This window comes from Lactuca serriola, chromosome 7, assembly GCF_051521515.1.
Source record: "Lactuca serriola cultivar US96UC23 chromosome 7, Lser_US96UC23_V15, whole genome shotgun sequence".
Taxonomy (NCBI): Eukaryota; Viridiplantae; Streptophyta; class Magnoliopsida; order Asterales; family Asteraceae; genus Lactuca; species Lactuca serriola.
This window is the reverse complement of record NC_136414.1, coordinates 33,289,934-33,434,112: the sequence shown is the minus strand read 5'-3', so window position 1 is coordinate 33,434,112 and position 144,179 is coordinate 33,289,934. Positions and strand designations below refer to the sequence as shown.

The window sequence follows — 144,179 nt, the reverse complement described above, 5'->3', positions numbered from 1 at the left end:
CAAGTGGAGTTCAGAATAGACTTGTTACCAGGAACCACGCCAATTGCAAAAGCACCTTATCGATTAGCACCGACGGAGATGAAGGAGTTAATGATGCAACTTCAGGAGTTGTTGGACAAAGGTTTCATTAGACCTAGTTCATCGCCCTGGGGAGCTCCGGTGTTATTTGTAAAGAAGAAAGATGGAAGTATGAGAATGTGCATCGATTACAGAGAGCTGAACAAGGCAACAATAAAGAATAGATATCCGTTGCCGAGGATTGATGACCTGTTTGATCAATTGCAAGGTTCGAGCTATTTCTCGAAGATCGATCTTAGGTCAGGATATCATCAGCTTAAAGTAAGAGAGCAAGATATCGAGAAGACTGCATTCAGAACTAGATATGGACACTACGAGTTCTTGGTTATGTCGTTTGGACTAACCAATGCTCCAGCAGCGTTCATGGATTTGATGAATAGGGTTTGTAATCCTTTCCTTGATAAATCCGTGATAGTGTTCATAGACGACATTCTGGTCTACTCGAAAAGCCAGGAGGAGCATGGCAGACACTTGCGAGAAGTGTTAGAAGTTTTGAAGAAGGAGAAGCTTTATGCGAAGTTCTCTAAATGTGATTTTTGGATTCGTGAGGTCCAATTCTTGGGTCACGTGGTCAACCAAGAAGGGATAATGGTTGATCCAGCGAAGATCGAAGCTGTGATGAAGTGGGAACAACCGAAAAGTCCCACGGAGATTCGAAGCTTTTTAGGATTAGCCGGATATTACCGAAGGTTTATCCAAGGTTTTTCTTCGATTGCTACTCCATTAACAGCTTTGACCCACAAAGGAGCTACTTATGCTTGGAGTGAGAAGCATAAAGAAGCATTCGAGAAGTTAAAGAAGAAGCTATGCGAGGCACCGATACTTTCTCTACCCGATGGAGTTGAAGACTTCGCTGTTTATAGCGATGCGTCTGGTGTTGGATTGGGTTGTGTTTTGACCCAAAGAGAAAAGGTGATAGCATATGCGTCTCGACAGTTGAAAGAGCATGAAAAGAATTACCTGACTCATGATTTGGAGTTGGCAGCGGTAGTTTTCGCTCTGAAAATATGGAGGCATTACCTCTATGGCACGAAGTGCAAACTTTTCACTGATCATAAGAGTCTCCAATACCTCTTTAATCAGAAAGAATTGAATATGAGGCAACGACGCTGGCTAGAATTACTTAAAGACTATGACTGCGAGATACTTTACCACCCTGGTAAAGCTAATGTTGTTGCTGATGCTCTCAGTCGGAAGGTCAATCTTGAAAGGAAGAGGCCAAGAGCGTTGAGAATTGAAGTTGTCTCGACTATTGTGGAAAGTATAAGGAAAGCTCAAGAGGAAGCTTTTGAGAAAAATGACCGAAAGGAGGAACGTTTGGGTAAAACGTTGGTGTTTGGTACTAACGGTCATGGACTGAAGGTATTCCAAGATCGTATTTGGGTACCTAAGTCAGGAGGAATTAGGGATCTTCTGATGGAAGAAGCTCACAAGACCATGTACTCGATTCATCCGGGTAGCACTAAAATGTATAGGGACCTGAAACCCTACTACTGGTGGCCGACGATGAAGCTTGATGTTGCAAAGTATGTGGCCGAGTGTGTGACTTGTGCGAGAGTCAAGACACAACATCAGAAACCGTACGGTAGTTTAGAACCATTGCCTGTGCCTATGGGTAAGTGGGAAGACATTGCTATGGATTTTGTCACTAAACTGCCCAGAACAAAGAATGGTCACGACATGATTTGGGTGGTCGTTGATCGATTCACTAAGAGTGCGCATTTCATAGCGGCCAGGGAGAAATGGTCTATGGAGAAGCTTGCAAATTCTTATGTGAAGGAAATTGTGAGGCTTCACGGTGTTCCATTAACGATTGTATCGGATCGTGATAGCCGTTTCACCTCAAGGTTTTGGAAAAGTCTACAAGAGGAAATGGGTACCAAGTTATGTTTAAGCACAGCTTACCATCCGCAGACTGATGGTCAGAGTGAAAGAACAATACAAACACTTGAAGATATGCTGAGAGCATGTACCTTGGAATTCCTAGGTAATTGGGATGAACATTTACCGTTGGTAGAATTTTCCTATAATAATAGTTTTCACTCGAGCATTAAGATGGCACCTTATCAAGCTTTGTATGGACAGAAGTGTCGTACGCCGTCTTGTTGGCTTGAGGCTGGGGAAAAGCAGTTTATGGGACCGGAGATGGTTCATCAAACTGCTGAAAAGTTGAAAATAATTAGGGAAAGAATGTTAGCAGCTCAAGATCGTCAAAAGAGCTATGCTGACAAGAAGCGAAGACCGATGACTTTTGAGGTTGGAGATTCGGTTTTGCTTAAAGTCTCGCCGTGGAAGGGACTTATAAGATTTGGTAAAAGGGGAAAGTTGAGTCCAAGGTTTATTGGACCGTTTAAAGTCCTTCAGAGGATTGGGAACCAAGCTTACAAGCTCGAATTACCCGAAGAACTGAATGGAATTCACAACACCTTTCATGTGTGTTATTTGAGGAAGTTCACGGGAGGAGTTCCCGATATAATTCCAATTTCTGAATTGAGAATTGATGAGAACAAAAGGTTGATTGAAGAACCAGAGGCAATTGTTGACCGAAAGACTAAGAAGTTGCGACGCAAAATGGTTGGGTTAGTGCTTGTCCGATGGAAACACACGAATGGGCCGAATCTCACCTGGGAGACGGAGAGTGACATGTTGAGTCGCTATCCGCATTTGTTTGTTGATGTGTGATTCCGGGGACGGAATCATTCTAAGGTGGAGAGAATTGTAACGCCTGTGTTCCGGGCTTGCCACTTTTAGCAATATAATAGTCTAGGTTAACCTTTGTAACCCGTCGTGAGATAATAATAATGTATTATTTGAGTATTATGTGTTTTGTGCTTAATTGCTTAATTATGTGGTTTGATTAATTAAGAATAAAGATAAGCGTCAAAATTTAAGTGTAAAATAAACTTAATATATTTGGTTAATGTTGTAGTAGTTGAAACGAGGTTTCCGAATATTTATAGAACGCCCAAATCTGACTTCGTATGAGGAAGTTATGATTTATCGAAGTTCCGGCGTAGCGATATACAGCCTGTTTTACTCGATTTGAGATCGAGCGGTTGTTAGCCAAAGCAATCTAAATGAGAATCGAAGATCTCATTGTTGGTATTGAAACGATAAAAAGTTAGGCGAGAACGGACGTCAAACGAAGAAGTTATGAATTTATAACGAAAGTTTCTGTCCCGGCCTATTAAAAATAATTAATAAAAATAAAGTCAAAATTAGCCGACGGAGTCTAAACGAAAGTCGTAGAGCATGGTCTCACCTTCGCGTGGATATAAAGAACGTCGAAAACGGAGTTCGTATGATGAAGTTATGAATTTCCGAAGTTTATTAATCATTTTGTATTTATTTTTAATTCAAAATTCGGAAGCATTATCCGAAGGAGTCACCGATCTGATCCGAGGTACGCCCCGCGTACTCGAGTACGCCCCGCGTACTCGAGTACGCCCCGCGTACTCCGAGGGATGTCGACACTCGCACTCGAGCACTTCGGATACGTAAGCAATGACGTTTTGGGCAGTACGCCCCGCGTAACGCAGTACGCCCCGCGTACTCCGAGGCTCCAGCCTCCTATAAATAGGATGCGAGGGTTCCGGGTATTTTTGCCAATTCCCTCTCGTTTTCGTGTCGAAGCTCTGTGCAAAAACCCCCGAAGCTACCCCGAAGTCCCGGTATCATACTCTAGCCCCGAGGCAAGTCCCGAGATCCTGAAGATCCCAAAAAGTGCGGTTCCCGAGTCGAAGCTCTGCCCGCGAGAAGTTCGATTTTCGAGAAGATCTTCCAGATCTGCTGTGGATTACTACTTCTATAAGCCGTAGTGCTGTCCGATCATCTTCTGATCAAGTGAGTGTGTAGTTATTTCTTCTAATACAATAATACGAAGTATTTTATATAAAAATACGTGCTATGTGTATATATTTGGTTGTGTTATGTGTGAATGAGTATTCACTCTCTTCTATCTTATAGATCTGCTTATTTCTTTATGAGATATGTGTTATGTGTGTGTGTGCCTCATCTGTTATGTGATATATGTGTTGATTAAAGCATGCTATACAGGTTTTCTTTAAACTATGTATACAAATGTATATTTTTATCTACTAATATGTTGGGTAGAACATGGGTAGACAGTTGGTGTGTAATAAACAGATGAGAGGCCTCGTTGTTGTTTGATTGAGTCATCTAGCGGAGTTTAGATGACGACCACTGGCTATTCTAGACAGTCTTGTGGAAACATTAGCAGGTTCGCCACCTGTAGGTGTTAATGAACTTGGGTGTTCATTCGCTGTACTCCATCCCCCTCATGGTTGCCTTATTTGACTTATATTGCTGAGGTACCCCCGAAGCATGTGTTGTCGCCCCGATGAAATATTCTTAGACTAGGTCCCTTATGTTAGTTGTTTTAGGGACATTAAAGTGAGAATAACGGGAATGGGTAATTGGGTTATTGTTGGTTGGTGAAAATTAAATATGATATTTATTGTGGGTTGAAAACCCTATATGCTCACCAGGCTCCCAAGCCTGACCCACTCAGTTTTAAATTGTATTACAGGTAGTGGCGGAAGGGCATGAGATGGATGAACCATCAAGTTGTTTTGTTTACAAGTCTGCATATGTTTATATTTGTTATATGACTTGTAATGTATTCGTTTATGCTTATTGGTCTGAATCGGAACATGACACCCCGAGTTTTGATTTTAATGAAAATACATTTCTTTTATGAAATGCTTCGGTAAACAATGTTTTATCATGTTTTGTTTTTGGGAACAAATTCCGCAACTCTTTCAAATCAAAAGGATTTACTCTGAAAATATTTAAAAGCATAAATGAAAATCGGTCTTTTCTGGCCGAGATTTTGGGGATGTCACAGTAGACTTCGGTCCAATCACAGGATGCCAGCAAGCCTTCGCACGTGCAGCCCTCGTGCGAGCCTTCCCCTGCGAGCCCTCAGATCTGCGACGCATGGTTCCTTCTCAGTCGTCCGATCAGAAGCTCCACCCTATAAATAGAAGGCTGCGAGCCTTCCCGGGTAACTTTGGAAATTTACCACTTTTCACCCTAAATCTCATATTTCTTTCATATTAGCATCTCCCAAAGCCCCGATATCGATTGTAAACCCCGGAATACTCCACGAAGTGCCCGTGAAGCCCGGAAAATTTATCTTTTCGGTTTCGAAGCCCGACCCTCGCAGAGCCCGGTTTCTCAATAAAACTTCCGGTTTTATTAGAAACGATTGTTTTAGGAAACGAATTGCTGCCCGGTTTTCATTAAATCAAATGAGTGTGTAGTTACTTTCACCTTACACATAGATATGAAGTATTTTACATAAAATACGTGTTGTGTGAATATATATTGTTTGTTTATTTGAGATGGGTGCTGAAGGAATGAGTTATACATGTTTTTAAATAATTTAAACTGTATATGTATTTTTATCTACGAAAAATGTTGGGTAAAATATGGGTAGATGAAATAGTGGGTATGATGAAAGGTGAGTTGGATAAAGGAGATGATCAATAATATTGATCATGAGTTGAGGGTGAGTGGTGAAAATTTGAGAGAATCACTTACCCAAATTGTTGGCCCCCGTCATTCAGCAGAGTATGGATGAAAACCATGGACTATTCTAGATAGTCTATGGAACACTAGCAGGCCCGCAACCTGTAGGTGTAATGAACTATATGTTCATTTGTTGTACTCTAAAAACCCATTGACATGTATTGCGGAAGAGAATACCTGTAAATAATATTGTCGATAAATGAGAGCTATAGACTTAGCACATGTTGAATAAACCTTGGCAGCTATGGAATTACTGCTCGTTGTATAAACCCCGGTCACGAGGTGACTTTGTGTCTATTCCTTAGGATGAATCCTTAGGAAGGAGTGATAGTTGATTCTTAGGGTAAACCCTTAAGAAATAAATAAAATAATGGGGTTTGGGGTAATTCGGCTGATTGATTGATGTTTAAACATAATAAATTTATGTATTGTGGGTTGAAAACCCTATATGCTCACCAGGCTTCCAAGCCTGACCCACTCAGCTGTTTATATTACAGGTAGAGGACCCCAAGCATAGTTGGATGATGATGATGAGTGAATTTTGGATTATAGGCCAGTAGTTACAAATAACTGTCGTAAGGCTTATAATGTCTTGTTTATGCTTTTGATCTGTATCGGAACATGACATCCCGAGGTTTTGATATAAACAGGAAATGATATATTTCTTAAAGAAAGGTTTTGACAAACTTTTATCATATTTTGTTTTGGGACCAATTCCGCAACATCTTTTATAAAGATTTCTCTGATTTGATTTTAAAAAGCATAAATTAAATCGGTCTTTTCTGGCCGAGAAATTAGGGGATGTCACAGTTCCCATGTGCAAATAGGAACAGATCACCATTACATCACCAAGTTACCTCGGACGACTAAGGGATTTGATGCGATATGGGTTATAGTGGACCATCTGACCAAGAGTGCCCACTTTTTAGCTATTCTGGATAGCTTTTCGGCTGAGAAATTAGCCGATTTTTATGTGCACGATATTGTCGCTCAGAATCATGTTCTACTTTCCATTGTATATGATAGATATGTTCGTTCACTTCTCAATTTTGACAGAGGTTCCACGAGGAACTGGGTATGAGATTTCACTTTATCACTACTTATCATCCGCAAATGGACGGTTAGAGCAAGAGCACCATCCATATACACAAGGATATGTTACAAGCCTGTGTGATAGATTTCAGTGGGCGTTGGGACTCCTACCTTCCCCTGTACGAGTTTTCTTAAAAAAAACAACTATCATTCCAATATCCATGTGCTGCCATTTGAGTTTTTCTATGTGGGTAGGTTTTGTACCCTAGTATGTTGGAGAGAGGTCATTCACAGGGTTATGGGAAAGACCGAGGTAGTTCTCCAGACAACAAAGCTTATTCAGCAGATCTGGTAGAGGTTGTACATAGCTCAAAGTTGGCAATTGAGTTATGCTGACAGATGCTGATCTTAGTTGGAGGTTCAATTTGTCTATATTGTTTTGCTGAAGGTATCACCCTGGAAGGGTGAAATAAGCTTCAAGAAGAGGGGCAAGTTAGGGCCCCAATATATTGGGTCGTTTCTAGTGATTATCAAAGTTGGTAGGGTAGCCTATCGATTGGATCTTCCTGAGGAGATCAATCAGATTCACATCACCTTTAACGTTTCTCAGCTACAGAAGTTTTTAGCTGACGATTTAGCAGAGGTTCCTTTAGATGATATTTAAGTTGATGATCACCTAAACTATGTTGAGAGGACGGTGGCAGTTTTGGATAAGAAGACGAATGCCTTGCGTAACAAGGCGGTTCTATTGTTCAAAGTTCAGTGGCAACTCCAGAAGGGTTTCGAAAGGACTTAGGAACCCGAGGCAAAGATGCGAGAGCACTACCCTGAGTTATTCATAGCATCAGACTTCGAGGATGAAGTCTGATTCAAGGGGGAGACCGGTAACACCTTGATCCATGTATTTTTCATTTATAGCCTTTGAAAGAAATTACATTGCAAAGTTTGTCTCTTGGCTCACTAAGTGAAGTCGCATGGTTTTTCCAAGTACATTTGGTGTATTCAACGTATATGTTAACGTATCCCTTAGGAAAAACATTAAGAAAGGAAAATTTAAACTAGCGCCAAGCTTGGCCTATTTGGAATCCGGTCATATCTAGTCTGAGGCCAAGGTCGGGTCTCCGCCAACGCGGATTCACCGGTATGGCGGTTAAGAGGTAGAACCTCGCCTTACCCCTTTTCTCCCTAAAAGATATACCCTAGAAAGCGTGGAGCCAACCAGAGAGCTCCACTTTCCCATATGACGATAGGCACGATCATCATTATATAGAAAATTCTCCTCTACCCAATGGGATGATGAGATAAAAAGACGTGATGGAAGATCTTTCAATACGGATCCACCACGTCACGTCTCACGAGGGAAGGCTCAACAGAATCAGTTAGGAGGCACGTGCCTCTCGATCAGGTATAAAAGAACCCTTCTTCCTCACTGAGAAGGGAACTGGACTCTTTTTCTCTCAGACGTTCCTTACTTTCTCTCATAATCAGTTCTAACTTGATCGTCAGAGCTTCGTCCCGGGAGCCTCTCCCGGACATTGACTAACGATCATCTCTTTTCTTTGTACTTTGATATCAGGAGAAGGAACCTGCTCAACACCCACCCTAAATCTTAATCCAACCATCTCCAACATATCACAACATTTGGCCCATCCGGACGTATCTCCAGAATGATACATCCACAAAGCAAAACCAAAGAACAAAGATGGCAGGCGAAATTTCGACGACGTCGAGGGCAGCGGAGACAAGCCTGGTGCGTCCAATGCAGTCGTTAGACGGAGGACAAGTTCCCAGCCAGGAAGAACATGCTTTAAATCGCACGCTAGTCTCATAGACATCTTCCAGCTCCGTAGCTGAAACGGCGGCAACTTACATAGCCAGTCTATGGCGTCCAACAGTTAATCCGCCTCAAAAAGCAGCAATCGTAACCACAACTCCACAGATTGTCGCAACACAACAAACATAGATAGTTGTTTCTCACCAGAAATCATTTCCACACAGTTCGGGCACCGTAGCCTGGATTCCTCACAATATCCAACCGCAACCACAATATTCATCAATGATCCACCCACACGTCGCCATGGCAAGTGTGCCTCACGTGTCGCTGTTCATACAACAACCACTGGTGTTCAACCCGTTAATACAACAGACTCAAGGTCAAAACCCAGAAGCATCTCAGCCACAAGTCACAGGTGTGCAGACCTCGATCAACCTGGGATCCAGCTCCTATGAACCTGGAGTCCATTTCTCAGTAACACCAGAACTCACCCCTTTCATGGAGATCGCTCAAACATTCAACCCGTCTGCACAACAGTGCACGGGAGCAAACCCATACCTAGTTCACCCATTAGGGCAGTATGCATTTCAGCAATTTGGGTCATAGCCAAACTTGCAGTAGTATCAGTCGTACATCTCGCCAGCGGCCATATACAACCAGATGTACATGAACCCCAACCAGGCACAACAACATATGGCCTATGGCGGTATGTCGTACTCGTACATGGACAACCCCATGCGAAGTGAAAGCTCTAATTTTCATCCATGAACTACTACAATACGATATTCCACACATTGTGATGATTCCGAACATGCCAAAATACGACGACACTACTGACCCAGATGACCACATCGACAACTACGAGTGGACGATGACATCTCTCAAGATGGATCCTCTTTTCACCTGCACCTATTTTCCTTGCACCCTAACAGGAAACGCGGGCCAATGGTTCAAGTCTCTGAGGCCAGGAAGTATATCGAATTTTGAGCAACTGAAGTACATTTTCCTCAACAAAATTATGAAGTTGAGGAAAGGCAAAGGGGACGCCAACTTTGTGATGGTGTGTAAGCAAAAAGAAGGAGGGTCAACTCTGTGATGGTGTGTAAGCAAAAAGAAGGAGGGTCGATTTGTAACTACTACGATTGATTCACGTTAGCTACCCTGAACGTCCCAAGACATGAAGATTTCCTGGTGACGGGCGCCTTTCCCAATGCAAGGGACAGTACCCAGATCCAGGGACGTGCTCAAGTTCTAAGTGGAAAATACCTGAGGAAAGTTGAAGGAGAAGAGCAAAAAGTGGTCAATCTCAAAGTCCTAGCTAATGTGTACATCAAACAGGAGGATGCGGCGTCCCGACCGAATTCAACTCAGTAGGAGAGGCAAGAGGGTAACCAACAGAAAGAAAATTGCCACTCCAGACACATGTCGAGGAAGTACAGGCTGTTCAACAAAGATGACAACAGGAATGGTCATGTAGTTGTCCATGCAATCAACAAAAATATATCAAAGGAGAGAAAAGACAAAACCAAGTTCTGCGAATATCACAAGAGTAAAACTCACGATACCACCAAGTGCATGGTGTTGAAAAGGGAGATAGATGAGAATCAGCTGGTTGGAAACACAATTGACATCGCAAAAGAGCCCAGAACAATATTTGATGAGAACAAACACCAGTCTAGAAATCAAAAAGACGGGGGAAAGGACCATGATAAGAGGTCAGAGATACTAACCATCACCGGGCCTCGCCCATGCAGCAATTGCCAAAGCCAACAAGCCAGCGCGACGGTATACAATCAAAACATGCTTAACATATCCTTTTCAATGAGTGATCCCAAATCAGAACGTTGGGATCTGAATGACCTACTACACATCATAGGGTTTATTAGTCAAAACCGTGTTAAGAATATATACATTGATAATGGAAGCATGGTCAATGTAATCTATGAGCACTACCTTCAGCAGTTGCCAATCGAGTGGAAAAAATACCTCCAGCCACCACAACAGGGCATGCTAGTCAGGTTCACTGGTCATGGCATCTAGCCACCAGGCACAATCATGCTCTCCTTTACAATAGTCAGTCATGATGGGACAGAACAAATAACGAGAGTACTCCAGTTTTGGGTCGTCGACTGCCCAGTAGAACACAATATCCTATTGGGGCGACCTATATTTTTTTTCAGCTACAAGCGATCCCGTCCACCTTCTACGACATTCTCAAGTTCAGCACAAGAGGTGGGTCGTCGATGGACGTAGCAACAAGTCCGGATAATGAATGTAGTACCCAACAAGAAACAAAGTGGGAAATCAAGTCGGGAAATCAAGTCGACAGAGGAGATCAACAACGGCACAAATGTTGATCAACGAGTCAAGGAAAAGGCACAGAGACGCATTCAGACGACTCACAACATCCCTTTCACGGAAGGAAGCAGACACCGATCCAAGGATGGTTCCGCTAGCACCTGGAGCAAAAATCTCAAGACAAGGGAATGCCTACTTGCAGACAAACACACCAGTCCAGCCCGCAATCAGTGTCCAAGCCAAGCATAGGCGAAAAATGATTCGAGACTCGAACCAACTCTTCACCAGTTATGGAGATGAACAAAACCTCTTTGGGATGAAGAATCCAGGCACTGGTAGTAACAAAAATCATAACGAAGCATCAATCACTCTAGCATGCACGCTCCACCACAGAGGGGAACCGAGCAGGGCCTCTAATGATAACAACAAAACCCTGAATAACCATGCAAAACGCAAGATCGGTTGGCGCGCATAGAAGAGGGTGAGTGACATTCTCACCTAGTCAAGGGGAGACACTCCCAAGGTCACAACTCATATGGGGCAAAGGAAAAAGGGAAGTGCAAGAACCAGCAGAGAAGGGGAAATGAAACTCGGCTCTTTCACACCCAGTCAAAAAATCAAAGAGGCAGACATCGCCTATATAGAAGAAAAACAACAACAGAAACATCGCACCATTTTCGAAAACAAAAACAGGACAAGTCGGACCATAGACGCCTCAGATGGTTCGACAAGCGGTGATGGGAGAAATTCACACCAAGAACCGATGGTGGAACAAGAAAGAAACCCCAAGTTGACAAGGAACACTTGGAGAAATTAAGAAAAGGACATACGGCTATGACGGGCCAGCCCCGACAAAGCGCCCGAACAAAAATAAAGAAAAGGCTAAAAAAGTGGAAAAGAAAAGGAGTATGGTCAAACTTCGCATAGGATAACCATACTCTAAGTGCCATCATGGAGATCAGGTCCACGCCATGGCACTTTGACATTTAGAGTCTAATGTTTCATGTTTTTCCTTTTTGTAGTCAACATACTTTTTGCTTTGAAAAAGCTTTCCAGAATTCTGTTTAACCAAGTGCAAAAACACAAAGTAAAGAGGTTGTGTATGTTTTCCAAGTAGCAACAACGACTGATCACTTACGCTGCTTGAGCAAAATCTATACAAGGATGCAACCATAGGTCTCAAAGAATCATAATCTATACCTAAAACTTACCAATAACATCTCAGAACTGAGAATGTGCAAACTCTAATCAGTGGCATAAAAAAAAGGGGTCCTAAAAATATTCATAACCTTTCCCCTGAAAATCAGACAGTAAAAGGTCTTGAGGTGACGATCTCGGCCAACACACAGGTAGCTAAGCCTCAAAGTATAGCCAAGAAAACATATAAGCCAACAGTAGTAGGTTACACGACGTCTGAACCGCAAACTAACCAATTAACGTGAACCCTAGAACAACGGAGTGTATAGAAAAGAATTATAGTGGAAACATCGAGTAAATCTAGTCTAAAGATATCACAGGTCAATTCCAAATACAGAAAAAACATTCATATACCAAGCACAAAGCAAAATACATAGCTCTTGGTTGCTGACAACCAATATTTTTCATTGCACATACAATACAAGGGAGTGTGGATACATTATAGAATGAACAAAAAAGGACAAACAAAAATCATTCCCTATAGACCGAGGAAGAACTTCCTGGACCCGGCCAACGATAGAACTGGCGGAAGCTATCATAATCCAACTCCCCCATACGAAAGTGGCCTTCAAAATCCGTCTTAGAAAGGGACGAAAGGGCAATATCCACCTCTTCAGCTCTTCTCGAGACACAGCCAGGATCTGGGGTGTCATAGTCACTAGAAGTTGTGGGACGATGGGTTGTTTCCATTTTTCAAGTCCAAGGGCCTCGCACACCTTTTGCACGCCTTGGATCCCACTGGAAAATTCCATACTCTCGAACACCTTAACCATTACTGGGACCACGCCTTTTTCCAATATGCAAGTTGCCTCGGGCAACAACACCATCAACCCGAGCACGGGCCAGTTGATGTTGAAACCTGACCAACTCACTCGCTAGACCACCCTTCTCTAGAGCTAAAGAGTTCACTTGATTGTCATGTCGCTCCACTTGATCTTCCAGAGTGGCCACATGGTCTTCCAAAGCAGCCTTCTCATATGCCATAATGTTATTTTTCTCAGACAACATTCGACGTTATGCCTCTGAATCATGAAGTTCCCCCTTAAGCTAGCAACAACATCTGGCAAAGTTTTTAACTGAGCTTCATTCATGCCAAGGCGGCAAACCCGGTCAACAGCAGCAATCATAAGGGCAGAAGTTTGAGCAGCGACATATCGAAGGTCACCAATCATGCGTGCGCCCGATTGGGCCGCAAGCAACTTCATTGTGACTGGAGGATGGGCACAGCCACTCCACTCTTGAGTGACAATGTCTTCCGAAAGTAATGAGTACTTGGTAACTGGCCAACCTGGCACATAAGCCTCGGAAGCCAAGGGATGCGACGCAATCCTCATTTCATCAACCATGTGAGGTTTGTCCGATGGGGAGGAATCTCCTGACACACCAATGTACCTCCAAGCACAGAACAAACACCAATATCAATTGCGACCGAATCAATACACGGAGGATGCAATAACCTTGAAGAACCAGGCACCACCACTATCTCTTTCTGCACGGGCACAGAAATCCCATCGCCAAGAACATCCCCAATATCACCAAGAAGCTTGGGCATGGATATCGTGTTTCACATCTTACGAGGATGGAGGCTCACGTCATCAGATTCGGTCTCTTCGTCCGATGAAAGCACCACACGCACACTTTGCTTTTTTCGGATATGAGTAGTGCCTTTTCCTGCTTGACCCACCACAAGAATATCGGCAGAAGCAGATGATGGAAAACGGGCTGGGCAGTTGACCCCAACAACTAGTTGAGAAGATGAGGCAGGTCCGCTAGGACCAACATTCCCCCCTTCTGTTGAGAGCAATCCAGCGAGCTCCCACATATGTTTTTCAGATACATGAGGGGGAAGAGTCTCCACAAGGTAAACCTCCCGGTGACGAAGCTTACCCCGATAGTGACCACACAGGGCCATCTCCAAGGAAATCTCGGGTTCGGCACCTGCAAACACAAACACTAAGCATGAGAACTGTCTTCCCACGCGCCCTCCACGCATCACTCATGTTGGCTGCGACAAGGATAAAATCGTTCTAGTTCTCCCCGATGACAATAATATTTCCCAGCCGTTTGCCAAGAGTTAGGTTATCCCCAAATAAATTGGGTAGACAGTCGAGAAAGTCTCAGGTTTTACGAAACCCGTGCACCACAAGGTTTCGGTTGACCCGGAGCCATTGCCTCTGCCAATTTTTCTACGGAGTATCTTGCTACGAGATCAACTGGCGAATGCCCTGCCTTTTCACCAGCGTGCGGACGGCAGAGTTCATAGACACACAAAAGAAGTAACTACAAACCCAAAAAGTGGGTATACAACCAAGAGACCGACAGATTAGTTCGAAACCTACGATCTTATTCATGGCACTTGGGGTTAATTCATCAACGGAAAAGCCATAGTGATGCATGATTATATAAAAGAAGTCAGATGTTGGCAGGCGTAACCCCGCTTCGAATAGAGGAACAAGAACCCCCACTTTCCCTTGAGGGAAGTCATAGATTGATGGCCCCTTCGCCGAAATCATCATGCCATGCTCCGGTAAGAAACCAAATCATTCTTGCAGTAGTCGAAATTCCTCTACGGTAGGGACTCTTCCATAACGGTCCATTGTCAAGAACAAATGTACGATAAAAAAGAAAATTCACAAAATGCCTAAGTCGCTACAACGAAAGCAAGGAAAGGAGGCAAATGTGAAAAGTCTTGAGTAAAAGGGAGATTTTAAAGGCAAAACCGACGTCACGAACCGTCTCGTGATGGATCTGACGGACATCGACGTCACTGTCTAAAGTCCATCAAATGTTGGAGATAATTTCAAACATACACGTGTTGTAATATAGATTCGAATGGCGATACTACCAAGCCAACGCATACGCCTACAAGCCTAAGGGACTTGTTAACATATCCCTCAGGAAAAACGTTAAGAAAGGAAAAAGTTAAACTAGTACCAAGCTTGGCCTAGTTGGAATCTGGTCATATCCAGTCTGAGGCCAAGGTCAGGTCTCCACCAAGGCGGATTCACCGATATGGCGGTTAAGGGGCAGAATTGTGCCTTACCCCTTTTCTCCCTAGAAGAAATATCCTGACAAACATGGAGCTAATAAGAGAGCTCCACTAGCCCATCTGACGACAACCATGATCATCATTATATCGAAGATTCTCCTCTATCCAATGGGGTGATGAGATAGAAAGATGTGATGGAAGATCCTTCAATACGGATCCACCACGTCACGTCTCATGAGGAAAGGCTCAACAGAATCAGTTACGAGGCACATGCCTCTTGATCAGGTATAAAAGAACCCTTTTTCCTAAGGGAGAAGAGGACTGGACTCTTTTTCTCTCAGACATTCCTTACTTTCTCTCAGAATCAATTCTAACTTGATCGTCAGAGCTTCTTCCCGGGAGCCTTTCCCGGAAGTTGACTAACAATCATCCCTTTTCTTTGTACTGTGATATCAGGAGAAGGAATGTAACAATTGGTAAAAATAGGAACAATCGTACAACGTTATGTCTTGATTATTAAGTAGTATGAGTATTTTATCAAAAGTGGTTGAAGGAATTTATCCTACTTTACTTAGATAATTTCTAGTGATATATAAAAACAAGTCTCTAATGATAAATTTCATTACGACGTATGACTACGAACCATCACCGGTTTGTGAAAATTAGCATATAACATCATTTGAACGCAACAAACTTAATTTTTGTATCAACATGTATCTAGTTTATAATTAAGTTAGGTTCTATGTAAAACATGTGCTTAATAGTTGTGGAGGATCTAAATTTGACAAATATACAAACCAAAATGACAAAACGTGTTTAACGATATAGTTAACCGGTTAAATGTCACGAAATTATACATTGGTCAATAAATTTTATATTTAAATAATTAAAAATATAAAATGAATTATTATAAGGTATAATTAGAATCTATTTAAGTGTTTTTGAATAAAAAGAATAAAACATAAACATTAAAGTTCAAATACACAAAAACTACATTGTTATTTTATACTAAGTATACATGTATGTATTTGTACATATGTATTATTATCTAGTGAATGACTAGTTATGGGTCATGACTTAAAGTGATTTCATGTAAGGAATATGATGTCTAAATCAATTAAGATAAGAGAATTGGTGGATATAAGTGCCAACTTCACTAATAAGTGCTTAATCACTTAAGACATTTTACTAAGAATGCTTCTTAATCCCTCTTCTAATTTTCGAGATTAAGACCTTCCCTCTCCTTAAATAGAACTCCTAACTAACTAAATAACTAGTAGTTAGTTAGTTAACTAACCCTAACTCTAAGAAACCAACCAAGCAAGTGGCTAGACAAGATCACATCACTTAAACTCACATCCCATCACAAGCTAATCTAGGTTTTGTCCCCTTATCCTCTTCCACTTTTTCCTCCTTCATATCCACGAAATTTCCTCTTCGTTTTACCCTCATTTTACAAGCCAATACTCCAGGGAATTACTCTTAACCTTCATCTCATTTTCAGCCACAAAAACTTCCTTTCAAAGCGATCAAAACCGTGAACTAAAGGGATGTTGTCCCTTTTGTGTTTCAGCCACCATTTCACCCATCTACACTTTCCTTTTGATTGATATTTTTACCACCAAATACCCCTGGAATTTATTTGTTATGCTGCTCAAAATTATAGATTCAAAACAGTGATTAAACTATCCTTTTTGTTACTCTTTTCCTGTGAAGTTTTTGTGACAGCAACATAGCCAAAACAGTGGCTGTTTTGGAGCATCAAACCAACGCCCAAAAGTTCTTCCTCTTCAACCTTCCATTCTTCAAGTATTCACATAAGGTGAGTTCATACCCCTAAATTTTCATGTTTTCTTCAAGTTTTAAGGGGGGATATACAAGTTAGAACACTAAACATAACTTAAATTTAAAAGACAGCTTTCAACAGAAAAGTTGAGTCCTGTTCACGGACTGTTTTGACCATCTTAAACTTAATATATTTCAAAACTGTACAATATACAAATAGTTCAGGTTTATACCTTTCTAAGGACTACTCGCACACATTCATAAGATTTTTCTACAATTTATGGCGATTTTTATAAAACTGCTGTCATTTCAGAAGTGATTTCGGGCCAGTCTGTGAAGATGTTCATTTTCACACTAGTTTGAGACCACTAAAAATCATAATAAAAATTAGGAACAAAGTAGACTCATTTTATAAACTCTCAGAGGTGACGGATTCAGTTTTTGACTTACGATGATTTTTCTATAAGTTTTCTAAAAACAGGGACAGTGAAGGGTAAAACTGTCAAAAGTGGTTTATAGATTTATTAACACCTGCTAACAATTTTTAGCAATGTTTATACATTAAGAAAGTTAAAACACGATCATTTAAATATGTTTAATTACAATTTTTACAAAAGTGATAAGTACAAAAAGGTCTTTACTATCAAACTTAAGGATTATTTCATGCAAAGTTTCTAATAAAAACGTAAAAATATGAACAGCAATTACGAAACATACCAAATCATCTTTTAAAATTTATACATACATACATACACACACACACACACACACATATATATATATATATATATATATATATATATATATATATAACCATTTGCATATATATGTTTTGTTTAAAAACTTGTCTTCTGCATCAAAAATATTCAAATATAGTTTACGAAACTTCACCCCATTTGTATCCCGTTGAGCAAAGGGTAAATTATTATCAAATGCATATCTAAAGATTTCACATCATTTTTCATAGTTATCCCAGTCTTAGGGGATGATCATTATACAAACATTTTTAGCACGAAAACATGTAAACTCGTTGATCAAATTTAGTGAGTTTTGTCTTCACAGTACCTTATAAAGGACACACGAAAGTCCTGTTAAATATAACCAGAGTCTCTTGTAGGGAGAGCGTGATAGTTGTGTATAGATCTATACTGGGACCGACAATCCCGCACCTTAGCTGCTTCCAACAGCTAGACCGGTAGGTCTGGGGGTGACAAATGTCATAACAAAATTGACACCTGAAGAACGTTGCGAACAAGGTAGTCTAGGTCAATCAAGCATGGTTATAAGATAAAAATTAAAACTCACATAAAACAACAACACTTTTAGTTTACACAAAGATAGTCTTCAAACAGTTTTATATAGAAACAAAACTACATAACATCATTTTAAGTAGGAAAATTACTTATACGCTTCGGTCTTGGTTCATTTAAGGCCACATCTCATTTTAGGGAAAATATAGGATTTTCCGGAAAACAAACATTACTACATTTCATAGAAAAGGTTTACAAATATACATACAAATACTTATGAACTCACCAAATTAAATGTTGATACTCTCTTTTCAAATAACTTTTATTCTCAGGAAATCAGTAGATCAGGTAACAGCTGGCTTTAAGGGTGGGATGCTTAGGCGTCTAAACAAATGTTTTGATAACATATTGTAATTGATAATTTGAAACATGTAATACGTACAAATGATATAACTTTTTCAATTATATATATATATATATATATATATATATATATATATATATATATATATATATATATTGGTTGTGTTTGATTTGAACATTTATACTCAACTGTTATGATACACAACATGATAGTCACCCGCCCCTGGACGTTTCCTCCATCCTGGTTTGGGGGTGTGACAAGGAACCTTCTCAACACCCACCCTCAATATTAATCCAACCATCTCCGATATATCACAATAGTACACATGGAGTTAGTGGCTAAAGGTCAAACCCTAATTTTTAGAGTTTGATCCCTTTTCAAACAACATTATCTCTTCAAGACCTCTTCCCTCATCAACCTCCATCTCCCAAATTGTCCCTTGCTAACCCTAAACCATTATGTGAGCATTTTGAGCTTGAAAGTGTGCTTTTGGTGATCTTGAAGGAAGAAGAAAGAAATGGAATCAACTTGGAAGCTCAAGACATCTTAGATCCAGAAGTATCTTGCCCTCTGAAAGATCTAGTATGCCCAAGAATGAAATTAAAGTGATCTTGCTAATTAACATATGATACAAATGGGTCACACTAACAATAACTTGATATAATTAATTATTTATTAGAAATTGATTTTAATAAATATTCAATAAAATTCTTATAATTAATTGGAAATTATTTATTTCTAGGAAATAATAGTTTCAATTAACAAGTAACATTACATAATTCATATGATATGAATTAATAAGTAATGCACAACATTTTGGACTAGACAAATTCTTTTGTCTTTTGTCAAAAAGTTAAAGTTTATATTTTATAAACTTTGTTTATAAAATATAAACGTTTTTGCCTTCTTATTTTTAAAATCAAGAGACAAAAGACGGGATGGTCTTTTGACTAGTTTATTCAGAAGAAGAGCATGGTGTTATGATCATTTAAAAGAAAAGAAACCATGCTTTGTGTAAAGTCCTAAAAATTATAAGGTAAAATTTTCATTTTTAATTCAACCATAAACACCATTTATCCCTTTTTAATCATTCGAGAGTATATCAAAGTAAAAATAGTTATCCGAGTATAATCCCAAAATCATAAAGTTGCGGAAACATGGGTGAATGCATTGTGATCACGACGAGCCCTTCTCTTTCGAACCGGAACTACCTGAAACCATAAACATAATTTGTAACCACAAAGCTTAGTGAGTTCCCCCAAAATACCCCACACCATACATGCATAACAGTCAAAAACATAATTGGTCTATTTCACCCCCTTTGGTATCTTTCAACTGGTATTGGGTCTATTTCATCCGCTGCAGTATCTTTCAACTGGTACTAGGCCTTTTTCACCCCCTTCGATATCTTTCAACCGATATCGGGTCTATTTCACCCCTACAGCTAGCATATAATCATAACAGTAAGAGTCACAGAGACAACAAGCAAATACAAGCATAACATGTAATTATCACAAAGAAAACTATCAACCTCTAAACATAATTCGGTAGGCCGAAATTGGTGCCTTCGAACCACGAGTATAGTGAAGGAAACTCATAACAATCTGCTGTTGTAACATCGTGATTTTTCACCCAAATTTTTTTATTATTTTTAAAACACTTATTTAACAGAATACGTTAGCAGAAGTCTTATTTTGAATTTTATGAAAACATCAACAATGTTACTTTTATTACCAAAACATCATTCATCAAATAAAGTTCATAAATCAAACCAAAACAAGTTCTCAAAAACAAGTGTTAAGAAAACTCAACATGTCCAAATGGTATCAATACTAAGACATAAACTGAAATGTAACTACCCAAAAGCCATATGCTCACCAAGATGACGAACTATGCTACCTGTACCAATGCAAGGCAACAACAAGCAAAGAAACAAGTGTCAACAAATGCTAAATGAATCAACCATAAGTACAATGTTAGGAAAACACACATAGCATATCATCACGTACATCACATACATCACACACATAATCTACATCAAATGTTCGTCACTAGAGTATAATTAAGGTCTACCGCTTTTACTTATCTTTTAATTTTAGATAAATATTAATTACTCCCATCCTAGCACTGAGTCCATCACTAACCCGTAAGGTAGACTGAAAGACCCACTACTTCTCTACACTTTACCACATGATTACTCCAAACATGCTACATGCATATTCATAATATATTTTACAAAAGACTGGATACAAACCAACTTTTAAGATTTTTACAGAGTTTTATATATTACATAACTTCCCATGTCTTTATACCCTAATTACAAAAGTGATAATATTAACTAATCTACATCTTCTACCAGTACATAACTATATTGGATGCTTATCACCTGCAATTGCTTAAACATTGAGAGGGTTAAGCGGGTGACGCTTAGTGAGTTCAATAACAGTTACAATATAACGCCGTGTCATATACATATCAATATGACAGAAGAAAAGGGGGACAAAGAACAATAAAGGTAGATGAGTATCATATGACAGGCTTTCCATATCAACGAATAATCTGTTTCAAAGATTTACAATCAATGAAATACAACAATTTCAACATGATATACATCAATAAGACTTCAGCCCATGTGGCATAGAAAATAAAGGATTTCTTAATAATCATTTTGCTAGCATTTACAGGCTTTCAACCCTACCTAGCCTTCTATCAATGCCAAAGAGATGCTTAGTCATTCACTTCATGGTCAAAGGCTACATACTAGTACCAAAGTGATGCTTAGTCATTCATTTCATGGTCAAAGGTATAGCTCCATTATCATAATAACACGGGAAAGCACATTGCACATATAACACATAACATACAATTGTCACTATATTCAACTCACTGTGAAATAACCTAATGATAAAATGCTGATTTGGGCAGCACTTCGTCTCTAAAAATGACTTTCTTTAACGAAACCAAGGGATTTTAGTTGAAAACCGGGCTTTGTGCGAGCAGAGTTTCAACTTGAAAATATTATTTTGTCAGGATCCAAGGGATTTTAGTTGAAAACCGGGCTTTGTGCGGGCAGAGTTTCAACTTGAAAATATTATTTTCTCAGGATCTTCGGACTCTCCGGGGCTTGCTTACGATGCTAGGATGAGATTCTAGGTTTAGGGGTATTTAGTGCAACATAAAGGAAAGTAGAGGGTGAGAGATATGAAAATTGTAAACAAAAATCGGCTGGCTTCGATCATTATTTATAGGGTACCGAAGCTCCTCATTACACTGGGCATAATTTCCTAGTACACGGGGCACACTGCTTCGTTCAGTTCTTCACTGAGCGTAAATTCGTACATTGGGTGTACGAAGTGAATCAGCTCGGACGCGTCAAGGCAAAAACATGTGGCTTTCATGCGCAGGAGTAGGGAGGGTGACAGACTCCGGATCACTTACATGAGTACGATGGGCGTACTCCTTCAGACCAGCCTCGAAGTTTGTGCCAAAAAATTCAAAAATTCATATCTTTTGTATACGAGCTCCGTTTTTTACGTTCTTTATATCCACGCATAGGTGAGATTATACTCTATAACTTTTGTTTAGACTCCATCCGTTTTTGTATGTCTTTTTACCATTGTACTACTATTGATGAGATCTTCGATTCTCATTTAGGTTGTGCTGGCTATAAATCACTCGATCTTTATTTCGAGTTTCGGGTTGTGTATTGTTGTGCCGATTCATAGAAAAATCATAACTTCCTCATACGAAGTCAGATTTGGACATTCTTTTTATGAAAATTCTCGGTTTAAAGAATACTACGACTTTCATTTAGATCACAAAGGCTAAAAATTAGTTTATCGTAAACTCACTTTTTACGTCATATGGCGTCGTGTCGGTTCTGTCGCGAAACTTTGATAAGCCATAACTCCTTCGTTATAACTCGGATTTCAGTGAGGTTTTCGGCTAAATGTTTCTAACGAGATAATTTACAACTTTCAATTACATTGTTTTTACTTATTTACAACAATAATTTTACATTTTCGTTAATTTTAATATTTGACTTTTGATCGGAATTTCATAAGAGTTCCAATATTTCCTGAATGATTCTAAACATAGTTTTACTTCAAATCTCATAAAACTATCTTGTTAGAACTGAATGCTCAAAACCATATAATATTTAATAATATTCATTTTTAAACTAACAAAACACGATAATTATACTTGGTCATTAACGTGTATGTTACAAATACCTCCTCCTTTTGAGGATTTCGTCCCCGAAATTACAACGATTTAAACAAATGGGGATATTTCACTCTTATCTCATTCTTATTTTCCCAAGTATAATTTGGGCCTCGATGATGTTTCCACTTAACAATCACCAACTCCACTTCTTTATTACGTAATTCAGTCGTTCGATCATTTACGATCTCTTCAGGCTCTTCTACATATCTTAATTTATGATCCAGTTTCACCTCGGATAACCGGACTGTTTCATCATATATATGCTTAAACATTTACGCAGATAACTTACATGAAACACATCATGAATACCTGCCAAATCTTCCGGAAATTCTAAACGGTATGCTTGCTTACCAATGCTCTGGATGATTTTGAAAGGACCTACAAATCTAGGACTCAAATTTCCTTTCTTTCCAAATCATATAATGCCTTTCCATGGGGATACCTTTAGCATTACAAAATCACCCACCTGGAATTTTATGGTTCGTCTTCTCTTTTCCGCATAGGACTTTTGTCGATCATGGGCCGCTTTCATTCTTTCTCGTACAATTTGAATCTTGTTAGTGGTGTCTTGAATCATTTTAGGGCCTCCAAGGATTTTCTGTCCTACATCACACCAACATAATGTAGTACGGCATTTACGATCATATAATGCTTCATATGGTGGCATTTTGATTGAAGTGTGGTAACTGCTATAATATGAAAATTTGACAAGATGTAAGTACTTGTCCTAATTACCACCAAATTCTAGGATACATGCACGCAACATATCTTCCATTGTTTGGATTGTTCTCTCCGACTGACCATCTTTCTGGGGATAATATGTTGTGCTGAGGGCAATCGAAGATCCCAATTCACAGTACATGCTTGCCTAAAATTGAGTAGTGAAGCGAGTATCACATTCGGAAATAATCTTTAGTGGCACACCATGTCTCGCAACAATTTCATCCAAGTATACTTGTGCGTATTTCTCCGTTGGAGCTGTTTCACACATGGCAAGAAAATGTGCACTCTTAGTCAGTCGGTCGATAGTTATCCAAATGCTATCATTCTGTCTCGCAGTCTTTGGCAATTTGGTAAAAAAATCCATGGACAGCTCCTCCCATTTCCACATGGGAACATTAATACTTTTTGGACTCCCATATGGCTTTTGGTGTTCCGCTTTGATTTGTAAGCATACTAAACATTCATGCACGTATCTTCCAATGTCTCTCTTTAATCCAGGCCACTAATAATCAGTATGTACATCAAAGTACATTTTACTTGTATCAGGATGTATTGACAGCTTAGACTTATGGGCTTCATCTAAAATCTTCTGTCTTAATCCATCAATCTCTGGAATCCAAAGCCGATTCTTAAATACTTTCAATCCACGTGGATCACCAAGTAAAATATCAGCATAATGTACCATCCCTTATTTCTTCACGTTTTTTTTGGCTTTAAGGCCTCTACTTGCCATGTCTTTAGTTCATCAAGAATAGTGAACTTTACGGTAGTGTGGGTAATAACATAACAGACACTATTATGATAAACCTTCCTGCTAAGTGCATCGGCAAATACATTGGCCTTTCCAGGATGATACATGACTTCACATTCATAATCTTTGATCAACTCCATGGCTCGATGTTGTCTCATATTCAATGTTTGCTGACTGAATATATACTTGAGACTTTTGTGGTTAGTAAACAATTGGCATTTTGTACCAAAAAGATAATGTCTCCAAAGTTTTAAGGCAAATACTATTGCAGCGAGTTCGAGGTCATGGGTGGGATAATTCTTTTCATACTCTTTCAGTTGTCTTGAGGTATAGGCTACTACTCTACCACGCTGCATCAACACACAACCGAGTCCCAACCTTGAAGCATCGCTATACATGGAAAAATCATTATCACCTTTTGGGAGTGATAAGATCGGAGCATGAGCCAAAAGATCTTTTAGAGTTAAGAAAGCTTTTTCTTGGGCTTCACCCCATTCGAACTTTACTTCCTTTCATGTAAGACTCGTGAGAGGTACATCTATACAAGAAAAATCTTTAATGAATCTCCGGTAATATCCCGTGAGACCCAAGAAACTACGAATTTTAGAAGCATTACAGGGCGCTTCCTAATTTTGAATGGCTTCAATTTTGGTAGAATCTACTGATATATCATCACCGGTAATCACATGGCCGAGAAATTGAATTTGACGAAGCCAAAATTCACATTTGGAGAATTTAGCATATACTTTCTCCTTTCGAAGAATTTCTAATATTTCACGAATATGAATGGCATGATCGGCTTTACACTTTGAATAGATTAGAATATCATCAATGAATACGACTGCAGATATATCGAGCATTGGGCGGCATTCGCGATTCATCATATCCATGAATATTACAGGAGCATTTGTCAGACCGAATGGCATGACAAGGAATTCATAATGCCCATATCGAGTACGAAAAGCAGTCTTCAGTACATCCTGCTCGTGTACTTTCAACTGATGATAGCCAGATATCAAATCAATCTTCGAGAAATAGCTAACAACCTGAAGTTGATCAAATAAATCGTCAATGCGAGGTAATGGGTACCTGTTCTTGATAGTTACCTTATTTAGCTCACGGTAATCAATACACATTGCATAGAACCGTCCTTCTTCTTAACAAACAATACTGGATCACCCCAAGGAGAGGTACTCGGTCGAATAAAGCCTTTGTCATGTAATTCCTACAGTTGGATCATCATTTCCTTCATCTCAGCTGGTGCAAGATGATAAGGAGTCTTTGCAATTGGAGCAACACTAGGTACAAGATCAATTCGGAATTCTACTTGCCTATCTGGAGGTAGTCCAGGCAATTCATCAGGGAAAACATCAGGATATTCATTAACAACATGAATATCATTTACACTTTTCTTCCCCTTTTTGAGATATCAACTGTATAGGCCAGATAAGTAGAACACCCTTCGATATAAACTTAAGAGCTTTTAAGAAAGAGATTATTTTAAATATTTTAAGTCTTTGTTCACCATAGACATAACTAGGATTCTCCCCTTCAATAGGAATGTGTATTATCTTTTCATAGCACAAGAGTTTTGCACGGTTCTTTAACAACCAATCCATGCCGAGAATAATATCAATGTTGGGCAAGGAGATAGGAATCAGGTTAGCAAAAAATTATAACCATCAATTTCTATGACACAATCCCTATAGACTTTATCGGCAAGTAATGATATACTTACCGCAGTATCTACATGAAATGGTTGCGCGAGTGTATAGCAAGCAGGTTGAAAGGAATGCACAAATTCATGAGACACAAAAGAATCTAAGGCACCATAATAAAATAAGATATAAGCAGGTCTAGAGTTGACTAGAAATGTACCGGTCACAACATTCGGTTCTTCACATGCCTCCTCCGTGGTAATTTGGAATGCACGGCCTTTAGCTTTTCGCACCTTCTCCTTTATAGTTGGAGTAGTCTTTGGTTGTTGAACGGAAGCTTGACTCCCCGCCATTTGACTATTAAGGGTAGGGAAGAAACGCTTCCTGTGGCCAGTAACACCACAAACAAAGCATGTAACATTCTTCATCGGACAAACGGACTTCATGTGGCCTATTTCTCCACATCCATAACAGACCACTGATCCTTTTTCTAATCTACATTCGCCCGGATGATTCTTTCCACAATTTCGACACGATAGCGACTAAAGAGAAAAAGATCGTGACCTACCGCGACCACTAGAGGTATTGTGAGATTGCACTTGTTTGCTAGGTTTAGATCGAACAGATTGAGCTGGTGGAATAGAGGAAACAGGAACAGTTCGATCAACACATGGATGCTTCGAAACAGAAAAAGTGGCACCACGTATTTCTAAGTCATGCTCGCGCTTTCGGGCATACTCAACATCTTTATCAAATGATAGAACATCCCAATTAACCACAAAATCATCGATTTAATACCGTAGTCCTTCCATGAATAACTGAATTTTATCGTCTTCTGTTGGAATATACTTTGCAGCAAACCATACTTTCTGATTGAATTGAGTTTCATAATCATTCACGGTCATTCCTCACTGTTTAAGCTCGAGGAATTTTTTCTCTAATCTTCTCCTCATGTCTAGAGGACAGTACTTTCCTAGCAAGCAAGTTTTAAACATTTCCCAAGACAGATTTTCCTGGTCATACTCGTTGAGAGCTTCAAATATTGCTTCCCACTAGACCAAGGCTTCTCTGAAGAGCATTGCAGAAGCATAATTAGCCTTGTATTCATTAACCACATGAGAGATATAGAACACTTTTTTTGTGTTCTGGATCCATGTAAGAATAACAATGGGATTAAGAACACCTGAAAACTCTGTAGCACCATTAATTTTGAAAGTTTTGAATACGCGACGTTTCAGCTCCCCTTTTGAAGATTCTCCGGTGGATTTCTCTTTGCCTTTATCATTATTCTTCTTATGTTCTTCGAGAGTCTGCCAAATAACACCAGTAAGTTTATCCACAACTCGCTCCTCACGAGGGGATACTGGAGTATTTACTTCATTAGGATGAGGATCTCCACCCACATCTGGTGTATGGCTACTCACCTGTTCAACCATTGCTCTGAAATTTCGGAGTAATATAGTACTTTAGAATATTAGGATTTATCATTACCTAATACTTTACTTAATTCATTCCTATGGTTTGTATCCATATACTTACAATGAATCCGTTCATATATTGAACTTCTGACGGTTTAAGTCTAAATACCAATCTGTGGTATTTAGTTCAATTAAACTACAGCTCTGATACCATGACTGAAAGAACCACTACTTCTCTAAACTTTACCATTTGATTACTCCAAACCTGCTACATGCATATTCATAATATATTTTACAAAATACTGGACACAAACCAACTATTAAGATTTTTACAGAGTTTTATATATTACATAATTTCCCATGACTTTATACCCTAATTACAAAAGTGATAATATTAACTAATCTACGTCTTCTACCAGTATATAACTATACTGGATGCTTATCACCTACAATAGTTTAAACATTGAGAGGGATAAGCGGGTGACGCTTAGTGAGTTCAATAACAATTACAATATAACGTTATGCCATATACATATCAATATAACAGAAGCAAAGGGGGACAAAGAACAACAAAGACAGATGAGTATCATATGACAGGCTTACCATATCAACGAATAATCTGGTTCAAAGATTTACAATCAATGAAATACAACAATTTCAACATGATATACATCAATAAGACTTCAACCCGTGTGGCATAGAAAATAAACAATTTCTTAATTATCATTTTGCTAGCATTTACAGGCTTTCAGCCCTACCTATCCTTCTGCCAATGCCAAAGTGATGCTTAGTCATTCACTTCATGGTCAAAGGCATAATTCCATTATCATAATAACACGGGAAAGCACATTGCACATATAACACATAACATACAATTGTCCCTATATTGAACTCACCGTGAAATAACCGAATGATAAAATGCTAATTTGGGCAGCACTTTGTCTCTAAAAATGACTTTCTTTGATGAAACCGGGGATTTTAGTTGAAAACCGGGCTTTCTGCAGGCAGAGTTTCAACTTGAAAATATTATTTTCTAGGGATCTTCGGACTCTCTGGGGTTTGCTTACGATGCTAGGATGATATTCTAGGTTTAGGGATATTTAGTGTAACATAAAGGAAAGTAGAGGGTGAGAGCTATGAAAATTGTAAACAAAAATAAGCTAGCTTCGATCGCTATTTATAGGGGACCGAAGCTCCTCATTACGTTGGGCGTAATTTCCTAGTATGTTGGGCATATTGCTTCGTTGAGTTCTTCGTTGGGCATACGAAGTGGATCAGCTCAGACCCATCAAGGCCACGACATGTGGCTCTCATGCGAAGGAGTAAGGAGGGTGACAGACTCTGGATCACTTACACGAGAACGCTGGGCGTACTCCTTCGGACTAACCTCGAAGTTTGTGCCCAAAAATTCAAAAATTTATATCTTTCGCATACGAGCTCCGTTTTTGACGTTCTTTATATCCATGCGTAGGTGAGATTATACTCTACAACTTTCGTTTAGACTTTGTCGGCTAATTTTGAGTTCATTTTTAATATTATATTTTTAACAGGCCGGTTTCATCGCGAAACTTTGATAAGTCATAACTCCTTCGTTATAACTCGGATTTCAGTGAGGTTTTCGCCTAAATGTTTCTAAAGAGATAATTTACAACTTTCAATAACATTGTTTTTACTTATTTCCAACTTAAATTTTACATTTTCGTTAATTTCAATATTTGACTTTTGATCGGAATCTCATAAGACTTCTAATACTTCCCGAATGATTCTAAACATAGTTTTACTTCAAATCTCATAAAACTATCTTGTTAGAACTCAATGTTCAAAACCATATAATATTTAATAATATTTATTTTTAAACTAACAAAACACGATAATTATACATGGTCATTAACGTGTATGTTACATAAACACCTTATGTATGAGTCCATCACTAACTCGTAAGGTAGAGACCCCATAAATGAGTCCATCACTAACTCGTAAGGTAGACACCCCATACGCAAGTCCATCACTAACCTGAAGGAAAAACCCATTCACTACTAAGTGACGGCCCATCCCTTCCTATATTGGGTCAATCACTAACCCTGGGTCCATCACTAACCCAAGAGGTAAAAACCTCATTCACCACTAACGTAACCGGCTCGACCCAATGTACTAAGTGAGACACGACTCTCACTCGTAAGATTGTTCCCGGTTTGTTGCATTTGCTACTCGGACGTTGCACATATAAGTATGTGTGTTGTCGTTCGAGAGTGGTACTTGTCATTATTTCCCATCACTAGAAACTTCCCACCCAAATGTGATATTTGATCTAGCGCCATCACTATGCTAATATCACTCTAGTCCTTGAACACCTTAGTGTCCATGAACCATGTCCCGAGTGATGGTCTAGAAAAACCACTCGGCATCTTCATTTGGTTTAAGCTCTTTTCCTCTAGGTATCATCCAACATATAAGGCCCTCACAAGTATCCGGATAGGGTACACACCTAAGTCTAGATTGCTATCCTTTATGCCCTACTAAGTGTATTCCCCTTTTTAATTAATAAATTATTAATTCATCACATAAGGATTACACCACAACCCTCCTTAAGTAATCATGCTCAATTTCAATTAATAATATTAGAGGTCATATTACTTCCATACTTCATATTATGTAAACATGCAACAAGGTATTACAAGTTAAGGCATTTTACATCTTTTATATAATCATGCTTATATCATCACTTCATCATTAAGTCATATTATATCACTAGCATGCATTGTCCTAACCACCATAGACAAAGATTTCCAAAAAAACATAGTATGCACATACCACACACAACCATCAAAGTAGCAAAAAAAAGAATAATATGAAGTAAACATGATTCACATCAGCATATCATTAACAATTGGGGTACATGAAACATAAACAACCTACGTTCGTTCCAATCTCTCTAAGATGTGAAATTCCTGACAAGTACTTTAAATAACCACAAAGATTGACTCATATTTGTCAAACAAGCACCTTCTCCACACTTCAAATATTGTAGGACATGAGGTATTAAACCTTACCCTAGTTAAACACACACACACACACACACATATATATATATATATATATATATATATATATTACTAGAAGTTTACATGAACAAATTATGGTAATTTACTACCCAAACATGCAAATTGGTTATTAGGTCAAATTCTCAGATTTTGACCTAAAATAAACTACATTTTGCCTCCATGGACCCCTTTCTTGAAGTTAGGATATGTGAATGACATTTATATAATAAAGACTTGGTATGGTTTACTTTATAATTGGTATAAATATCCTCTTTTTATTTCCTTGGGTAACACAATCGATTATACCTTGAGTACAAATACCAACTAATAAGTAGATATAACATTTTCTTTATAAGATTTTGTATGGAAAGGTTTCATCCCTATCTTATTAAATGTTTTGTAGATTTGAAGCCTATGTTGGACTAAAGCTTCTAAATCCAAAATGTACTAAATACATATTTGTATATAATACTCTAAATGTGGCATAGATTATTATATACAAAACCACCAAGAATAAGTTTACTTATTCCTCTGACAGCTGAGTTAGCAAAAAAGCAAGCTTCTAATGACAAAGAAAGTGGGAGGTACATGTAACTTGAAGCAACTCAAGAACCATAACCTGGTGTAGTTACATTTGGCACTAGTTTTAACAAGGATGGTTAAGTTTGAATAATAGTTATTCACAAACACAAATTGTTCGCATTAGTGGTAGAAATCATCTTTGAATTGAGAAATGTGGAATTTGTCATTGATGAGCTTTTATTGATAATTTCTAGCAAATCCATCAAATATCAAGATGCTTAGTCAAATCTTGAATCTGATTAATGACTTTGAGTCATGAACATGAGATGTATTACATGTATGATAATCAAGTATGGTCTTGACTGAACTTCCTCTCTATAGCAAGGCTAGAAGGAGTAAGTGATTCTTCTAGAAAGAATACATTACATGGATAACTATACACATTTAAAGCAAGACTTATAATAAAATGACTTTCTCATACTCATGTCATTGCCTATGGTCCTTATTGTTGGGTTTTAGTTCAAAAATAGTTTCATAAACTATAAAAATATGGCAACGGAAGACTTTAAATTTGAAATAGCATAAACATTTTATACCCACCAAAGATCTTCTTGCAAGTTATAGAAAGATTAAAACACCAACCAAAGAAGATGTGAAGAAATAACAACCTTTATAGTTCTTTGGTTCCTCTTGGGAGGCTTAGAAGTTGATGAAGAATATGGAACCCTTGAGATACCAACAATGACTCAACTTGATGTAGAATGCTAGTTCTTTGTATAAAACTCTTAGGCTTTGAACCAAACCCAAGTATGGTTCAAAGAGAGCAAAAATGCAAGCATCATATCTTTAAGTGTTCAAAGCAAGAGAAGAGAGGAGGAGAGGGAAGATACTCTCGGCCATAAAAAGGGAAGAAGGAATGAGCAAACCATTCAAGAATGCAACCCTTTTATTTATATGCATAAAGTGAAGTTATTAAACTTTAGTTACTTCGAATTTAGATAAGCTTGTCTCCATGTCATAAGAGTGTCCCCCATGCTTCTAAAGACATGTATACTTTTGAGAAAGCCATACCTTTATTTTCTTTTTGTGCAAATTTTGAAAATTGTATAAAAAAGAATAAAGTTAGTTTACATTTTATAAACTCAAGGTTTATAAATTATAAACTTTGTCTTTTGAGTAAAAGACAAAAGTTTTTCAACTAGTCCGAAAAGTTGTGCATGACTTACTAATTCATACCATATGAAATATTATAATGTTACTTGCTAATGAAAATTATTATTCTCATAAAACAAATAATTTACAATACAATTATAAGAGTTTTATTGAATATTTATTAAAATCAATTTCTAATAAATAATCAATTGTATCAATTTGTTGTTAGTGTGACCGATTAGTATCATATGTTATTTAGTAATATCACTTTAATATGACTCTTGAGCATACTAGACCTTTCAATCTCCCACTTGCGCAAGACTCATATTAGACTGATACAGGCAGTGGTGACCGGCTAGCAACATTTCACTACCCCCAAGACCATATGACTTTTTTGTGCCATTCTATCAACGCCCAATTCCTAAAAAGCTCAAAGCTACAATTGGTGTGTAAGGTAAGTTTATCAGTTATCCCTTTGCTACAGACATCATGTTGAACATGAGATACAGATTGCAATCAATCTCATTAGTTGTTCAACTTTTGGTAAGGCGCCTTATACTTCTAACTCTCAACACATAAGAGGAAAAAATCTCATCTTGACTACATAAGCCTCTTGCATAGTTCACACCATACCTGAAAATGGCTTTTATAACTACCCTGTTAAGAAACAACATTTGACCATTATCAAAGCATAGTACTCCTACACTTAAGTCCCACTATGTATCTTAGGTGTTAAGGACACAAAGATAGTACCTTTTAATCAAGTATCATTCATGGTAGTGATCCATGAGATGATCTTGATGCGGGTCAGTTCGATACTAGTTCTCTGATAATTAAGTACCTATGTACTTGGTTACAACCACTTGCCTACTTTGATCTAGTGAGAGTCAAACAATCCAATTCATATTAGTCTTATTTATAATTGCTCCTATAATTATCACCGACTATGAACTTTTAGGATAATAACATCATTCATGGATTAGCATGTTAATATAAAACACAACAAGTATTATGTGATGACTATATTCCAATATATCATAACATTATCTAATAGTTTTGTTATAATGTTCCAATATCCAAATACTAAATCTAAATCAAAATCCCATTTCTATAATAATAAAGTCTTATAGTTGAAGTGTGACCATTCATACTTAGCTTAAAAGAATGACTTTATCAATGGGTCTGACAAAATTTAATTTGTATGAATTATGTGAATACTATCATCTCCATACTTAACTTTACTCTAAGTATAGTTACATATCTTGGATAATATCATTGGTATTCTTTCGTGACATAGATTCTCTTAGCTTGATTAAGTATACTCTCGAAGTCACAAAGATTTCTCTGTGATCCTTGAATGGCAGAAATCAACATAGTTTTTCAATGATTTCATTCATCCAATCATATTTGAATTCAATTTCTAAAGTAGTGTATTCTTATTTTGTAGTAGATTGTGTCATTATGTTTTGCTTGGACCTCGTTCCAACAAAACTTACCCTTCATTCCATAATGATGTCAAAATCCAATTATAATTCATAATTATTTATATCAGTTTAGAAATTAACATCTTATGTAGCTCTTTCCATAAAGATCTTTTCTAAACTGATTGTCTCACATACATTCTCTTAGTTCTTCTAAAGTACTCTTAGAATGCTCTCTTAGTCATCCAGTGACTTAACCATGTATTCAATTAGTAATTAATGACATGCTTACAGCATGATCAAATATCATGTCCTATGCATAATATGGTATAAATGATGAATTCATTTCCCAAACAAATAAAATATAAATCATTTCATCTAGTTCAAGCCTATGAGTTATGTACTTTTGAGGCTATCTCAAAATGGTGCCATGAGACAATGCCAAGAGTTCTCCAAATGAATCTTTGTCTTGATCCCTCTTAAGATATTAACAGTATATGTATAAGGACATGAAACTTTTAACATTCATTTTATCTATCCCTTATAGATTCTACATTCCAAGAATGCATCCTTTCCTTCCTAAGTCTTTCATTTCAGAAACACTTTCTGAGTCAAGGTGAAAACAACCTTGCTCGGTCCGAATGTGATTTCAAATGATTAAATATGTCTCATTCATACAAGATTAGGAATTTCACTATGCTCCCACTATTTCTTAGTAAACACACATGCTCTATTCATTTTGATATAAAAACATACCTTGTGGTTTTACCTAAAATGATGATTGTAACATTGAGATGTTTGCTTAATATCCACAAGTGTATTGTGACATCCCCATTTTCACGGCCAGAAAAGACCGATTATGTTTATTCTTTATAAAAATTAGAGTACCCTTTTTATAAAAATGTTGCGGGATTTGTTTCTAGAAAAACATGATAAATACGTTATTAAAGCATTTCCGAAGAAATGTATTTTTTTTATTTATTTTAAAACATTAGGATGACATCGTCAATCCAGAAACATAAACATAAACAGAACTTACATTAATTATCATTAGTGATTTACATCTCCTTAATCTCTCAGTGTAATGTAACTTCATATTGACACATGTGATACAAATAAACTAAGTGGGTCAGGTTGGGAAAACTGGTGAGTACATATGGTTTTCAACCCACAATAATATAATTAACTTGTTTCTTCACATAATACATGTCAAACAATTAACCCGATTACCCATCCTCATTTTCTTCATTTGATATTCCCAAAAGTATTACCTTAAGTTTCATCTCCTATATCGTATTTACCTCTCATCTCTTTGCATCTCATTTCCTTATATGTTCGTTCCTAAGGACTTTTCCTATGGATCATCGCCTACATCACACAGACAATAATGGTTCGGGGATTACTCCCTCGATACGCACCTAGTAAGGGTTGGAGTATCATCACATGAATACGTAGTTACAACATCGCCTGAACTCGTAATTCATCACCTACAGGTTGTGAGCCTACTGGTGTTTCCACGGGGTTGTCTATAATCGTCTGTGGTCGCCATCTATACTCTAGTAGATGACTACATCTCCAAATTGTCGGACAAGGTTATAGTATCTTTCATCCTACATCACCGATTCATCATCACCTAATTATATCTCTCATCATTTTATGTCATCACACACCAACTATTTCATCTACCCATGTTTATCCTAACATATTTGTAGATATAAAATAAATATATATTTAAATAATTTAAAACATGTATAAAATCATTCATCCATCATAGACAGTAAGTATTATGATAATATGCACACATAGCACGTAATTTATATAAAATATTTCATATCTATGTGTAAGATGAAAGGGACCATGCACTCACTTGATAAGGTGGTGACTCGGTACTCGGACAGCGCTTCGTTTACTTTAAAATAATTTCCTTCGATGAAACCTAGTATTATTACCACTAGAATTTAGTCTAATATTTACCGTAACTAATTATGAGTATTATTATTATTATATAAACATTTAAACAATACTTTCCAACCACTATGTACAGACAGGGGTCAGACATAAAACACCAGAGGGTAGGACCATTTTGGTATATAGCACTTCTGAAATCCAACAAGCCTATGCGGCCCTTTAAACAAGATTCCCCGTACCGCGAGTAGTTAAAAAGATATTATAAAGACACTTATATAATAATAGCTCAAATATTTATTATAAGTTTATACTAATAATAGTAATTTTATATATAAGCTATATTAAAATAGGGTAAGCATAACTTACTTACAACGGGGTTTTAGCTAGGAGTCGGGCTCTGCAGGGGCAGAACTTCGTCGCTGAATCTTTCTAAGAAAGATTCGTGCAACGCTTCAAAACTATAGAAAGAGAAGTCGAATCACGAGGGACCGAAATGCTCGGGGGATAAGAAGAGAAAGACTCTTGAATCAAGAGAATGGTGCAAGAAATATGAGAGCTCAAGCCTCTTATTTATAGTAATTGAATTTACAAAAACTACCCTCCATAATTACTTAATGACCTTATAGTTATATAAACGACTAAACACCCCTTCATAATACTATTTTAAATAGATTTAACGATATTTGTACTAAACTAATGTCGAAAGTACTCAACATTAGTCTTATAATAACCACATCGTCGATACCTTTCTAATGATATATACATTTGTATATATATGTGTACGTATATGATTTATACTTTATTTTAATATATCAATATGATATTATAATTTGTAACTCGTTCATAAAAACTCCATTTTTGACGTTATTTATATCCACATAATGGTATTTACGAGCACTACAACTTTCATTTAGACGTCGTCAGCTAATTCTCATTCTACCTCAGATTTACAAAATTGTATCGAATTTATCGCGCTCGAAGAGTAGGGACCAAGTTTCGTCCATATATTTAACATACAAGCTCTACTCTTGACATTCTTTATATCCGCACGTAGGTAAAAATAAGATCTAAAACTTTCATTTAGACTCCGTCGGCTAATTCTCGACCGATCCTAAATTTAACAGTATGAGGAGATTATATTGTTAAATATTCGTGTAAAATTCATAACTTCTATATACGGACTCCGTTTTCGTCTTCCTTTTTACCGTTGAGTTCCTTTTAATGAGATCTTCAACTCTCATTTAGGTCGCGTAGGCCAAAAACCGCTCGAACTAAAATTCGAGTTTCGGGTCGTGCACTACTATGCCAAATGTTAGAAAATTCATAACTTCCTCATACGAAGTCAGATTTGGGCATTCTTTTTATGGACGCTCTCAGTTTAACATATTCTATGACTTTTTTTAAATTACTAAGGCTAAAAAGTCCTCCATTGTAAATTCACTATTTACGTCTCTCGGTGTCGTGCCGGTTTCGCCGAAAAACATCGACGGGTCATAACTTTTTCGTTATAACTCGGATTTCGGCGTTCTTTATATGTACTGAACCATTGTAACATATACTACAACTTGGTTAGGATTAATCCTTCTAAATGATCTTCCATCAAAAACTCATTTTTGATGCTTATTGTCTCTAAATTGACTAGCCCGGATCTGCGGGCGTTACATGTATCTCAAGCTCTATACATTTTGTTAGGATAACATGGATTAAGAAAAGCGGTCTTTCTTGAAATCTATTTACTATATCTCATATTAAGAATATGAATTTATAGCAAATAATATCCTTGTTGATCTAATCATAGCTACCTGTGGAAAAGGTTTGATCACAGTCAATGCCATGAGTATGATGAGGGCCATAGTCAATGACATGAGTATCAGAAAATCCTTTTACTACAAGTCTTTATTTAAATGTGTATGGTTATCCATGTAATTTATTCTTTCTAGAAGAATCATTTACTCCTTCTAGCCTTGCTATAAGGAGAAATTTTAATCAAGCTCATTCTTAATTATCATACATGGATTACATCTCATATTTAGGAGTCTAAGTCATTTTTCAAATTCAAGATCTAACATATCATATTGGTATTTGATGGATTTTCCAGAAACCATCAATAAAATATCATCAATGAGAGATTCCACATTTCTCAAGTCATAGATGAATTCAACCATTAATGCGAACAATGTGTGTTTGTGAATAGCTATTATTCAATTTTAACAATCCTTGTTAAAACTAGTGCCAACTATTACTACATAAGGTTATGGTTCTTGAGCTGCTTAAAGTTCCATGTACCTCCCACTTGCTTTGTCATTAGAAGCTTGTTTTCTACTAACTTAGCTTTCACCGGTATAAGAGAACTTATTCTTGGTGGGTTTGCATATAATAACCTAATCTATCTTGAAAGTATTATATAAATATGTATTTAGTAGATTTTGGGATTAGAATCTTTAGTCCAATATCGGCTTCAAATCCACAAAACATTAAGTAAGATGAAGATGGAGCCTTTCCATACTAAATCTTGTAACGTGGTTAATTAACTAATTAGTTGTTATGTGTATTCAAGATACAATTAATAGTGATTGAAGTATTATCCCAAAAAAAAATATTAAAGGAGGATATTTCTAACGATTAGAAAGTTAATCATACCAAGTAAGATTTAATTCATCCTTTATTATCATTAAGGCCTTAGATGGTTCTTACCGGTTTGCATCTCAACTTTTGAAACCTTCAACAAAGATTTCACAATTATGCTTTACCACGTAAAATATAATTGAAACTACAATTGTTGTTAATAAAGTTGATTTGGTATCTTGTGTTTAATCTCAGACATTCATTAGAAAGGAAGTCAGCCATCAAAGTGTATAGTTCCTTAATTATTTTCTCTACATTTTAGTGAAAATATCATTAGGAATCCTTTACATATAAATAAGGTTCACATATGTCAAATAAACTACATTATTTGTCTTTAAAGATCCCTTTCTTGAAGTGGGAATATGTGAATGCCATTTATATAATAAAGATAATAATGTCAAAGACGAGTTTGATTTAAAACAAGTTTAAGTCAAAAGTGCTTGTATATAGAACTTGATTTTATTTATAAAATGTTTATATTTACTCTACAATTCTATTAAGAGATCTACTCTCATAAATAGAAGTTAATCATTTCAGAATATGAATATTATCGTTATGAAAAACGATTAAGCAAATGATCAAACATTTGAATAAAATAATTTGGACACAAATTTAGACATGCTAAATTAAAACATAGATTGTTCCAAAACAAATATTGTTTTATATTACAAGTAATTTATGTTCTAAGCATAAATAATAAACTAAACTCCGAGAGTGTAGTTCCAACTTGATTGTGCTTAACTTGGTTACTATTTGATATATATTTGCAAGCCATTTACAAATATTAGATTAACATTTAAGTACCAAGTACCTAAGTGTTATATGAAAAGTATGAGTTCTATCTAGTAGATACAAGAAGTACTAGTCTCTTCCAGACTTTATTTCCAAATAAGAGGAGTAAATCCTCTTCCAGTGTCCAGTTTCTTCACAAAAGAAATAAGATCCATCTATGTGGGCTTTAGTAGATTTCTTGGGCTTAAAGGTGTTCAGTCCATAAAGCATGAGCCTCCTAGATCACACTAGGTGACTCTTTTAGCCTCGTATTATTCCAATGTTTAAACTAGCTTTAAATAAAATATCATTGTATTTATTGTAATATTGCTTGACCTGTTATATTATCAGATGTATGTTTAAATTATCCAAGACTTCCTAGAAGTCATGAATAACTATTCTTAGCTTGATGTTAGAAGCATCTTTAGCATCACAGTGATTCCTTTACTAGGTATCATATTCAAGTTTATTGCTCAAAGCAAATAGTTTAGGACTAGGACCTTTAAGTCTATACAATTTCATATCTCTCACGAGAATGTCTCTTAAACATGAGCCCATTCATTGAAGTTGTATCAATTGAATGTTATTGTTTCATTAAGTCATTAAATAAAACGATAATTCATGATAATGAGAATGGATCATTTAACTACAAAAAATTAACAAAATTCATTTAGTATTTTCAATATTTAATCTTCAATAATTAATACCCTTTTAGTTTCCAAAAACATTAATTATCAAAGTTTAGGATCCAAGTTGCAAAACAAACAAATGGTTATGTATTCTTTATCCCATCCATTTGAATTCAATATGGTAGATATTGATTATCAATTATATCTTGCTATATAATTCCTAGATTTATGGGATCTCTAATAACAAATTTAATTAGACATGTTTGATCTCATCTATGCATCATAACTCTCCTGCTTAGGTATCCTTTATCCCAAAATATTTTCAATCAAATCAACCAACTTGAAAAACTTGTGTAATCGGCTTACAACTTGGTTATAGAAATCACGAAGACACCCCGGCCACCAAAAGACAACACTAAGCGGTTAGGTATCCTTTATTTCACTAGTGCATACAAGAGATGTGTGGGTGTTTTCCAAAAAGGATTGCATAGATTTGAGGTTTGTAAAATAAAGGTCTTTATATGTTTTATAAATTTAGTTTAAAAACATATGCTATCATGGTATTCCATGCATATAATTAACCATGGTATCAATTTTCAAAAGAAAATCACTTTTAAAAGTTCTCTATAAAAAGCTAGTTTTTTTTATAATTTGACGCAATTTAATTTTAGTTTAACGCAAATAAATTTCAAAATTAACTTAACAATATCAAAAAAAAAATAAACAAATATGAAATTGTTATACCGGACTGTTAGTATCATTCCAAGCCATCATTCTGGAATTGATCTTAGTATTACAGGGTATGTTCTTTGTATTCCAAAGTGATACTATCATACCATAATCACTTGTAATGGGTAATGTAGACTTATTTCCTCTTAAATGAGTGGTGCTAACACATTTTAAGGGACTTACATGGTTCTTATATGGTTAAAACTAAAAAAATACAACATTTACATATTTCAAACTTGATTTACGTATTCCAGAATACATAAAATTGTTTGTAAAGTAAAATGCAAGTAAATTAAAGAGTAGTGTAACATCCCGGAATTCAGGTTCAACCATTTAACCCTTCATCTTTTCCGAGTTTTCATAGGAGGTCCCTTTGTGTTAAGTGCTAAGCTATTGAGTACGATGGGCGTACAAGGAGTACGCTGCGCGTACTCACACACTTATTTTCTACGCGGTTTCATCCGGGTACATTGGGCATACCTAAGGTTACATCGGGCGTAACCGGCCCAGATTCAAAACCCTAATATGACTTGAGGGATATAAAAGGAATGATATGGTCTTGTCCCTCAGCCACCATCTTTCAAAAAGAAACCCTAAGAGAGTATTTCCTTCGTTTTTAGCTTGGGTGTGAGTGTTCTAAGCTTCAGAGTGCCATTTCAAGGTGGTGAAAGAGAAGAGGAGGCCATTATGGAAGCTAGAAGTTGGTGGAAAAGTGTAGATTTGAGGACTACAAAGGTTGGAGCTTCTTCTTGAGGTAAAAAGTTCAGATCTTGCCTTGTTGTTTGTGTGGTGTGCTTCTTGGACCAATTTCTAGGGTTTTTGGTCCCAAGATGGAGACTTTATGAGCAAATAGTCTCCATTGGCCTAGATCTATAATATTCTAGAACTATATGAGTTGTATGTTCATAAAAATGCAATCTTGGACGTGAATGTTGAGCCATGCATGAGATCTAGACTTTTGGAGGAGAAAGGAAAGGTGTTAGAAGGTGTGGGAAACCTTTATAGCCATGCAAAGGCTTAAAGGTTTCGACTTTATGGATTAAGAGGTATTAGAATGGCCAGATCTGAAATGTGGGGTGATGTCTTAACTGTTTAAGACATTAAAATGAGGAAGTAAGAAATTGGGATGTACGTTGGGCGTAATCCCAGTACGTGCCGCGTAGTGGGTCGCGTCCCCCGTTTCTGGAGTGCAAGGGTATGCCCCGCATACAGGAGCTGGTACGCCCCGCGTACTGCTTGCTGTTGACTTTTAGGGTTTTGGTCAACATGTGGACTTTGAGTCAAGGAGGGGTAAAATGGTCTTTTACCCTTCTGTGGGATTGTGGAAAGGGGTGTAGCATAGCCTTGAAAGCCGTTAATGATTGGAATGATTATTTGTTGTGATTAGGCGAGGCTAGGTCGTCATTTCGAGATTCAGAGATATCGAGCACGTGAGATTTTAGACATCATACGAGGTGAGTCTTCTCACTATACTGTACCTAGAAGGGTACTTATATGAGACCGGAAGGTCTGGTATGCTATGAGATATATGCATTGTATGCTATGAGTTGCATGTTTTGTATGTGCTATGTATGTGATATGTGTGCTATGTTTGATATGGGCCGGAAGGCATTATGATGTGGGCCGGAAGGCATTATGATGTGGACCGGAAGGTCGAGGAGTTATGGACCGGAAGGTCGACACGGATAAGACCGGAAGGTTTACCGGGTTGGGACGGAAGTCCCCTGAGACACATGGACCGGAAGGTCGTGTGGAGTATGGCCTGGAAAGGCGTATGTGTGTAAGTGGTATATTGGGGAACTCACTAAGCTTCTTGATTACAGTGTTTATGTGTAATGTGTTTCAGGTACTAGTGAGGACCGTGGGAAGGCGCCGACATGACTCATACACACAGGCGGATTTGGATATGATTGATCTTGGGGGTTGATATGTTTTGTATTATGACTATGTTACATTGGATTTGATGGTTGTCTTAAATAAAATTATGTTTTAAAGAAATGAAAAATTGTTTCAAAAATTTACGTTGTTACAAGTTGGTATCAGAGCCTTGGTTTGAGGGATTCGGATGCACCTGCGGGCGTAACTGAACTCAAACTGAGGATTTGAGGAAAATTTTCAAACGATAAAAACTAACTTTTTTCTAAAAAGCAAGAGATTTTGAGACAACCAGGATAGAGCAGTGTGTACGGTCAGCTAGGTCCCGAACGGTGAACCCCCAAAATGCCCTTACGTATGTGTTATGAGATATGATATGTTATATTATGCATGCTAGAGTTGGCTAGGTGTTCATATTAGGACTAGAGTGCCCTGATTTTGTGATGCCTTAGCCTAGGAAGGAATGTGCTCTTGAGAGCGAGTAGGTAGCAGTGAGGGGCTGATGAGAGGTCTACCGAAGGGTAGCCTATGCCAGCGAGATATTGAGTACTTGTGATCTGGGATCCAAGGATGATGACTTAGGGTGAATACTGATGCGGTGTAGGCGGTAGTATAAGGGCCTGTACTACCGAAGACACTGGAGTAGTGCGCACTCTAAGTAAGAATCCTTTGGGTACTAAGGAACAAGTAGGGTCGAGATATCGAGTGTGAGCATGCTCGAATGAGTCCTTGATATTATTATGTTATATTTCAGAGACATCATGGTTGGGACACACCACAGACTTGAGGCGAGTGGTGTGAGTGACGAGGAGCTTCGTCAGATGCTCCACGATGAGGTGGCTGCGGCGATCAGGGCTGAGATTCCGGAGATGTTTGGGCCTATCAAGACCACACTGATGGAGACTTTTGATGAGCGGTACGCCGCGGTGACTGAGGCTGCAGCAGCTGTGGCTGCTGCTAGGCCTCAGGGAGGTGATTCGTTGTTGTTCCGGGAGTTCAGTAACACGAAGCCACCCAAGTTTGATGGGACGCAGGATCCGATCGCTGCGATGAGATGGATTGCTGACATTGAGGGATGCTTTTATACATGTTCATGCCCCGAGCATCTGAGGGTACGGTTCGCTTTGAACCAACTTCGTGTAACACCCCAATTCTAGTATGATATTTATATAATTATTTTTCTTCAAGTTTTAGGGGGAACTCGACGAGTCAGTAGCCAGACTCGTCGAGTAGAGACGGGATTTTGAGCACGTTTGAGTTGGCGATTCGGCGAGTCCATATTCCCGACTCGGCGAGTCCGCCAGTCTGGATGAAACCCTAATTTCAAGGGTTTGCACCCTATTTAAACAACTTTTGGGGCCTCTAGTCAGCCCCCATCACCCCTCAGAGCATCATTTCCGAAACCCTAGAGCCCTCTTTGCATTTTTGTGTGATTTTGAGTGTTTCTTTGAAGATCTTGAGAGAAAAAGGAAGGTAGATCAAGAGGAGAAGAAGGAGATCCTAGATCCTTGAGGAATTTCAGAAGATAGTAAGGTATATCTTGGCCCTTTTCTGTTTCTATGCATAAATCCCCTTTTTAAAGCCATTAAAGCTATTCTTGAACCATTTCTTGGCTTAGTAGTAGCATAGAGGACTCATTGAGATGATTAGCCTTCGGATCTAGCTAGGTTTGAGTTCCAGAAGCTTAGATCTAGTACCCTTATGGAGCCATTTTGCATGAAAGCTCTAGATCTACTTTTGTAGTGTGCTTTAAACCCTAAAACCTTCATTTGATGTTATTTACACGTAAAGTTGGAAACTTTATGTGTTAATCAAGCCCCAAGAACCCAGATCTATGAATGGAATGGACTGGTTTCAAGCAAAATCGAGTATATAGTGTTTGCATGCATAAAACTCGGCGAGTCGTTCTTCAGACTCGGCGAGTCGAGTCACGAGTCCCCTGTTTTCCCCTTTTCGAGTTATGCCGAGTGGAACCAGTGAGTGAGAGATGGACTCAGTGAGCTGGAGGGTAGACTCATTCATGGAAGAACTCGGCGAGTCGATGCCCTGACTCGGCGAGTCCCAGGCAATCTTCATGCCTCAAGAACAGACTCGACGAGTTGTTCATACAACTTGGCGAGTCACAGTCAGAGTGTTCATATGTTGAAGGAGAACTCGACGAGTTGTTCATACAACTCGGCGAGTCGGATGCAGATCGACTGAGTGTTAGTTTCGAAGAGGAACTTGTCGAGTCTATCCCAAACTCGATGAGTAGTAACGGGCTGAAGCAAGAAAGTGAGAGCCAGGACTCGACGAGTTGGTGATCCAACTCGACGAGTCAGGTCAACTGAGTGTTGACTTTGATCGATAGGTTGATTTTGACCAAGGGTAAGATAGTCTTTTGACCCTCGGTATTATTATCAGTATTTGATTGAGGGTACTTATGAAAATTGTAGCCGAGGTGAAGCCGGAGCCGCAGCAGACAGATTCCAGAGCAGTTCTTTCAGCAGCTAGGCTATGAGGTGAGTTTCCTTCTAGTAGGAACGGGTCTAAGGCCAAAATGCCGGCCCGTTTAGCTAGCAGTAGTTTCTGGACTTCGGTCCGATGCAGTAGTTAGTATGTTTGATGCCTTCGTGGATCAGACAGGATTTATGTGTTATGTGTTCCGGGCCACGGCTCGATGCAGTATGTAGTATATCTGTGTTCATGTTAGTTGATATGTTTATGTTATGCTTTGTTCAGTTAGTTCTGGACTTCGGTCCGATGCAGTTAGTCCAGACTTCGGTCCGATGCAGGGGACAAGGTCCCAGTCAGTTTCCGGACTTCGGTCCAATGCAGGGGGCAAGGCCCCAGTTAGTCCGAACTTCGGTCCGATGCGGGGGCAAGGTCCCAGTCAGTTTCCGGACTTCGGTCCGATGCAGGGGGAAAGGCCCTAGTTAGTCCGGACTTCGGTCCGATGCAGGGGACAAGGTCCCAGTCAGTTTCCGGACTTCGGTCCGATGCAGGGGGCAAGGCCCCAGTTAGTCCGGACCTCGGTCCGATGTAGTGGGCAAGGCCCAGTATGTGATTTATATGTTTGTATAGTATGTGGTAGTTTTGGGGAGCTCACTAAGCTTTGTGCTTACAGTTTCAGTTTTGGTTTCAGGTACTTCCGCAAGTAAAGGGAAGAGCTCGGGATGATGGCATCGCACACACCACAGCTTCAGTCTTTTTCCTGGGAGTTTGTTTTGATTCATAGTTTGATTTGGCACAAATGTTCATGACATTTTATTATGGGTTGAGATATTTGACACATGGTTTTATGATGTGACGATGAGTATATGATTTTTAACAAAAATTTTTGGGTCGTATTTTTGGATGTTACACTTCGCTTGGGAGCGAAGGATTGGTGAAAGTTCGTAAAAACGAGCTTCACTCTTGCAGAGATTTCAGCGGTGACCTGGGATAGGTTCACCACCATGTTCAGAGACAAGTATGTTCCCCAAGTGGAGAGGGAACGGTTGGTTCAGGAGTTTTTGACCCTCAAGCGGGGTAATGATTCGGTTACTGTGGTCACCCGGAAGTTTCATGAGAGGGCGATGTTCTGCCCTGAGTAGGTGTCTACTGAGCAGGCACGGATGAGCCGACATTTGGGCATTTTGAGGAGGGACATTCGGAGGTTCGTGTCGAACTCGACGTACCGGACATTTGCTAAGCTCCAGGATAATGCCCGAAAGAGGGAGATTGAGTTGGAGACTCAGGCCACGGAGGAGGCCGAGTCTCATAGGATGGATCGGTGGCCGGCTCAGTCTCAGCCGGCAGCCAGGCGGACCAAGTCTGCTGATTCGAGGACCTGAGGCCAGAAGGGCCGCACTTGCAGGAAGTGCGGCAAGGGTCATCAGGGGGCCTATCGATCGGGTGTTTGATAAAAATGTGGCAAGGATTGGCATATCGCCAAGGATTGCCCCAATGGGTTTATGATTTGCTTTCATTGCAACCAGACTGGCCATCGGAAGGCCGAGTGTCCACAGTTGCATCAGGGGTCAGCACATGGATCTGCACCTACTGCTAGGGTTACCGAGGTTCGACCGGTGAAGGCCAAGGCTCCGAAGGCTCGTGGGAGAGCTTTCCAGTTGACTACGAAGGAGGTCCGCGTGGCGCCCGATGTTGTGGCTGGTATGTATTCTGTATTTTTTTTTTGAGATATTGTTCTTAGATGATGATATACGTAGGTACTTTTCCTCTGAGTTCTGTACCTGCTTTGGTGTTATTTGACTCGGGTGCGAGTCGGTCATTTGTTTCCTTGGCATTTAGTCAGCACATTAGTATCTGTCGAGAGGCGTTGAGTCGACCTCTGCGAGTTTCCATAGCTGATGAACGAGCAGTGTATGCTACGGATGTGATTCGAGGATGTATCCTTGAGATCTTCGGTGTGGAGTTCCCAATAGATCTGGTCCCGATTGCGATAGGGGACGTGTGTGTTATAGTGGGCATGGATTGGTTGAGCCGATTTGGAGCTGTTATAGACTGCGAGCGTCAGTTGGTGACGATACGGGACCCCAGTGGGGGAGTGCTTATGGTGTATGGCGAGGGAACCCGATGTGGGTCAGCGTTTTGCTCGGCTTCCAGGGTGAGACAGAGTTTGCAGCAGGGCTGCAGTGGATTCGTAGCCTATGTGATGGACACGCGAATGGCTACTGGGAGGCCAGGTTCGATTGAGGAGGTTCCGATAGTGTGCGAGTTCCCGCATGTTTTTCCCGAGGAATTTTCGGGTGTGCCTCCCGAGAGGCAAGTGGAGTTTCGTATCGATTTGGTTCCGGGAGCAGCACCTATCGCCAAGGCGCCTTATCGTCTCACGCCGCCAGAGATGCAGGAGTTATCCTCGCAGCTTCAGGAGCTGCTAGGGAAGGGGTTCATTCGACCGAGTAGCTCCCCTTGGGGAGCACCGATCCTTTTTGTCAAGAAAAAGGATGGTTCACACCGGATGTGCATTGATTACCGGGAGTTGAACAAGTTGATGGTCAAGAACCGTTATCTGTTGCCGAGGATCGATGATCTGTTCGATCAATTGCAGGGGGCGTCTTGGTTCTCTAAGATAGACTTGAGTTCGGGTTATCATCAGATGAGGGTTCGGAATGAAGATATCCAGAAGACAGCGTTCAGAACTCGTTATGGGCATTACGAGTTTGTGGTGATGCCTTTTGGGCTCACCAATGCACCAGCTGCATTCATGGATCTCATGAATAGGGTGTGCAGGCCGATGCTGGATCGGTCGGTGATCGTATTCATTGATGATATTTTGGTGTATTCGAGGTCTAGAGAACAACATGAGGAGCATTTAAGGGAGATCTTTGGAGTTCTGAGATTGGAGAGGCTTTATGCCAAATTCTCCAAGTGTGAGTTTTGGTTACGAGATGTTCAGTTCTTGGGACATCTCGTCAACCATAATGGGATATTGGTCGATCCAGCCAAGATTGAGGTAGTCATGAGGTGGTAAGTGCCGAGATCGCCCACCGAGATCAGGAGCTTTCTGGGATTGACCGGTTATTATCGGAGATTTATTAAGGATTTCTCCAAGATCATCGTGCCACTTACCAAGATGACCCGGAAGGGTGTCGCTTTTTCCTGGGGTCCGGAGCAGCAGACCTCATTTGAGACACTTCGCCAAAAGTTGTGCGAAGCCCCGGTGCTCGCACTCCCGGAAGGGATGGAGGATTTTGTGGTGTACTGTGATGCATCGATATCCGGGTTGGGAGCAGTGCTTATGCAGAGGGGGCATGTGATAGCATATGCATCGAGGCAGCTGAAGCCTCATGAGTCGAGATATCCCACCCACGACCTGGAGCTGAGGGCTGTGGTGTTCGCCCTCAAGATCTGGCGTCACTATCTGTATGGGGTTCGGTGTACCATATACACGGACCACAAGAGTCTGAAGTACTTGATGGATCAGCCCAACCTGAATATGCGCCAGAGGAGATGGTTGGATGTGGTAAAGGATTATGATTGTGAGATCCTGTACCACCCGGGCAAGGCTAATGTTGTAGCCGATGCTTTGAGCCGTAGGGCGGAGAGCGCCCTGATTCGAAATGTTTGTATGAGGTTGGCAGTGATGACTCCGGTGTTGGACACCATTCGAGGGGCCCGGGTGGAGGCCGTGAGACCGAAGAACCGCAAAAGGGAGCGGGTGATCGGGCAGGTATCGGAGTTCGTTACCGATAGTCGAGGACTTATGACTTTTCAGGGCCGGATTTGGGTACCATTTGTGGGCGGAGCACGTACCATCTTGATGGAGGAGGCCCATAGGTCGAGGTTCTCGATCCATCCGAGGGCCACTAAGATGTTTTTGGACCTAAAAAGGGATTATTGGTGGCCCTGTATGAAGAGGGATGTCACATGGTTCGTGGAGAGGTGTTTGACCTGTCGTAGGGTTAAGGCCGAGCACCAGCATCCTCATGGTAAGTTGCAGCCATTGGAGATTCCCGAGTGGAAGTGGGAGCAGATTACCATGGATTTTATCACCAAATTGCCAAGGACTACTAGAGGTGTCGATGCAATTTGGGTGATTGTGAACAGGTTGACGAAGAGCTCTCACTTTCTTGCTATTAGTGAGAGCTCTTCTACTGAGAGGCTGACAGAGTTGTATGTGAGGGAGGTGGTATCGCGACATGGAGTTCCGATCTCGATTGTTTCAGATCGAGATGTGCAGTTTACTTCTAGATTTTGGAAGAAGTTTCACGAGGAGTTGGGTACGAGGCTGCATTTTAGTACCGCATACCACCCACAGACGGACGGACAGAATGAGCGGACGATTCAGACGCTCGAGGATATGCTTCGGGCATGTGTATTGGATTTCAGAGGGAGTTGGGACACGTATTTGCCCTTGGCTGAGTTTTCCTATAACAACAGCCATCACTCGAGCATTGGCATGCCACCCTTTGAGCTGTTGTATGGGCGGAGGTGTCGGACCCCCATTTATTGGGGTGAAGTACGGAAACGTGTGATGGGTAGTACGGAGATAGTGCTTCGGACGACAGAGCAGATACATCAGGTCAGACAGAGGTTGTTGACTACTCAAAGTCGTCAGAAAAGTTATGATGATAGGCGACGATCCGAGCTCGAGTTCCAGATTGGGGATTTTGTACTCCTGAATGTGTCTCCTTGGAAAGGAGTGATTCGATTCAGGAGGAGGGGCAAGTTGGGCCCCCGGTATATTGGGTCGTTTAGAGTGATTGCGAGAGTAGGCAGAGTAGCATATCGTTTGGAGCTACCTGCGGAGTTGAGCCAGATTCATGATACCTTCCACGTGTCTCAGTTGAGAAAGTGTATAGCCGACAAGTCGGCTGTAATGCCACTGGAGGATATTCAGGTGGATGCGGGCCTGAATTATGCCGAGAGACCAATCGCAATTCGGGATCGGAAGATCAAGGTTCTGAGAAACAAGGAGGTGTCATTGGTGCAGGTTCAGTGGCTGCATCGGAAAGGGTCCGAGCTGACGTGGGAGTCAGAGTCGGAGATGCGGGAGTAGCATCCAGAGTTGTTTTCGGTATAAGACTTCAAGGGCAAAGTCTGGTTCTAGTGGGGGAGAATTGTAACATCCCGGAATTCAGGTTCAACCATTTAACCCTTCATCTTTTCCAAGTTGTCATAGGAGGTCCCTTTGTGTTAAGTGCTAAGCTGGTGAGTACGCTGGGCGTACAAGGAGTACGTTGCACGTACTCGCGCGCTTATTTTGTATGCGGTTTCATCTGGGTACGCTGGGCGTACCTAAGATTACGCCGAGCGTAACCGACCCAGATTCAAAACCCTAATATGACTTGAGGGCTATAAAAGGAATGAGATGGTCTTGTCCCTCAGCCACCATCTTTCAAAAAGAAACCCTAAGAGAGTATTTCCTTCGTTTTTAGCTTGGGTGTGAGTGTTCTAAGCTTCAAAGTGCCATTTCAAGGTGGTGAAAGAGAAGAGGAGGCCATTATGGAAGTTAGAAGTTGGTGGACAAGTGTAGATCTGAGGACTACAAAGGTTGGAGCTTCTTCCTGAGGTAAAAAAGTTCAGATCTTGCCTTGTTGTTTGTGTGGTGTGCTTCTTGGACCAATTTCTAGGGTTTTTGGTCCCAAGATAGAGACTTTATGAGCAAATAGTGTCCATTGGCCTAGATCTATCATATTCCAGGACTATATGAGTTGTATGTTCATAAAAATGCAATCTTGGACGTGAATGTTGAGCCACGCATGAGATCTAGACTTTTGGAGGAGAAAGGAAAGGTGTTAGAAGGTGTGGGAAACCTTTATAGTCATGCAAAGGCTTAAAGGTTTCGACTTTATGGATTAAGGGGTATTAGAATGGCCAGATCTGAAATGTGGGGTGATGTCTTAATTATTTAAGACATTAAAATGAGGAAGTAAGAAACTGGGATGTACGTTGGGCGTAATCCCAGTATGCGTCGTGTAGTGGGTCGCTTCCCCCATTTTTGGAGTGCAAGGGTACGCCCCGCGTACAGGAGTTGGTACGCCCTGCGTACTGTTTGTTGTTGACTTTTTGTTGACTTTTAGGGTTTTGGTCAACATGTGGACATTGAGTCAAGGAGGGGTAAAATGGTCTTTTACCCTTCTGTGGGATTGTGGAAAGGGGTGTAGCATAGCCTTGAAAGCCGTTAATGATTGGAATGATTATTTGTTGTGATTAGGCGCCGCTAGGTCGTCATTTCGACATTCAGAGATATCGAGCACGGGAGATTTTAGACATCGTACGAGGTGAGTCTTCTCACTATACTGTACCTGGAAGGGCACTTATGTGAGACCGGAAGGTCTGGTATGCTATGAGATATATGCATTGTATGCTATGAGTTGCATGTTTCATATGTGTTATGTATGTGATATGTGTGTTATGCTTGATATGGGCCGGAAGGCATTATGATATGGTCCGGAAGGCATTATGATGTGGACCGGAAGGTCAAGGAGTTATGGACCGGAAGGTCGACACGAGTAAGACCGAAAGGTTTACCGGGTTGGGACGGAAGTCCCCTGAGACACATGGACCGGAAGGTCGTGTGGAGTATGGCCTGGAAAGGCGTATGTGTGTAAGTGGTATATTGGGGAACTCACTAAGCTTCTTGCTTACAATGTTTATGTGTAATGTGTTTCAGGTACTAGTGAGGACCGTGAGAAGGCGTCGGCATGACTCGTACACACACGCAGACGGATTTGGATATGATTGATCTTGGGGGTTGATATGTTTTGTATTATGACTATGTTACATTGGATTTGATGGTTGTCTTAAATGAAATTATGTTTTAAAGAAATGAAAAATTGTTTCGAAAATTTACATTGTTACAAGTAGACCTCACTTGGTTTGTTGAATCTATGGTAGATAAGCTTAAAAATCTCTGTTCGAAATGTCGGTAACAAGAACGTCTGAATTTCACTTTCCGAAATGCTTATTTTGATTTTGGGTGTGGGCCCCATATATATAGCATTAGGCTACAATAGCTAGCTTGACTCGTGTTTGTTTGTTTCGGAATGCTCATTCCGGAGAGACTGGTTAGTTTTTTTAATTGTTATTATTTTAAAAATAAACTAAAATATGGTTAAATTACTAAATTTCTCTAAATTTAATATATTTTAATGATATGTTTAATACATATAAAATACTAATAATTAATTGTTGAGAAAAAGACAAAATTAGCCAAATACACTAATCATCTTATAATTTTAGCCAAAAAAATCGAAATTACAAAAATAACCACTGAATTCGCAGATGGAAAAGCCCCATCTGCGATTTTGGCTTTCCATCTGCAAATGTACAAGTGTCTAAAGCACATCTATGCTTTAGGCACTTGTACATTCGCAGATGGAAAAGTCCATCTGCGATTTGCACTGTTCATCTGCGATTTTTCGTAGAAAACTCTATAAAACGTTTTTTTTCTTCATTTTTCACTCTTCAATACAGAAAAACTCTCTCTCTCTCGGGGATTCCTTTTGACGATTTTTTGAATAAAATGGAAGATTATTTCAACAATCCCATAAATATTGTTAGATTTTAACTCTTTTTATGTTTTAATTAACATTTATTTAGTATATGTCTTTATTATTTTATTATTTATTGTATTAATTAGTGAAAAAAAATGAAATTATATTGTTTGTGATAGAGTAATTTTGTTGTATTTGATAGTTTTAATATTTGTTATTAGTAAACTTGGAGTTTAAATGCTATTTTGTTAGTGGTTGTATGAATGTACAAGTAGAGACTGTGTAGAGTGTGCATCGGACGGTTGTACATTTAGTAAAATGGTTAGAATATGCTAAGTTTTTTTAAGTTATTAGTTAAATAAATTGTTAAAATAATGTTTAGAATATGTTTTGGTTAGTGATTTAAGTTGATAAATTGATGTAGCATGGTTAAATATATGTTATATGTCGTTTGTATAGTTGTTGTATAACTTGAAAAATTTATATTCGTATCGTATAATTGTTTTTATAAATTGAAAAATGGTTAAAATATTGTTTACAATATGTGTAGAATAGTCGTTTGTATATTTGTTGTATAAGTTGAAAATTTGAATATATTTGTTGGTGAAGTATAAAAAATTTTATAGTATGTTTAGAAAATTTTATAATATGTGTACAATAGTCGTTTGTATATTTGTCGTATAACTTGAAAATTTGTATATATTTGTTGTTTTAGTAGAAAAGATTTTATAGTATGGTTAGAAAATGTTATTTTATATAATTTGAAAGTTAAATTTTTTTTGTATATTTGTCGTATAACTTGGAAAAATGTTAATTTAGTTTGTCGTTTTAGTTGAAAAATTGTTTGTTTATATGGTTAGAAAATATAATTTTATATAATTAGAAAGATAAAATTGTTTGTATATTTGTCGTATAACTTGGAAAATTATTTATATATTTGTCGTTTAAGTTGAAAAATTGTTATTGTATGTTATTGTTTTTTAGCGTAAATATATAAATTATTTATTAAATATTTGTATTTGCATTGTTATTATTGTTTATGTTATTATTGCACTTAATAATCATATATTTTAAAATGAAATATTTGCTTAGTTCTCTAATATGTTATTGTGTTTTGTGCAGCATGATTATAATAATTTCAATGTGAAAGCAAATGTAAACTTAAAATGATCGGGGTGTAATATATGAGAAGTATTTGAAGTGTTAGATGATGTCAGGCGTGATATATTTAGAGATACCGTATTTGGTTACTTGTTGGACGTCCCTCGTTTACAAGGGGACATATTGTTGTTCCACAAAATGTTCCTTCATCAGATACGGTCGAACGCTGTTTTATCTCCAGATAGAATAAAACGGTTATATTTTAGAGTAGGCGATACGAAAATGGTATATGGGCCGGAAGAGTTTTGTTTGATAATCGGCTTCAATTTGGGGGAGTATCCAAAAACCATCGGGAAAAAAGTGTCAGAAAAAATAGTTACTAGTGAAAAAAAGATGTTTATTGTGTGAGAGGCTATTTCCGAACTATACAAATAGTTCGGTGAAAATCGACGACCTGAAAAGTTTTATTTTAAATCAACCATTCTTAGAAGTTGACGACGCCGATGCAGTTAGAGTATGTTTGATATACATTTTGTGTGAATGTTTTTTGGGAAAAGAAATAAATGATTGGGTGCCACAAGATTGGTTTTTTTGCTGAGAATTTGGATGTCTGGAACATGTATTTTTTGTTTATTTTGAAAGTTTTATCTTATTAATGTTAATTTATATTATAACATTTTTTTTTTGTTTTGTTAGTTTCGCTTGGGGTAGCTATCTCCGGGATTTTACGTATGATGACCTTGAGGATACATGGAACAAGATAAATAAATATTTATCACTTCTTGAGCGTCGTCAAACTTTAAAATACTCCGTCTCAGGATTTACGGCTCCAATAAGGGTATAAAAATGTACTTATATTTAAATGGTTTTATTGTTATGTTTTTTATTTTAATTTTAACTTTTATTACTATAATTGTAAAAATTGTAGATATGAATATATGAGATGCTTCCGGTTGTTCGTGCATGTAGATTTGTATTGAGAAAAATAGAGACATGCCTCGAATGAAACAATGGAGTGGGACAAAAAAATTGAAATGGGTTGATGTGAACAAGATTTTTTTAAAGATACAGGTTTATAAATATTTTTTTTATTATTAATAAACTCCATTATTATACTTTTATATGCGTTTTTAATATGTTTAATTTTTTAGGAGGGACAACCGTCAAGACAAAACATGTTACCGAGTGATGGGGAGATAACATCTTGTTATTATATTTCATTTCAAGAGTATGTATATGGTGAACGGAAATCAGTTTCATCCCCAGTACGTGACCATTTTAGGAGACAAGACGAATCTTTGTCTAGTATGTCGTCCAATGGTCGCTCTCATGGTAGAGGTAGGGGCAGTGGGAAACACAACCTAGAGGAGGTGTTGAAACGGCTACATGCACTAGAGCAACATGTGTTTACGAACCGAGAACCTGAAGAGGTTTTTGTTGAAGAAGTGAATAATGAAGATTTATGGAATAACATCAATTTTGAGGAGCCTGCAGTATTCCAAACAAAATTTGATGAACGAGTTAGTTACACGCAACATTATTTTTTTTATTTTATTAACATATATGAATATTTGTGTTCATATTTTATATTTAAAAATGTAGGTTGTACAAGATGAAGTGATGAATAAAAATAATACAACTGAAAATAATTTTTGTGATATTGAAGACGACAAGGTTGTTATAGATATTACATTTACGATTTTAATAACTAAATTTTAATGTGTCTTTCGTTAATAAGTATAATGTGTTATTTTTAATGTAGGAGTTGGAGGAGAGGAATGACAATGCGGGGAACAAATTTGATGATGATGTGTTTGATATAAATGATTATAATGAAGCTAAAGAGGCTCTTATACTTACATTTATTTTAATTTTGTTTTTAGTAGATTGAAACATTTATTTAATTAGAGATTATTGCTTATTAAATTAGGTGTCGGGGGAAGATGAAGTAATAATTACGAGAAATGTAGATTATTATGATGCTTATGGTTTTGATGGCAAAGAAGTTACACCCAATAAACCGAGGACTCGAAAACCATCACAGTATTTGTGCCTTCCTTACACCGAGGTATTCGTTTAATTTATAAACTTATATCGTAATAATAGAGTATTATGTTTATGTGAATTATCTGAAAGATAGAGATTTAAACATTTGAATATTGTTTTTAGTTGCACACGACACTGAAGCAAAAAAGAAGAGCAAAAAAGAAGGTTGATATCAAATCAACAAGCCCCGTTCCTCCTACAGCTTTTGCTGTTGTTCACGACTTCTCCGTGTTGCGCCTGCAACCTTACGTAGCAAGCGGTGAGGTTGTCAACCACAATTATTTATTTCATTCATATAATGTCCAGCATCATTTGTTTAATTCCGTGTTAGATATAGATTTTCGGAGCGCCTTGTTTGGGCATACACACGACGGATGATTGGAGTCATCGGTAAAATAATTGTTAATTTATTATTTTAAAAATAATTTGTTTTTTAGTCAATAACAAAAGTATCATAATTTTGTGCAGCATATAACCATTTGGTATAGACTACTGATGGAGAGACGGTTTGATGGCGACCGACATACAATAATGCCTCCAAATTTTTTTGTTTGCCATGCTTTGGAAGAAGGGCAGGATTGGAGGGCATTTATGGCTGGTATTGCTACGTACCCCAACTTCATGGTTGCTTAGTGGGATGTCGATACGGTAAACTGAATTGTTTATATTGAAAATATTATCGTTATTGTCGTTATGTTTTTGTATTGCGATATAAAAAAACATAATTTTATTTTCTAATTCTTATACAGGTCCTATTGTCGATTCATTCATCCCTTAATCACTGGCTATTTGGGGAACTACGATTGGCGTCAATGGAAGTCCATATTTATGACAGTCTCGGTAGAGTGGCTTATGAAAAACTCAAATCTGATGGAACCTTTACCAAATTTGAATCTCGGGTGGCAAATTATTTAGACAAGATTAACTATTGGGCCCGGAGGAACATCCCAAAGATTTTATTGAATATGTAATTCATTTATGAAGAAAATGTTCCCCAAAAAAGTAGTCTTTTGGGATATTGCGGTGTTTTTGTTTGTATGTTTATGGAACAATTAGTTTCAGGTCAACCAATACGTGAACTTATTGACCCAAGGAACGCAGCTTTAGAGTTTCGCCAACGGATGGCAAAATTTTATTGGGGGTCGAGTCTTGGTCCTATGTAGTTGGATTATATTTTTGTATATGTAAATTCATGTTGGATTTGATTATTAGTTTATTTTTAGTTTTAACATTACAACTACAAACGAGTACACCATTAGTCTATTTTTAGTTTTAACGTTACAAATACAAAAGTTTAAACATAACAACAATTACAACAAATTAATGACCTACTAATAACTTATCAATACTTACAACATAACAACGACACCAATATTTGTTTTAACGTTACAAGTACATTGTTCTAAACATAATAACAAATACAACAATTTATTGACCTAACAACTTCAAAACTATCAAAACAATATTAAAAATCTTACAACTTGTAAACAAGAACTGCCAAGAACAACACCCAACTACAAACCAACACTATCTTTAACTTCTTATTTTCTGATTGAAAGAGCTTATTAGAGTTAGCTACTTTAGCTATTACCATAGATGATTGGTCCTTCTCTTCATCAACCTAACTGATAAACCCGCATTTTGGTCCCTGTAAATTTAAACATTGACAGTAAGAACTGTTGCCATGTAAACATGAGGGTTTAAATATGAATGACGTTAAGAACATGATACCAAATATGGGCAAGCGTAAAACAATCTTCTTGGGTTTTTAGCTATACCCGAAATCCTAACGATACGTTCACCTCCGCAATTACAGTATACCATTAGCCTTATTTTTCTATTAAATAGGAGTTACTTTCTCAGATAAATTTCTGAGAATGACTTTACATCCATTTATAGAAAAAAATTTATCATAGAAAATTATGTTTGACTATGAATTCAAAAAGTTGAACTATGAAATGCAGACAAGTACATTGTCTTGTCTTGTCCTATCGATCAATGATGTTTGACTATGAAATGAATTGGTTTGACTATGAACTCAAAAAGTTGAACTATGAAATGCAGACAAGTACATTGTCTTGTCTTGACTTGTCTTGTCGATCAATGATGTTTGACTATGAAATGAATTGGTTTGACTATGAATTCAAAAGGTTGAACTATGAACTGCAGACAAGTACATTGTCTTGTCTTGTCGATCAGTGATTTTTGACTATCAAATGAACTGGTTTGACTATGAATTTAAAATTTTGAACTATGAAGTATGAAATGTAGAGAAACACTAATTTCAATATAATTATAATTGCATTTTTGTGATGATTGTAAAACACTTTCATTGGTTGTGAAAATGAGTACTTACATTGAAAGAAGTTTTTCTCAGCTACCAATATTCTTGCATAATCTTCAAAGAACAAATCCTAATACCTTCACAGCCATTAAGAAAACGGATACCAACCGCTTTCAATTATGTTTTGTGGCTTTAGTTTGCGTGGTATAACATATTTGTTTTATTGAGTTATATAATATTTCTTGGTAATGTATCTCGTTTACTCTTTACTTATCACTAATATATGTTTGTTTTTTTATGCAAATTCGTACCTTCCTTAGGTGCATGATACCGTTAATATATGTGGGTTATTTACCCCTAATTGGCAACTATCTAACAACAATGTACTTCACCGTGGCTTTGGATGGAAACCATGAACCCCTAATCTTAGCAATTGGTTTGGGGACCTTAGAGTGTGAAGAATCATGGAGATGGTTCATGATGAAGTTAAAAGAGTGTTTAGGTGAGGATACAGAGGTTGGTTTCATAAGCAACCTATGTGATAAAATATACTTTGTTGTTCAGAGTGTCTACCCAGATTCGTATCATGGATATTGTCCTAAAGATATAGCCAGAAAAATACGAGATTTTGTCGGACATAATGATACGGAAGTTGAAACGTTGTTTTGGAAGTCATGCAATGCATATAGTGTTCATGATTTTTATTTGTGTCTGGAAAGGTTGCAAAATGTCTGTAGGGAACCACCTTTTTGCACCTTGCTTAGGAGTCCAATTTTCTGGCTTGACGATATAGCAATTTGAAAATGGACACGAGCATTTTTCCCAAAAGTACGTTATAATGTTAAATCGATTGATGTCCCTGAAATATTGAAAATTATATCCACGTCCACACGTGAGTTTCCTATAACAACGATAATTGAGTTAATCAATACGTCGATACAAACAACGTATGCTGAACGGGCTGAAGTGGCAGGTAACTTTATACTAATATTTGGTTTTTCCTTGTATTATTATTTTAAGTTAACAAATATTGCAGAGAGGTTGTCTGGTGGGGTGACCCCTTATGTTGAGATTAAGGTTCAAAAGCGGATAAAAAGTCTTATAATTGGGTGGCAAAACGTTTGTATGCAGATACATTTGAAGTCGATAACAATTTTGGCACCAACAAAGTACAATTTGAACGTAGGGTATGTAGTTGTGGGAAATGGCAAAAAAGCGGTATACCATGTGGCCACGCTATAGCATGTCTAAGAACCCGTACGTCTGAATCCATTCACGAAATGGTTGATTATAAGTTTTCTGATGTCGTGTACCATGTCGCATTTGGATCTGAGTCGGTGAATTATGTACCATCACATGTGCACTGGGAAATTCCAAATGAAAGGGTGGTCCTGTTACCTCCCTAAAAGAAGTAGTTATTCATGTACCCCGTTTGCATTTTATGTACAATGTTGCATTTTATGTTATGTTATGTACTAGTTATGGGTTAATGTTTTAATGAATTGATTATGGACGTCTAATCTTAATTCTTTTTTAATTGTCATTGAGGAAACAACATACATTAAAAGTAAGGGAGATTTAATAAGTACTGACAAAACACACGTATAAAAATAAGCAACGAAACTCACGAAAAACACACAACTTAACCAACATGCATATTAAAAGTGAGGGACATTCTTTAAAAGATTCCATGCATCTCCATGGGTAAACTCTCTACCATCAGATTCGAAACGATATAGTTCCAAAGCCACCTTTATGAGAATGTCTTCATCCATATTCGCATGTTCATTATCCAGCTCGTTATAAATACGTTGAAAATGCTTGACCTTTTTTTCAAATCCATAAACTTCGCTTTGACATCTCTTCTTCTTCGATATTGAGTACGCCCCATTTGATGGTGAAACAAATGACAGACACGAGACCAAAATGATCCAACACGAACTTCTGGCGGACCTGGTGGAAAATCGTCCTCTACAGTTACAATCCAAGCTTGAACCAAAGCGAACTCCTCTTCATTGCTCCATCTAAGTGGTACGGGTGAGTCCATAGTTGCAAGGGGAAAAATTAATGTGATACAATTAAAAAGGGTATGAACAACTATTATAGCGACTCGTTATTTTCCCAATGCAATGGCTTGTCAACTCAAGTAGCAGTGTATTGTGTTGTCATTCGATGCAATGGCTTGTCAACTCAAGAAGCAGTGTATTGTGTTGTCATCCCGATGCAATGGCTTGTCAACTTGAACAGTGATCTGTTGTGTTCTCAGTTAGTACATTGCGTTCTTCAGTTAAGTTGGACTATGAATTACAAACATAATAAGAAGATTGGACTGTGATATTGTGTATAAACTACTATAAATAGAATTTTACTTAAAACAACATTTTAATAACCGATGTTACAATTATTCATATATTATTTTTGAATATTTACTGTCTTTATTTCACTAAATATGAGTTCAATACCATGGAGCAATGAGGAGTTCTTGGTTCTTACACATGCATATATTCATATGTACGAGACCAACAAGTTGAACGATCCAATGTTTTGGACTCGTGTAACCAATATCTTCAATGCTGAAAACCGAATGACTAAAACAAACGATCGTGACGAATTGGACATCTTAGCAAGATGGTATGAAATGAAAACTTAAGTTCTATTATTCAACGATCTTTATACCAAAATTGACGACGCTCGTTTAAATGCTTCTGAGGACGTCATCTTGGAAGCTGCTAAGGAGGAGTACAAGTCATTAAGTGACGGATCCGAATTCCAGTTTCAATCACCTTGGAATATTTTGAAATATGTCCCGTTTATTTAATATGTATTTCTATTTAATAGGTGTGTACTAGGTTATTTTTGTGTATTACGTTTGTATTGTAAGCACCTCCTCTGTTTAACTTTAATAGATAAATGTTGGTTTCATTAGTGTTAACGACAGTATACAATACATTACTAACAACATATCCATGAACCATTAAACTTTAAACTTTAAACATTACAAATATTCCAACTCTACGCCTTAAACTTAAAACATGAAACTAACAACCATTAGATGAAACATTAAACTTAAAACATTACTACAAACAAAGCATTTAAATAAAAAACAGGTCCATGGGTTATTTATAACGGAAAATAGAGCACACTACATGAAATACTTATTATTTTTAACAACCTTCCAAACGTCTTCATATTCAAAGTCTCTGCCTTCACGCTCCAAGATATAACAACTTCCAAGAACTCTTCCTCGGCTCGACAACGAACTCTAGTACTTTTCGCATAATTACATGCTCGATTGAACCATGTGACTTCTTCCTTTACATCCATCCATTTACTAACAGCATCTAATTGTTGTCGTTGTTGTCCTTCTCCCATCTCATGGTTGAACGAAGCTGTTATGGGGGTCCATTCATCACCTACTAGGCAATGCGGGTGAGCAAGTAACGATACACCCTCCTTAACACTTAGCCAGCATCGTGTTAGAACCAACACCTCGTTTGTCGTCCATGGTCGTTCAGAGTTGGAACCAGGTACTTCATTCGAAGAAGTTGATGCATTCGACGACATTTCTTATAATAATAAATACATGTCTATGATTTGGTTAGTATAGCTTAAACATCTATTTATAATAATAAATACATGACTATAATTTGGAGGTTACTGCAGTGACTTATCATGTCAAACAGTCATTTTTGTCTTGTCACTTAAGAGTTTGACTACGATTTGCAGGTTACTACAGTGACTTGTCTTTAATGTGTAGTCATTTCAAAGTTTGACTATGCATTACAACTTTGACTACGAAATGGTTGCATTTAGACTATGATTTGTAGATGGAGTAGTATGTATAAATACCACTTATAGAACCACTTTATTATAATCAACATAATCCCCGTAAACATGCTTTTTTTTTTTTCATCTTTTTGACGAATATATTTTGTCTTTTTTACTTTCATCTACTACACGCTTATTCATAACTTTAACTTCTTGTTTAGGAAATCAACACAACGACCACCCACGTCATTAAGATATGTACCAACATCATCATCACCAACATATTTGTAATTCTTAGGATCCACATAGTTAATAGGTGAATAACTAACATTAACATTTTCAGCAACACTATGAAATTGAGGTACACTAGGAGTATTGAAAGTATCTATCGGATCGTTGCTTCCTTTATAGCTGCATACATTACCAACCGGCTGATTTCCACTATCACCAGCCTCATTAACCGAATCTCCTTAATCAACCACAATAAACACTTTCACAGCCCTTCCTCCGCTACATTTGATTACATTTATCAACATTCTAACATCCATATCTTCAACTATAGCTATATAATATTTCAATTCAGGATGATGGAAACGAAGACTAATTCTATATTTGTCTAACAAACCAATTTTGTTTCTTACCAAAGATACAAATTCACTATAACTAATATATACTCAGAAAATATCAACGTGAATTCAGAAATACCTCCTTGTGGACATACGTATTCTAGATTTGTTTCAATAACTTGCCATCTCCCACCGGTTACAAGACAAACCAGATATTCAATCATTTTTTAGAGAGAATTTGAAGAAATTTCCTAAAGAAATAACAACTAAACTGATAACTTTCTACAAAAGTTTATATATAGTAAGGTTATTTCGTAGTCAAAACAATTGATTTCATAATCAAAATTTAAAAAATAAAAATAAAAAAATAACAAATTCGCAGATGAAATGCAGAGGAAATCGCGGATGTACAGTGTTCATCTGTGATTTAAGCCTGCTAAAACCCTATATATAAAAAAAAACTCATCTGCGAATGTACAAGTGGCTAAAGCACAACTGTGCTTTAGCCACTTGTACATTCACAGATGGGGTGTCAAAATCGCAGATGGACCATTCTCATCTGCGATTTACGTGGCCAAAATTGTAATTTCTATTTTTTTGGCTAAAATTGTAAAATAATTAATGAATTTGGCTAATTTTGTCATTTTCTCTTAATTGTTAATATTAAAATGGAAGATGGAAAAGAAGAAAAAAAAAGATGAGCAACGGAGTTTTCACTTATGGCCAGACGATATGGTTTTCACCGCACTCCTTGCTCCGTACATCAACATGACACATTATGTGGTGGGTCTATACCTCCTAGCCTAATAAATGGTTGAAAAAAACTTTAGTGAGCTAGAATAGCCATATAACTTATGTAAACAAGTTGTGATTAACCCTAATTCAAAAGATACAATAGGGAGAATCTGATTTTAATGAAGAAACCCGAAACCCTAAGCGCAAAAATGGGAAATCAGCAAAGGGCAAAATGGTAATTGGATATGAACGATCAACAACTATGATACCCACCCAGGAACCAAATTTTGGCTTGTAGAGTTGGCAATGTCGTCGTCTTCATTTGGTCATATTCTCATTCGCAAAAAATACTGAGCTTTCCACTCCCATAGCAGTTAAGCTGCTTCAATCCACTCACCTACTCTCTATCTCTCTTTCTCTCTCTACAAAATCCTCCATCAATTTTCTATCTCTACGAAATCCTTCATCGATTTTCTCTCTCACACACTTTCACACTCAAACACACACCCTCTCCCATCGCATTTATGGTTGCAGTTATCGGAATCTTACTGGTTGGGGCGGAGTTCTAAGGTCGGATTTTGGAGAGAGAAAGTAAGGGAGACGGAAATAAGATGCCGTTGGTGAGGGTGGAGGTGAGAAATGAGTACGGATTGGGAATGCCGGAGTTGTACACAGAAACCAATAGAGAAGATCCGAAGGCGGTGCTTGATGGCGTCGCCGTTGCTGGCCTCGTCGGAATCTTGCGTCAATTAGGCGATCTCGCAGAGTAATTTCTCTTCTTCTCTCTTCTCTCTTCTCTCTCTTATTCTTGTTGATTTTCTGGTTTTCTGAGTGTGTTGGTTACCTTAAATTTGAATTTGACCGAGCTGAATTGCGTGTGTCGATTTAAGGTTCATTGGGTATCTCAATGTTATGATTTCTTGTGGAATCTGTTATTCCTTCTTCTTCTTCTTCCTCTTCAATTAAAGGTTGCACTTTTTAGTGCTATAATGCAAAAACTCGTGAAGATTAATGGAGATTGTAAAGTCAATGAAAACCTTCAAATAGATAGTTTCTGGCTCACTGGAATGTTTCGCTTGTATGCAGTGAACTTCTATTTCATAGTCATCCAATATTCTTTTAAATGATTATGTAAAAATTGTTCAATAAATAAGTACCCCCAAATTCTGAAGTGTTAAGTCTACTGGATTGCTCCTGGAGTTGATCGAAGCCAATTTATTTAGTTTTAAATTTTTAGCTTTAGTAACTCTGTAAGAATTACTACAAACAACAATAAATGCTGCTTAAAGTATATGCATATGAAAACTGGAAATTATAATCAACTATGAACATAAAAAGAAAATTATCATCAACTATGAACTGAGATGAAGTCTTTTGCGTTATAGATTTGCAGCAGAAGTTTTTCATGGGTTACAAGAACAAGTGCTAATTACATCTTCTAGAAGCCATAAATTGGTGCAACGAATACACAACATTGAAACCGCACTTCCTCCATTAGAGAAGGCTATTTTGGCACAAAGGAGTCACTTGCATTTCGCGTACACAGCTGGTAACATTCACACAACTTTTCATTTCCACATTGGGAAAATGGCCTCAAAGATCCCCAACAACCCGCCCGAAAGAATATACTAGAGAAACACATAGGGCCTCCAGAGAGAAAAATCCACTATATGATAAATTATTTCCTTTTTTATTCATTTACTTTTATATGGCAGGTTCTCACTGGCATTCTCGACTCAAAACCGAACAAAACCATTTCATATACAGCGACTTGCCGCGATGCATTATGGACGCCTATGAAGACTGTCGTGATCCTCCGCGTCTACATAAGCTTGACAAGTATGATAATCATTTCTTATTTTGTTATAATTTATATTTATAATTAATAATATATTATTTGTACGCGTATTATTAATTTTCATGGTTTTCTTTCAGATACGACATCGGTGGCCCGGGATCTTGTTTTAGAAGATACTCTGATCCAACTTATTTTAAAAGAACTTCTTCTGGTCCTTATGAAGCACATCTTCAAAATGTCCCAAGAGAAAAGAAGGCTCGTAGAAATAAGGTATGTTTCATTAGCAACATAAAATGTATATTTATTAACATTAACTCTTGAATAGTCTTACAAATGTTTACTTTATGTAGAAAAAGAAAACTTCAAGGTATAGAGATTTGACGCATGAAGCTCCAGTAATTATGCATACAGAAAGGTACAACTCTCTTAAAATTGTGTCTAATAATGTATTGAAAGAGTTTAAATACTTGTGATTTGCTAATGAAGTTATATGATTAAACTCTTTTTTACAGTATGGATTTTGGCTTTTCAAACATGGTAGAAAAAGCTTCTCCTTCTCCTTCTCAAGATATCTCCTCATTCAATGTCCCACAAAATTCCGGAATTGACCCTGAAATTGACCATTTGGCTACTTTCGAATCAAGAAACGATTCAAATTACATTGAGTGTATCTTTCGTCCAAGCTACTCAACACAATCTGAAGACAACAACAATCTCAAAGAACCCTCTTCTGATTATCATCATAATTCTTTTCTTGATTCGGCTTCCATTGATGACAACAATGGAGGAGTTTCTGTTCTTCCAGATGAAAATATCAACAGTACATCAAGATCACCTTACATTACCTGGGATGAAAAGTTGGAAATCATAGATTCTACAGGTCGCCCATCTGAAAAGATTGAGGAGAAAGAAGAAGATCATATTGATTTTGGGTTTCATGATGAACCTATTCCAACACCAATTGTTTCCAATCCCAGGGGTCAGCATGATGAGATTGAAAGTGAAACGGATTATTACCTTGATGCCCTTAACACCATTGAATCAGAATCAGAAACCGATTTAGATTGCCAAACAAAACGAGAACTCAAGCAATACACCAATAATACAAACAACAAAGATGACATGTCAACAAACTTCGAGTTTCATGTTCCTGAACATACTTCATCTAGCAAATCACCCGAATCTCATATTGAAGATCACATTTACTCAAACAACGAGAATTATGAGCAGCATTCAATTTCCGTTACTACCCCTGAGAAGTTCGAATCTGAAGAAGTCGAAACTCCTGCTGCACATCCGGCGACTGTTGAATCTAAAGAAGTTGAAACCGTTCAATTTCCGTTAGCCACCAATGAGTCGATGTCACTGGAACAATCGCTGGAAACTTCCGCTGGTCAAAATCAAAGTCTAAGTCAAAGTCAAACTACTCTCAATCAGCCGGTTATGTTCTGGACCAATGGCGGTTTGTTGGGACTCGAACCTTCAAAACCTCCAGATTTTGGTTTGTCGACACGTAATACTGAAGAAACTAAAATCGATGAGACACAGAAGAACACAATTAATGAAGATACAGTTGTTAACACCTCGAAATCTGAAGATAACATGAATTCATCACGGATATTTGAATTTAGCAATCGATTACTTGTTAATGGTTTCAGAAGACAAATTTCACTTGTTGGAAACGAAACGCTTGCAAATTCTGTGAAAACTGATGTCCCTGAAAGACTTCACACAGTTACAGGGATACCTTTCAGAGAACAATTCGGGAATGGAACCTCTTCTTTCATCTCACCTTCTTCTCCTCCTCTTGAACATATGAGAATATCTTTTCAACCAATTGATGGATTCGAGACTTCTAAATTGAAACTAATGTTCCCTGATGGGAGTAATAATAATGATAACAATGAAAGTAACGGATACGGGAACATGTTTCCTTCGTTTCAATTAGTCCCCGAGCCCGGCATGTCGTTACGTGATTCCGGTTCCGGTTCCGATTCCGATGACGACACGTTCTGTAGATCATCACCGTACGCATCGGACGACGACCGTAGTCATGCTTCGGAATCAAATTCCGACCAGTGGGATTCCGGGGAGTCTCCGGGAATGAAGGGTGGTCGTGAGCTGGACGATGCTTTTGGAAGGGTTTCGTCTGCGGAATCGGCTTCGAGCTCTCTTGTGAATGGAATTAGATTCCCTGATATTCCAAACTTTGATTCTATGAATGATGTACATTTACATAACCAGGTGAAGGAATCATGTATTCCTAAGGAGCCGACACCACTTCCGCCACCTCTGCCGCCAATGGAATGGCGGGGTGTTAAGCAAGATTCAAGTGGGATGATGGAGAAAGAAGATGATGGTCTCTCTGAAGCGTTGACTTATGCATTGAATTTGACACCTCAGCACCCTCAACCACTTCCATTGAAACCGGGTCATTTTGTTGAAACGGTTGACCTTATGCCTAAGCCCACAGTAAGAACGTTTTTTTTTATTAGTGTTTATAAAAAGCAAAGAAATGGGTGACATATGTTTTATTTTAATTTGCAGAATATGCATGTTGAGAAAGAGCATAATCGCGTTGGGAAAATGGTTAAAGAAAAAGAAGATTTTCTACAGCAGATTAGAACAAAGGTTAGTCATCTAAAGAAAAAGAAAATGTTTGATAATATTTTTCTCCCAAATTTTGATTTTCCAATATTCGATTCTCTAATATTTTGACATTTTGTTTATGGCATGTAGTCACTCAATCTAAGACGAACTTCAACAGCTCCGCCAACAATTACACCAACTGCCCCTACCGGAATTAAAGTCACTGCAATTCTCGAGAAGGCAAATGCGATTAGACAGGTTTACCCTTTTCACCATTTTATGGATTTAGTTACTCAGAAAATTAATTTTTTATTCAATTGAACTAAATTAATTCTTATGTGTTTTTTTTTTTTTTTTTTTTAAACTGATAGGCTGTAGGAAGTGATGAGGGAGAAGATGATAACTGGAGTGATACTTGAGTATCAAGTCCATATGATTGATATTATGGTTGCAGCTGTTCATATGTATTTTTTCTATTCAATTTAATAATATGTTAAATATGACTACAGTAACATAGTTATTATGGTAATAATTATTTTATTTTTGTATAATAATGCGCTTTAGAAGGTTTTGTGTGTTGTTTGAATATATTGATTTTATTTTTAGGTAACTTTTGTTTAATGTTTATTCATTTAACTTGTTAACTTGTGTTATGCAATCTTGTTTTATCCATAACTTTTTCATCATATTCTTAATTTAGGTGATTCGAAAAGCTACAAAAATAAGAAAGAGCGCTCTACCTCTTCCATTTTTTTAAGTGTTTCATGATATTGTTTTGGGCTCCACATTTGTTTATCTCTTGGTTTAATCCAATACCTATTTAGGCATTGTGCTTTATCAAATTCATCTTGAATTTTAATATACACACCAAACTTTTGGTATATCCAACTTATAAATTCTATAAAGCCTTTTATAATATGTTCCTAACATTTATTAAAGAAGTCATACACCCTATATTAATAATGACATACATATCACACAATATCTGTTATATATGTGCAAAGTGTTTTTTCATCTTACGTTATAAGGAAAATGACTTAGGAAGGTAATCAACTGTTGATTTTGTTCATATTTAATAATTTTTTATATGTAATATACCATCTAACTTGTTGTTAGTGTTCACTATAACCTTTTTGATCGGCTATCATAGGTGATAGCCGGTCTAAAGGGTTTTGATGAACACAAATGTCTTGTGTATAAAAAAAAGGAAAGAGACCAAATGTGAACAAAATCAACAGTTGGTTATCCTGCTGAGTTATTTTGCCTTATTAATATTACATGACTGACGATCTAAAATAATACATGCAATGAGGATAATGGTGCTTGGTTATTGTCTATAATACTTATGATGATGCTTATGATGTCGGGGAGCTATTTCATGTGTTTAAACTATTGTTTTTTCCTTAATTGTTTGTTTGGATTTATTTATAGTTTTGTAATTACATGATTATGAGACAACTAACTTTTTAGGTGGACTTGATTTGCTTTGAACTTAGTTTTGAATATGAGTAAAAAGCTTACCTATCTCCATGCATCCACTTAATAACTTTCACCCACAAGCTACTTGGTTCATTTAAGAACATGCGACACCATTTTAAAAGTAACACCCTATTAAAAGAGAACAATCTTCCAGCTCCCAAGTCCAAAGCCCTAAGTCACGCTTCCTCTTAAGATGTCAATATATTTCTCCATTTTACCCAAGAAATCTTCCTTATACAGATTTCACATCATCGAAAGAACTTTGCTTGCGAAGATTCAAGTAAATTAAGAGCATAGTTAAGAAGTCGAAAAATGGATAATAAATAAATATTTAAGTTGTTGATGACATATTTCATAAGCGTCAACCGTTATCCAATAGATAAAACATCCACCTTCCACAAATAGAGTGTTATAAAGCACTCGGTCATAATTTTCCAATTATTCACATTAGCTTGTTTGAGCTCACCCGAAGACACAAATATATAACCATGAATCTTTCTTTATTTCAATCATTGATTGATTGCCATATTCTTATGGTAAAAAGACTCCCATGCAACAACCCTCTTCAAGAAAATCACATTATTAGCATAAAAAAATGATTCAAGAGAGTAACCAACTGTTGATTTTGTTCATATTTAGTACTTTTCTTTTTTTACGCAATATACTATCTAACTTGTTGTTTGTATTCATCATAACCTTTTTGTGTTCAGCAATAAGCCTTTTGACTGGGGTGATAGTCGGTCAAAATTATGGTGAACACAAACAACATGTTAAATGGTATATTGCATAAAATAAAGATACTAAATATAAACAAAATCAATAGTTGGTTACCCTTATAAGACATTTCCTTAAGTTATATGTATTATATTAACATGGGTGTTACATTATGGACCCATATAGACCTCTTATGTTATTTTATGTGTGAAAAATAAGAAAGAAAACATGATATACTATTATACTACACAAAGGACCACATGTTAATTATCTATGAATAACTTGACAACAAGAAATATAATACCGAGTAAGAGGAAATTAATATTTTGCATAGTCTTGTCGATGTGGGACTAGCCCACCTAGTAGAGGCTTTGCTTCTTAAATTGACAGTCTCAAGTTCTAACCCTGACATGAACAATTTCATTATACTAACTGCTAACCACTAACTCTGTCGTTCAAAAATGTTCTTATTTTACGAATTATTATATTTAAACTTGTGACTATACTAGTTGCCTATATTTATTTTTGCTAAATATCAGTGTTTAAAGGATAATTACTTGATCATATTTCATTTCGTTCCGCAGATATATACTAATAAAGTTGTACTCCACATAATTTTGTAGCAGGTTTGCGAATCGGTTATACAAAAGAAATGAATAAATTAAGTTGTGGAACCATACATAAAGTAATTTCACCGGATCAAAATTATTTCACAAATATTAATTTTGCATTTTTAATGGATAATTACTTATAATATACTTTCCAAAGAAAAAAAAAATCAGATCCTCAGATCTACATACACAATCCCCAATTAAATCCCACCCCCCACATTGAAATATTTGATATTCATAAAAGTAATCTGTTATTAAAATATATCCTGACATAAACGTTGGATATTATTTATTCATTCACACATAAGATATAAGGACTTACAGCCAAAAACAATATTAGTCAACTCTCTTAATGGCATAACTAGGATCTTTTTATATTTAATTATTCCTCACCATCGCATAAAACCTTGTGCTTCTACATCAAAATCATTCCTTTGTTAGTATTCTAATAAAGGAAGAATCAATATTATTTACGTTTACAAACATATTTTATTTACAAAAGATTTTTAATAGATATATAATTATGACAAGGAATGAGCCTATACCGACGACAGACGACAGTTTCGGCAGCTATGCCGACGCCATGTCGTCTGAAAAGTCTATATCGACGACTTCTTGTCTGTAAAAATCCATCGGTATAGCACTGTCGGTAAAGTGGAAAATGTCGTCGGGACAAAGCCACCAATGCCGGCATGTCCTCTTTAAAGAGTCGTCGGGACTGATTTTCGAGGAAAAAAAAAGTTTTATTATAAACCTATACCGACGACATATCATCGGTATAAAGGTCTCCTTTACCAACGATAAGTCGTCGGGACAGGTTTGAGCAATGCCGACGACAAGTCGTCAGGAAAAGCGGGTTAAAAAAAACTTCCAATTTAGTACTAGCGACAACATGTCGTCAGTAAAGGGGAAACAATTATTACAGTTATAAAGCTATATCGACGACAAGTCGCCTATGTAGTCTTTTTTTTAAATATTTTCATAGATTTTATTATATATACCAAACCTGTTTTTTAAAACAAATCCAAACAACATATATGCAAAATAATATCAAACACTTAATAACCATAACAAACCATTAAAATTCAAAAAAAAAATCTATTACATAGCTAAAAAAAATATTCAACAAACATTGTTCAAAAGTAACATAAAGATCAATCAGAATCTTCATTGTTGTTGTTCTCATTGTCCTCCTCGATGGTTGATATATTGGAATTGCATTGAAATTGTGGCATTGGTTGTGGTTGGAAGTTAGGAATGACGGATATGAATACATTATTATACATTTGTTGCATATTTAACATTTGTTGTTGCTTGTATTGCATTTGTTGGGTTAATATTGCAACTTAGGAATTATCTGAAGATTGGGATGTGGAAGCTTTGGAACGATTGTAATGTTCATCCCTATTCTAATAAAATAATATGTTTATTCTCCTATTGACAAATGTCATACTATTAGAATTACTCATTAATATTATGTCACCTATCATGCCACTTGTCAACATATTCATTATCCATTTCAAATTTTAAATTTTAAATTTCCCATTCTAATTACATTAAGTTTATAATTGATTCTTCATTTTAAATTTTCACACTCTAATTATATTAAATTAATAACATTAGATTAAAAAATAAAATAAAATTAATACATATTATAAGGTGATATAACTTCACATATTTATTTAAATCAACGATTATAACTTTATATAACTAAAAAATATCTCTTAAGTAATAATTTATTTAAAATAATTGATTAATAATTTTGATTTTTTAATATGAAAGTTTAATTAATATTATAACTGTGGTTCTCACTGATTATAAACTAGTTTAAAAATAAAGTATTGTTGATGCTTAGTTTCCTTCCAACACCGCGAATATGCCTGCGTCTCTCACCAAGGACACGAGTAAGACAATGTTCTTCATTTAACTATTCGTTCTCCTTGAGTCCTTATTGCATCACCATCTTCTTTCGCTAAATATTTACCTAAAATAAAGAAAATAATAAGCATACATTAATTAAAACAAATAACTAAATTTATACACTAAAATAATAATAATATACTTTAAAATAACTATAATAATAATAATAATAATAATAATAATAATAATAATAACAACATATTTATCAAATAACGTATTAACTTTGTTTATTACTTACCCAAGTTACTTCCGCTTGCGGTGAACACCAACCCCGACTTTCTTTAAATCGCATTTGTCTCCAACCATCAATATGTCTTGGGTCTTGTCCTTTTGCTCTCTATAATAAGCCAAAAACAATTAAGATATTTATATAAGTGTTAATAATAATTTTATATAATACAAATAAATTTAATTACCTCCTTGCAACGACTATCTACATCTGATCTACTTCCATGAGAACTCCTATATGGAAGTTTGGACATACTTTCTTTATCTTTATTGCAGTGATTCGTATAACCCTTGTCCAAAAAAAGAAGAGCAATCATGTCATCCCAAGCTTCGTCGTCCATATCATCCGATGAACATTGTCTTGTACCTTCCACAACATCATATCCACCAACTCTATCAAAATATTTTTTCACTTCATGCTTGTGTTCTTTAAAAGCTCTTTTGCAGTCACCCTATACAGCCGCTCGAACAGCTTCCCACATATTTGTACCCCGATACATATCAAGATCAACAAATGATTGCAATAAAAAAACAAATTTAATTAGTAAGAAAATATTTACAAAGTATAAAAATTTCACATATAAAAAGTATTATGTACTTACTTCAATATCAGGATACATAACTTCATAGTAATGGAGAGAAACACGCCACCAAGTCATGTAATGGAGTGGTACATGATCTGCCACATAATTTTAGATAAACCTTGTCAACATTTTGTCATTTTCATTTATGAATTTTTAGGTCCCCTGTCGCTATCAACTTCCACCGGTAAAGGTTTATTACCGCCACTCTTGAACTTTTTCTACATATTTAAGCATCTTCCCTTTCCATGCCAACGCGACGGGTTTGCTACATTGACACATAGAATTGAAAAATTTAGAAATTTAAGACTTTAAAAATATATCCCATATATTTAAGAATTTCATGTAACTTACAAGATTGACAACCCGTCGGTTCTTGCATGCGCCCTCGTGTGGAGGTCGGTCCCTGTCGCCTCCTTCATGCCCCCTCGCAACATGTGTAAGTATCTTGAAGACATTCGGTTCTCTCCGATCCAACTCTTATCAATCGTCATTGTTGTTTCAATATTATATATATATATATATATATATATATATATATATATATATATATATATATATATATATATATATATATTGAAAGTTAGTAGTGATTGAGCAACCAGACCCGAAGACGAAAAACCCAAAGACCGAAAATTAATAGTGTTGTTTAAATAAAAAACAACACTAGTAATAAAAAATCGACACTTTAACAACTTTTATTTGTATTAAAAAACAACAGTACCATTTAAAAAAAAAAACTGTAATTTTTGTAAGAAAATTACATGTTTTACAAAAAACAGTACTATTAATAAAAAAATTGCATGCTTAAATAAAACACAGTTAATAAAAAATTCACTTTAACAACTTTTATTTGTAAAAAAAAAAAAAAAAAATTAAAAACTACATGTATTTACAAAAAAAAAAAAAAAACAGCACTGTTAATAAAACACTGCAATAAACTATTTTTATTTATAGAAAATTGCACTATTTATAAGAAACTGCACTTTTTATTTAAAAAACTTTCGTTTTTTTTTTTAACAAAAAAACACTATTAATTAAAAAAACTATACTTTTATTTAAAAAAAATATTTTTACCACTAATTTCATATTCAAAAAATGCATTTTTTTAATAATTCAAAATAAAAACCCGGATTTTTTTCAGTCCGGTCCGGTCCAGCAGATCGTATGCTCATCCCTAATTATAAGTACGATGTTATGATAGAAAATTAACAAAAGTATTATGTTATAATCAACAAAAGTATCATATTTTTGTTAAGTATAACATCATACTTTTATTTATTTTCTGTTATAGCATAGTATTTTTTATATTATATTATATTCACAAGTATCATACTTTTGTTAATTATAATGCCATACTTTTATTTATTTTCTATTATAGCATCGTACTTTCTATATTATATTATATTCACAAGTATATACATAAACATAGCTCTTTAGTTCTTTACTTTTCTAAATACAAGTACTTTAACTTATCAATTAAGAACTTTATTAATTCATCTAACACAATGAATTCCAATTTTATACAAGTATACAACAATTCCAATTTCATACAAGTATACTACAATTCCAATACATACAATTTATCCACTCAAACTATTAAACCTAAATATTACATAATCATACATATATACAATACATTCAATTCCAATTCCATTTCATTTTAGACATACAATACCATTTTTCATATTCCAATTTCATACAATTAAGCATATAATACATCCAATTCCAATTTCATACAAATATGTACAAATCCAAATACAAAATCAAACAAACTGTGCCCAACAAATTTCATCATTCATCATAGTAGGCATTTTCAAAGAATTATAAAGATGAAATCAAACAACATATATCAAATTTTACATTTTCATACAGCAATATCCAACCCAAAAAAATACAGGATAAAAAAAACTTACATGTTCTATGTTGGTGGGTGGTGTGGTTGCCGAAAGCAGTAAGTCAATAGTGACCGGAAGTGGGAAGTTGATGTGGTGGTTGGTGTTCATCGAAAAACAACCATATCAGGCAATTAAAAAAAATGAAAAATCAAAAAACCTTACCTGGAACGGATATTGTGGTGGCCAGATGTCGCAATAGACGTCGTCGTAGGTGGTCAAACCTCCATGCAACCCTATGGAGACACAAATCAAAAACAGGAAAAAACCCTAAAATCTCAAAAGCGAACTGGAAAAAGAGGGAAATCGGAGAAGAAAGAATGGACTATGGCATACTTGTGTCGTCAGCGGTGAAGACGAGTGGTCGAAGGTTCTTTGGGTGGACAATCGCCGACCGAGAGAGAGAGAGAGAGAGAGAGAGAGAGAGAGGGAGAGAGAGAGAGAGAGAGAGAGAACGCACTTTTGGTGGGGCGCTGGCGCGCTGCAAATGAGACGAGGTCAAAAGAAGCAGATGACTTAAAACCCTATACCGACGACATGTCGTCGATATAAAGTTAAGTCACACGGAGTCGTTTACCCTTTTCGTAAATTAAAAATAAAATAAATACGAAATATATTTACAGACGACAAATTGTGTCGACACAGAGTATCCCGCGGATTGCTATCATTCTATACTGACGACTTGTTGTCGGTATAGTCCATACAAACCGATGTCGTTTCTTTTTTCTGCAAAATGGAATATAAATAAATAAAAACTATATTTGACGTAAGCTATACCGATGACGTATCGTCGGCAAAAGTTTAGAGGAAACCGTGTAAAACTTTTCTTTCATGCTTAAGGTATACAGTGAACTTATCATCTCTATATATTCGCTATTTAGTCAACCGACGACATGTCGTCGGTATAGACAACACAGTGTCGACGACTTAAGTTGTCCGTATAGATATCGTCTGCACATGACTTATTTCTATGACTTATTTCTTGTAGTAAAAAGTTTAAATAAAAACCATAAAAATGTTAGGAAATGTGAGAACTATATTAAAAATGTTAGCCACAATTTAACGAACACTGTTTTTTTCTTCTAACAGATGTTTATTGTTTAAAACTAATTTTTATTGTTACAACTAGATTTCAATAGGGGTTGATATATATTTTTTCAAAAAAAAAAAAAAATATGTTTCAATATTCATAATTGAATTTTGTAACATATTTTGTCTTTAAAATTTATGCATGATGGTTTATAGTTATTAAAATAAAAATTATTAACTTCGATATATTTGATTATATATGTTTATGGACGATAAAAAATAGGGTAAATGGTGTAACAACGTAAATTCCAAAATAAAATTTTCATTTTTCATCAACAAAATTCATATAAAAACACTTTCAAATATTTCGATTACTTAGTTTTTGAAACATAACATATCCCAAGATCATAAAATCAACTCTCTCTCTCTCTCTCTCTCTCTCTCTCTCTCTCCAGTGTGTACGAGTCACGCCGGTGCCTTCCCACGGCCCTCGCTAGTACCTGAAACACATAACATAACAATTGTAAGCATAAATGCTTAGTGAGTTCCCCAAAATACCGCATACAACACATACGCCACTCGAGGCTATAATACGACCCTCTGGTCGATGTGTCTCAGCGAGACCCTCCAGTCCCGTAGCTCGTTGGACCCTCTGGTCCGGTCATAGCTCGTTGGACCCTCCGGTCCGGTCTATAACATCATACAACATACATATACCACATAGCACATAATCTCATACATAACACATAAGACCCTCTGGTCAACACATAATACCACTCTAGGTAACGTATAGTGAGAAGACTCACCTCAGGTGTCTCGGTAAGTCTCTGACTCGATAGAAATGTGATCTAGCCTCCGCCTAATCACATAAAGTAAATACTCTCATAAATAAAACTATGCTCAAACCTTTCTTAACACCCTCAGAAGGGTAAAAGACCATTTTATCCCTCTCTTGGCTTAGAGGCCTCACTGTTGACCAAACCCTAAAAGTCAACAAAAGTCAACGGTCAAACTTTGACCCGACTCGTCGAGTGCACTTGGGTGACTCGGTGAGTCTACACGTGTCCACTGACTCTCTTAGTCCCTCTCTTGGCACGTCGAGTCCTTCCCCTTACTCGACGAGTCACACCTGGCATGAATCGCAGGGCCACCCCGACTCAACTCGCCGAGTCTCAAGGACAACTCGGCGAGTTCCGCCTTGAACTCCAGTCCCCCTAACTCTCCCTGACTCACCGAGTTAATTCCCAAACTCGGCAAGTCTACTCGGTGAGTGATTTACGGGAAACCCTCATCCTACTCGCCGAGTCTGATCTTCGAACTCGGCGAGTTCATGCCATGCACAAACTCCATAGTCCTCTTGAGGTCAGATCTGTTCCTTAAATTCATAGATCTGGCCTTCCCAAGCATGATAATCACGTAAAGTTCAGACCTTGACACTCATATAACATCTAAATGGTCTAACATGGTGATTTAGTCCCAAAAATGACATCCCAAGCTCATGGCTCCCAAAATGACTCATAAAGCTCCAAGGGTTAAGGTCTCTGGATCTCTTTGGGTCCAGATCCAAGGCATAGACTCGAGAAGGGACCAAATGCTCCACTTATCCATCCTCTAAAGGGGTTAGAAAACCCTAACACTAAGATTCAACACCAAAACTGAAGAAGGTCCGAACAAATACCTCAATATGAGCTCTATGAACTTAGAAGTCACCAAAATCGCACCTCCTTCAGCCTCCTCTTGCCTTGGTCACTTCCTTCTTGCAAATCCACCAACAAAAGGATCAAGAATGGCCTCTCCTCCCTCACAAACGCTCTAGATCTCTTAGGGTTTTTCTCTGGGGTTTGGTAGCCGCAAATGACGGCCTTAAGGGCCTTTAAATAGGTCCCAAACCCAGGAAATTAGGGTTTCATTAAACAGCGTGGACTCGCCGAGTCCACTCATGAACTCGCCGAGTCCGACTGTGAACCCAGATACGAATCCGCGACCATACTCGGCGAGTTTAAACACCAACTCGCCGAGTCTCCTCACAACTTCCAAAAATACAAGAATAAAATATTATACCTGGGAATCCGGATGTTATAATTCTCCCCCACTAGAATTAGACTTCGCCCTCGAAGTCTCACTCTGCAAACAACTCGGGATGTTGCTCCCGCATCTCACGCTCCGGCTCCCAGGTCAACTCTGACCCTTTCCGATGCTGCCACTGGACCTGCACCAGAGGCACCTCCTTGTTTCTCAAAACCTTGATCTTCCGATCCCTAATTGCCACCAGTCTCTCAACATAATTTAGATTCGCATCCACCTGAATATCTTCTAATGACACCACTGCCGACTCGTCGGCTATACACTTTCGCAGCTGCGACACGTGGAAAGTGTCATGAATCTGCCCCAACTCTGCTGGTAACTCCAAACGATAGGCTACCCTGCCTACCCTCGCGATCACTCTGAAAGGACCAATATATCGGGGCCCCAACTTGCCCCTCTTCCTGAATCGAATCACTCCTTTCCAAGGAGAGACCTTCAGGAGCACGAAGTCGTCAACCTGAAACTCGAGCTCGGACCGGCGTCTGTCCGCATAACTCTTCTGACGACTCTGAGCGGTCAACAACCTCTGTCTGACCTGCTGAATCTGTTCTGTCGTCTGAAGCACAATCTCGGTACTACCCATCACACGCTGCCCTATTTCTTCCCAACAAATGGGGGTCCGACACCTCCTCCCATACAACAGCTCAAAGGGCGGCATGACAATGCTCGAATGATGACTGTTGTTGTAAGAAAACTCTGCCAAGGGCAAATACGTGTCCCAACTCCCGCCGAAATCCAACACACATGCTCGGAACATGTCCTCGAGCGTCTGGATCATCCGCTCACTCTGCCCGTCAGTCTGTGGGTGGTATGCGGTACTAAAATGCAGTTTCGTACCCAATTCCTCATGAAACTTCTTCCATAATCTGGAAGTGAAACATACATCTCGATCCGAGACAATCGAGATCGGCACTCCATGCCGTGATACCACCTCTCTCACGTACATCTCCGCCAACCTCTCCGCGGAAGAGCTCCCACTGATGGCCAGGAAGTGAGCACTCTTCGTCAACCTATCCACAATCACCCAAATTGCATCGACACCCCTCGCAGTCCTTGGCAATTTGGTGATGAAATCCATGGTAATCTGTTCCCATTTCCACTCGGGAATATCTAACGGTTGCAGCTTACATGTGGACGCTGGTGCTCGGCCTTAACCCTGCGACAAGTCAAGCATCTCTCTACAAACCATGCGACATCCCTCTTCATACAGGGCCACCAATATTCCCCTTTTAGGTCCAAATACATCTTAGTGGCCCCGGGATGGATCGAGAACTTCAATCGATGAGCCTCTTCCATCAAAATGGTACACGTTCCGCCCACAGACGGTACCCATATCCGACCCTGAAATGTCATAAGCCCCCGGCTATCGGTAATGAATTCCGATACCAGCCCGACAACTCACTCTCTCTTCTGGCTTTCTGGCCTCACAGCCTCATCCTGGGCCCCACGAATAGCGTCCAACACCGGGGTCATCACTGTCAATCTCAAACAAGCATCTCGCATCGGGGCGCCCTCCGCCCTACGGCTCAGTGCATCGGCTACAACATTGGCCTTGATCGGGTGGTACAGGATCTCACAATCATAATCCTTGACCACATCCAACCACCTCCTCTGGCGCATATTCAGGTTGGGCTGATCCATCAAATACTTCAAGCTCTTGTGGTCCGTGTATATTTTACACCGAACCCCATACAGATAATGTCGCCAGATCTTGAGGGCGAACACTACCGCTCCCAATTCCAAATCATGAGTGGGATACCTCGACTCATGAGGCTTAAGCTGCCTCGATGCATATGCTATCACATGCCCCCTCTGCATAAGCACCGCTCCCAATCCGGATATCGATGCATCACAATATACCACAAAATCCTCCATCCCTTCAGGAAGGGCTAATACTGGGGCTTCGCATAATTTCTGGCGAAGTGTCTCGAACGAGGTCTGTTGCTCCGGAACCCAAGAAAACGCAGCACCCTTCCGGTTCAACTCGGTGAGTGGCACGACGATCTTGGAGAAATCCTTAATAAATCTCCGATAATAGTCGGCCAAACCTAGAAAGCTCCTGATCTCGGTGGGTAATCTCGACACCTCCCACCTCATGACTGCCTCGATCTTGGCCGAATCGACCAATATCCCATTCTAGTTAACGAAATGCCCCAAAAACTGAACCTCTCGTGACCAGAACTCACATTTGGAGAACTTGGCATAAAGTCTCTCCGATCTCAAAACTCCGAGGATCTCCCTCAAATGCTCCTCATGCTGCTCTCTGGATCTCGAATACACCAATATGTCGTCAATGAACACGATTACTGAGCGATCCAACATCGGTATGCACACTCTGTTCATGAGATCCATGAACACCGCCGGTGCGTTGGTGAGTCCGAAAGGCATCACCACGAACTCGTAATGCCCATAACGAGTCTGGAATGCTGTCTTCTGGACGTCCTCATCACGCACCCTCACCTGATGATACCCAGACCTCAAATTGATCTTGGAGAACCAAGATGCTCCCTGCAACTGATCGAACAAATCGTCGATCCTCGGCAACGGGTAACGGTTCTTGACTGTTAGCTTGTTCAACTTTCGATAATCAATGCACATCCGGTGTGAACCATCCTTCTTCTTGACAAAAAGGATAGGCGCCCCCTATGGCGAACTGCTCAGCCTAATAAATCCCTTCCCCAGCAGCTCCTGGAGCTGCGAGGATAACTCCTGCATCTCTGGAGGCACAAGGCGATAAGGCGCCTTGGCGATAGGCGCAGCTCCCGGAAACAATTCAATATCGAACTCTACTTGCCTCTCTGGAGGCACACCTGACAACTCCTCTGGAAACACATCCGGAAACTCACGCACTATCGGGACCTCATCAACAGACTTCAATCTCTCTGAATCAACCCTCGCATCCATCACATATGCCACAAATCCCCTACAGCCCTGCTGTAGACTCTGTCTCGCTCTGGCGACCGAACAAAATGCTGATCCCGTACGTGTACCCTTGCTGTACACCGTAAGAACTCCCCCAATAGGGTCTCGAATTGTCAACAATTGACGCTCGCAGTCTATCACAGCTCCATATCGGCTCAACCAATCCATACCCACTATAACACACACGTCCCCCATCGCAATCGGAACCAAATCTATCGGAAACTCCACATCGAAGATCTCAAGGACACATCCTCGAATCACATCTGAAGCATACACTGCTCGCTCATCAGCTATGGAAACTCGCAGAGGTCGATCCAACGCCTCTCGACGGATACTAATGTGCTGACTAAATGCTACGAAAACAAACGACTGACTCGCACCCGAGTCAAATAATACCAAAGCAGGCACAGAACTCACAAGAAAAGTACCTACGCACATCATCATATAAGCATAATAACTCAACTCAAATAAAAGATGAATATAGAATACATACCAACCACATCGGGCGCCGCGCGGACCTCCTCCGCAGTCAGTTGAAACGCTCTCCCACGAGCCTTCACCGGCCGAACCTCGGTAGCCCTAGCAGCAGGCGCAGATCCCTACGTTGACCTCTGAAGCAGCTGAGGGCACTCGGCCTTCCTATGGTCGGTCTGGTTGCAATGAAAGAAAACCGAAAATCCCTTAGGGCAATCCCTCGCGATATGCCCCTCCTTCCCGCACTTGTAGCATACTCCAGCAGTGCACGACCCCTCGTGGCTCTTGCCGCACTTCCCAATAGTGCGACCCTTCGCACCTCCAGATTTCAAATCAGCGGGTCTAGCCCGTTTGGCTGCCGGTTGCGACTGAGCCGGTCGCCAATCCGCCCTCTGTGACTCGGCCTCCTCCCTGGCCTGAGTCTCCAACTCAATCTCCCTCTTCCGGGCATTTGCCTGTAGCTCAGCAAATGTCTGGTAAGTCGAATTCTCCACGAACTCCCGAATATCTCTCCTCAGCACACTCAGATTACGGCTCATACGAGCCTGCTCAGAAGACACCTGCTCATGGCAAAACATCGCCCTCTCATGAAACTTCCTGGTGATCGCTGCCACGGAATCAATACCCTGCTTGAGGGTCAATAACTCCTGAATCAACTGTTCCCTCTCCACCGGGGGAACATAGTCGTCTCTGAACATAGCGGTGAACCTCTCCCAGGTCACCTCAGAAATCTCTACCAAAGTGAAGTTTGCCGTCACGAACTTCCACCAATCCTTCGCTCCCAAGCGGAGCTGGTTTAGAGTGAACCATACTCTCAAGTGCTCTGGACAAGAACACGTATAGAAACATCTCTCGATGTCAGAGATCCATCTCATCGTGGCAATCGGGTCCTGCGTCCCATCGAACTCTGGTGGCTTGTTGAACTCCCGAAACAACAACGAGTCACCTCCCTGAGGTCTGGCAGCAGCAACAGCAGCAGTAGCTGCAGCTGCCACAGCCTCAGTCAGCGTTGCATACCGCTCATCAAAAGTCTCAATCATTGTGGTCTTGATGTCCCCAAACATCTCAGGAATCTCAGCCCGAATGGCAGCAGCCACCTCCTCATGAATCAATCGACGGATCTCCTCGTCGCTGACACCACTGCTCTCAGGTATGTGTCGATTCCCAACCATGATGCCTCTGAAATACAACAATAATTATCAGAGACTCAATCGAGCATACTGATACTCGATGATGCAATCCTACTCGTCCTCCGTTGTCCAAAAGATTCTTACTTGGAATGCCTAGTGATCCGGTGTCTTCAGTAGTACGGGCCCAATACTACTGACCACACCGCATCAGCATTCACTCCTAGTCCTCCTCCTTGCATCCTGGATTACAAGTACTCTACTCTCATTATGCATTGGCTACCCTCCGATAGGCCTCTCATGCGCTCCTAACTGCTATCTACTCGCTCTCAAAGCATCTCAGCAGCAGAAATCTCCTAGGCTAAGGCATCACAAATCAGGCCACTCTAGTCCTAATATGTATACCTAGCCTACTCTAATATGCATAATGTAACATAACATATCTCATAACACATAAAGTAAGGGTACTTTTGGAGATTCACCGTTCGGGCGCTAACTGATCGTACACACGACTCTGCTCTATTTGTCTCAAAACTCTTTTTACCTTTTTTCAAAATTTTTACTTCATTATCAAAATTTTCCTCAAATCCGCAGTTTGAGTTCAGATACGCCCGAGGATGCATCCAAATCCCTCAAACCAAGGCTCTAATACCAACTTGTAACAACGTAAATTCCAAAATAAAATTTTCATTTTTCATCAACCAAATTCATATAAAAACACTTTCAAATAATTCCAGTACTTATTTTTGAAACATAACATATCCCAAGATCATAAAATCAACTCTCTCTCTCTCTCTCTCTCTCTCTCCAGTGTGTACGAGTCACGCCGGCGCCTTCCCACGGCCCTCGCTAGTACCTGAAACACATAACACAACAACTGTAAGCATAAATGCTTAGTGAGTTCCCCAAAATACCGCATACAACACATACACCACTCGAGGCTATAATACGACCCTCTGGTCGATGTGTCTCAGCGAGACCCTCCAGTCCCGTAGCTCGTTGGACCCTCTGGTCCGGTCATAGCTCGTTGGACCCTCCGGTCCGGTCTATAACATCATACAACATACATATACCACATAGCACATAATCTCATACATAACACATAAGACCCTCTGGTCAACACATAATACCACTCTAGGTAACGTATAGTGAGAAGACTCACCTCAGGTGTCTCGGTAAGTCTCTGACTCGATAGAAATGTGATCTAGCCTCCGCCTAATCACATAAAGTAAATAATCTCATAAATACAACTATGCTCGAACCTTTCTTAACACCCCTCAGAAGGGTAAAAGACCATTTTACCCCTCTCTTGGCTTAGAGGCCTCACTGTTGACCAAACCCTAAAAGTCAACAAAAGTCAACGGTCAAACTTTGACCCGACTCGTCGAGTGCACTTGGGTGACTCGGCGAGTCTACACGTGTCCACTGACTCTCTTAGTCCTTCTCTTGGCACGTCGAGTCCTTCCCCTTACTCGATGAGTCACACCTGACATGAATCGCAGGGCCACCCCGACTCAACTTGCCGAGTCTCAAGAACAACTCGGCGAGTTCCGCCTTGAACTCCAGTCCCCCTAATTCTCCCTGACTCACCGAGTTAATTCCCCAACTCGGCAAGTCTACTCACTGAGTGATTTACGGGAAACCCTCATCCTACTCGCCGAGTCTGATCTTCGGACTCGTCGAGTTCATGCCATGCACAAACTCCATAGTCCTCCTGAGGTCAGATATGTTCCTTAAATTCATAGATCTGGCCTTCCCAAGCATGATAATCACGTAAAGTTCAGACCTTGACACTCATATAACATCTAAATGGTCTAACATGGTGATTTAGTCCCAAAAATGACATCCCAAGCTCATGGCTCCCAAAATGACTCATAAAGCTCCAAGGGTTAAGGTCTCTGGACCTCTTTGGGTCCAGATCCAAGGCATAGACTCGAGAAGGGACCAAATGCTCCACTTATCCATCCTCTAAAGGGGTTAGAAAACCCTAACACTAAGATTCAACACCAAAACTGAAGAAGGTCCGAACAAATACCTCAATATGAGCTCTATGAACTTAGAAGTCACCAAAATTGCACCTCCTTCAGCCTCCTCTTGCCTTGGTCACTTCCTTCTTGCAAATCCACCAACAAAAGGATCAAGAATGGCCTCTCCTCCCTCACAAACACTCTAGATCTCTTAGGGTTTTTCTTTGGGGTTTGGTAGCCGCAAATGACGGCCTTAAGGGCCTTTAAATAGGTCCTAAACCCAGGAAATTAGGGTTTCATTAAACAGCGTGGACTCGCCGAGTCCGACTGTGAACCCGAATACGAATCCGCGACCATACTCAGCGAGTTTAAACACCAACTCGCCGAGTCTCCTCACAACTTCCAATAATACAAGAATAAAATATTATACCTGGGAATCCAGATATTACAAATGACACAAAAAACACTCTTTTTACACAGAAATTCGATTTTGACACTGTGTTTTTTTTGTGTCAATTTTGACACCGTGTTTTCCAATTTGTTACAATTCTGACCACTTGACCGATTAACCAGGTTACATGTTGACGTGGCATGATGACGTGTCAGTTTTGATGACGTGACATGCTGACATGGTATGCTAACGTGTCAAAATTGATTTTTTTTCCACAAAAAACATTAAGTTTTCACTTTTTTTCGATTTTAACACTAAGTTTAATTTTTTATTTCAATTTTGACACTATGTTTTTTTTTGTTCCAATCGAACATCATTTATCAAATTTTGTTCAATTTTATCTATTTTCCATTTGAAACCGTATAAATATATTTTTTTTTATTACATTTTAAACCGTATAAACATATTTTTTTCGTTTAAAAACCACATTTTTATTTAAATACAAGGTTTTTTTTTTTTCTTACATTCAAAGCGTTAGTTATATCATGAGAATCAAACTAACCTTAAGTTTCTAATAAGATGTAAAAATTTGATGGGTTGCAAACTTGATATCCGAGTTTTGATCGACTACACGCCTCCAAACCTCCAAACACATTTTAAAGTTGTATATTTAATATAAAATAAAATTTTTATATAACTAATACATATTTATACATAAAAATATGGTTTGAGTGTAAAAAAATGTATTTATACAAAACTATGGTTTTTAAATGAAAAAAAACATACTTATACGGTTTAAATGTATTAAAAAAATATTTATACGGTTTCAAATAGAAAATTGTCAACATTGAACAAAATTGGAAAAAATGATGTTCGATTTGAAACAAAAAAACATAGTGTCAAAGTTGAAAAAAAAAACTTAAACTTAGTGTCAAAATCGGAAAAAATGAAAACTTAGTGTTTTTTGTGAGAAAAAAATTCAATTTTGACACGTCAGCATGTCACGTCATCAAAACTGACACGTCATCATGTCACGTCAGCATGCAACCTGGTTAACCAGTCAAGTGGTCAGAATTGTAACAAATTGAAAAACACAGTGTCAAAATTGACACAAAAAAAACACGGTGTCAAAATCGAATTTCTGAATAAAAAGAGTGTTTTTTGTGTCATTTACCCTAAAAAATATTAATAATATATATTTTTTTCAATTAAACTTGGTTTTCACCTTTTCTAACCTTTCGTTTTTGTGGTTCCTATTTAAAGTTTAAACCATTGTTACTTATCAACTTATATTTTACGTTAAAACTAATATAATAACATATATAAGAGTCATTACTAGCAAATGTTATCATGTAATGTAAGTAAATAAGGACTATAAATAACACAAAATCCTTCTTTTCATATGATTGATAATATTTATAACAGTTATAGTATATCGTATCAACTTATACCTCGTGTTTTTTTTTTCTAATTTTTTTAATACCTCATGTAATGAAACATCCATGCACCCTTTTTTTTATTTAACTTTTAATTCTATTTTAACCCAAAACGATCATGATCGAGCACGTATAGTATGGTTCATTGTTTGAAATTGCCGGCGTTTGGCCAGCAAATCACCGGCGAATATTTCTAAGATGTGAATGAGATCGCCTCGTTTTATCCACCAACATTGTCTCATCCCCATAACCATCTCTATAAAAACAGATGAACCCTAATAACTAAAACCCACAAAAACTTAAACCTTTCAACTTATTATATAATTATTAATGGCAGATCTAAAAGAAGGAGGAGTCGTGAAGAAAGGCCATGAAGAAGGTCTGAAACTTGCAAACTCCATTCTTGAAGAGTTTTGTCTTCCATTGGGTCTCCTTCCTCTTGCTGATGTGATTGAAGCAGGGTTCGTGAAGAGCACTGGTTACATGTGGATTGTGCAGAGTAAAAAAGTCGAACACAATTTCAAATTGGTCAAAAAGATGGTGAGTTATGATACTGAAATTTCAGGGTTTGTGGAGAAGAAGAAGATCAAGAAATTGAAGGGTGTGAAAGCTAAGGAGTTGATGGTGTGGCCACCGGTAAATGACATCACTGTTGAGGATCCTCCCACCGGAAAGATTGTGTTCAAGAGTCTCGCCGGAATCACCAAGACTTTCCCGGAGGAAGCTTTTGCTGCCGGTCAGTAGGGTCCAGAAATAATTCCGACAGGTGGAGGGAAGATTTGGGGTTTGGTTTATGTTGGAACTTGGAAGTTGGAAGTCGTTTTTTTTCTTTTTTACATGCATGTACCAAATAAATATTTCTGTTTTATGAAAATGAATCTGCAACGATGGAATTCTTGTTACGGGTTTATTGATATATGTATACTCGTTAGTTAATAAAATTGTTATTTTCATTATAATCCAACAACACGCTTCATTTTGTTTTAAAATGTCCTTAGTTTTATTTTTGTGTCTTAGGTTGAACGGAGTCAACATTGATGAAGCTCGGCATGTGTGCTGGACTCGACAAACACCCCGTCACCAGCCCAGCCCAGAGCATGCAGAGTTCAGTGGCCGAACTCGGAAAGTTAATGCCGACCAGAGAGAAAAAGAGGGGAAGTTTCTAATTCGAAATATTACGTTTTTTTCAAACTTTATACTTTTTAATAAAAAAATTCAAAATTTTTTTACCTCCTTTTCAACCAATATAAATACCATGGTTCTAAAAAACATGTTATGTCGTGGCATGACGCGAGGCATGGCGTAGCCATTACGAAAACTTCAAAGGCGAGTTTGTTAAGCGTGACGACCAAATAACGTGTCACGGCATGCCTTATCACGCCATGATGCGAGTTTTTTTTCTTATCTGACTTAACATATTTGAGTTTTTGTTACCTTTTTTATATTAAATATTAATGCAACACTTCTAAAAACTTGATATATTTGATAAAATTCAATAATTATATAATTTATCTCTTTTAATGTATATAAAATTGTCACGCCTTAAAAAACGTTATGGTTCGCCATGACTTAACTTTGATCTTGTCGCCAAGCTCACGTCTCACGTTATTTAGAACATTGATAAATACTCATCACCACCTTATTTTATACCACACTACAATCTTTCATTTTTCACTCAAAAATTCATCATATTTGTGAAAAAATGACTTCCCCTTTTAATCCAAGAACTCCAACAACGATCAAGAAAAATATCCAAAACACAAACCTAATCTCACCTTCATCGCTTACATTCATCCAAAATCAAAGTGATCGTCCTATTTATTCACCTCATAATTTACATTATCTCGATGCAAACTACCCATATCCTATCCAACCCCAACCATAATTTCAATCTCAATCTCAATCCCAACATCAATTTCAATTTCAATCTCAAATGGAAAAAGAGTTCAACCCATCTGACCACATTCCTGACTCGTAATTCCAATTTCAATCCCAAACTCAATTTGAAACTCAATCACAACCCACAGTCGTACCCGAAATGGATTCCGGTAGTTTCATTTTATTAATTCTTTTCTTAGTTTATTTTTAGTTCATTCCATCTCATTTTAGTCAATATTTATGCATATTTTCCCTTTTTGTTATTTTTCGCCTTTATCGGGTACTTTCTAGTCTTTTGAGCTTAATTGCAGGATTCACCGAAGACTATTTGTCATTAGAGGTATAGGAGGAGTGCTGGACTTTTGGAGGCTTACGGTTTGCTTGTGGACTTGAAATGGTGTGATTGATCTTGGTGTCAACATAAACAAGAAAGCGAGTTAGACTTAATTTTTGGGCGAGAACGATGACGAGGCGACAAGGACTCGAGCTATGGAAAATTAAAGGAACATTAGAGCATCTTTGAAGACTTTGGAGGGCATAATTGGGCTCTCGAGAGTTTATGCATTTAGGTTGAATCACTTATGAGAAGAGTGGGCTAGCATGCTAATTAAATGGGCCAAAGAACCCATTCAGCGAGACCCACACGGCCCGTGTGGATCTTGCTGTGAAGGATTCGGGTTTTTGACATGAATCTCTATTTTGGGAAGCTTGGTGGGGTGCTTTTGGCTAACTTTTAATTCCGAAAATTGGACCCTTTTTACTGAAGATTTCGAATAGAACTTAACAACAACACACTCAAGAACAACTCCTTTTTTCTTTCAAGAGGATTTGGAAGAATTTGAAGATTGGAGTAATTTTCTTTCATCATTGCAACTTGAATCATGCTTGGTACCTCTAAACTATCTTGTATTTCTTTTATTTTGGCCATGCTTGGCTAGACTTATATTTTGGTTGATTAGGGTTTAGCCCATGGATCATTGGTTGTTTTGAAGACTTTATGTTATCTTGTGTTTGAAGTTTATGGAAATGTTTTCTGGTCAAACATCTTCTTATGTTTATTTATCTTTGATCATGAGCTTTGATGAATGAATGCTTATTTTTTTGTTGATTAATTTCTTGGTTAAGTAATGGACCCTCAAATTAGTAAGCAACAAATGGTTTCTATGTTTGTTTTCATTTCATTTAAACCGTGGAAATGTTTCGTCCATAATGATAATGTAAGCATTTGATTATCTTTTGGACTTGGTAACTCTTAAAACTTAAAGCTAATTGATTTTCACAAGATTATATACTTCATTGATTTTGTGACTTTAATTAAGGGAATGTGTTAAGAGCTCCTCTAAACATTTTAATAACAAAGAAGAGTTGAAGTAGTTTTTGCTTATGAATTGTTATAGCAAAGTTAAATTAATTCACAAGTGTTGCTTCATTTGGTATAATGATAAGTCAATCAAGTCATCCATGTGGTGTCCCCCAAAATCAATCAACTTCACTTCATTGAATTTAAATCAAATCATCTACTTGTTTACTTGTCATCTTTACATTCTAGCTTAGTTTTAATTTTCTCAAACAATCAAAAAGATTTAACCCCCCCCCCCCTTATTTATACTCTCGTTTTACAAGTACTTGAACCAGTGATTTACATAGAGATTTAATTTGAACCAATCTCTATGGATACAATCCCTTTATCACTATACACTATTTTAGTGTGTAATATTTAGGGTATTTATTTTGTTGGCCTCGACAACCACCAAATTCTGAGATGGAAGAGATTCGATGTCCACCAAAACCCAAGAAAAAAGGAAAGGCATTCGAGTCGGAAAAGATTCGACGTCACAAAAGATATGGAAAAAGCTTATGACATGGCGGCCTTAACGAGACGTATTAATAACCTTACCAGACGCGAAAGATATGGAAAAACCTCATGACATGGCGACATATATATATATATATATATATATATATATATATATATATATGTGTGTGTGTGTGTGTGTGTGTGTGTTTATTTATATTTCGTATTTTAATTTCTAGGTTTTGTAATTTTAATTTTTATATTTTGTATTTTTAACTCTATGTTGTTTTTTTGGTTGTGTTGTAATTTCCTTTCGATTTTAATGAAATTTTAGTTTGTATAAAAATAATTTTGTTTAAATTGATTATTTTTTATATAAATTAATTTTAGAAAAAAAAAATAGTTTGACAAAAGTGGCAACCCACACCATCTAAATTACAAACTTTTGAAGCAGTGTGACAAATTCAGTATGACGCCTATGTGGCAACACTTTTAGTATGACAAACTTGGAACCACTCCTTCTAGTCTTATGGATCAAAAAACTCACAAAAGACCTAAAAAAGGGATTAGAAAGATTAAATACTTGTTTACAGGTTACCACTAGCCTCGTGTCATATGATGTAACATAATTTAGGCCATGTAGGTTTGACGTGCGGTTGACAAGACATACGTTTCACTGACCACATAATATAGCTTATGAAAGAAGCCATTGTCGATGGTTGCAAGAGATTACTACCTTATGTTGGTATGACATTATTGTAAATTTTGCTCCCAAACCTAGATTAAGATCACCAATTGGTAATTTAAGAAACCACTTCCATGTTTCCTTATTTTCTACACAAACAATTTCCCAAGAAATTAGGAATATTTGATTACTTACATCTTTCCTATTTTACAAAGCAACTCCCAGATCATATTACTTTCAAGAAACAACCATCTAATCCTACAACTCTTCTATAACCATCTAACTAGAGGTGGAAATCGTGTCGTGTCGTGTCGAAACACTAAACGGGTTGAAAGTGCTTGACCCTAACCCGACCCATTTAATTAACGTGTCATGTCGTGTCAACCCGTTTATTTTCGTGTCGAGTTCGTGACGGGTTTCGGGTTAGGGCTATAGCTCAAAATATGTCATGTCATGTGAGGTTAAAAGATTGAGCATGTTGAAAGAGTAGGATTTAGGTAGGCAGAAAGGAAAAGCTAATACTTTGGAGGCAGAATAATTGAAGTTATAGCAAGTTCAGATGAAAAAATTAAAAGAGTGGGAGTTGGGGAGGCGGATGACAAAGGTCATGAGGATGCGAGAGTGGTGAAAGATATTGGGTAGTTTGGGAGAGAATGAAAAACTGAAATGAAGTCTTGATCTAGATGGCTAAGTCATTTCAACATTACAAAACAATTTAATTCAAAGGCTTTCTTTTACTTAAGGTTTTGATTTTGTATCTTTCTAGTTTATTTAAATAATTCAAAATACTTGCATATAAATAAACGGGTCATTTTCGAGTCATATTCGAGTTGAAATTCTCAACCCTAACCTTACCCATTTAATTTTCGTGTCGTGTCGTGTCAACCCGTTTATTTAAACGGGTTGAAATATCTTACCCAAACCCATTTATTTCGTGTCGGGTTTCGTGTCGTGTCAATTTTTGCCACTTCTACATCTAACCATACCTTTCTTAAATCAACAAAGAAACATAGAACTTGCTAAAGTGATTTTCCATATCTGGCATTGGTAGTAGATACATTTTTACAACTGATTCTGGATTTGATATTCTTATCTCTTCACAATAGGACTACAATTTAGCATATTGCTCGGTTAGAGTATCTTCATTGATGCTCATAGCATGTTTTTTTATCCCTTATATATTGACTTAAACTAAAATCAATCTCAAAATTTTTTAATCACCTCCAATCTAAGTTGTCACAACACTTAGCTTTTATCTATGCAAAATCTCCTTAGTGTAGTGACCTCCAATCCATGAATATGTGCAATGGAACTAAGTCTGTAGTTTCTATCACAATGATGCTCACTTTTAAATGACTGAATTTGAAATGAGTGTTCTTTACCCATCCACGAAGCCCAAAGTCTAAAGTTTCATTCCCCTTTGCAACACTCACCAATAACATTTTACTATCATTCTTTTCAAAACATCATTGGTAACTATTGGCTATAACATAGTTACACAACATGCGCTTAAGTTGTTTTGGTCCCTCAAATTGCATCTTTAAAATAAGAGTTTGCTTCTTCGAAGGTATGTCCTCATTGAAAGTGGAGTTGACAACACCACCTTCATCTTTTCCTTTCTCATTATGGACTAGGTTTTCATCATCATTCCCTTCAACATTGTCAACTTAGGACAAAACCTACTCAAGAATTGATATTCACTTGATATATTGTTCATAACAATGGATTCAACCAGAATTACATCATCCATGTAACGACCCGGTTTTCGCATCCAAAAATTTTGTTATAAATCGTTACTTGGAAATCATTAATAATTAAGACATTGTATAATTAACCATTCCACATCGAAAACCAAAACGAAATCCACAACATTTAAACAATCAAAATATCAGAGTGTCATTCCCAGAATAAACTCATAACTGCGGAAACAAAAGTGTGTGTGATATGCTGCTACCGAGCCTGCTCCTTCCCCTTGGCTGAAGAGGTACCTGAAACAACAATTGAAAAACGTAAGCACAAAGCTTAGTGAGTTCCCCCACTGTACCACATACCATAATAATCACATAACATACATCTCTCGTCAGGCATATCTGGGTGCCCGACCTACCCCTTCGGTCCTCTCGACCGGATATTGCCTAGCATACCTGGGTGCTGGCCTCCCCTTCGGTCCTTTCGACCGGATACTGCCTAGCATGTCTGGGTGCTGGCCTCCCCTTCGGTCCTCTCGACCGGGTACCGGAGACTACTTCTCCCCTCTACTATTACCACATAATATGTACCACAGTATCAGAATCTATCTGGCATGGATGGGTATAACTACCCCTTCGGCCCTATCGACCGGATATCTTGGGGACTATCTCCCCTACTACCACTAACACATAACATCACATCATACTAACACATAAGAATGGAATAGTTAGTAGTAACCCTAGATGATTATCACGGAGACAATCATCCACATACAATTCCTACTGGTGGGCCGACATTGTGGCCGTAGACCCACCGCTACTGGAAGGTAACTCACCTCGAAGTAGCTGCTGATCTGGTCGGGAACTGACTGCCTACTGCTGCTCCGGAAATCCTCCGGCTGCAATTCCCACAACATACTCAATCAATCACTGCTAACTGTCCTTTGCGTAAAATGACCATTTTACCCCTGATCATGTCATAAGTCAAAGTCAGAGTCAACTTTCAGTTGACACGACTCGCCGAGTTGGCTCTCCAACTCGCCGAGTCCCTATTCAATCGATTGTCCTGGATCACGTCCCTACTCGTCAAGTTAGGCGTTGAGTCGACGAGTTCTTATTCTAAACTGAGGTTCAAGTCCTTCATCCTACTCGCCGAGTTGTATGAACAACTCGCCGAGTTCATCTTCATTCGAAGAACACTATGCGGAGACTCGTCGAGTTGTATGAACAACTCGTCGAGTTCATCTTCATCCGATGAATACTTATGCTGCAACTCGCCGAGTTGTATGAACAACTCGCCGAGTCTGTTCTTGATCTAAGGAGATTGCCTTGAACTCGCCGAGTCAGGGCATGGACTCGCCGAGTTCCTCCATGGATGAGTTTGGCTTCCAACTCACTGAGTCACATCCCGTGACTCACTACTCACACTCGACACAATGAAAAGGGGACAACTCGGAGACTCGCGAACAGACTCGTCGAGTCAGATGAACGACTCGCCGAGTCGTCGCCATGCAACCACTATATACGCGATTTTGCTCAATTTCATTCCATGCCATTCACAGATCTGGGTTCCTAGAGCATGAATGACACATAAAGTTTCCAACTTTACGTGTAGATACTCACCAATGAGGGATTTAGGGCTCAAAATGCCTCAAAAGGGTAGATCTAGGGTGGACAAGCTACATGGGTCCATAAAGGCAACGGATCTGAGCTCCTGGAGCTCAATTATGCCTAGATCTAAAGGTCAATCAACTTATTACGAATTATATTGCACATACAAGCTTGGGGAAGGGCTCAAGAAAGACTTAATGGGATAATAAGCATAAAATCAGAGGGAAAACGGGTTATACCTCAAAGGAATCACTGAGAGGACACTAAGATGCTTGACTTCCTTCCCTTCCTCTTGATCTACTCCACTTCCTTCCCAAATCCTTCAAGAACACACAAGAATGCTTCACACTCTCAAGGAAATAAGCTTTGAACGAGGGTTGGGGGCTCTGAGGGTGAATGGGGCTGGCTTGGGGCGGAAATGAGAGATTAAATAGGGTGCAAACCCTTGGAAATTAGGGTTTCATCGGACAGCGCGGACTCGCCGAGTCCATAATATGGACTCGCCGAGTCGCCAACTTAACCGTGTCCTAAGTCTCGTCTCTACTCGGCGAGTCGGGCCTCCAACTCGCCGAGTCCAAGGCCAAAATACAAAAATACTTAGATAAATCTTGCATACCAGGAACCAGGTGCTACAATCCAATTATCCATGGTTTTCTCCCTTTTATATATTGTGGCCTTGTGGGTTATTTCAGTAGGTTGTTTTTCGCCACGTTGTATTACTATACCATGCTCATCATGACTAACACCTCCGTTATCTGAATCCCAAAAATCATCTAAACAATCCCTAATATGATCAATGTATAGGTATATTGCAAGGTATTCATAAGTGGTATCAATAAAATGAGCATAATCCATATCAGTTTCTATGTAACTAATACCATAGGATAAATAACAGTTTGCATTATACAACTTCTCACACCTTTCTCCAGTAAAACGTTCTATGAAGGGTGACACATTCATCAACGTCCACACCATTAAAGTCTAATCAGTAAAATAGTAATCGTCACCACCAACATAAGCAACGCATCACACAAAAATATCATTGAAGTTCAATTCAACTCTCAAATAAATCAACATGCATTGTAAGAAAGCAAATTTTAAGGTTCAAAATCACTCACAAGAGATACGATCGTGAAAATTTAAAGTTTTGTACTTTGCATCATCGTTAAGGCACCGAAAGAAGATGTTGCTTAATAAATAAAAGTGATTTTATAAATATTTAGGTTAGTATTATTCAAAATTAGATGTGTTTCCACGCAAATTTTATTCAATCAAGAGAATTATGGGAAGTAATGGTCAGATCACCTTCTTAGCCGAGTGACTACTTCATTTTCAAGAAAAGGGTGTCAATTACATAATTTTTGTGAGTTTGTTGGTTCATAAGGCACCGAAATAAGACTAAAGACCTTTTAAAACAAAACGAAAAAATATTGTTGGGTTATAATGACAATAACACTTAATAAAACATCTAAAAATGACTAGTATAACTTCTTTTTTTAATAAATGTGTTCTCAAATATATATAAAAAAAAAAGTAGGATGAATAATGAGAGTGTTATAAACCATCTTACGTTTAAAATGGCTTATTATAATTGACGTTAGACAAATCAACAAATCTATATGAAATTAAGTGTATTTACATTGTTTTGCTTTTATTTGTGTCCTCTCTTTGTGATACTTGACTTGTAATAAAAACAAATATATATATCAAATTAATCTTTCTTTATCGTGCATGCTTATGATGAATAATTCTCAAATTTTACACCTCAAATGAAAACTCATCAAACTATCAAAATCAAGTTCAGACTTAGCCTAAAACCACAAGTAAATGACAAATTTACCCTTCAAAACCGACATTCATCTACCTTACTCTTGTGCAGCTGAAATGCCGGATTTACCCATGCTCCACAGTTACATTGCATACCCGCCCAATTAAACGAACCCAAACGCGCATTACAACCAATGCACTGAAGCTTCTGTTCCACACTACCTTCTTCAACTGTCAGATAACACAATTACAGTGTCACAAATATTTATAGAGAATATTTAATTAGTTTGAAAAGGGTAGTATCGTAATTTTACCTGCTTGCATCCATTTCAAAGGCTCTACAAACATAGATGAACATTCAGGAAGTTCATTTGTTGTATCACCTGTTCTCTTCTTCCATTTAAAGCATTTCTGTCCATTTCCACGCTCATGAGGAATTATATTATCCTCTGAAGCAACAATCCTTCGACATTTCTTGCATCGGAAAATTGTTTGATTCTTTTCTTTGGATTCCATGTCAGTCTGATTAGTAGTTACTTCCATTCTTGATGCCATTACATGCAAAATACAGCAACATACTTTCAATTATTTGAGAAACCCTAATTCATCACTACAAACCCTAATTCAATCTAAAAGGAACTCAATCGTAAACACTATAGCTTAATCGCTATATTATATGTACATGTCTACATGAACACAATTTGTGCTAGGAATATTACTACAGCCTTGATTATGACATTTACTCTGACTGAGTATACCTCCTCGCTTTAATTTGGCTGCTCTGTTTGCCGATTTTTAGGGTTCTTCCGATTAAAAAAAAAAAAAAAAAAAAACCAATTCTATTTAGGAATCCACAGTGTAAACCAATTCTATGAGTTTACAAGATACTATACGTATGAGCGCGAATTCGTGCTGAAGCATTACTGCAATAGTTATTTTTGAAAATGAGGGTGAAGAAATCGTAACTCTAATCGAATTCGGTTGCTCTGTTTTTCCAAAATTAGGGTTTCCTACAGCAAAACTATAAACTCTATCAAGAAATTATACGTATGAACACCAATTCGTGCTCAGAACATAATAGTCGAGTATGAGGATTACGTTAAAAAATAAGGATGAAAATACGTACCTCTAATCGAATTCGTTCCACCGTTTTCAGATTTTACTAGAATTGCATTTGGGATTAAAGGCTTAAAGCAAGATTTCAGAAGGAATGAAGTAGCCCCAGTTCAAAGGGCGAATGTTTAGAATCTAAACGACCATGTCCTCACATCGGACGACGTCGTTACGTGTATGCTGATTTCTACTTTCGCCCCCCTTACTTTATATTTTTCTCCAATTGTTCCCTTTATTATTGGTGTTTGTTTTTTTCGTTTTTAAATTTTTTTTTTTAATGTTTTCATTATAAAATACAAACATTTTCATTTGGAATACCACGCTTCGATATGGTTTTATTTTTTTCAGGTTGTCAAAAAAAAAATATATATATATATATATATATATATATATATATATATATATATATTAAAAAAAAAAAAAAAACAGTAGAATCATGCAACGAAAAAATATAGTATTATAGTATTAAATAAGGTATATTACAAAGAACAATTACCTTAATTTATGACATAAACGAGAGAAACCTTGATAACCTTTTTATATAATAACTACATAGGATAAATAGACACAAAAACTAAAAAAATCAGGATATGACTTTGTTTCGATATGCATGTCATGCATCAGAAAAGACATCTAGATTTTTGTATTTATATAGAATTATTGAAAAAACCATAAGAAATAATATTACTCTTACTCACCATCTTATATCAATCAATCATGTCGTTTTATTAATTGCTTTCTTGGAATAAATAAATAAGTAAACGTAGGAAAATTTGGTACTCTCAAGTCTCAACTCTCAAGTAATTAAGAAGCCTTGACTTGCACGAATTGTCCGACCCAAACATACTCTATCGCTACCCTACAAAAGTATGGTTGGTTAAATATGTTATAAAACGAATTATTACGATCTAAAATAACAGTAATTAATTAGTTGTGTATTATTTGAGAAAATTATAATTTAGATCCTCTAAAAGAACAAGATTTAGAGAAGCATCATGCGATGTTGAATGTATACATGTATGCATGCATGCATACATACATACATACATACATACATACATACATGTACATAACCTATTTTCTTATTAGACGAAACGTGAAACGTTAAACGGACACAAGATACAGGAGCCATGTATGTAGATTAGAATGGATAGTGAGAGCTCTTTGTGATGTCATTTTTGAAAAGGATAACATTCTAAAATAGACAAATAAAATTGTTTGTATGTATATTTGTGATTGGTCAATGGTCATGGTTTTCAAGGATCTTGAAAACAAGCATGATGCATTTGACAGGGAGTTGAAAGGGAGTGAATTGTAGTATTCTTGATTGTGTAGACACTTAGAAGATTCCAACTGATTCCAAGTTAAAATCCCGAATCATTAAACTAATGAAAGATTCATCAAATGTACAAGCGTAACTACGTGAGCAATTGGCCCCATGAAAAGGAAATAGAGTGTATCATCTTCTTTTGGATGTTAATTATGGTTATCATAAATACGTCCCTTGGTCTACTTTTATATGGTGTTTGAAAATATGTTCTCTTATGTTTGAATGTTCAAGTTTCAATTTCACAGGGAGTTGAAAGGGAATGAATTGTAGTATTCTTGATTGTGTAGACACTTACAAGATTCCAAATGATTCCAAGTTAAAATCTGGAGTCGTTAGACTAATGAAAGATTCATCAAATGTACAAGCGTATAACTACGTGAGCAATTGGCCCCATGAAAAGGAAATAGAGTGTATCATCTTCTTTTGGATGTTAATTATGGTTATCATAAATACGTCCCTTGGTCTACTTTTATATATATATATATATATATATATATATATATATATATATATATATATATATATATATATATATATATATATATATATATATATATATATATATATATCCTATCCCTATTCTAATAAAAGAATAGGTTTAATCTCGTATTGACAAGTGTCATGCAATTAGAACCCCTCATTAATGTTATATATCATTTATCATGCCACTTATCAACCTATTAATTATTCATTTCAAATTTCAAATTTTAAATTTCCCACTCTAATTTTATTAAATTAATAATTGATTCTTCATTTTAAATTTCAAATTTTAAAATTTCTTTCTTTAACTATATTAAATTAATAACATTAGATTAAAAAATAAAATAAAATTAATATAAATTATAAAATGATATAACTCCACTTATTTATTTAAATCAACGATTATAATTTTATATAACTAAAAATATCTCTTAAGTAATAATTTATTTAAAATAATTGATTAATAATTTTGATTTTTTAATACGAAAGTTTAATTAATTTTATAACCGTGGTTATCATGGGTTATAAACTAATATATATATATATATATATATATATATATATATATATATATATATATATATATATATATATATATATACTTAGGTTCAAATGTTTTCACTATCTATTGTGTGCATGTATCATTAATTTTGGATCAATCATTTTAGTTATTTTAAGAAAATAATTAATGCATATTAAATGCTGAAGATGTAATTAATATCCATTATATCTTCAACATATAATATGCATTAATTACTTTCTTAAAATAACTAAAATGATTGGTGCAGAATCAATCATACATGCACACAATAGATAGTAAAAACAAAATAACCTAACCTTATATATATATATATATATATATATATATATATATATATATATATATATATATATATATTAACCGGCAAATATATTAAAAAGTTACCACTAGCAAGTAACTAGAGGTAACAAAGAGCAGAAAAATAGAAAATATTTACAAGCAATTAAAGGGAGAAGAAATCCAAAGACTTCCAATCTAAACTTCCCTTTGATGATTTATGTTTCAACCAAACAAAAACCATAGATTTTACTATATCAACAATAGCCGTCGACGAGGTCTTGATTCCTTTATATACCAATTCATTACGGGCTCTCCAAATGCACCATAAAACACAAAAAATGATACTACATAGCACCTTTTGCTTCTTACGATTTTTTCCTTGTTTACACGCGAATGTCACGATCTCTATCACGGACTCGAAACGTTGAATCGTCAGGCCACACCAATTCAGAATCGTATTGATCACTTGTTCTGCCATCAGGCATGAGACGAGTAAGTGATTCGAGCATTTTGTATTATTACCCCATGTCTGACAGTTCAGTGAATTAATATGAACACCCTTTTTTATTAACTCCAAAGCACTCGGGATCTTTCCCAACCTTGCACGCCACACGAAACACAACACCTTGAACGGAATCAATTTTGACCATGAGAACACGACATCACAAACAAAGTGGGGGCGTGCTCAATCTTTTTCCGCAGTTCAGCCACCACAAAGGATTTTTTATCTGCAAAATCAGACTCCCAGCAAGTATTTAATATGTTCCATCTGATGATCTGCGAAGGTACTTAGTTTCCCAATTCTTGAATGCTTTTTGAGATATTCCACCATACACCATTTAATGCTCTATTCGATATACTTTCTGAACAATTTTGATTTAACTTGTGGAGCCCGCTAATCACCTGGGCCCATAGTGAATTTTGGTATGTCTTAATTCTCCAAATCCATTTTGCCATCAAAGATAAGTTCAGGGCTCTAATAGAGCCTAAACCTAGTCCACCAACATCTCTTGGGGCAAGGATTTTTTTCCCAGTGAATCCAGTGATACTTCTATTATTTTGAGAACCTTGCCATATGAAGCACCTCCTTATTTTATCGATTTCTTCCACAACCCCGATTGGAGCCAAGAATATTGAGAGAAAGAAGTTTGGTAGATTGCCGAGCACCGATTTTGCCAATGTTATACGGCCACCAAAGCTTAAAATCTTAGCTTTCCACAAGGAAAGTTTAGATTTTATTTTTTCGATTATCGGTTTCCATGATCTCTTGAAATTCATATTGGCTCCCATAGGAACCCCAAGATATGTGAATGGTAAGGAAACCGACTCACAGCCAAGAGGGAGAGCCCAACTTTCCACCTCATTGGTATTTGCACCCACACCAAATACCCGAGATTTATCAAAATTTACTTTGAGACTAGATGCCACATGGAAGCATCTAAGGATTCTAGCAAGGTTTGCTATCTTTCTCATTGACCATTCATCCAGGAAAAAGGCATCATCCGCATAAAATAAATAAGAAACAACCTTATTTGTGTTAGGAATCAATTTACCTTTGAATATTCCTTTTGATATCACCTCCTTCATTACAATGTTGAGCCCCTCCGTTGCAATATTGAACAAGTATGGAGATAATGGATCACCTTGCCTCAATCCTTTAGACATTTGGGAACTTTGGGGTGGGACTACCATTGACAATGACTGAGGCTCTTGCGGATTCCAAACAACCTCTAATCCACCCCCTCTATTTTTTCCCAAACATCATTTGTTCCATAATCGAGTCAAGATTGTCCCAATTGACGAAGTCAAATGCCTTATTAAAATCCACCTTGAATAATAGCATTTGTTTACCTATTTTCTTCACCCAAGTGCATAACTCGTTTACGATTAGCGGGCCTTCAATAATGTTTCTCCCTTCGATAAAGACGGATTGTTCCTCCCCAATGAAACTAACAATAACACTTTTGATTCAGGTTGCAAGGATTCTCACAATGATTTTGTACATCGATCTGATTAGGCTAATTGGCCTATAATCAGAGAGGCTTAATGGGTCTTTAACCTTGGACACAAGCGAAATAAACGAGGAGTTGATTTAACGACCATAAAATTCGAGCCAAATTAAAACATTTTAATTCATTCAAAACATGAGGAGCGGTACGATCACGCCTTCACCTTGCCACGATCTCTTGAAGTACCTGAAACAAAACACTGAACTGTAAGCCCAAAAGCTTAGTGAGTTACCCCCAAAATACCAACCACACATAAACATACTCGTAACATATCACAAATAGAATAGTCATGCACATCGGGTCTACTGTGGGACTTGTCCGCCACCCCGGGCCTTCAGTCCACCCTCCGAGTCTAGCCATGTATATCAAGTCTACAGTGTGATTGGTCCGCCCTCACCGGGCCTTCAATCCACCTGGTCCACTCTCTGAGTCTACAGTATGATTGGTCCGCCCGCACTGGGCCTTCAGTCGGCCTGGTCCACTCTCCGAGCCTCGACACGTCTGGTCCGCCCTATTGGGGCCTTCAGCCTATCCGAACCGCTCGCTAGGCCTTTAGAATATCTGGTCCGCCCTGGGTATGTTGGCCTACAACATAAAGCAGGACCCGCCGCAACCCAACCCCCGTTAAACAACCATGTGCACATAAAACAATTAATCACGTAACAAATCCTTACCCAAACAAATAGTATAACAGATCACATAGCATATCAACATCCTAACCAGGATTCCGACCTAACCGATCACTAGCGTAACATTACCCTATATACCGGTTACCGACCCTAACCAGGTCACTAATATAACACCATCCTAAATACTAGGATGCAGATCTAGCAAAGCAATAACATAACAAACAATACCCAGATTTCCATCCGATAAAGGGTCGGCCTTGGTGCCGCAGACCCTGTCAATATAGTGAGGATAACTCACCTCACAACTGCCGATTGAAAGATAAGACCAAGCTGCTCCGATCACCGACACGATCTTCACCACAGAACACTACCAAAGAACCAATTCCATAAATACCAATGTTACCAAAATACCCCTGGAAGTCAAACTGGTCAACTCTTGGTCAACGTCAAAGTCAAAGTCAACCTTCCTGGTTGACTCTACTCGCTGAGTCATCCCGTCGACTCGCCGAGTTCCCTTACCCAGAAAATTCACATAACACACTTAACTCGCCGAGTCCAACGATCTCTGAGTCCCATCCTGCCCAACTCACTGAGTCGCCAACCTACTCACTAATCCAAGGCTTAACCAAAAGAGGTTGGGGTTCTCGATCTGACTCGCCGAGTCCAAGGCAATCTTCAACAGATTCGCCGAGTTGTTCTTCCAACTCGTCGAGTTCCTGCCCATCATCATACAACTCGCCGAGTCCACCCATGTGACTCGCCGAGTCGCTTCAATTCTTAATCCATACAATGCCTTTTCGAGCCATACAGGGGCTCCAAACTGTAGATCCACTCCTCTAAGGCCCACCCTTCACGTAAAGTTGCAAACTTTACGTGAAACCAAAGAGCTATAGGCTTATAACACCCTAGGGCTAGGGTTTATGACAAACGTGCCTCACCAACATACCAAAGGCTGATATTTTACAAGTTTTTGGACCAAAACAAACCTAGATCTGAAGTAGCAACCTCAGATCTGGACAACTAACTCGAAATGGCTCCTTAACATGCCAAAATGGCCCCAAAACATCATCCAAGGAAAGATCTAGAAGCAACAAAGGCGATGTGACAGATTGTTACCTTCAACTGATGCTCACAAGCACAGAGTTGAATCCTCCATCTCCTTAGTGGTCGAAACCTCCAAATCTTCCTCTTGTAAAATCCCCAAGTTCACTTTCTTCCTCCTCTTACTCAAATTAGGGTTTTGGAGTCGCTTATAGAAGCTTCTGGCCGACAAGGGGGCTGAGGAGAGAACATAAGGTCCTTTAAATAGGGTGCAAACCCTGAGATTAGGGTTTTTCTCATTTCAGCACCAACTCGTCGAGTCCAGCTTCTGACTCGGTGAGTTGGTAACTTAATTCGCGACTCAAACCCGCTCCGACTCGGCGAGTAAGCGTACCTACTCATCGAGTCCCTTCTTCGAAATTACACTCTAAACCCTTAATCCATACTTCTGTAATTCGGGATGTTACAATTCTCCCCCACTTAAATTAGGCTTTGTCCTCGAAGCCTACTGCAGTATACGCCTCAAAACAAACCCTTTTGCACTGCAGACTCCGACTTCTCAATCAAGTCATTCTCTTACAAACCCTACTTCTGCATCCCTCTTAAAATGGCTTATCCTCGCGTGGCATCCCTACCACTATTCCAAGCCGATCATCAGCCTTTCAACTCAATAGCACCACAAATCACCCGATAATACTAACCCTTCATATCAGGGACACGCTTCCGCACCCTGCAACGCTAGATTCCACAAACACCCACCGAGCTCCGCCAAGACACTAATCCATCTTCCCTCGCCCAAGATTGGCGATAATCCTAATAACTTGCAACCTGGAACGAATCTTGTTCCACCCTCTGGTTCTATCCCTTACGCGCTGACAGGATACCGCATCCCTCGGCTCCCATAACCCATCAACCAAGCATATTGCGTAACCACTTGTACCTGGCCCAATCAGCCTTGGGCTGGAATACCAAACACACCATATCCAATCAATTATAGGGTCTGGTCGTCCTCATAACGGAATACCCCAGCTTGGAATACGTCCACTTACGTAACTCAAGCCTGCAACCATACTCGGGACTAAGGACCTTGTCCTTGCATCACCCTCGGACCCTTCGGTTCGACACAACGGAGTGCAACCCACTCACACCTCCTTATCATAATCTCTAGGTCCTTGACCTCCGACTGTAATATCCTTATACAGTCCTCAGCACCGGTCCGGACTACTCTCGAGTCTGTTAACCTGCTGTCTCACCTTCCTCTGTCCAAATTCCAATCTGAAACCACTATCCTCCTCCTCATCCAAGGAGGTTGAAAACATGCCGCGCATCATCCAACATTGCCACCACCTCAATGGGCATCCAACCCGTATGTGTTTCCATATATCTGGTACAATCCCAATGCCTACTACCAGCAACTGAAGCACTTTCGATTATCCGTTTACTCTGTTGCCTTTCTTCCAGAGGACCCACACTCCTTCCCGAGCTACATACCTTTCCCTTCCAGGAAATCTACTCAACGACCCTTGCCACACCTGCAAGTGCCACTGTGCTAACTTCACTCTACACTATCCATGTAGAGCAACTGCTATTCTCGAACTCTCATATTGTAACGCCCGTAGATCCAGGCTAGTCAATTTAGAGGCAATAAGGGTCGAAAACGACTTTTTGACAAAATATTATTAATAATAAATAATCTTAACCAAGTTGTAGAATATCTCACAAGGTTTTTGTACATATAAAGAACGCCGAAATCCAAGTTAAAACGAAGAAGTTATGACCCGTCGAAGTTTTGTGACGGAACCGGCACGACACCGGGAAGCGTAAATAGTGAATTTACGATAAAGCGAGATTTAGCCTTAGCAATCTAAACAAAAGTCGTAGAATATGTTAAAATAAGAGCGTCGATAATAAGAACGCCCAAATCTGACTTCGTATGAGGAAGTTATGATTTTTCGAAGTTTCCGATTAACAGTATACAGCCCGAAATTCGAATATTAGGTCGAGTGGTTTTTAGCCAAAACAACCTAAACGAGAATCGAAGATCTTGCTAAGAGTAGCATAACGAGAAAAAAGATGGGCGAAAACGGACATCAAATGAAAAAGTTATGAGAATTTAACAGACCAATCATGTCTCGGCCTGTTAATAATATAACTTTTATAATAAATTCAAAATTAGCCAACGAAGTCTAAACAAAAGTTGTAGGGTACGTTCCCGCCTTCCCATGGAAATCTCAGCCGTCGCTTGTTGAGCACGGTCTCGCTTCGGATGAAGGACGCGTCACCCTCGCATTACGCCCCACGTACGAAGTCCGGAACGCACCGCGTACGCCTTGCACTCCTCGGTCCAGCTTGAGCCACGTCGCCTCATCCGAAGCTTGCCATCTGTCTGCCTTATCCGAAGCTACGCCCCGCGTAGAACTTCTGAACGCCCAGCGTAGCGAGGCCCTCGCAGCTATAAAAGGAGGCCGAGGGTGCCCGCATTTTCACACCAAAAATCACTTCTCTCTCAAGTTTCTTTCTCTCTCTAGGATCCCAAACCACCCCTATGCCCTAGGAAAAATCCCTAGCACCCTAAGGAAGCCTCGAGGCTCCCGGAGTCCCGAGAAAAAGGGTCTTTTGGTTTCGAAACGCTGCTCCGAGCAAAGCCAGATTTTCTTTAAAGTCCGCTGTAAGTGAGCTACGCTTACGCAACTTTTTATATAGCTTTCAAATAATTATTGTAATGTTATTAGGTCCTTAAAATAATTATTTGGGCTATTATTATGAGTTATATTGAGTGTTATTTAACGCTTATATAATAGTAATAATAGTCAGGCTATTAATTTGTCGCGGTTATCGTTAGACTAAACCCTAGTGGTATTGATACTAGGTTTTATCGAAGGAGAATTGTTTTGAGAGTATCGAAGCGTTGTCCGAGTGCTGAGTCACCACCTTTTAGGTGAGTGCATGGTCCCTTTCAGCTTACACATAGATATGAAGTATTTTATATTAATTACGTGATATGTGTGCATATTATCTGAATACTTGCTATCTATGCTGGATGAACGATTTTATACACGTTTTAAATGATTTAAACTGTATATGTATTTTATATCTACGAAAATGTTGGGGTAAGACATGGGTAGATGTAATAGATGAAATATGAGTTGGATGATAAGTTGAGAGGTGAAATAGACCGTGGGGTGAGGGTGAGAGGTGGACGATGTGAGAAGCCTTTTCCCAAATGATGGCCCCATCATTCAACAGAGTATGGATGACAAGCACGGACTATTCTAGACAGTCCAGTGGAATACTAGTAGGCTCGCAACCTGTAGGTGTTATGAACGACGTGTTCACCGATGTACTCTAAAAACCCATTGATATGTATTGCGAGTGGACTCTCGAAAACGATACTGTCAATAAAACCCCGGCAGATGCGCCTAAAGGACTCTACCGGAAGAAGCGCCTAATAGAGAACCTCATAACCCCGACAGATGCGCCTAAAGGACTATTTCGGCAGACGCGCCCCATAGAGAATGTCACAATTTTGGCAGCCGCACCTAAGTGACAGAACTAGCAGTTGTGCTTGACAGATGTGTCATTTACAACGATGGTATTCGTACATATTCCTTAGGATACTCCTTAGGAATAAATGAACGAGGAATAGCTGATTCTTAGGGTAGATCCTTAAGAATAAAGAAGATAATGGGGATGGGTAATTGGGTTGATTGTTAATCGTTTAAACATAGAAAACCCTATGTACTCACCAGGTTTCCCAACCTGACCCACTCAGTTTATTTATATCACAGGTGTCGATATGAAGCGACATTACACTGAGAGATTAAAGAGATGTAGATCACTAGTGTAAATAAATGTAAGTTCCGTTTATTCTTATGTTCCTGTATTGACAATGACATCCCAAACGTTTTAAAATGAATAAAATACATTTCTTCGAAAATGTTTTGATAACGTATTTATCGTATTTTTCTGAGAACAAATTTCGCAACATTTTTATTTAAAATGTTACTCTGATTTTTAAACAAAGCATAAAAAAAATCGGTGTTTTCTGGCCGTGAAAATGGGGATGTCACAGTTGGTATCAGAGCATTTGTTTAAGCGAACTAGAAATATGGATTTATTTCTAGACTTAAACTTAGAATGCTAAGCAATGATTGTGAGGTGTGTGTCTAATAGATTTAGGTAATACACCTGAATAGACACAAGCACTAGCTTATTTTAGGAACGATGCCTAAATTGCTTTTATGTGCTAAATGATTTGTTATGCTTTATGCTATAGCTTGATCGGATCTATGGTCTATTGCCGACCGGATCTGGAAACCTTATGTGTTTAGGATTCTAAGCGTTTAACTACGATATTAGAACTAGCATGTAAACGTTTCGGAGTGATAAGGATGACTTAAACGTCAATCGTAAATAAAGATCTAGATTCATCTTATTCGGTGTATAGATCAAGATGGCAAGGACCCGTAGCGGAAACGTGAATGCAAATGGAAACCGACACCAACCCCCAGTGATTGAGCAAATACCGGTTGTGGTAGCCGCTGCTAAGCCAATAACGATGGCCGGAGTGCAAGCGATGATCCAGGCGATGTTGGATCGTCAAATGGAGGAAACCAGACGTTTGCTCCATCAAAATCGAGAGGAAGCGACCATACAGATCCAACAGCCCGAGTTGAACGAAGGGCGGATTGAGGAGGGGAACTACAGTGGAACCGTTGGTCAAGTCAACCCACCAATAGTTCGACAAAACAACCAAGATGATGGAATCGAGAGGAATGGATGCAAGTACAAGGATTTTCTAACTTGCAAGCCATCGAACTTCACTGGAAAAGAAGATCCGATCGGGGTCATGGATTGGATCTTGGAGATGGAGTTAGCTTTCATGACGTGTGGTTGCAGAGGCAAACTACAAACCACGTTTGCGGTACGCCAGTTCAGACGAGGCGCGGTTCGATGGTGGAACACTCTGGGGAAGACTCTAAGCCCCAATGAGCCCCTACAACTGACGTGTGCAGAGTTTTTGGTGCAGTTCAAACGTAAGTACTGCTCAGCCCAAAATCTGCTCGAGCTAGAAAACCAATTCCTTACCTTGAAGAAAGGAAGCATGTCTATCGATGAATACACCAACAACTTCACAGAGAAGATGGAGTTCGCCTTACATCTTGTTCCGGATATGCTGACGAAAAACGACAAGTACGCAAAAGGACTTCCATGGGAATATGCAGTGCCAGTACGTCAGACACCTACTTTGGAGGCAGGTATCTGGGCTGCCAAGTCGGTTGAGGAGATGATCAAGGGAAGAGCCTCCAACAAGACCGAGGTTGGCGAAAAGAGGAAGTTTGAGGGGTTTGCGAAGCCCGATGAGAGAATCAAGTCCAGTACAAGGAAGTTTAGAGGAGGAGGGAGTGAAGAAAGATGGCGCGAGAAGAGCAAAAAGAAACGCTCTGGAAAATGCGGTGAGGAGGTGACTTGTTTCAAGTGTGGGAAGCATGGGCATTATGCCAACGAGTGTAAATTAAACAAAAGGGTGTGTTACGAATGTAATGAGGAAGGGCAGTTCAAGCAAGACTACCCAAAGAGAGAGGGGGCTACAAAGCCAAATGTGCCGCCAAAGCCAAAGGCGAGAGCATTTCAAATGATCCTTGACGAAGCAGATGACAATGCAAGGATTCATGAGTGAAGGCTTGACATTCGAAGGTCGAGCTATGAAGTAGCCATAGAATCATATGATGTAGACTATTAGAGGCATAGTCTAGGGTGAACTTGAACACCTATGTAATAGTTTCAAGGAATAATAAAAAAAACCTTCGTTTTGATATTTGATGTGTTAAGCTGTTATGTGATTTTCTTGTATGGTGACATGGAAAAACTGCGGGACAATACTTGGGACGAGTATGAGTAGGTGTGAATGGTAGTAGAGGCCTATACTACCGGAAGCACAGGACTCACACTTGGATCAGGGAAAGTCACAAGGTTACCAAGAAGCTAGTAATTGATTTTGTTTTATTCAAGTATGGCATTACCATTGTTTCGGTAATGACTAAGAAAAATTGTTGTTATCTCGACCCTAGTGGCCATATCACATTAAGTCTGACTACGATGAGTAGGTTATGTGGTTCAGAGAACCAAGTTTGATGTAGCGTCCGACTTAAACCAAACAACTAAAATCAAAGCGATCAATAGAAGTATCGCGCTCGTTGTTAAAGAATTTGGTAGTGTGATTATATCACATTAGAACATGAAGGAAGGCATAGTATGTTTTAGAATTTGAAACTAAGAGACCTGAGTCTAAACTTGCATCACATGATGATAGGTCATAATTTGGAGTCTAATTTGAGGTAGAGAGCAGGTGCACGATCGAGTACTGCTTACAGTCAATAAGTCTGAGAGATAGACTTGAAGAAATATAGAAGTTATAATTATTACCTAGGATGAAGAGATGATGTATGGAGTCATTATACGAGCCTTGTTTCGTTGATGATTCCGGGACGTAATCATCCTAAGGGGGAGATAATTGTAACGTCCGTAGATCCGAGCTTGTCAATTTAGAGGCAATAGGGGCCGAAAACGACTTTTTGACAAAAGATTATTAAGAATAAATAATCTTAACCAAGTTTTAGAATATGTCGCAAGGTTTTCGTACATATAACGAACACCGAAATCCGAGTTATAACGAAGAAGTTATGACCTGTCGAAGTTTCGCAACGGAACCGGCACGACACCGGGAAGCGTAAATAGTGAATTTATGATTGTTGGAATAGTGTCTAAGGCTGCAACTATATTAGGCAAGTATTTGACCCGGTTGTGCATGGTCCTTTTGGGTTGCCTTCACCATAGCAACTTGATAGGATGATTTATTAAGAGAGAGTAAATATTATTAATATATTATGGGAATAATATAAAGAATAATATATTGTTATTTGATTAATATAAGTCATAGAGTTAATTGGAATTAATTTGGTGACTTAAAGAGGTTAATTAAATAAAGGGGTATAAACTGTCAATTGTTTGATAGTTAAGCTTTAGACTATAAATCCTTATAGATATATAGTGGACGGATTCTAGAAGCTAGGATAGCTTCAAAATCGTCCATGACTTATCTAAGGAAAGGATTTGGATAACCTTAAGAGAAGATTATCCAATTAGGGTTTAGGTTGTAACCCTTAAGGAGTCTACAAGTATAAATAAACCCTATGGCATAAGGAAATCGGCACCTCACCTAAAGTAAGGGAACCCTGGCCGATTTCCTCCCCTCTCCTCTCTCATAAATCATCTTTTTTGCTATTGGTGTTTGTAAGCCATTAGAGGAGTGACATTTGTGACTCTAGAAGCTCCAAGGCTACAAGATCAACAAGGAATTCAAAAGGTATGGTTCTAGATCTGTTTCAATGTTGTTATTTAACCTAATTAGCCATTAGAAGTCTTGGATTCAAAGCATGTTTAATTAGAAAGCCTAGATCCAAGCATTAGGGTTTTGCATGCGCACATAGGAAAGTTCTTATGGCTAAAATCCATCAGTGGTATCAGAGCCTAGCTTGGTTTTCTTTAAATTGTTGCTTGATTAACTGAAACAAACCTGCAAAATTTGATTTTTTGGTTTCTGAGTCATGGAATCGGTGAGTTCCAAAGTGGACTCGGCGAGTCCCTTTGTGCACTCGGCGAGTCCAGGCGTCAGGAATGGCCAGATTCGGGATTTTTTCATAATTATCTTATGGAAACTTACCTTAATCATAATAGATCAACCTAAATCCGAATTTTTGATATATATGACTATTATCTTGATCTAGTTAAAGGTATTTATCAACTAATAAAATATTTAATTTCCTTATATGATAATTAATTAATTATTTTAATTATTTTGGTAATTATCTTTCAAAGAAATCTTGAATAAAATCAAATATAGATAATTAGGATATTAATTGTTAATTGGAATTATTTGTTATTTAATCCTCTATGTTTTAAATGTTTAAAACTTGCCCTCAAGTTTTGAAATTTATATTTGTGATTAAAAGTTTTAATTTAGACAACTTAAATTTCAAACCCTAAATTTTAAAAGGTTTAAAATACAACCCTATACTAATATGATATTACTAGAATAATATATATATATATATATATATATATATATATATATATATATATATATATATATATATATATATATATATGTATAACTAAATGCTAGTCTTACCGTTAGTAGGCCTCATTCACGAAGCCGATCTATAAGGTGGGTATAAGGTTGCGGCCTATAAAATGGCGCTTAATGGGTGTACACTCACACCCACCGCTTGCTTGATTGGTGGAGGGTCGTTAGCCGACCGGGTAGGATAGGGCAACCTCATCCTCTCATTAAAAGTATAATAAGTAATACAAAGTAACTACACATTTTTTTAAAATTTCCCAATCTTAGTTACTTTAGGAAAAGTGAATTGATGCAATCCCATGAAATTACACTTTGCACCCTTGCTAAGAAGTTAGTGGACCGTGTGTGGTTTACCGGCACACTAATTGGTTCTAAGCAAAGGTGGCAAAGGGTGATTCATTGTTTATCATAGTTTGATGGAGCGTGTGTGGTTTACCGGCACATCGAATAGGTGATCGTTATAATGAAGGCACCATGTGAATTTGCATGGTAATTCACACCCGCTTTGTGATCCTCGGTATCCCAGTCACAAATGAGAGGGGGATTTCGAGATTTAAACATGCCATTGAATAGTTTCAATGAATCTCATCCGAACCTAGGAATTCTCAATACATTTAGGACTAATAGTTAAGTTTTGTGGTGGAGAATGTCATTCACTTACCTTCAATTTATTTGCATGTTAGATTACCGCATCCCTTTTCTAGTATGTAAATGTTATTGTTGGATCCTAGCCCTAATTTTCTTATTGGGTGATAATTAGGGATTCTTATTCTAATCTATCTTTGTCCTTTCTATTTGTAGATGTCGAACGCAAACAACGTTGCTGCTAGTTCTTTCATGTTGATGAGCCTTTGCCAAAAGGTCACCTTCGATGGAACGAACTTTAGCGAATGGATAAGATACATTCGCACCATTGCTCGCTATGAGGATAAGGAGTATGTCCTCGATGAGAAGCTTGAAAAGATCAACCCCGAAATCGCTACTCCGGCCGAAATCACCGCTTTTGAAACTCATGAGCGAGATGCAACGAAGGTACATTGCATCATGATTGCCACCATGAACTCTGAATTCCAAAAGTCCTACGAGGACATGTACCCGTACGAGATGAACCAAGACTTATTGGAGAGATACCACCAGAACGCGAGACAAGAGCGTTATGAGATTTTCACCAACATGATTTCCGCTAAGATGGGTCATGGAAAATCTCTTACCGTGCACCTGCAAAAGATGCAAAGGTATGTCGACTGCCTTCGCAAGTTAAATGTTGACTTTGGAGAAGACTTGGCGATCGACATGTGCTTCACTCTTTGCCTCCGATGTACAACCAATTTAGGATGACCTGCCACATGAACAAAGAAGAGGTTACCCTAAGCAAACTCCAAGGGTTGCTGATAGCAACTTCAAAGACAAGTCTGTTGCACCAACTCCCAATCCGCCTGCTGCTCCTGTCTTGGCTATTGGTCAAGGAAAGGGAAAGAAGAGGAAGGCTTCATCAAAGAACTATCGCAAGGTCAAAGCCCAAGATGGTGCCTCTTCTAGTGGGACCAAAGTTGATCCCGCTAAGCCCTGTCCTAACCCGAAGGAGGCAGAGTGCCACCACTGCCACAAGATAGGACATTAGAAGAGAAGCTGCCCAGAGTACCTGCAAGCAATCAAAGAAGGAAAGATCAAGCCATCTTTCGCAGGTATATACACAATTAAATCTAACGATTCTAATCATGCTATTTCTTGGGTTTTTGATACCGGTTGTGGTTATCACATTTGTTCTAATGTGCAGGGACTAAGAAGAAGTAGGGATGTGGAGCAAGGAAGGATCAATCTAATCATGGGGAACAGAAGATCGTCGCCTGTGACCAAGATTGGAGTGTATTCTTTAGTGCTTAGGAATAATTTGTGTTTAGATTTGAACAATTGTTGCTATTCGCCAGAAATGGCTAGAAACATCATTTCATTTCATGGTTTATATAGACAAGGATTTAGATTTTCTTTTAATAATGAGAATGGTTCTATTTTGGCTTATCTAAATGGTGTCTTTTACTTTGAAGCTATACCATGTAATGGAATATATGAAACTGTTATGATTGTTGATAACTTAGGAAATGATTTTTTGAATATAGATTCTTCCACTAGTATGGATAAAGCATCCTTGTGGCATTGTCGTCTTGGACATGTCAACAAGAAACGCATAGCCCAACTCCAAAAGGATGGAGTGTTGGAGTCATTCGACCTTAGGGAAGATGACACATGCGAGTCTTGTTTACTTGGAAAGATGACTAAATCACCCTTCACGAGTACGTGTGAAAGGGGTGAGGGTCTATTCGACCTAATACATACCGATGTATGTGGACCGTTTAGATCAACCACGAAGGATGAGAACCGCTTCTACGTGACTTTTACCGATGATTATAGTAGATATGGGTATATCTATTTAATCAAGCAAAAGTCAGAAAGCTTTGAAAAGTTCAAAGAGTTTAAGAATGAAGTGGTGAATCAATTGGGCAGGAAAATCAAGATGCTTCGATCCGATCGAGGAGGAGAGTACCTAAGTCTTGAATTCCATGATTATCTCAAGGAGTGTGGAATAGTTTCGCAATTGATGCCTCCTAGGACACCGCAGTTGAATGGTGTGGCAGAAAGGTGTAATCGAACCTTATTGGATATGGTTCGCTCTATGATGAGTCGTGCTTCACTACCTATCTCTTTTTGGGGGTATGCCTTAGAGACTGCCGCCCTTATCCTTAACTGAGTCCCTACTAAGAAGGTTGCCAAAACACCTCACGAGATGTGGACAGGGAAAGCTCCCTCGTTGGCACATATCAAGGTTTGGGGTTGAGAGGCCTTCGTAAGACGAGATACTCACGACAAGCTCGAACCTCGAAGTGAGCGATGTATTTTCATCGGCTACCCGCAGACATCCTTTGGATATCTCTTCTATAGACCGAAGGACAATGTTGTCTTCATTGCGAGGAGAGGAGTTTTCCGAGAGCGAGAACTCATAAGCCAAGGAGACAGTGGGAGGCAAATCGAACTTGAAGAGATTCAAGAGTCGATAGATGAAGGAACCTCTACCGCTGGCACTCAACCCGAGGAGGAAACTCCGGTTGAACCGATTGACAAATCCTTACCTCTTAGACGTTCCGATAGAGTTAGAGTTCATCCCCAGTTTTATGGTTTTCATATTACTACCGAAGGGGACACGTATATTAGTGATGGTACACTAGTAAATCTTGACGAACCTAATAGCTATAAGGAAGCCATGGCAGGCCCGGAGTCTGCGAAGTGGAAAGAGGCAATGGATAGTGAGATCCAATCCATGTATGATAACCAAGTTTGGAATTTGGTTGATTATGTGCCCGAACGTAAGACCGTTGGGTGCAAATGGATCTTCAAGAAGAAGACCGACGTGGATGGAAAAGTACACACATATAAAGCGCGATTGGTTGCGAAGGGCTTTACTCAAACTCCCGGAGTTGACTATCATGAGACCTTCTCACCAGTTGCGAAGATTAAATCTATTAGAGTGATGCTAGCAATTGCCGCATTTCATGATTATGAGATTTGGCAAATGGATGTCAAGACCGCTTTCCTTAACGGAAAGTTGGTTGAGGATGTTTACATGGCTCAGCCAGAGGGGTTTGTGGATCCGAAGCATCCGAATAGAGTGTGTAAGCTTGAGAAGTCCATTTATGGACTTAAGCAAGCATCTCACAGATGGAATCTTTGCTTCGAGGAGAAAGTCAAAGAGTTTGGATTTGTACGAAGCGAAGACGAATCTTGTGTATATGTCAAAGCCAGTGGGAGTATAGTAAGCTTCCTCATTCTATATGTCGATGACATATTACTCATAGGAAACGACATCCCGACTCTGCAGGTGGTTAAGTCCTGGCTCGGGAAGTGCTTCGCTATGAAGGACCTCGGAGAGGCTTCTTACATTTTGGGAATAAAGATAGTAAGAGAAAGAAGTAAGAGACTAATTGGACTTAGTCAGAACACTTACTTAGAGAAGGTACTAAAACGTTTTAGTATGGAAAACTCAAAGAAGGGAGAATTACCGATACAAAGTAATGCCAAGTTGAGTAAGACTCAATGTCCGAGTACCGAAGCTGAGATAGCAGAAATGAGCCGAGTATCATACGCTTCCGCAGTTGGCTCAATCATGTACGCTATGACTTGTACTCGCCCTGATGTAGCCTTCGCTTTGAGCATGGTTAGCAGATATCAGGGGAATCCTGGCAGAGCACATTGGATTGCAGTGAAGAATATCCTTAAGTACCTTCGGAGGACGAAGGAATGGTTCTTAGTCCTCGGAGGGAGTGATGACTTGAAGGTGCGAGGGTATAGTGACGCCAGTTTTCAAACCGACAGGGACAACTACCGTTCGCAGTCGGGCTGGGTCTTTACCCTAAATGGAGGAGCATTGACATGGAAGAGTTCCAAGCAAAAGACCATAGTTGATTCAACGTGCGAATCAGAGTACATTGCAGCAAGCGAAGCGTCGAAGGAGGCAATATGGCTAAAGAACTTCATCGGTGATCTTGGAGTTGTACCTGCCATAAAGGAGCCTATGGAGATTTCTGTGATAACGAAGGAGCGGTTGCCTTGACCAAGGAACCAAAGGATCATGGTAGATCAAGACATATCGACAGAAAATATCATTTCATTAGACATCGTGTAGAAGGACAACTCGTAGTGAAGAGGATATCATCAGAAGATAACCCAGCAGATCCGCTTACGAAGGGACTGAGTAGGGTTAAGCACTTGCAGCATGATAGGAGTATTGGGCTGAAGGATGATATTAGCATAGATTAGATAGTATTAGAAACGTGTAATAGATAAATGTAATTAACATTTGATGATTAAATAAAGGAGTTTTATTTATGAGTAATGTTACTGTCTTATGTTAATTGTTTAACTATTGTTTCACTTTGCATGTTTTGACTTCCAGAATAATTGAGTTTATTAGGAATAATCGAATTGTTCAAATTATCCACAATCGTTCATATGTTGGAAGTAGATATGAATGAAGATTGTCATGAATTGGTGTGTAGATTGTCTAAATGGTTTTAGACATAGCAAAGGGTTGCTGCAACGTTCATGAGTGCTTATGAACTAGTTTCGAGCATTAGAACAAACCCGCGCTTGCTGGAATCACCTTATGGAATATGATATAAAAGGGTGATCGCAAGACGATAATATCATATAGTCTTAAAACCTAGATATATGGTTTGTTATTTGTTAATTGATTGTACATTGATAATGCGAAAACGCATCAGTAACTCGGTGTTATAAAACGCATTGTTGTGTATAGTTGATTAATAAATAAGTAAATGCATATAAGTCGAAGTTTATCTGTAACTTTTATCTAAGAAGGTAAAAGCAATATCTCGACCGCTCGATGATTTGATTTGACTTATGTGTCGGGCCCGGTCAGAACTGAATTGATGTGTTCGATTAAGTTCTATGTCAAATAAATCAGAGATCGAGAAACCTAAATGCTTGACTAACTATTCCATAGGATTGTCAGCATGATATCTAACAGAGGACTGTACGATCCCTTATCTAAAGGACAAGATTGATTAGATCAGAGTATGACAGCGTCTTTGAGAGCTACGATTGCAAACCGAATTGTACTTGTGCATATAGTTACTAGACTTATCCAAGTGGGAGACTGTTGGAATAGTGTCTAAGGCTGGAACTATATTAGGCAAGTATTTGACCCGGTTGTGCATGGTCCTTTTGGGTTGCCTTCACCATAGCAACTTGATAGGATGATTTATTAAGAGAGAGTAAATATTGTTAATATATTATGGGAATAATATAAAGAATAATATATTGTTATTTGATTAATATAAGTCATAGAATTAATTGGAATTAATTTGGTGACTTAAAGAGGTTAATTAAATAAAGGGGTATAAATTGTCAATTGTTTGATAGTTAAGCTTTAGACTATAAATCCTTATAGATATATAGTGGATGGATTCTAGAAGCTAGGATAGCTTCAAAATCGTCCATGACTTATCTAAGGAAAGGATTTGGATAGCCTTAAGAGAAGATTATCCAATTAGGGTTTAGGTTGTAACCCTTAAGGAGTCTACAAGTATAAATAGACCCTATGGCATAAGGAAATCGGCACCTCACCTAAAGTAAGGGAACCCTGGCCGATTTCCCCCCCCCCCCCTCTCCTCTCTCATAAATCATCTTCCTTGCTATTGGTGTTTGTAAGCCATTAGAGGAGTGACATTTGTGACTCTAGAAGCTCCAAGACTACAAGATCAACAAGGAATTCAAAAGGTATGGTTCTAGATCTGTTTCAATGTTGTTATTTAACCTAATTAGCCATTAGAAGTTTTGGATTCAAAGCATGTTTAACTAGAAAGCCTAGATCCAAGCATTAGGGTTTTGCATGCGCACATAGGAAAGTTCTTATGGCTAAAACCCATCAATGATAGAGCGAGATTTAGCCTTATCAATCTAAACGAAAGTCGTAGAATATGTTAAACTAAGAGCGTCGATAAAAAGAACGCCCAAATCTGACTTCATATGATGAAGTTATGATTTTTCGAAGTTTCGGATTAGCAGTATACAGCCCGAAATTCGAATATTAGATCGAGTGGTTTTTAGCCGACACAACCTAAACGAGAATCGAAGATCTTGCTAAGAGTAGCATAACGAGAAAAAAGATGGGCGAAAACGGACATCAAATGAAAAAGTTATGAGAATTTAACGGACCAATCATGTCTCGGTCTGTTAATAATATAACTTTTATAATAAATTCAAAATTAGCCAACGAAGTCTAAACGAAAGTTGTAGGGTACGTTCCCGCCTTCCCATGGATTAAAGAACGTCGAAAATAGAGCTCGTATGCGAAAGTTACGAATTTTTAAATTTTAAACTCGAATTTGCGAAGCTGTTGCTAGATACGATGACTTGGCCAAATCTCAGCCGTCGCTTGTTGAGCACGGTCTCGCTTCGGATGAAGGACGCGTCACCCTCGCATTACGCCCCACGTACGAAGTCCGGAACGCACCGCGTACGCCTTGCACTCCTCGGTCCAGCTTGAGCCACGTTGCCTCATCCGAAGCTTGCCATCTGTCTGCCTTATCCGAAGCTACGCCCCGCGTAGAACTTCTGAACGCCCAGCGTAGCGAGGCCCTCGCAGCTATAAAAGGAGGCCGAGGGTGCCCGCATTTTCACACCAAAAATCACTTCTCTCTCAAGTTTCTTTCTCTCTCTAGGATCCCAAACCACCCCTATGCCCTAGGAAAAATCCCTAGCACCCTAAGGAAGCCTCGAGGCTCCCGGAGTCCCGAGAAAAAGGGTCTTTTGGTTTCGAAACGCTGCTCCGAGCAAAGCCCGATTTTCTTTAAAGTCCGCTGTAAGTGAGCTACGCTTACGCAACTTTTTATATAGCTTTCAAATAATTATTGTAATGTTATTAGGTCCTTAAAATAATTATTTGGGCTATTATTATGAGTTATATTGAGTGTTATTTAACGCTTATATAATAGTAATAATAGTCAGGCTATTAATTTGTCGCGGTTATCGTTAGACTAAACCCTAGTGGTATTGATACTAGGTTTTATCGAAGGAGAATTGTTTTGAGAGTATCGAAGCGTTGTCCGAGTGCTGAGTCACCACCTTTTAGGTGAGTGCATGGTCCCTTTCAGCTTACACATAGATATGAAGTATTTTATATTAATTACGTGATATGTGTGCATATTATCTGAATACTTGCTATCTATGCTGGATGAACGATTTTATACACGTTTTAAATGATTTAAACTGTATATGTATTTTATATCTACGAAAATGTTGGGGTAAGACATGGGTAGATGTAATAGATGAAATATGAGTTGGATGATAAGTTGAGAGGTGAAATAGACCGTGGGGTGAGGGTGAGAGGTGGACGATGTGAGAAGCCTTTTCCCAAATGATGGCCCCATCATTCAACAGAGTATGGATGACAAGCACGGACTATTCTAGACAGTCCAGTGGAACACTAGCAGGCTCGTAACCTGTAGGTGTTATGAAGGACATGTTCACCGATGTACTCTAAAAACCCATTGATATGTATTGCGAGCGGACTCACGAAAACGATACTGTCAATAAAACCCCGACAGATGCGCCTAAAGGACTCTACTGGCAGAAGCGCCTAATAGAGAACCTCATAACCCCGACAGATGCGCCTAAAGGACTATTTCGGCAGATGCGCCCCATAGAGAATGTCACAATTTTGGCAGCCGCGCCTAAGTGACAGAACTAGCAGTTGTGCTTGATAGATGTGTCATTTACAACGGTATTCGTACATATTCCTTAGGATACTCCTTAGGAATAAATGAACGAGGAATAGCTGATTCTTAGGGTAGATCCTAAAGAATAAAGAAGATAATGGGGATGGGTAATTGGGTTGATTGTTAATCGCTTAAACATAGAAAACCCTATGTACTCACCAGGTTTCCCAACCTGACCCACTCAGTTTATTTATATCACAGGTATCGATATGAAGCGACATTACACTGAGAGATTAAAGAGATGTAGATCACTAGTGTAAATAAATGTAAGTTCCCCATTGTCTTTAATCCCCACACAGGCTTATGGTTTTCTTTAAATTTTTTAACTCATGGCTAGGCTGGCTGAAAAACTAAAATGCATTAAAGAAGGAATTAAGAAGTGGCGTATTAGTGAATTCCCCAAGGAATCAAATTCGATTATGTTTGCAAAAAAGGATCGATGAGATTGATTTCATTACTGAGAATAGGTCACTATCGGTGGACGAACTAGAGGAAAGGGCCTTGGAACAATCTGGTCAGTTTATTGATGCACAATCTGGTCAAAACTTTCACGCATAAGCCATGAGTTAAAAAATTTAAAAGGTCTAGGGCCATTGTCTAGGAACGAGGTTCGAAGGAGGATCGGGCAGTGGTCCGAGAGCTCACGAGGTCGTGTAGTCACGGAAGCACAAGGGAACATATTAACAAATTTTGAACATACGGGGAATCTATTAAGGTTACTTATCTTTACCCCTTCTTGACGGAAGTATTATATATGTTCCCACCCATGCGGAGATCATGAAGTTATGCTTCAATAATGAACTGATTAAAAGTATGAGCCGAAGAAGCACAGAAATGAGAATTTATTCTTTTTGCCTGATGTCTGACCACATTAAAGTCACCGAGTAAAATCCACATAACATTCCTGTTACTTTTGATGTGAAGTAATTCTTCCTATACTTTTGCCTTTTCAACAGGGAACTTTGGACCATATATATTTACCACAACAACCACCCCCATCGACTCTAGAACATTCACCAAAAAGCACTAGGAATTATTTTGATTTTATGACCCCCGATACCTTGAAGAAATTTGCATCCCAGATTGACAGAATTCCCCCAGACCTACCTTCAGCGTTAATCCAGTCACATGCAAAACTATTGCTCCTATAACATCCCAAAGTCAGAATCAAGAGTTTAGGGGGGTAAAGTGTAAGTTTGGAAAAGAGGAACTCGACGAGTAGGATCTGCCACTCGTCGAGTCGAAGCGTGTTCCAGGCACATGTTAAGTGACCGGAATCGCCGAGTTGGCAGCTAGCTCGACGAGTCCGTGCTGGAATGAGAAACCCTAATTCCTGGGGTTTGCACCCTATTTAAAGAATGATATGCCTTCATTTCAGCCTCTATCTTCCCTGAGTGTTCTAGAGAAACCCTAGATCGTGAGAGACTCCATTGTTGAGAAGATTGAAGCTTGGAAGAAGAAATTGGTGAAGAGAAGTTGGAGGAATTTGAGGATAGCATCCAGAGAGCTTGTGGTTCTGAAGTCTACATCAGTTTAGACTCATCTCTAAGGTAAGAGGACCTTACCTTAAGCCATTTCCTTGTTATTTCATCCATGGTGTGTGATTTGGGGTTCTTTAGCATGGTTGGGATCTATTTCGGGTATAGAGACTAGATCTGAGGTTGCAACTTCAGATCTAGGTTGGTTTAGAGTCATGTAATCAGAAAGTGATAGCTTTGGGGTTTGATTGAGAGTGTCCTTGCCTTAAATCTTCATTTTAGCTTGATTAGAGCTTGTTGAGCCTTGTATGCACATAAAGTTGGAAACTTTATGTGTGAATCTGGCCCTAGGAGTCCCGATCTATGTATTGGAAGCAATGGAATGGCTTGTGATCATCTGAATGAAGATATTACATATGGACTCGGCGATGTTGGGTCGTGTTTTGTATTAAGTGTTGCGTCTATTGGGCTCGTTAGCTAGTCCATTTTTGTATCTCCGGTGTGGGCCTGTCCATCCGTGAGTTTAGTAGGGTTGAATATAAATATAGGTGCTTGCATGCATCTTAGGAAAACGATAGAATAGAACGATCAGAGTATTATTTCAGCAAGTTTATCGTTATCGTTCTTGTAACCCTAATTTCCTCTACAGCGGAAGTTCTTAGTCGAGCTCTGCTGAGGATTATTTGATCTAATCATTCGACATATTTTGATCCACTCTTGTTTTATTTATTGTTTTGAGTTCATCGTAATACATGTTTCATAGATCTAATCGATCTTCACGTTTGTTATTTTATCCTATCAATTGGTATCAGAGCAGGAGGCTGTGTAATTCATACACATCTTTTCTGTGAAAAAGGTTGTGATTACGGTTATTCCGCATTAACTAATATTTATTGAGCCGTCATCCCATAATTGACGTAACTCAGCATTTATTCGTTTTGCCCTAACTTAATATATTACAAGTCTGATCTTTTAAACAGGTTATTCGATCTAGCATGGACGAGTCACAATCAAATCCCATTAACATCTCAAACAGCATTGGATCAACGACGAAGATTCCCATCCTTTACACCCAGGATTACGAAGTCTGGGCACATCACTTTGAAGATTATATCATTGGATCTGAGGACAACGGATATCTTATTTGGGAGGCAATCGTGTCTGGACCATTCGCTCATTCAGCAACATCAAGAATCATTAAAACTCAGAAAGAGTATAATGATCTGTTGAAAGATGTAAAAGATGTTGCCCAAGACGAAAAAGATAAATTTTAGTGCAATATTAAAGCATTGAGACTAATCAGATTAGCTCTTCAATCTGATACTTTCAGGCTAGTGAGTTCGTGCAGCACTGCTAAAGAGATATGGGATAGGCTGCGAGAGTTATATTCCACAGATGAAGATCTCGAGCATTCCATTCAAACCTTACTTTTGTCCGAGTTTGGTGAATTCAAGCAGAGTCCTGAAGAAACTGTAACTCAAACGTTCGATCGCTTCAATCATCTTCTTAGTAAGATGATTAAACATGATATTGAAAGGAAGTTGATTGAACAAAAGGTTACGTTTTTAAATGGTCTTAGATCCGAGTGGAGAGCGGTTGTGTCCACCGTTAAAGCACATGAGCAATTCAAATCTTACTCATTGGCAAAGCTGGTAGGGATTTTGAAATCCCAAGAAAAGATTGTCTTGCAGGAGAAAAATGTAGTTTCAAGCTTGGGATCATTGGCCCTTCTGTCCAAAAGCAAAGGTGTGATGGAAGATGAAGACTTCAACTTAGAGGACTATGACCTTACCTCTAAAGACTATGCAATGATGGTGTCAAACCCGAAGAGGTTCATCAAGAAAAGGTTTCCTACCAATAAGAACCGAAATTGGCAGGGAAGTTATAGTTCTGAAAAGGTCAGGGAAGAACCGAAAGCAGAAGAACCAAAGAAGGAACCAAAAGTTGAAGGAGATTCGGGTGTGACTGCTACTATTGTGGAGGAAAGAACCACTATGCCAAAGATTGTGTCCTCAAGAAAATAGCAGAAAAGGATGAGGAGAAAGATGAAGAAGCTGTGTTAATGAAAAAGCTGGAAGAGATCAAGAAAAAGAAAGTTGTCACTAACCCTTCAATGAATGCTTTAATTGTGCAGGGTTCGGTAGCAGATGATGAGTTCGGTGGCGTGGAAGTCTGGTCAACCGACTCTGAGGATGATGAAGTAAGGAAGCCATCTCATGGAAAGGCTTATGTTGCAAAGAATGAAGGAAGCGATGGAAAGTGCTTGATGGTGTCGGATGTATCTCAAATGAGGGGATACAACACAGACGGTGGGAATGAAGACACAAAGGAGCGAGAGGACTTGTGCTTCACAGCAAAACCTCTCAGCGTGCAGTTTAACGAGCTTGATGAGTTAATAAAGAAGGTACAATCTATTTTTGTTTCATTCAAAGTCCCACAAAGCTCATATGAAAAAGAATTAAAAAATGTAAATTCAAGAATCTCGCATCTAGACAGCAGTTTAACTCAAACACGGGTCACCAATTCTAACCTAACTGACCAATTAAGCAGGGCGTCTTCAAAAAGTGAGGAACGGAGGATGTGGATCGAGCTGAAGGAGTCGGAGTTAATCAAATCCAAGGACGAAAACATTTATTTACAAAGAGACAATTTGAAACTTTTAAAACAGAGAAATGTCTTTTGTTTAATTGCTAAGCGTCTTTACACTAATATCACACAACTTCATTTAAACTATGAAATAGGGCAGAAAATTCATCGCATGATTTTGCCCTTCCTTGAGTTTAAGGAGGATGAAATCGACGCTGAAGCATATAATTGCGAAAGTGTAGTTTCATATGAGGATGTAAATCCGACTTATATGTATGGACTAGACAAAATCGAATCTTTCATAAAGTCCAAGGACCATAAGGACATGCTGAAAAACCTTTTGGATGAAAATGATAAATTGAAACTAAGGACCGAAACCATACAAAAGTTTGACTCATTGAATGCCAAATTGAGCTCAGAAAATAAAATTGATGTTGAAAATGCATCTGAGCTTAATGAGGATGGTGATATGAGTGAAATTTCTGTAGAGGATGTAGTTGACTGTTCTGAGTTTGTCAAGAGCGAACCCGAAAACCACAAAAATCTTATTTCAGAAAATTCTGTGGAGTTTGCTCGTTTGTCCCAACAAAAGTCCCCGATCCTTGAAGAAAAGGCTGTTGTATACCAAAAGGTAAGGACGACTCCAAATCAAGTGTATAAGGTCACAGGTGTAACTGAACATCAGACAGCTGAACTCACAACCATTGTAAACGAAGACAATGCTGATGGTTGTGATGAGTTCTTCTGGTCCGCTCCTATCGACAATGTTAACGAAACTGTTGGACTGTCTGAACGGACGTCCTGGAAAACCAAAGGCAGATATGTACCAGAGCCTCTGAACAAGACCGATAACTTTGACATGCCAAGTACTAGTGGTACAAAAGATGTTCCTAAAGAAAAAGGAGACCCTGCAAAAGAAGTCACTCCTTCAAGCGAAACTTCATCAGTTCAGAGTGAACCGGCTGACAAAAAGCAAAAGCAAAAAGCAAATATCCATCGACAGCCGAAGCAAGTGAAGAATCAGAAGCAGCAAAGGAATATGAGATACAAGAAGAATCTCTCAGAACGAAAACAGTTTTGGCAATCTCAAAACGCCCATTTCTCTTATCATGACAGAAATTCAAAGTCAGAAGAAAGTATTGTTAGATCACAACAAAGTAATAACAACCGAAGGGAGAGGTTCGGTTCTGAGGGTCATAACAAGCGAAAGGACACGTTCGGTTCTGAAAATTATGATAACCGAAGGCAAAGGTTCGGTTCAGAAAACACAAGCTACCGAAAGCATAAGTTCGGTTCTGAGAGCAAAAGCAACCAAAGTTCTAAGTTCAGTACCACTAATAATCAAAAATAAAAGGGTCACTTAGAACCTCAAGTCAAGAAAACATCTCAGTCTAAATACTCTCGTTCTACCTCTTCTAATCCTTCTAATTCCTCTCAACCTCATTCTAAATCCAATTCTGTTAATACTCAAAATCCAAAATCTTCAACAGATTTGAAAGGAAAATCGAAGGTCTCCTCAGTCAAAACCGATCAAAAGCATTCCAATGTCCCAATGCCTAAACCTGAATCCAAACCGACTGTAACAAATCCCAATAAAATTAAGGTTTTCACCATTAAAAAGAAAGATGAAACAACTTTAATAAAAAGAACATACCTTGTTGACATCTCTCTTACTATTCCTGTTCCTGTGAAAGGCTCACGTGGACCCAAGAAACTTTGGGTTCCTAAATCTGCTTAATTTTTGCAGGTTATCAGTGACGAGCAGTTTAACGAAGAATGGTACATTGACAGTGGCTGCTCGCGTCACATGACAGGAAGGAAGGAAGAGCTGAGGGAATTTCGGTCTCTTTCAAACGGTGGAAATGTCAAGTTCGGGAACAACTCATTCGGCACAATAAAAGGCTATGGAATGATAACAAATGGTGATTTTACGATTAGGAAGGTCACATACGTTGAAGGACTACAGCACAACCTCATCAGTGTATCTCAGCTTGTTGGAGGTACCGGTCTCAAGGTCTCATTCAATGATAAGGGTCCGGAAATAATTGAAAAGAAAACGAAAAGAGTAATTCTCAAATCGGAGCGCAAAGGCGAAATGTTTCCCAAGAACCTCAAACCCATCAAAGGGAATCCAGCTATCTGCCTGTTATCCAAAGCACAATCTAACGAAAGTTGGCTGTGGCACCGAAGGCTCTCTCATCTCAACTTCAAGGATATCAACAAACTTGTCACAGGTGGTCATGTTCGAGGTCTTCCACTGCTCAAATTCGATCGAGAACATTTATGTGTTGCGTGTGAAATGGGGAAGCTGAGTCGTCAAAGTCACCCATCGATTGTAAACACTAAAGTTGTTGAACCATTAGAGTTAATTCACATTGACTTGTGTGGTCCATCATCTATCGAAAGTATCGGGGGTAGCAAGTATATTCTTGTTATTGTTGATGACTTTTCACGTTTTACATGGGTGTTCTTTCTGAAGCACAAATCTGAAGCAACTCTCAAGCTAAAGATGTTTATCAAGCAGGTTGAGGTACAGCTGAAGAAAGTTGTTCGCAACATCAGGAGTGACAATGGGCTGGAATTCAAAAATAAAGAATTCGAAGAATTCTTGACCGGAAAAGGAACCAGTCACAACTTCTCAGCTCCCTACACCCCTCAACAAAACGGGATTGTCGAAAGACGAAACCGATCTTTGTGTGAGGCGGCTCGAACCATGCTAAGTTTTGCTTCTTTACCTTTATATTTTTGGGCTAATGCTATTGCTGCATCATGCTTTACGCAGAATAGGTCATATCTCAATAAGCGATTCACTCTCACTCCTTATGAGATCATCAACAACAGGAAGCCAAATGTCAAATTTTTCCATGTATTCGGCTCACGGTGTTTCATCTTCAATTCTAAAGAACATCGTAACAAGTTCGATGTCAAAGCCAATGAAGGGATATTTCTGGGCTATTCTCTCACTTCTAAAGCCTACAAGGTATTAAACAAGCGCTCAAGGAAAATAGAAGAAACTTATTATGTGACTTTTGATGATACCTATGTCAAAAAGCTAAAGGCCAACGAAGACACAGTTGGAGAAATCTTTTCTCACACAGGCCAAGTCACAGCCTCGATCGCAAACCTATTTGAGAAGTTCGTCGAGTTATTCAATGAACCTGAGAAGGCAACTCTCTCAGAAGCTAGTGCAGCAGACAACAAAGTAGATCATCTGAAGCAACTCATCGAAGATACTGCAAAGAGAATGAAAGAAGGAAGATCAAGTTCTAACGAACCTCCACAACACGATACTTCAGTTGAGGGGGAGGACACATCTTCGTCATCACAGCCGAGCTCACATGTTGAAGGGGAGAACAGTTCTCAAGCTGCACCCGAAGGTGCTATAACACCCGAAAATGCTACAACACCCGAAGGTGAGTCAACACTTGAAAGCTCAACACCACCCGAAACCCCTATAGCTCCAGAAACTCAAGACACATCTGAAAACTTATCTGTCGAGGGGGAGAATGCTGATATGCTTTATGACGATGACAGTCAATCTGAACTTGAAGAGATGGTAAATGCTGAATTGGATCCATCTTATGATCCAAATTACCCTGCTCTTGTCAAATGGACCAGAGATCATCCTGTTTCCCAGGTTGTCGGTAATGTCTCTGAAAAGGTCCTGACCCGATCACAACTAAAGGCAAAACAAACTTCCTTATTTTCAAAAGTAGAATTCTGTATGTTTAACTCCTTCGTCTCAAAAGTTGAACCAAGGACAGTTAACACTGCTCTTGATCACTCCGATTGGGTTCAAGCTATGCAAGACGAACTGAATGAATTCGAAAGGAATAAATTTTGGCGTCTCATTCCAACTCCTCAAGATGCCTCAGTTGTTGGTCTCAAATGGGTCTTCAGAAATAAGATGGACAAGGAAGGCAACGTGATACGAAACAAAGCCCGTCTGGTGGTGAAAGGATACTGTCAGGAGGAAGGAATCGACTATTAAGAAACTTTCGCTCCTGTAGCTAGGCTGGAATCCGTTAGAATATTTCTTGCCTATGCTGCACAAAAAAACTTTGAGGTCTACCAAATGGATGTCAAGTGCGCATTTCTAAATGGAGAACTTGAAGAACCGGTGTACGTGGAGCAACCTCCTGGATTAGTCAATGAAAGGTACCCCAATCACTGTTACATTTTGGACAAAGCCGTATATGGACTGAAACAAGCTCCGAGGGCCTGGTATGAAACGCTAACCAAGTTTTTAAAGATGTCAAAATTCAAACAAGGTTCGGTTGACCCAACCTTCTTTCGTAAGAAGGAAGGTAACCACCTTATGATTGTTCAATTTATGTCGATGATATCATCTTTGGCTCAACAAAACCTGGCTTAACAGTTGAATTCAGAAAGCTAATGGAGACTAAATTTGAAATGAGCTCAATGGGTCCAATTAACTTTTTCCTTGGTTTAAATATTAGACAGGGACCCGAAGGCATCTTTATTAATCAGGAAGCTTACATGAAGACTCTCCTCGCAAAATTTGGCATGATGAGAGATTCAAAGGTTAAAGTTCCAATGGCGTTCGGCACCAAGCTTACTCCATCATTGGAGAAGCCAGCAGTTGATGTTACGCTATATCGCCAGATGATCGGTTCTCTGATGTATCTTACTGCTAGCAGGCCTGATATTATGTTCTCTGTTTGTTACTGTGCTAGATTTCAGGCGAATCCACGTGAACCTCATATGCTTGCAGTGAAGAACATACTTCGTTATCTCAAGCGAACTACCTCTTTAGGCCTATGGTATCCATCCAACTCAGGCTTCTTCGTTCAAGCCTACTCAGATGCAGACCTTGGAGGTTGTGGACTAGACAGGAAAAGCACCACGGGAGGCTGCCAATTCCTAGACGGGAAGTTGGTTAGTTGGCAATCAAAGAAACAGACCTGTGTATCTCTATCTACCGCTGAAGCAGAATACATCGTAGCTGCCTCCTGTACTTCTCAAGTGATTTGGATCCAAAGTCAACTCCGGGACTATGGACTCAATATGAAAAAGATCCCACTATATTGTGACTCTGAAAGTGCAATTAGGATCTGTCATAACCCAGTGCAACACTCGAAGACTAAGCACATAGCACCGAGGTATCACTTCATTAAGGATCATGTGGAAGATGGGAACGTCGAAATTCATTTTGTTCGAACCACTGATCAACTGGCTGACATCTTCACCAAAGCTCTTCCTGAAGCATCGTTCAACAAAATTCTACAAGGGCTAGGTATGATGGAATCGGAGTCAGTACCAAACATTACCTCTCAAACTCAAAATTAAGAAGCGAAATAGACCGAACGTTCAGGTTCGGGTCTTGTACTAATGTACCGAAATGAACCGAACGCTCGGGTTCGGTTGAATAATCTGCTTTTCGCTCATCAAACAAAGGTAGTTTTCTTGGTTGTAGATCTTATGTATAATTGTTCCAAATGCATTTATCTTATTGTCAAAGTTATTCTCCTTTTAAAACCTATTTTCTTTGGCAACCGAAATATACCGAACATTCGGGTTCGGTTCCGAAATTTTTCTCACCCGAAATAAACCGAACGCTCGGGTTCGGTTCCAAAGTTTTTCACAACCGAAATAAACCGAACGCTCGGGTTCGGTTCCAAATTTCTTTTTTCTCTGAATTTTTTTTTTCTTTCTTTTGTCTTATTTTTTATTTCATTTTATTTTTTTATAAATTCAAAAACTCCAAAAATATTTCGTTCTTTATTTTTTTTGGCTTTAATTTTATGTGTGTGTTCGTTTATGGGGAAATTATTGAATTAGCTAAGTGTCCCTAGAAGCATGCTGCTGTATGTGTCCAAAGTCTCACCTGATTCTGAATAATAGGCCTTACTGACTTGGTATAAACAAACCTTGTCTTCCCAATTAGGCTTTCTTATTTATTCTAATCATGAGCTACCTAACTCTCTTCTCACATGAGATAAGAGTTTTCTGCTTGGTCCTATTTTTCATAGCAGAGGTACTTTGATTTATTACACCATCTAAATTAAATTTCTCCATCACATTTGTTTCACAAACGTAACCCTTGAGACTCTCAGAATTTACCACTGAGGTTTATGGTTGCACAATTTTTGTGTTCATGATCTTAGTTTTGTGCCACTACGATCTAAGTGAAATCCAAAATTCAATACCGAATACGAATTGATGGTGAACAATTAATTTGCTCTAGTTTTCACTAATGCATTGACGGACGTACCTCCTTGAAATCTCAAATTTTTCTTTTTGTGTGATTCCTATGAAATTGTTAACACCCATAACATTTCTTCCCTTGGGATCCAGTTTTAAATTTTTGTTGAGATTTTATATACATATTTCTGAGCTAAATTAAATTATCTCCAACCTACTTGTTCAATAGACTACACCGGTCTCACAAGTACTTCGTTCGCTTTTTATCTTATATCAAGATTAGGAAGTTTGAATCGAAACGAAAGCCACCCTAATAAGCCTAGTTAAAAGAAGCCTTTCAACACTTCTTAATAAGTGTTTGATCGTTATTCAACGGGAAACCACACAAACACTTTAAGGTCTCTCTTGACTTTGAAGGAAGAGATTCGTGCCCGAGATCATTTGTTTCATGTCTTAATTGACATCACATATTTTCCCAAAAATATTGTTTTATTTCTTTTCTTTTACACCCTAAGCACAAAAATCTTTGATTTTCCTAAATTCAGGTTCTATTAATTACAAGGCATTTTATTTGGATTGACAGTTGATTAAAGGTTGTGGTTGATTTTAATCCACGTGGGGTATTTTTCAAAAGATGTCGTTACAATTTAAAGGGATAAGATGAAGACATGCTGACTCAGGCGGGAGTCTAATCAATTTGATTTCAAACGGTGCTAAAAGGGACAGCGTGCGAATCGGAACCGTTTAATCTCCAAACGACGCAAGAAGGGCGGGTGTGAATCTGAACCGTCTCGTCTCCAAACGGCACCTGATGGGAAGGCGTGTTATTAGGGACCTGACATTCTCTCTCATGCGTGATCATCGGCAACTCCAACTGTCACGCATCAGTCAACTCCGGAAAAACCCTTCATTTTTCAATAGAAGATTTGGAAAGATCTTTCTCTCTCCTTACACCACAGTATAAAAGGCAACATCCTCCACCGTTTACCTCTTTACTGCAATTCAAATTCCCAGAGCGCAAGAAATACCTAAACCTTCACTGTTCATCATCTTCTCTACTTTCTTCAAGCAATGGCAGATTCCTCTTCTGTTCACGCAACATCCCACATTTTGCCCATTCGCCCACAACAAAGCCTAATCATCGATTTAACCCCTCATGCTTACGACGCCTTCATGTTCCCCATCATCGAGTGTCTGAAGTTTTCTCCGATCGCTCCTGCACTTACTAAGGCTGAAACTGTTCCAATGGAGTTCTTGTCATAGAGCTTTGCGACCGCTCACTACGACAAGGTCGTTGACAGAATCTTTTTTGATGTCTTTGAGCACAAGGCGTCAATTTCAAAGCAAAGGTTTTGCTCGCTGTTAGGGTTTGAACCTGATTCTTCGAGGGTTAACCCTGAAACGATTCCTATGGGTCACTTGTTCAACATGTTCTATAACATGGGTTATACGGAGGTGCTTTCTACGGTCACAAAGTTCAAGAAGTCGTGTCTACCTCCACAGTGGAATGGGCTGTTCACTGTTCTCTTCAAGGGGTTATCCGAGAGAAGTGCTGGATCTGATGGTGCCGGCCGTTTATTTCTCTCCATAATGTATGGTATCTACAATGGCATCAACATGGATTATGGGTTTGTTCTATGGCAACAACTCATCCAGAGTCTCTCCTCTACCTCCAGACATTCAGAGATTTCGTATGCTAGGTTCTGGACTCTTATCACGAAATGGGTGATGGACAAGTACCACGTCCCCATTATCGTTGGTGCTCCAATGTCTTCAATTGGTATCTTCCATACCACGAAGATCATTGTGTCGGACGCTTCAAAGTTTCCGTTCAACGGGTCTATTCCGGAAACTATGTATGGGGATGTTCCTGCTGACAGTCGGATTATCCAGACGTACAAAGGGTTCAAGCATTCTGGTCCGAGGAATCTTACTCCAGAGATGTTGAAGTCAATACATGATGCCGACAAGCCTGCTCCAAGAGGCAAAAAGGCTGATAAGGGGAAACAGGTGGCAAAAGGAGCAAAAGGCCCATCTCCAAAGAAGAGGAAACCCACCAAGCTTGCTCAGTATCCATAGGAAAAGAGGAGAAAAACCCAACCACGACGAAAGTTAATTATCGCTTCCTCCTCAAGCGAGTCTGAGGGTGAGAGTTCAGATTCTGATGACTCTCCACGTGGCAACACTCCACCCAGATCTCCTACCCCAGAAGTTCATGCATCTACTTCTCCAATTTTCTCTCCACCTAAAACCATTCCTACTTCTATTCCCCCCATAACTTCCACTACTTCAATACCACCCACTTCAATCCCAATACCAACACCAATATTCACCAACGCAACCACAACATCCACTGCAGATGTTAGAGCCAACGTATCTGATACGGGGGTTCATACTGATGCACCCGAAACCACTCCAGCACCCGAAACCACAAAAGCACCCGAACCTACACCTATACCCGAAACTACCCAACCCGAACCTACCCATACTACTACACCACCAGCTTCACCACCACCACCTTCTCCTGGTCATGCTTCAGAGGGAGATGAACCATTCCTTGGCGGGGAAGATATGACGTTTGACTCGGTCTACTATAGTTCGTTTCAAGTACATAGTGATAACGATGACGACGCTCCTGTCACAAAACGACATCTGAAGGAGCTCCATGACAAGATTGACTTGCTCATCGCCTCCTCTTCCACTTCTCAGTCATCCCTTTCTGAAGATGCAGTTCAGAAGATTGTTGACGCCTTCTCTAAAGCTCAGCAAGATTCCATTGCTTCTGCAACCTCCGCCATGGATGCCTCCACAAAAGCCTGTCAGGCTGCGACCGAAAAAGTCGATAAACTATTTTCTGATGCCTCTTCTCTGTTAAAGTCTTTACAGGAGAGTGAAAATGCCGCCAAGACTACGTTGGAACCAATTGTTCACCAGCTAGCAATGTCAGTCTCCACTGAGTTGAAGTCCTTCACTTCTTTTCGTCAAATGCTTTCAGACGACAACTCAGCCTTTCGCACAACCATTGACGAGCGTCTCTCGAAGCTACAAGAAGATTTGGCTGCCGAGAACTCTCTTATGGATGTTCTTGCCAAGAAGACCACTGCTCTGAAGGTCAAGAGCGTTCAACTATCCCACTCTCAACAGGAGGTTGACTCTCTTCGGTCCGAAAGGGAGGTGATAAAATCGTGTGTTTCGGATTTCCACTCTGCCATCTCCAACATCCTCGAAGCACATGATCCTATTCTTAACTATACTGTGAGGCGTGACCTTGCAGAGAAGCTCGCTCCCACCCTTGCTCTGCTCAGCAAACTCGAAGGGCTCCTTGATTTCGTGTCCATTCCGAAACAAGGGGGAGAGAAGGAAACAATGTCTCAACCACCTCCTACTTCCACAGCTACTCATACTACCGAACCTCCTCTAGTAGGCCAAGCCTCCGGTTCTGGTGTGAAAGACAAAGGCAAAAATATTGCTGAGGAAGAAGAAGAAGAAGACAAAGAAACAATCGCCGACTTGTTGAAGCGTAGAAGTCGACGCAATGAGGCTGATATCAGTGCTCGTGTGGCAAGAGAGGCTGAAGAAGCCGAACGTAAACAGAAGGAAGCCCACGACCTTCTTGAGAGTAGGAAAACTCTTTTTCCTGCCTGGACTCTCGAGAGGATGATCAAAGAAGCCATTGACACACCGAGTATCTTGTGGCTGGAACCTGTAATCTCTCTTGATTGTTCCAACACTGTCGACTCTCAGTTTGACATGCCACTGACCCGAAAGGCGTTCATCTTTCATGCCTTTTCCAACGTTGCAGAGTTCCCTCATCCTCATCCACAGGTTGATCGGGACTTAATCAATTTCTATCTGAAGGCTGCTCAACCTCAGTATCAGACTTGGAGCGCTCATAAAATTATCAACGTTCGGGTCTTGAAGTCGTATAGTGAAGGGAACTTCATCAACATTCGGTTCAAGGTACTTCGGGGATCTGCCAAAACCGAACATGTTATTTCCCTTGCAGATCTTCCAAACCTTAATCCCCATGATTGGATTATCTTGCACAACATCCTTCTCACCAACGAAGCTGAATATGGTCTGATCATCGACCATCTCAAGAGGATGCTCGTGTGCTACATCATGGAAGTTGCACTGATGGATCAGGAGATTGCAAGCGTATTTAAGAAGAAACCAAAAATATCTCCTGTTGGCTCTGCCAGTGATCTCAACCAAATGCAGATGGGTAAAATTGACTCAAGAAGGAATTCGTTCATGTTCACCAGGAACGAAGGACAGAAGTGTCTTTTCGCTTTGGCTGACAAACATCTCTACACCACTGCTTGCTTAGAGCACGTTTAGGGGATCATCCACAGATGCAAGCAGAACACAGCGGATGATGTCAAGTACTTCGGTGACATGATACAATGGTACATTCGGTTCAGACAGACTATTCTCGTTCTTATCACATGTCTGTTTGATACTGTAAAGAAGGCTCCCGCTGCTGGCCCGAAGAAGAAGTAGTCTCGCTCCAATTTGACGCAAAGGGGGAGATTGTTGGGTCGTGTTTTGTATTAAGTGTTGCGTCTATTGGGCTCGTTAGCTAGTCCATTTTTGTATCTCCGGTTTGGGCCTGTCCATCCGTGAGTTTAGTAGGGTTGAATATAAATATAGGTGCTTGCATGCATCTTAGGACAACGATAGAATAGAACGATCAGAGTATTATTTCAGCAAGTTTATCGTTATCGTTCTTGTAACCCTAATTTCCTCTACAGCGGAAGTTCTTAGTCAAGCTCTGCTGAGGATTATTTGATCTAATCATTCGACATATTTTGATCCACTCTTGTTTTATTTATTGTTTTGAGTTCATCGTAATACCTATTTCATAGATCTAATCGATCTTCACGTTTGTTATTTTATCCTATCAGGCGAGTTTGGGAGATGACTCGGCGAGTCGGGCTAGATATCAGTCTTGAGTTGCATAGTAACTCGGCGAGTCACATGGGTGGACTCGGCGAGTTGTATGAAAATGGGCAGGAACTCGACGAGTTGGAAGAACAACTCGGCGAGTCTGTTGAAGATTGCCTTGGACTCGGCGAGTCTATTCTTGGACTCAGCGATTCTGGTCGTGGAACCCTAACCCTTTCTGGTTGAGCTGTGAATCGGTGAGTCAAGGGATGACTCGGTGAGTTGAGCGGGAAGGGACTCAGAGCTTGTTGGACTCGACGAGTCTTGGGGCGACTCGGCGAGTTGAGTCGTGGCATGGGAGTTTCTGAGCATAGGGACTTAACAAGTCAACGGGTTGACTCGGCGAGTAGGGTCAACCAGGAAGGTTGACTTTGACTTGGACCAAGGGTTGACCAGTTTGACTTCCAGGGATATTTTGGTATTTATTGGTACTTATTGGTTTTGGTTATTTGGTAACGTTCAGTGGTGGAGTTCGTGTCGGTGGTCGGAGCAGCATGATCTTATTTCTTCAGTCGGCAGTTGCAGGTGACTTATCCTCACTATATCGACAGGGTCTAAGGCACCAAGGCCGGCCCTTTATCGGATGGGAATCCGGGTAGTTGTTTCTTATGTTATTGCTTTGCTATGTCTGCATCCTGGTAATTAGGATGGTATATGTTAGAGACCTGGTTAAGGTCGGTATTCTGGTATATAGGATGATGTTATTTTAGAGACCTGGTTAAGGTCGGTATCCTGGTATATAGGATGATGCTATGTTAGTGACCGGTTAGGTCGGTATCCTGGTTAGGATGTTGCTATGTTATGTGATATGCTAGATCGGTTGATTAGTTGTGAATTGCTATATGATTATATGTTTATGTGCACATGGTTGTTGGACTGGGATTGGGTTGAGGCGGGTCCTGCTTTGTGCTATAGGCCAACATACCCAGGGCAGACCGGTTAGACCAAAGGCCCAGCGAGCGGTCCGGATAGGCTGAAGGCCCCAAGAGAGCGGACCAGACGTGTCGAGGCTCGGAGAGTGGACCAGACAGACTGAAGGCCCGGTGGGGGCGGACCAGTCATACTGTAGACTCAGAGAGTGGACCAGGTGGGCTGAAGGCCCGGTGCGGGCGGACCAGTCATACTGTAGACTCAGAGAGAGAGTGGATCGGGTGGACTGAAGGCCTAGTGCAGGCGGACCAGTCACACTGTAGACTCGATATGCATGGCTGTTCTGTTATGTTATGATATGATATGATACGTGTATGGTACTCTGGTTGGTATTTTGGGGGTAACTCACTAAGCTTTCAGGCTTACAGTTTCAGTGTAATGTTTCAGGTACTTCAGGAGATCGTGGCAAGGCGAAGGCGTGATCGTACCGCTCCTCAGTTTTATGCTGATGTTCTGGGATACTCTGATAATAAATGAATTGAAAACCTTTTTGTAATAACTTAATGAATATGGGTTGTTTTTGAAAATTTTAAATTGGTTGTAAATTTCACGGTGTTACAAGTTGGTATCAGAGCCTTGGTTTGAGTGAATTGGAGGAACATTCGTGTGAATCCAGTCTCAAATCAAGGAGAGTTTTCAAAGTGAAATTAAAATGGTTTTAAAAAAAAGGAGTAGAGGAGGATGCGGAGGTACGATCAGCCAGAGCCAGTAAGTAGACCCCAAAATACCATACAAGTTATTTGATTATGTGATATGTTAGAACAACATGCTAGTACTAGGCTAGGGATCTTCAGGAATTGCATGATAGAATTGCCTGTTTATATGATGCCTGCTAGCCTAGGGTTCCCTGTTATGTGAGGTAGTTAGCAGTTCCTCTAGAGGTGAAGGTTGAGTGTTGCCATGTATATGCTTATCGCTGGGGTGTTGTGGTGAAACTTGATATAAATATGGGTGGGTGTGGAAGGTAGTATGTGCCCGTACTACTGAGAGCACAGGACCCACACGCGTATCAAGGAAGTCATAACCCCTAGGGTCGGGTTGGGAGTTGGTTCCCGGGTTATTTGGGAAGCATCTGATTTTCTTGCAACGTATTTTCAGTATGGTGGTTACAAGACATGCCGAGGGTGGATCCAGGTCAGGATCGGGATCAGGAGAAGGAGATCAGGGTGGATCGGTACCACCTGAGTTCATTGGTCAGATGAGTACGGACGAGCTGGATTCCAGGATTCGTGAGTTCCTGCATGATGAGGTTGCTTCTATGTTCCGGGCTGAGTTACCGGAGATGTTTGGGTCGATCAAGACCGCCATGGTTGAGTACTTTGATGAGCGTTATCCAGCTCTCACAGAGGCGGCTGCCGCGGCAACTACATCGGCTATATCAGCGGCAGGGGGAGGAACCAATCGAGGTTTTTAGTATCGGGACTTCGATAATACGAAGCCCCTACTTTCGATGGAGTTCAGAATCCGATCGTTGCTATGAGGTGTTTGTCAGACGTGGAGGGTTGTTTCTTCACGTGTTCGTGCCCTGTGGATAAGAGGGTGAGATGTACTCTAAACGTTTTGAGGCTCGAGGCGAAGGATTGGTGGACGTTGACCACGGGATCTTATTCGGATGCGCAGCGGGTTGCGACTTCATGGGATCAATTTCGGGAGATGTTTAGTACCCGTTATGTTCCACGGGTTGAGAGGGAGAGGTTAGCTCAGGAGTTCTTGGAACTGAAGAAGGATTTGGAGTCGGTGACAGAGATCACCAGGATGTTCACTGAGAGGGCGATGTTTTGCCCTGAATTTGCTTCGGAGCAGGCTCAGATTTACCGATATCTGAGTATGCTCAAGAGGGATATCAGGCACTTTGTGGCTACGCAGAGGTGCGAGACCTTACAGGAGTTGCAAGAGGCCGCTCGGGGGCGTGAGTTGGAAATTGAGTGGCAGTTGAGAGAGCAGAGGTAGGCCCCGGCGCAGTCACAGCCGGCGCCGAAACGGTCGAAGACCGTTGATTCCAGGTTGGGAAGTAAGAGCGGCCACACTTGCAAAAAGTGCGGGAAGGGTCATACCGGAGTTTGTAGGTCTGGTGGTGTGTTCCCTAAGTGCGGGAGAGAGGGGCATTATGCAAGGGATTGTCGACAGTCAGTCCCGGTTCAGGATATGAGGATTTGTTATCATTGCCACCAGGTTGGTCACTTGAGGGCCAACTCCTCAGCTTGTTGCCAGACCGGTGCAGGCTCCAGCACCGGCCACTTTGAGGATTACTGGTGGGGGTCAGGGTGGAGCGGAGCCTCCGAGGGCTCAGGGTCGTGCTTTTCAACTCACAACAGAGGAGGTCAGGGCAGATCCGGATGCAGTTGCGGGTATGTTTTTGTTTCATTGTTGTCTGGTTATCTGGTTATTTTTGTAGTGTTTTATTTTATTCGTCGTTCTGCTTGTTTCATGGTTTGGTTGGGAGTGTTAGTAACTAGGAATTGTAGGCGGTTAGCATCCAAAGGATTGATGGTCAGAATTTGGTTATATGGTCTTGTTGTTGGGTATAGCAATTGTGATTCGAGAAATGTTCAGCGGAGAGCCGAACTCCCTTAGAGTTCTTGATGTGCGATGCCGGGAAGTGACTTTGTGGAGGTTGCTCGTTTTAGAGGAAAACAGTTCATGGATAAGAGGAGTATGTTGAGTAGGGATGATTGATTTATGCCGGTTGAGTTACCGGTGGTTGGTAGTCAGTGCTCTAAGTGGGGAGAATTGGAAAATTCTTAGGAGGATCGGCAAGCATTAGAGGTTGATTAGTTGTTTGGGATTTAACAATGTTTCATTAAGCCAAGAGTGTGGGCTAGTATGAGTAAGTGATAGACAGATGGGGCGGGATACAGACCAACGTTTTTGGAAAAGGTGATTGGTTGTTGTGAGGCCTAGGATTAGGCCGGGATTTGAGTAGATGGAATGGAGTTAGAGTTCGGAACCCCTAGAGGGCTAGAACAGTATGTACGGGAAAGATTCCCAAGAAGGATAGTTCGGGATGATGTATGATAGTTTGAGCGGTCCAGGGAGACTGAAGGCCGATGGGTGTACCAGTCAGGCCGAAGGCTCGAAGAACGGTCCAGACATGCTGAAGGTTCTGAGAGTGGATCAAATTGGCTGAAGGCCTGGTAAGGCGGTCCAGTCATGCTGAAGACTTTGTATGTGTTGATAGATCCATATGAGGGGATAGATTGAGTATGTTGCGATGTGATAGCAAACAATAGGTATGGCCCCGGGTATTGATCATGTTTGTGGAAGGCAGTGCATGGACCCGAGAGTCCTTGCGAGCAGATTCAGAGCATGTGCAATGCATGGAGTAGTGGTTACTCTACAAGGGATAGTGTAGAGTAGGGTATGAGCACCGTGGCACTTGTCTGAAGTGGCAAGGTTGGCAAGTAGATTTCCTTGGATAAGGAAAGGGAAAGGTATGTAACTTCAAGAGGGAGTATTGGTTCACGGAAGTGAAAGTAGTAGTGAGAATGGATGATTGAGAGTATTTCAATTATGGTTGTCGAGCATTGTGATTGTGCTAGTGGTATGGAAGCACATCCGGATTGGGTGTCTGTTGAGATTGCGGAAGAATTTCTAGTAGTATAGTACTGGAGGAGTTCGGAAGGGATGCAAGGATGGAGCCTTGGATTTCCAGTAAGGTTGTGATCAGGAGGTTATGTATGTAGAGGTAATTTATCCTGGGGATGTTTGGAGGTATCGTCAGTGTGTCGGGTTTTTCCAGCCCGAGGATGTTAGATCAGGTTCAGCATGTGTATGTGATTGCGAAGGAGAGCTCATGGGAGTTGCTCAGGAGCTGAAGGAGGTGTCATCCTATCAGCGTGGAAAGAAAAGAGTTGGATTCGGAATGGAAGCGGGATGAGTCCCAGCAGTGAAATTCGATGAAAGTTATGCCAAGTGAGGTAAGGGATAGCAGTTGGTACCGGGTCAGGACCCGGTGGTTCAGGGTGATATCTAGCTTTGTAAGAGCCAAGTGATTGATGTGATTTGGAGTGATGAAAGAATCGTCGGGTGATCAGTGGTTAATAAGGGTTGTTATTAGAGAAAGAAGTCGGTGGTCGGCTTGAACCAGTTGTCGTGACTCTGTGAGAAAGAGTTGGACTTTATAGGGGTTTGATGGCAGTGTTTGGGGGAACCTGGGTCGGTTGAGGCCAGGAGGTGCATTGTAGGAGTAATGTCTGGAATTGTGTGCTGCAGCAGGCTTCGAGGACGAAGTCTAATTTAAGTGGGGGAGAATTGTAACATCCCAAAGTCAGAATCAAGCGTTCAGGGGGTAAAGTGTAAGTTTGGAAAGAGGAACTCGGCGAGTAGGATCTGCAACTCGTCGAGTCGAAGCATGTGTCGGGCACATGTTAAGTGACCGGACTCGCCGAGTCGGCGGCTGGACTCGATGAGTCCGTGCTGAAATGAGAAACCCTAATTCCTGGGGTTTACACCCTATTTAAAGAATGACATGCCTTCATTTCAGCCTCTATCTTCCCTGAGTATTCTAGAGAAACCCTAGATCGTGAGAGACTCCATTGTTGAGAAGATTGAAGCTTGGAAGAAGAAATTGGTGAAGAGAAGTTGGAGGAATTTGAGGATAGCATCAAGAGAGCTTTTGGATCTGAAGTCTACATCAATTTAGACTCATATCTAAGGTAAGAGGACCTTACCTTAAGCCATTTCCTTGTTATTTCATCCATGGTGTGTGATTTGGGGTTCTTTAGCATGGTTAGGATCTATTTTGGGTATAAAGACTAGATCTGAGGTTGCAACTTTAGATCTAGGTTGGTTTGGAGTCATGTAATCAGAAAGTGATAGCTTTGGGGCTTGATTGAGAGTGTCCTTGCCTAAAATCTTCATTTTAGCTTGATTAGAGCTTGTTGAGCTTTGTATGCACGTAAATTTGGAAACTTTATGTGTGAATCTGGCCCTAGGAGTCCCGATCTTGTATTGGAAGCAATGGAATGGCCTGTGATCGTCTGAATGAAGATATTACGTATGGACTCGGCGAGTCTGGCTAGATATCAGTCTTGAGTTGCATAGTAACTCGGCGAGTCACATGGGTGGACTCGACGAGTTGTATGAAGATGGGGAGGAACTCGACGAGTTGGAAGAACAACCCGGCGAGTCTGTTGAAGATTGCCTTGGACTCGGCGAGTCTATTCTTGGACTCGGCGAGTCTGGTCGTGGAACCCTAACCTTTTCTGGTTGAGCTGTGAATCGGTGAGTCGAGGGATGACTCAGTGAGTTGAGCAGGAAGGGACTCAAAGCTTGTTGGACTCGATGAGTCTTGGGGCGACTCGACGAGTTGAGTCGTGGCATGGGATTTTCTGAGCATGGGGACTTAACGAGTCAACGGGTTGACTCGGCGAGTAGGGTCAACCAGGAAGGTTGACTTTGACTTGGACCAAGGGTTGACCAGTTTGACTTCCAGGGATATTTTGGTATTTATTGGTACTTATTGGTTTTGGTTATTTGGTAACGTTCAGTGGTGGAGTTCATGTCGGTGGTCGGAGCAGCGTGATCTTATTTCTTCAGTCGGCAGTTGCAGGTGACTTATCCTCACTATATCGACAGGGTCTAAGGCACCAAGGCCGGCCCTTTATCGGATGGGAATCCGGGTAGTTGTTTCTTATGTTATTGCTTTGCTATGTCTGCATCCTGGTAATTAGGATGGTATATGTTAGAGACCTGGTTAAGGTCGGTATTCTAGTATATAGGATGATGCTATTTTAGAGACCTGGTTAAGGTCGGTATCCTGGTATATAGGATGATGCTATGTTAGTGACCGGTTAGGTCGGTATCCTGGTTAGGATGTTGCTATGTTATGTGATATGTTAGATCGGTTGATTAGTTGTGAATTGCTATATGATTATATGTTTATGTGCACATGGTTGTTAGACTGGGATTGGGTTGAGGCGGGTCCTGCTTTGTGCTGTAGGCCAACATACCCAGGGCGGACCGGTTAGACCGAAGGCCCGACGAGCGGTCCGGATAGGCTGAAGCCCCCAAGTGGGCGGACCAGTTGTGTCGAGGCTCGGAGAGTGGACCAGACAGACTGAAGGCCCAGTGGGGGCGGACCAGTCATACTGTAGACTCAGAGAGTGGACCAGGTGGGCTGAAGGCCCGGTGCGGGCGAACCAGTCATACTGTAGACTTGGAGAGAGAGTGGATCAAGTGGACTGAAGGCCTAGTGCAGGCGGACCTATCACACGGTAGACTCGATATGCATGGCTGTTCTTTTATGTTATGATATGATATGATACGTGTATGGTACTGTGGTTGGTATTTTGGGGGTAACTCTCTAAGCTTTTGGGCTTACAGTTTCAGTGTATTATTTCAGATACTTCAGGAGATCGTGGCAAAGCGAAGGCGTGATCGTAGCGCTCCTCAGTTTTATGCTGATGTTCTGGGATACTCTGATAATAAATGAATTGAAAACCTTTTTGTAATAACTTAATGAATACGGGTTGTTTTTGAAAAGTTTAAATTGGTTGTAAATTTCACGGTATTACAGTTCCCCCAACATTTCCTGAAATTAATTGAAGAGGAATCCCATAACTGTGTTTCTTGAATGCCTAAAATATTCAATTTATTTTCCTTCATGGCCCTTTGTATCCATTCTAGTTTTGAGTCTTCACCCATACCTCTAGAGTTTATTGATAGCATATTCATTGGGAAACAATTGTCTCACCATTAACGCCCAGGTCTTCCAGCAGGATCTTATTGCTCCTGTCAATGTCAATCCCAATTAGGTTGCCAACTTCAATTGTACAACTGATTTCATACTCGTTATTCATACCCCCAATCGATTCCTCAGTCCCCACCTGCGAAGAGCAAGGAGTAGCGGTTCTATTGAGGTCAAGTGATGGCGTGTTCATCTCATGGTCGTGGTTTGGGAAGATAAATTGGTTTTGATCTAAGTTGGAAGTATCTTAGGATGAACTAACCCTTGGACGCTTTCTTTTATTTCCACATGACTCCTCAATCACAATAGACTTTGAACTAGTCATTTGTCTAGGCCTGGATGCATGTCTTGTTATAGTTGGGCCCGAGTGAACACCTGATTTGAATTGTAACGACCCAATTTCTTCCAAAGGCAAGTTCGGGATTGATCCATTTTAACCAGTCATTTGGGGGAAACTTCCCGGATTTACCGAGTTTACTGGAGCATTAATTCCGACTCCTGGGTATTCACTTTGTGACTTTTGCGATTCTCGATGAGAATCATCACCGTGCCTTTATGGCAACACCGGCGACCAAAGATGATTTTCTGGTGATTGCATCACAGATTTTGCAACTATTCCCGTCTCTGTATCCATTCCTATTTCTCCTTCTTCCAAAACATCGTCTTCATTCTGATTATCTGTCTCAGAAACACCCAGGTGGTCTTCCTCGTCGGATTAAGGTAGGTCGTCCAACCAATTATCCTCTAACACCTGCTTCTTGAAAGGACTCCATGATTCTTCCATTTCAATGATCCCAATTTTGACCATACGATCTCCACCCGGGATAGCAATTTCTTTATTTACTTTCTTCAAGGATTTTGTCATAATGCATACTTTCGCCATTGAGAAGTCCCTGAATGTTGCAAAGAAATCGAATGGGATAACCACCTCCCCAAATTGACTTGTAATGTTATTGATGTTACTCTCATCCCATAGATCGAATGGTAACCCCACAATTTTGACCCATATTATCCGTTTAAATTCAATTTTGACATTTACAACATTGTCCACCCATGCAAACCATTCACCCCATAGACTTCTGTCATTTAGGAATCTATTAACATCTTCCGTACACTTGAATCTTAGACCCATGTTTAATCCCCCCAAGTATGTCACTTTTACAAAATCATCATCTCCTAAGTCAACAGTAGAGGGTATAACGTTTAGGTGTTTTGCACTGTGTGCTTTCCCAATTAGAGATAACTCATTATTCTTCCATTGTTTCATCATGACCTCGGTGTTAATGGATATTTGGTGCACCGGGTATTTTGAACCACCATTCCCAGCTATCACCCCAGCAAATGTTCTATTGTCTCGAAAGCCCCCATGATGACAATAAGGTTTATGAGGAGGAGACGAATGACATACCTTTGTTTTAAGGACCGTGGATTTGGGATCTTTCCTGTCGAACTTTGCTTTGTTAATTATCAAGGTTATGTTCTTGAATCTTATTCCTTTAAGCGACTCTTCAAATCTTCTTTCATCAGCAATACCTCCAAATCTAACGAAAGCAAAATTCCAACGGCAAGAGTCTTTTTTCGTCACCATGTATACATCTTTCACATCACCATGGATCTGAAAACATCCGTTCAATCTCCACTTTTGAAGATCCATGTAACACCCATAAAATTCAAACCAATTTAAAACTTTTTAAAACATTTAAAACCATTAAGTTAGTACAATTTGTTTTCAAAATAGTTTAAGCATCAGAGTATCTCCATAATCAAACTTGTAACAACCCAAAAATTTAAGAAGAATTTAAATTTTTCAAAACCAATCTGAGTAATCAAAAATTATTCAAACATCAACAAAGTTCACAAATTGTTTTCAAAATGATTTCATATCAAAGTTCCAAGAAACCCTAAATCATAAAATGTGAGGATGTGTACGTCACACCTTCGCCTTGCCATGGTCACTTGAAGTACCTGAAACAAAATCGATAAATGTAAGCTCGAAGGCTTAGTGAGTTACCCCCAAAATACCAACATATACCATCCAGAAGAATAATAACAAACAACATGTATAATGAGCCTTCAACATGACTGGATCGCCTCGCAGGGCCTACAACCTATCTGGACCGCTCCCGAGCCTTCGGCATGACTGGACCGCCTCATAGGCCCTACAACCTATCCAAACCACTCGTCGGACCTTTGGCCTGACTGGACCGCCTCCTCAGGGCCTACAGCCTATCCAGACCGGCCTGGGTATGTTGGCCTATAGCACGAAGCAGGACCGCCTCAACCCAACCCCCAAACAAACAATCATGTGCACATGGATAACATACAAACAATAGCATGCATATAAGAGTCAAACCGATCTAACATATCACAAGCATAGCAATGATCCTATAACCAGGATACCGACCTAACAGGTCACTAACATAGCATCACCCTAAATACCAGGAACACCGACCTAACCAAATTACTGAGTATAACACATCATCATCCTAACTACCAGGATGTAAATCAGTAGGCATATCATATAATAATCCGAATACAATCCATAAAGGGACGGCCTTAGTGCCTTATACCATGTTGATATAGTGAGGATAACTCACCTCAAAATGCTGAAGTCCCATAGACACAATCTCAGCTGTTGGATGACAGATTCCCGAACTGTCAATATCAAA

General features: G+C 39.0%; 3 protein-coding genes and 1 long non-coding RNA gene across 6 annotated transcripts; 2 read left to right on the top strand and 2 right to left on the bottom strand.

The window, feature by feature from the left end:
* Positions 1–62,466: 62,466 nt before the first annotated feature.
* On the top strand, positions 62,467–67,230 carry LOC145061151 (protein SCAR1-like). The gene is made up of 9 exons (XM_079008550.1): positions 62,467–62,956; positions 63,576–63,739; positions 63,906–64,029; positions 64,126–64,258; positions 64,339–64,403; positions 64,501–66,460; positions 66,536–66,619; positions 66,728–66,835; positions 66,949–67,230. Exons 1-9 carry the CDS (start codon positions 62,802–62,804, stop codon positions 66,994–66,996), a joined length of 2,841 nt encoding a protein of 946 aa, XP_078864676.1. The 5' UTR covers positions 62,467–62,801; the 3' UTR covers positions 66,997–67,230.
* Positions 67,231–71,169: 3,939 nt separating this feature from the next.
* On the bottom strand, positions 71,170–72,095 carry LOC145063162 (uncharacterized). Its single transcript, XR_013687859.1, has 3 exons — positions 71,718–72,095; positions 71,540–71,638; positions 71,170–71,365 (listed from the first exon to the last, which is right to left on the bottom strand). It is a non-coding gene; the product is annotated as an uncharacterized LOC145063162 (long non-coding RNA).
* Positions 72,096–85,766: 13,671 nt separating this feature from the next.
* LOC145063853 (uncharacterized) lies at positions 85,767–86,180 on the top strand. The gene has a single exon (XM_079011426.1). It carries the CDS (start codon positions 85,767–85,769, stop codon positions 86,178–86,180), a length of 414 nt encoding a protein of 137 aa, XP_078867552.1.
* Positions 86,181–94,775: 8,595 nt separating this feature from the next.
* Positions 94,776–96,125, bottom strand: LOC145062074 (dual specificity protein phosphatase-like protein). 3 transcript variants are annotated; one of them, XM_079009695.1, is made up of 4 exons: positions 95,987–96,104; positions 95,827–95,881; positions 95,175–95,404; positions 94,776–95,091 (listed from the first exon to the last, which is right to left on the bottom strand). In XM_079009695.1, the coding sequence occupies exons 3-4, from the start codon at positions 95,401–95,403 to the stop codon at positions 94,937–94,939; spliced, it is 384 nt and encodes a 127-aa protein (XP_078865821.1). In that variant the 5' UTR covers position 95,404; positions 95,827–95,881; positions 95,987–96,104; the 3' UTR covers positions 94,776–94,936. The 3 variants fall into 3 exon arrangements, with proteins under 3 accessions (XP_078865821.1, XP_078865820.1, XP_078865822.1); XM_079009694.1 differs by lacking the exon at positions 95,827–95,881 and having other exon boundaries at positions 95,987–96,125; XM_079009696.1 differs by lacking the exon at positions 95,827–95,881 and having other exon boundaries at positions 95,175–95,396; positions 95,987–96,118.
* Between the last annotated feature and the right edge of the window lie 48,054 nt (positions 96,126–144,179).

What these genes read in the sequence shown, in the direction of transcription:
- LOC145061151 (XM_079008550.1), top strand. Translation starts at nt 62,802, where the DNA reads ATGCCGTTGGTGAGGGTGGAGGTGAGAAATGAGTACGGATTGGGAATG. An exon ending in GCATTTCGCGTACACAGCTG is followed by an intron (nt 63,740 to 63,905) that starts GTAACATTCACA and finishes TTTATATGGCAG; the next exon opens with GTTCTCACTGGCATTCTCGA. An exon ending in CGTCTACATAAGCTTGACAA is followed by an intron (nt 64,030 to 64,125) that starts GTATGATAATCA and finishes GTTTTCTTTCAG; the next exon opens with ATACGACATCGGTGGCCCGG.
- LOC145063853 (XM_079011426.1), top strand. Translation starts at nt 85,767, where the DNA reads ATGGCAGATCTAAAAGAAGGAGGAGTCGTGAAGAAAGGCCATGAAGAA.
- LOC145062074 (XM_079009694.1), bottom strand. Translation starts at nt 95,403, where the DNA reads ATGGAAGTAACTACTAATCAGACTGACATGGAATCCAAAGAAAAGAAT. An exon ending in TTTGAAATGGATGCAAGCAG is followed by an intron (nt 95,092 to 95,174) that starts GTAAAATTACGA and finishes GTTATCTGACAG; the next exon opens with TTGAAGAAGGTAGTGTGGAA.